Consider the following 121,450-nt stretch of genomic DNA (forward strand, 5'->3'; position numbering starts at 1 on the left):
CATACCACCTGCTTTAACCTTATCGTGTGAGCTCTCAGTTGGAGGCCGTCTCCAAGACACATTTTCTGTCTCCCAGACCCTGCAACCTCGGTACCACGCTGGTGTGCATTTCAATGTGACAGCAATGGGAGTTAAATCTTTATGTTAATGAATAACAATCTCCAAAGTACTTTGGAACGTCGTGTGTTCAGCTCGTTTAAATTGTCATGCCAATCAATAACACATTTGTTTTATTTTCAAAAGACATTATTCAAATCATGACACAGGGTTTGTTTATCCTACTTCTTGGTCAATAGGAAGTTCCAAACACACAGGCTTGAGTGCGCCCTACGCGCGCTCCCCAGCCCAGGTCTCAACAGTACTAGACACTTCAAGATGCCGGTCAAAATTACATTTGAATTTTAACACATCCAACGTGAGCGCTTCAGAAGACTAATATCCTGTAATATAGAGAATGAGTAAAATGATTGGCAGTTGTAATGTCAGTGCTAATGATGCGGGTGTGTTCAGATGTGTCCTACTCTAATTCACTTTGTGACACAGATATTTGTACAGAGTCTAGTCTGGAGACTGCCACGGCAGTTTAATCTGCAACTCGATTGCCGATGCAACCTCCTGGTAAAGGCGCGTGTGACTGGCTAGCTGGGTCTCGAGACGCCGGAGACTCCAAACCAGTCCTGTGTTCTCAGCAGCGCTACAGTAGCGGAAAACAGCAATCAGAAACAAGAGTGGTGCGTGACGCGCAGAACAGATACAAAAATAAGGAATCGGCCTACATTCAATTCAATGCATAAAATCAATCAAGGATCTATACAGGAGATATCTTCTCCAATGCTGTGATTTTTTTTGGACTGGCTGTCTATTACCGGCGCAGAGCTGTTCATTGTCAGCGCAAATCCCGTTTCCCTCACTTGTGACGGCGGAAAGGTGGCTGTCTGAGTTGAGTCTCGGAGATATCTGCAGCGGCTGCGTGCCTTTGAGCGGAGCGGAGGAGTTGCACTACAGGGCTGCCCCGGACCGGCCCCAGCGGAAGGTTACAAACATAAAAGCTATTGATTGACGAGTAAAATACTTGGAAATTGACTATCTCTCTCATCACCTGTGGAGACCTGTCCTTTCCTGTGGTGATTTTGATGTTTACCGATTTGGGAAAAAAGTCCGCAGCATTTGATAGAGAGAAATAGAGAGGGGTTACTGTCAGCCTGCCGACAGCTGCTTCGCTTGGATATCGGATACATATGGGGTTGTGAGTGAGTCTACGAGACACAGGTGATTGCCGTTTGCTTGCTTTACGTGGGTGAGTTTAAATCAGGAGAGGCAGAACAATTTTGCTATATGGAGAGCACTGAGTGAAGAATGCTCTTAGCTTTCATTCACATGGCTTTGAAAATACACTCAATTTAAGTATTATCTCTCTGAACAGCATAGCACGCAAGGAATGCAAGTTGTGTGGTGTCCATAAGAATATTGCTTTAAATGTTGAATTACTCTGTAATTCAGATTTCCACATGTAAGGAATGTTAGACGCTTTTGGATTCATGTCAGGGAAGTTGCGTACCATTTTATGCCAGATGTGAGCAGAGCAGCTTGTCCAAAGCCATTCCATGTTGAATATAATTCATTATTTTGTGCAATGCCATAAGAAGAGACAGTTTGAAATGCCAAATTGCTTGATGCTCTGCAGTTCTATTGGGTTTCCCTAACGTTTCAATGTGACGTTTTAATGATTGCTCTATCACGATTCATGCTTTAACTGTAGGTTGTCATTGTAAATAAGAATGTGTTCTTAACTGACATGCCTAGATAAATAAAGGTCAAATAAAATACAAAATAAAATAAAACATGTTTTTACAAGTAGTATATCTAAGTAGCTTATTAATGGGTAAAAAATAGATCAATGTTAAAATATATGAATATTTCAAATAAATATCTCTTCTTTAGCATGATAATTCGATATTGAATACAAAATAGAATTGAGGCTATTCTCTCCCAGGGAGCTCAATTTATTCCGAATTACTATAGTAGCTCTGAGAGAAGTCGTTTGGCACACAAACTTTCAAGTTTCGGGGGCAGACAGTGGTCTATGTTATTGTTCTCCAGTCGTGATGTTTGTTAGCATAGTTGATTAGGGAGTTTAGTGGCATCTTACACATTGTGACAGTCCATCTCCTAGGGGAGGGATGGTGAAAGAGAGAGAGCGCCCGCGCTGACACTTTCAGGTCTGGCTGGTGATCTGCGAGCGAGTGAGAGCGAGTCTAGTGAGTCTCGGAGCAGGAGCCGAGACCTCCTCCGCTAATAAAGAGAGAGGTGGCTTCCAAAGGTTGGGCTTTGCACATTTGTAATCAAACCAATCAGAGACCCCTCTGAGATTTCGGCTCGAGCAGTCAGGCTGAGGCAGGCAGCACACTATTTGAAAAGAGGAAAAGCGTTCTCAAATTAGGGGGTGTATCCATCGCTTTAAGCCCCTTTTATGGCAATGCCTTTCGCCAGATGTTAGTATTACTAGTTCGTGTCCTGTCAGATTTGAGAATGAGCAGGGCGCGAAGGGCCACAACACGAGCTTGATTTGATGATCTGCCCACATTTGAAACGAATATCATCACCACTGCTGCTGCTTACTTTCAATATTTATTTCCATTTAGCACCGACGGTTTACCTCTTGCCTTGTCATCGTTTCCAAGGAGTTGAAACGGGAATTGTTGGTGCTGGTGCCTGGGCTTTTTACTTCTTCCTTTGCTAGCTCCGATGACTTGTGTGGAGGAAATGGCAACGCCAGCGTTTGAGAGAGGAACTCAACTGGAAGAGGAGAGAGGAAACCGGAGCTGAATGACAGGATGCAGCAGACAACCTGAGACATATCTAGACACATTTCAACTGCCTCAGTCAAGACACTTCTGCTTTATTTGTTTTCCTTCAGCCCCAAGCTTGAAAATATGGAAGACTAACACGGCCTGAAAACCTCGGGAGGAGTTTTATTTAGGTTCGTTTTTTGTTTTTCCTATGAATATTTTTCTAACAAAACAAGGATGCATTGTGGATTAGTGCTGTTCCTCTTAATGGAAATCTTCTTCGTTGCTAAAGCTTTCAAAAATGGTAAGTGACAACTATTATATGCTGGGATACTTATCCTGATGTTGTTAAAGGCCCAGTGCAGCCACAAACATGATTTAGCTGTGTTTTATATATCCACATAATGAGGTTGGAATAATTCTCTGAAATTGTGAAAATGACAATTTTAGTGTAGTCTAACAGCTGTTTGAAAAGACAGCCTGAAATGTCAGCCTGTTTTGGTGGGATGGAGTTTTGGCATGCCTGGTGACATCACCAGGCGGTAAATTAGTTATTAGACAAATAAAAAAGAGAGTTCCAAACCTCTCTGCCAATTACATCCAGTTTTCAGTTTTCCCCTCCTCATTCAGACCACTCACGGACAGTCCTAGCAAAATTTGACTTATTTTTAATTGAAAACAATCACTGTAAGGTACTTAATTGTTATTTGATATTGAGACAAAAAACTGCTGCATTTGACCTTTAAGGACACATGAGTCTCAAAACCTCCATGCGTTCACCTGTCAAGTCTTCCCCGCGGGTCAGTGCTGTCATTGCCACCGGCTTATTATTTGAGTGTGCAGGTTCTTCTATTTTTGTAGGATATTATGAAAAGAGTCTGGGTTTGGGTACAGTAGTAGGCTGTTTCTTGCTGTAGCATATAGGCGACACTTAGCCTAATTGTTTCGTTTCTATGAGTAAACTTATTTACGAGAAAAACTAAAGAAAGACAAAGAAAGAACTAGCTATATTTCCCATTCTCTTGAACATCGCATTGTCACCTATCCTATTCAAAACGAATTTCAAGTAGCCTACTTTACATGGCAGATTGTAGTTATAATCCAAACGCATGACTGCGCACACATAAATTGAGATAAATTGATAGGGTAATTTGGGCTACTTGAAGTGGGTTGCCTCTAGACACAAGAAAGGCGCGTTATTCTCTGGCGCTTGGAGAAGTGGTCTGTATGAAAATAAAAATACGTTTTATTAGGCGATAATCATTTGTTAAAAAGTTTAGTCTGTGTCTGTGTTCAGCCTGTGTTTTCATACCCCCAATCCACAAATACATGTAGCTCGCCACATATAATCTGGGAAGTAATCAGATTTATAATACTTTCGAATTATTTGGCGTTATTGCCATATGATATATTGTCTACAAGTCACATGGCACCATATCAGCCATTCCTATCGAAGCTCAGCCAAACCCCGCACAGCCACAGTGTAGTATCCGTTCCCCGTCCACTCTCAGTCCTCTACATTAATCAATTACTCCTTGCCAGGGTATATGGCCCTTAGTCATTACGAGTTGTTCTAGTTAATTACTGTCGGTGACATTTCACAGATTTAAACATTTTTCAAGCGTAAAAATAAGAACATTTATAATTTTAACTTGGGCTATAAGTGACTAACATATTTATCCTAACCGTTATGCCCCAACAAAAAAACACCAATAGTGATCGATAATAACACTAAATAAGAATAATAACACTAATTACACTTTTGGTAATGTTTGTGAACAACTGTATAGTTTAACGTCAAGCCTGTAAAAAGTGTATTATCTCATCTGAGGAAATTCATACATTTAAAATACATTTCGAGAGTTTGGGACTATAAAGGTTCTATCAGAAACAATGTGATTCTGAGAGAATTAGCTTGAATTAAATGAGACATGTTTATATTGTATTATTTTTAACTTAACAATCCAAATTGGGGTACAACGAGTACTACATAGGTAGAGAACATTGAACAGAACAAGGCTATGTCAATAACAACATTTTTACAAAAATGCAGATAGAACCACAGTCCCAAACTCTCAATTTCTCAGATTTGGGGGAATTAGGCTCCCTAATTGTTAGCATTTTGATGGTCAGAAAGGATGTATCTTACCCGTGCGTCTTTACGCATGTAGCCTATCTAACCTAGCCAAAAGCATATTCGATTGGTCTAGTTAAGACATCTTTAGACAATGTAGGAAAATATTTGTATGGCGTGGGTGGGCCTATAAATGATGATCCTGAATGTACTTTTATAATGATTGTTTTGACATTCAGATCAACTCAAATCCAGTTTGATTTTGAACAGATCCCCCTCATCTCCATCTCTACAATAATATAGCCTATAGTTTAGAACACCTAGGCTATAATTGCTTATAACACATACTCTTGCCAACATTATTGACTCCGTAGGCTATCTGCGTTGCTTTGGGTTGTTGTGCTAACTGTATTTTTTTCCACGTTCTTTCTTGCAGACAAGTGTGGGGACAACATCAGAATAACGAATGCGAATTACCTCACTTCACCTGGCTATCCGGCATCATATTTGCCATCTCAGAAATGCGTTTGGGTGATTACAGCGCCTGGACCTCACCAGAGAATTCTAATCAACTTTAACCCGCATTTTGATCTCGAGGACAGAGAGTGCAAGTAAGTTGGCTGCTCTCTACTCCACTCCTGCATATTGTACATGAAAGCCCGCCATCTAGTGGTCGTGGAATTGTTGAGCGCGCAGTACTGGGCAACATGAGTATTAAGAAAAATCCTTGGATTGGAGTTTCTTTGCTGGTCATTGTTTGAGAGTAATTGTATTACTATGTTGTAATATTTTTCCTGTTATCATGGTTTCACATCATTGAGGAAGTAATCCCATTTAGTGGCTGTCTAAACTTTAGTGGATGTCTTATGGATGACTCATTACCCTTCTTGCTGGGTTAGTTACAAATCCCTGTTTAACTTTTAAGATGTAGTAAGGTATTAAACCAGACTAGGGCTAAACGGTTAACCTGGCAGCTGCCTATGAAACCAGAGCTCCACAGTAATGTGATGAACCTGCTGCCTCCCTGTGTCAGTGGTGCCCTGAGGTGAAGCAAGACATGCAATGCCTTAGCCTGGGCTGACTGGCTCTTGCGCTGCCTCTGTCCTTGACTGCGCCCTTACCCTCCACCCTTCTCCCTGTGTGTGTGTGTGTGTGTGTGTGTGTGTGTTTCTTCTGAGCCGTTGTTTATGCTGGAGGGGCAGCTAGAGAACACGCAGAGTGAATACGGCTGGATACTGTTACTGTATCCCCACTACGCACTACGCCCAAGCTCAGCTCTTTCTCTCGCTGCTACGCCCTTTGTGTTTTCACTGAATACAGTGTAGGTCCAAAGATTGTACTGTTTTATCATGATCTCTATCCACTGTGCACAGACGTCAGTTCAACATCTATAGTTTTGATTTACATTTGATTGAGTTGTCAACACATTTGAATTCAAAGTGAAATCAACAAAAAAAGTGTGGTGAAAAAAGAAACTGTATACCGCTTTATTTGCGTCTTTAAAGGGGCAGTCTGCGATTTACTGCCTGGTTGACCACTCCTGTCTTCTAGAGAAGGATCCTGATGGTCCTGACTTCTTCTGGCTCAGGTGTCACTACCCAGCATCTGTTAAAGTTTCCCAAAACCCAAGGTTGCGCAGCGGGACGGCCGTGTGTGCACGTGTGTGTGCGTGCGTGCAAGTGCATGTCTGTTTGTCAATGAAATGAACCAGGAATGAGTTTCCGGTGTTGTTGAAAAGCACACTCTTTTTCAGTTAAAATAAATTTACTCAGTGAACTTCAAGTTTGATCCATTGTCGTGTCGTTTTTCAAATGACTTCTGCCGTTCGTTTCAATCCAAGGTCGATTAAAGTTTTCTGTTTTCCAAGTGGGGACTGAACTGCCATGCCGTCAATTGCTTGTCTGCCTGTACATTTGTTATTTGTAGATAAAGAGCATGTTATTTTTCTTGTCCCTACCGTTGCCAAATGTGCTTGTTATGTTTGGAGCGGAGCCAGGGTGTAATGTGTATATTACTGTGTAATACTGCCCATAGAGTGGTCACGGGATATAAACCTCAGTGCTAGAGAGAAACACACTAACAACTGATCTGCAGAGACGTCTGTAAAACTTAATCAAGTCACTAGTGACTCATGTGGTTCACACAGTTGTATGCATACTAAATGGCACCCTATTCCCTACATAATGCACTACTTTTGACCAGAGCCCATAGGGTTTTCCATAGGGTTCTATTGAAAAGTAGTGTACCACATAGGGAATAGGGTGCCATCCGGGATACAGTTACATACAGTGGAGAAACAGGGCCCGATTGATCTCAAGGCTCTTCTATTTTGACCACCTCTCCTCTGCTCTACTTGGTCTGATACTGTTTCATATGTTTTAATGGAGCGGTTTTCATGGGACTTTAGTTCCACTAGTTCCACTTCACTATTTCACCTTGTTATGTGTTCACTTTAGACTGGCTGAGGAAGATGGTCAGTGACATTGTCTGGATGCCAAATTGAACCCTATTCCCTACATAGTGCATTACTTTTGACCAGAGCCCATAGGGTGCAGTTTATTAAGATGCAGTCATTCCATTACTCTCATTCAAAAAGTTTCAACTCAAGTAGCCCAGTGGTGCTTTGTAAAGTGAATGCCGCTATTGTGTTAGTAGCAAGAGGGACATGTCATATCTAAATCGATTAAGGCTTGAGAGGCATGTGCATCATGGCCGTGCTGTCTTTGTTGGTAGATAGCAGTTCGGTTGGTTGATGTGATTTGTACAACAGCAGTAATCAGACTACCATGGGCTGTCTAGTCGCAGCTCGACTCACACAAACACCCCTTACATACTGGAAACTGATAATGGCCAGCACCAGAATGGCGACATTGCCTTCCTTATCTGATTGACAAGCTGGTAGGGGAGAAGCAGGCAGCTACAATGCATGCCTCAGTGCACTCCCCTGCAATCTAATTAGTGGTCCAAATGGAACACACATGCTATACATGTGCTCCTACATGACCGTTATCAACAAACCAAACAAGAATCAAGCTGAAAGTGCTTGTAAAAACCATCAGTGGCTGAGCCTACCTCTGTTGTAACATGTGTGACTGCTGGCACTCTCTCCCTCTCTGGGTTTGTTTGGAGGGTTAGGGTAACGTCTCAAATAGCGCTCAATTCCCTATGTACACTACCAGTCAAAAGTTATAGAACACCTACTCATTCAAGGGTTTTTCTATATTTATACTATTTTCTACAATGTAGTGAAGACATCAAAACTATGAAATAACACATATGGAATCATGTAGTAAACAAAAATGTGTTAAACAAATCAAAATATATTTTATATTTGAGATTCTTCAAATAGCCATCCTTTGCCTTGATCACAGCTTTGCACACTCTTGGCATTCTCTCAACCAGCTTCACCTGGAATGCTTTTCCAACAGTCTTGAATGAGTTCCCACATGTGCTGAGCACTTGTTGGCCGCTTTTCCTTCACTCTGCAGTCAAACTCTTCCCAAACCATCTCAATTTGGTTGAGGTTGGGGGATTATGGAGGTCAGGTCAACTGATGCAGCACTCCATCACTCTCCTTCTTGGTCAAATATCCCTTACACAGCCTGGAGATTGTGTTGGGTCATTGTCCTGTTGAAAAATAAATGATAGTCCCTCTAAGCCGAAACCAGATTGGATGGCGTATTGCTGCAGAATGCTGTGGTAGCCATGCTGGTTAAGTGTGCCTTGAATTATAAATAAATCACAGACAGTGTCACCAGCAAAACACCCCCACACCATCACACCTCCTCCTCCATGCTTTACGGTGGGAAATACACATGCGGAGATCATCCGTTCACCCACACCGCTTCTCACAAAGACATGGCAGTTTGGAATCGAAAATCTCCAATTTGGACTCCAGACCAAAGGACGAATTTCCACCCGTCTAATGTCCATTGCTCGTGTTTCTTCGCTCAAGCAAATCTCTTCTTCTTATTGGTGTCCTTCAGTAATGGTTTCTTTGCAGCAATTCGATCATGAAAGCCTGATTCACACAGTCTCCTCTGAACAGTTGATGTTGAAATGTGTCTCTTACTTGAACTCTGTGAAGCATTTATTTGGGCTGCAATTTCTGAGGTTAGTAACTCTAATGAACTTATCCTCTGCAGCAGAGGTAACTCTGGGTCTTCCATTCCTGTGCGTTCTTCATGAGAGCCAGTTTCATCATAGCGCTTGATGATTTTTGCGACTGCACTTGAAGAAACTTTCAAAGTTCTTAAAATGTTCCTAATTGACTGACATTCATGTATTTTTGCTTATTTGAGCTGTTCTTTTACCAAATAGGGCTATCTTCTGTATACCCCCTACCTTGTCCCAACACAACTGATTGGCTCAAAACCATTAAGAAGGAATTAAATTCCACAAATTAATTTTACCTTTCCACACACTGTAATATAGACTCTCATGGCACTAACGTGTATTCTCACAGAAACCTTAAGAAGTTTGAGGTAAAGGCCCGGTCCGTCAAGACAAATATTTTAAGTCAATTCGTTCTGATCTTCAGTGGAATGAACAGCTTTCTTGGCGAGAAGGCAAAATTGAGTAAATGTATATTCTATGAGCTTGCCTTCTGGGTACTTATTAAGTTCACTACAATCTGATAAAGTGTTAGACAGACATGTAGTTGTGGCAGTTATGCCGTGTCATGGAGAAATCGATGTTTGGCTTTAACAAGTGACAGACATTAACTACATGACCAAAAGTATGTGGACAGCTGCTCGTCGAACATCTCATTCCAAAATTGTGATTCCTCACTCCAGAGAATGCATTTCCACTGCTCCAGAGTCCAATGCCGGTGAGCTATACACCCCTCCAACCTATGCTTGGCACTGTGCATGGTGATCTTAGGCTTCTGAAGCTCCCGATGAACAGTTGTTGTGCTGACGTTGCTTCCAGAGGCAGTTTGGAACTCAGTAGTGAGTGTTGCAACCGAGGACAGACAATTTTTACGTTCTACGCACTTCAGCACTAGGCGGTCCCTTTCTGTGAGCTAGTGTGGCCTCCCACTTGGCGGCTGAGCCATTGTTGCTCCTAAAATGTTCTACTTCACAAAAACAGCACTTACAGCTGACCGGGGCAGCTCTAGCAGAACAGAAATCCAAGGAACTGACTTGTTGGAAAGATAGCATCCTATGACTGTGCCACATTGAAAGTCACTGAGCTCTTCAGTAAGGCCATTCTACTGCCAATGTGTGTCTATGGAGATTGCATGGCTGTGTGCTCAACTTTATACACCTGTCAGCAACGGGTGTGGCTGAAATAGCCAAATCCACTCATTTGAAGGGGTGTCCACATACACATATTGTATATATAGTGTATTTCACATATAGGAAGTGGAATGATAATTTGAACAGTCTTTTTCTGTTTTAATAAACATTTTTATTAGGAGATTTTCTCGAAGATTGAGGTCGTATTCTGTAAAATTCAAACATACTCCATTCAATGGGAGACTTAGAAAACCTTTGCTAAAAAACCTTGTTGACTGTGTTGTTGTTGCTTTCTGTGAAAGCTGCGTTGGCTGGAATCAACATGCCACCGATATTATATGCTTTTGACAGCACAATGAATCATTGATCTGCTTGGATCCACTGACCAAACAAAAAGACACAGATTTTTTTCTAGGCCTACACATTGTGAAATCCCCTTGAAGCTATGGTGCAGTAGAGTAGAGCTACCTTTTGAGGGAAAGAGGGGTTCAAATTGATTGATGGAGTAGAAGAGGAGAGGATGCTTTCTATATGAGAATGTCTCTCTTTCCTCTCCTACGTTTTTGAGAGAAAGAAGGGTTAAAATGGAGAGATGAGAATAGGATACTTTTTATATGAGAGTGAGTCTCCCTATTCCCTTGTCCCTCTTTTCACTTTCTGCCTGGCCTGTGATTGCTGGAGCTCAGAGAACAGGGAATTCCTATGCGACAGCCTGTGCAGTCCTGAGATAGCGAGGAGGTATCCCAGCTAGCACATAACGTTCTGAGAACCATATGTTTCTTAGAGCTTGGTGAGAGTGTGGTTGTCCTATGGTTATTTTCATACAACCTTCCCACAACCTTCTGAGAATGGTGTAGGATAGTTGCTTGGCTTTGGAACATTTTTAACACATTTAAGGAATTTGACAAAATAAAAACATTATCTTGATATTTCATTACTTTACCAGAATGTTTTCTAACAATTTCATTTACATTTTGGTAAGGTTCTAGGAATGTTCTGAAACTGGTTTGACATTGGGAATGTTCTCAAATAGTTCGGGGAATGTTAAGAAACCATGTTCTTCTGTGGGAATTTCAGTACTTCAGCATAACGTCAACTAAACTCTCTCTTTCCACTATCTTGTTAAGTGTGTTCAGGTGTGTTGGCCACGCCCACTAAGTGGCCACACCTGATCTTTTTGAGTGCTTTTTTTCCTTTGAATTGGGATCTGTTTGAATAGACTAAAATAATCACATTTCCATGTGTCCTTTCTGTGCTTGGAGTTCAATACAATTAGTGTTATTATGCTAGCAGTGTTATTAAAATTATTATTGGAACATGTTCTTAGAACGTTATTTAATTACCTTCAAATAAGCTATAACTTTAATTACCAGAATGTTAATTTAACCTCCCGGAAAAACTTTCAGGGAACCATAGTAAAACATTCTCAGAACCTCCCTGCAACCTGAAAAAAATGTGCGTTCCCAGAACAGGCAACATTTTCACTTCTGTTCCCAGAACGTTACATTTTCTTCTCACTTTTATCAGTCAGAAAACGTATAGCTTGGTTCCCAGAACCAATGAGAAACCAGAAACGTACATTCACACAACTTCCAAGGAACCAAATATACTAGCTGGGGAGGGTGGGGGGAAAATAAAAGGGGAATGCCTTCTGAAGAAGGTCTGCCCTTTGTGGTGAGAAAGGAGTGGAGAGAAGGAGAGTGAGAAAGTCAGTCAATGAGTGAGTGAAAGCTTCAGCTTGCCTCACACACAATGGCTCTGAAGTGAGCTCCCCACTTGCTCTCCTCTCTTCCCCGCTCCTGACTGTGACTGCCCATAATTCTAGGCTTGAAAAAGCAGCCTTTCCCACCTCTCTAATTATGACCCCACTCCCCTCTCCTGTCTAGTAGCCCCCTCGGAGTGCAACATACCCCGCTGGGAAGACAAACACTCTCCTCTGTGGCCTGAGACAATGTACATCCTGCCTGCCCCGCTGCCCTCCACTCTCCGCCCTCCCTGCCAGGCATTCGTCTAGGTCAGGCCTGCTGGACTACAGGCTTGCGTCCAAATGGGACCCTATTCCCTATATAGTGCACTACTTTTGACCAGGCGCAATAGGGCTCTGGTCAAAAGTAGTGCACTATGTAAGGAATAGGGTGCCATTTGGGAAGTAACCTACACAGACCTACACTGCAGACATGAGTTACAGCAGGGAAGCAGGGAAAGGGGAAAGTAGTACTCAGCCCCCTGTTGGTTCTGGAGAGTTCTCTTTTCATACAGGTTATTTTGTTAAGCAGGGATCCTGACACCCTGACTGACTCATAGCTTCATAACACAACACTCATGTTTAACAATGAAGTCCACTCGTTCCACTGAGTTATTCAGAGTAGAGGAGGGGTACTGTGGGCAAGAAGAGGGTGTGTGCATGGGACTCAATGCTGTGATTGCTTTCCCTGGTACTGCCACACAACGTCTGGCTGGATCTGAGGCTTCTTGATGGGGTTTGGGATCAGTGGGAGTTCTCTCTCCTATCTGGAGAGGCTATATTTCTTTGGGGAAGTGCTCTATAACTCTCCCAAAAAATTCCCTGAATAAAGTGCGCTTCACTTCCCTTATCTCACCCTGGATGTGTCCCAAATGGCACCCTATTCCCTATACAGTGCACTACTTTTGAATAGACTCCTATGTGCCCTGGTCCAAAGTAGTGCACTATTAAGGGAATAAAGTGCCATTTGGGATTAAAGGCCCCTCTCACGCTCCACCACCGCACAAGCAAATGAGGAAAACTTGTGAGTGGGTTGCGTGATTGTCCATCAGCCGTTGTCATGGACAAAAATAAACAAGGCAGGAATGTAACAAGGCCTTTTTTTATCCTCCATCAGCAAGGTCATGCCTTTTAACATGGGCTGGCAGGCTGTGACCTCTCAGGGCCAGGGGAAGAGGCTTGGGCTGATATGAATTGTTTGAGACACTTATAGCTGTTTATGGTTGTCTTTTATGTAAGAATGTACCAGTGAGGCATTTATGCTTTTCAAGATCAAAGCAGAGTTCAAATAACAGAGGCAGATCCGCACAATGAGACAAAATGAAGAGAGCAGCAGCACCGTTTCTTATAGGACAATGGCGGTTGAAATGATGTACCTGGTAATTCTGCGTAACATCAGTCTCCAGTGTTGTACAGTAGGAAGTACATTGTATCTCAAACTACATTGTGACAGCACCACTGATAGTGTCACGATCGCCGTTCTCTTTCTTTTAAATGTCGCCAACAAAACAATAAACAACAAAAACGAACATGAAGCTTACTAGGGCTATACAGGTCGCTAACAAAGACAACTACCCACAAAATACAAAAGGAAAAAAGGCTGCCTAAGTATTATTCCCAATCAGAGACAACGATGGACAGCTGTCCCTAATTGAGAACCATACCCGACCAAAACCTAGACACATAGAGTTTCCCACCCGAGTCACACCCTGACCAACCAAACATAGAGAATAAAAAGATTTCTACGGTCAGGGCGTGACAGATAGCAACTTCCGTCAAGTGAAGTTGTTAGCAGTTGCTATGAATTATCCCAAATCATAACTTGCCATGATAGAAAACATGTCGTCAGAAATCCCTTTTCTTCTGCTACATTCACAGAATACAGAAGTACCTCTGACACATCCGGTGATCCATTATAACTAGTGTAATTAGCATTTCCGAGCAGATGAAAGCCCTGTCTAAACTATCTCTCTGGGGTCATGTTTAAAAGAGAGGTTCACCTCTGTCATGAGTTAGAGGACAAAAGGCTGAAAAAGAGAGTGGGGTAGGAATCCTCTCTCTCTCTCTCTCTCTCTCTCTCTCTCTCTCTCATCAATCTTCCATGTTACTCAAAGCGTTAATGGTTGTAAAGTCCTAGTGTGTGTGTGTGTGTGTGTGTGTGTGTGTGAGTGTGTGTGTGTGAGTGTGTGTGTGTGTGTGTGTGTGTGTGTGTGTGTGTGTGTGTGTGTGTGAGTGTGTGTGTGTGTGTGTGTGTGTGTCTATCCCCGAGGAGAAGGGTTTACCGGGGTGAAGTTTTCACCTTGGCCAGTGTTGGAAGGACAGCTTGATTGAAAAGCTTTCTCACTGTGACATCTGCCATCTTCCCTGCTGCTCTGTCACCACTTTGATTCATGCGCACCCAGCTCACGCACACCGCGATTGGGAGGCGAGCCACTCCTCTACCCCGCAGGAGAGAACTCCACTTCAGAGGAGGAGAAGAAGGGGGAGATGAAACAGTGGGATGAAGTGGAATGGAAGGATAAGAGGAGTAAGGGGCCACAGTCGTAAAAAAAAAAAACTGAACTGGAGACCTATAACTCTGCTACACAACGATATAAAGATGTCAAGTTTTAGGTTTTTATTTCATTTTTAATGTTGGGAGTAATCCTCCCATGTTCACTGAGGATGGAGTATTGAGTATCTTGAGTTTTTTTTGGCAGCAGCCTTTTTTGTTTTTCCCTCCAGAGCCATACAAGCATCCCTATATGGACATTTTTGGTGGATGAAGTCGCAGCCCGCACGCTGAGGGATTTCGTATAGTATGCTTTTGCTTTTATCTAAAACCGACTCCCAGGAAAAGAGCTTTATGGTCAAGTCCATGGTTGCATCCCAAATGGCACCCTATTCCCTAGTGCACTGTGGGCCCTGGTCGAAAGTAGTGCACTTTGTAGCGAATAGGGTGCCATTTGGGATGCAAACCTTGATTAGAGGACAGCATGGTAACATGGACACAGATCTTTGGACTGTAAGAAAATCATAAAATGTTTTCCTTCCAGCGTAAGATGAAAAAGCATTACACTCTCAGTCCATCATTTCATTAAGTGTTCTGTTTCCAAAGACATACGAGCACTCAGTCTCAACTCAAGCTCTTTTTGGATATACAGTGCCTTGCGAAAGTATTCGGCCCCCTTGAACTTTGCGACCTTTTGCCACATTTCAGGCTTCAAACATAAAGATATAAAACTGTATTTTTTTGTGAAGAATCAACAACAAGTGGGACACAATCATGAAGTGGAACGACATTTATTGGATATTTCAAACTTTTTTAACAAATCAAAAACTGAAAAATTGGGCGTGCAAAATTATTCAGCCCCTTTACTTTCAGTGCAGCAAACTCTCTCCAGAAGTTCAGTGAGGATCTCTGAATGATCCAATGTTGACCTAAATGACTAATGATGATAAATACAATCCACCTGTGTGTAATCAAGTCTCCGTATAAATGCACCTGCACTGTGATAGTCTCAGAGGTCCGTTAAAAGCGCAGAGAGCATCATGAAGAACAAGGAACACACCAGGCAGGTCCGAGATACTGTTGTGAAGAAGTTTAAAGCCGGATTTGGATACAAAAAGATTTCCCAAGCTTTAAACATCCCAAGGAGCACTGTGCAAGCGATAATATTGAAATGGAAGGAGTATCAGACCACTGCAAATCTACCAAGACCTGGCCGTCTCTCTAAACTTTCAGCTCATACAAGGAGAAGACTGATCAGAGATGCAGCCAAGAGGCCCATGATCACTCTGGATGAACTGCAGAGATCTACAGCTGAGGTGGGAGACTCTGTCCATAGGACAACAATCAGTCGTATTTTGCACAAATCTGGCCTTTATGGAAGAGTGGCAAGAAAAAAGCAATTTCTTAAAGATATCCATAAAAAGTGTTGTTTAAAGTTTGCCACAAGCAACAATGCAAAACGTTATGTTTGGCAACAATGCAAAACGTTATGTTTGGCGTAAAAGCAACACAGCTGAACACACCATCCCCACTGTCAAACATGGTGGTGGCAGCATCATGGTTTGGGCCTGCTTTTCTTCAGCAGGGACAGGGAAGATGGTTAAAATTGATGGGAAGATGGATGGAGCCAAATACAGGACCATTCTGGAAGAAAACCTGATGGAGTCTGCAAAAGACCTGAGACTGGGACGGAGATTTGTCTTCCAACAAGACAATGATCCAAAACATAAAGCAAAATCTACAATGGAATGGTTCAAAAATAAACATATCCAGGTGTTAGAATGGCCAAGTCAAAGTCCAGACCTGAATCCAATCGAGAATCTGTGGAAAGAACTGAAAACTGCTGTTCACAAATGCTCTCTTTTATATCTTTATGTTTGAAGCCTGAAATGTGGCAAAAGGTCGCAAAGTTCAAGGGGGCCGAATACTTTCGCAAGGCACTGTAGATGTGATTAGCAACTGGTTTCCAAAACAACGAAAGGGGAAATAAACGAGTGGTAATTATGGGATGTTGGTGGGAGTAGTAGTAGAAAACAGCACTTCACAATGTCTTTCTTCTCCTCCCTCCATCCACCCTCCCAGTCCCTAGAGGAATGAGTGGAGTCCATGGATTCCTTTTTCAATTGATGAGACCAGTTGGAGGTTGTTGAGGCCTGTTGATGAGGCCAGATGGAGCTGTAGAGTCTGTGCAGTCTTTAATACACCATGTACACCAGGCACGTCAGCCGTGTTTAGTTTAGTGGCGTAGCCCTGAATGGCCCTCAAGGTTTGATTGATGTGGCCCTGGTCTTCAGCTCCTTCCATGCCTGGTTGCCCTAAAGCCTCAGTGCTTTATGAGCTGCAGGGGGGCGAGAGGAATGGAGGACTCGAGGTATAATTATAAACAGCCGAGTTGTCGGACCAAATATAAATGCACCTTCAGAGACTGGGGGCTGTTCTTCCAGCTTCCAGCATCAACCAGCTCTGAATCCAAGTGGGTTTGTTTTGCAGTAGGTAGGACAGTCGTCCTATTTCAGGCCAGCACATTCCAACCGTCCGTGGTCCATCGTTCTCTGCCTGTCTGTGTGTGTGTGTGTTTGTGCACCCCGTGGGTCTGGTTTGCCAGCCCGTCCATCGATAGCTTGTGTGGTCTTTCCCCGGCCCGACCTCCACAGCTCTCTGTAGGTTGACAAGGGTGTGTGTGTGTGCCTGCGTGTTTGTGTGTGTGTGGGTTGGCTGCATGCAGCAGCAGCAGCAAAGAAGACTTTGATGGATGCCTCTGGACCCCACTGCTCTCTGATTGACTTAGAGCAAACCCCTCAAATACTCGCTTTGTTGGCTTTCCCACTTGATCTCTTCTCTGTAAACCAGAAAAGCTACCGCCTTTTTCTCACGGCATACTTGTATTTCCTAAATAGCCTCAATAGGCACATATATGGTGCATTTGGCCACTCTACACCTCAATATACTACGCTTTTAAGATCAAATTGTTTTGCAATGGGGTGATGGTGGTCTCCCATTGCCATACTTTACCCCTGTACTCCAGGTGCCACCGCCTCCCATCGCACCACCATCCATGGATCCTCCAGAGGCCAGAGGAGGACACAAACTGCTTCCATAATGGCACCCTTTACACTATATAGCAGAGGTGGGACCAAGTTATTGTTTTAAAAGTCACAAGTAAGTCTCAAGTCTTAGCACTCAAGTTCCAAGTCAAGTCCCAAGTCAAGACAGGCAAGTCTCAAGTCAAGTCCCAAGTCAAGTCTCAAGTCAAGACCGTCAAGTATCAAGTCAAGTCTCAAGTCTTTAACTTTGAGTGTCGAGTCCTAAGCAAGTCATAATGTGCTCTTCACTGAATGTAATACTATTTCATATTTTTAACAAGTGTAATAGTAAGTATATTACATTTACGCAAATCATGAATGTTTTTTTTTAAATATCTATATATTTATTACTTTCTGGGTAGCCATGAGAAAGACCCCCCCCCCCCCCCCCCCCAAATAGTGATTGACTATCTTGGATCGTTATGGGGCTAAATCGGGCGATGTAGGCTTGTACACAATCGCCCAACCACAATCACCCAACCTTGTTTTAGGAACATCAGGCAGGATTTAGCCGACCAACTGCCTAGCCAGTTGTAGCTCAATCTTGGATGCAATGATCACGTTCCCGCAATGACTGACTGTGTGGAGCCTCATTGATTTAACGTTACGCTAGCCTACATGATAGTAGTAAAATAATAAAATATACATCTGTCAGCTATATTAGCGATGTGCAGCTTCAAATGTCAAACAAAGTTGCATGTTTTGCAAGTTGCAATCCATTTTTTGTTGATACAGCGTCGTCTTTATATCCGAAAATAATCATTTTGGGTATCATCTTTCCAAGGGCTCCATCTGAATTCACCCGCCAACATTCCTCTGCACTGCCACACACAACTTTTTCTCAGCTGGCACAACTTGATTGGCTGCTGTCCGATTCAAACTGTAATCCGTTAAATGAAGAGTTGATGCGCTGCACACTTTTTTGAATAGCATAATTTTAAATATTTGGGCTTGAGGGGGGTATCAAGTCAGGTCAAGTCACGATGTCATTGGTGTTAAAGTCAAAGTCGAGTTGCAAGTCATGATATTTGTGACTCGAGTCCACACCTCTGCTATATAGTGCACTACTTTTAACCAGGGCCCCTGGTCAAAAGTAGTGCACTATATAGGGAATAGGGTGCAGTTAAGCATGCAACCATGGTCAGAATGCAGAGGCAGCTAATTACTAGGTGGATGGGCTCCATGTTGGCTGACAGACCAGGGTTTGCATGGAAGGGCCAGTAAATGGAGAGGTCAGTTAATTCACCCTCCAAAAACTTGGCAGGATTTGCTAGGCTGGCCCATCAGAACGGCACTTTGATCAGCCTGGGCAGTGGGTAAAGAATGGGCAATGCCAACCCCTCCATACCCCCTATACTCAGCTCTGATCGGCCTACAGCCCACGGCCCACACAGGTTGTTGTTGTTATTGAAGAGATGGCATCCCTCACAGCCTTCGCAGCATGGCCTATTTGGCTTCCAAACAAACTTGTCATGAAAAAAGTATACTATAGCTAGAGTGGAAATGCGGATGGGAGGAGGGAGCTAAGAGAGGTGAATGATCACTAGGGAGGATCAGCGTACCAGATAGAGGATGTGAGTGTCCTTGGCTATTTGACAATAAGTCAAATAACTGGTCACGCCAAAATACATTTGGCACACACATTCTAAATCACTGCTGCTTGTTATCGTCATCCTCTTCCGCTTCCTGTCAAGAGTAGAAATAGCTGCCTGCCGGTCTTAAATGTGTGTGTGTGCTTGTGTCTCTGTATGTGTGTGTGTTAGAGTAGAAAGGGCGCCCTGCCCAAAAGCATTTGTCCTCCTGTCCTCCCTGCTCCTTTCTCCAGCCAGCCACTGTCTTATCACAAGCTCTGTAGCCTCTCCCAGCTGGCTGTATATCTCTCTGACCTGGTTGAGGGGCAGCAGGGTCTGGCCTCCCCTAAACCCCTGCTGTTTCTCTGTTGCAGTCTTCTGGGAGGAGAGGAGAGGGTGGATGGGGAGGAAGAGAGAGACGGATGGACCTTTTAATTAAATAAGCATTTAATGCTATTGCCCACCAGCTCTATAGTCAGTGCGGAGCCAGATAAAATAATCAGGGGACAGCTGGGAGAGAGAGGAGAGAGGCCTAGCTTGGTCTATCCTGTCTGCTCTGCCCGGCAGGAATCCTTCACATGACACTGCTCCTCCAGGCCGCCAGCATTTTTCATGTTGTCACCAATTAGCCTACTACTACTACCTCTCTTGCTCTCTCTGTCTCTTGTGCTACCTCTCCTCTATGTCTCTCGCTCTCCTTAATCTCTCTACCCCACTCCCTTTCTCTTTTCCTATCCTCTTCTTTCTCTCTCCTCATTGTGGAGAGGAAAGAGTCTTGAAACGGCACCCAGCCTTGAAACAGTTTGAAACAGGCTTTACCTCTGTTTGACCCCGTTCCTCCCCCCACTCTTAGAATCCACTGTGCAGAATACACACAGCTCATTACCCACGAGGGAGGGAGGGAGAATGCATCTCACAGTAGTCAATAAATGGGCCATAAAGTTTATTTTATTTTATTTTTTTACATATGTTTTGCTTGCAGTGCTGGCTGTCACATAAATCAGAAATCATACAGTATCTTGTCTGGTCACGAGCCCATATTTTACAGCTGACCACTTTTTTGTCCTCTTCCACCTCGTCTTTTATTTTTTTTCTCCTCGTTTTGTATGTGTTCGTCATAGTATTCATCATATCAGCTTCATATCAGCACATTGACTCTGTACCGGTACCCCCTGTCTATAGCCTCGCTATTGTTATTTTACTGCTGCTCTTTAATTATTTGTTACTTTTATTTCTTATAGTATTTTTGGGGGGTATTTTTCCTAAAAATGTATTGTTTGTTAAGGGCTTGTAAGTAAGCATTTCACTGTTGTATTCGGCGCATGTGACTAATAACATTTACATTTATTTGATTTGATCTTAATCACATGGATGAGTAGGATTATATGGAGACTCCTCTCTTCTCTCTTCTACTCTCTTCCCCTCCTCGCCTCTCCTTCTCTCCTCTGTCACCACAGGGCTCTCAGATGTCATGGTGCGACAAATGGGTGCTGTTCTCTCAGTAATGGCTCACTGACACAGACCACATGAGTACCTGCTACTCTGCCACTGTCTGTGTCTACCTTATTGTCTTCCACTCTTCTGTCTCTCTTTTCCAATGAGCGCTTTTCTCTCTTTCTCTTTTTGATAAGGTTGCTAGTTACTCTGTTGTGTTAAATTGTGAAATTGAACCAAGGCGTGGTTTTGTACAGTAAAGGCTGTGTTGCAAGACATGAGGCTGGACTTCAGTATGTGGGAATTGTTGAGTAATTTAGTCAGTTACTAATCATTTAGGTTATTCAATGTCACCCGACCCCCAGGTAATGTTATCATGCATTTCCTAGAAAACCAGCTGCTGGGGTATTCAGTGACAGCTCCGTGAGTACCTGAATATTCATAACAACATTCTTCTACAAATATGCACAGAAACACTGCCGTATTGTAGCCGAGCTAAGTGATTTAATTTCAGGCGCTGACTTGAAAAGGAGCAAGTGCTAAATGCATATTTCCATTCTGCCCTGGGCGATTCGCTAATTATTTGTAGTTATTCATTCCTGCTTTATTCATGATAACAAGATGTACTATGGAAAATGAATGGATTGTAATATGGGCAAAATACAAGCACTTCACCGCTTTCTCATCAAGCTGTACTATAAACACTGCTTCCATTAAATGTTTAACCCATGAATAGAATAAACATTGAAAGGTGATGATTAAGGGTGGGAAGGAATTAAGGTGTTTGTTTGCACTTTGAGCCTGTCCTTTACAAAGCATGTGCTCTATACATTTAGTGATTAGATCAAGTTTAAGGGTGTTTATCCACAGTGGATTGATTTATGGCTTATGGAACAACTGGTCATAATGTCTCTTATATATTCTTAGAGTGTGTGTGTCGTCGTGACATTAACTATTTATTTGACAGTGAATGTACCACTGTGTATCAGAATGTCATTCAGCACTTGAGGCAACAAACTTGAGTCACAGCTATCTCACATGCAATACTCCAACAGTTTCAACTAGGCCATTGCTAGCTAATCATTTACAACCATTTTACAGCAAACCATTATATTACACAACGTTCCAAGTTTCTGTAATCATGTTTTCGTGACATAATGATATTTCCAAAACAGCAGACAGCACAAACCCTCACATGTGCAACAAGGACATAAGGTTTAGAGGGCCTTGCTAACAGTATGAGTTTTTTGTGGTTGATTTATATCCCCTCCCATCTCTCTCATGCTCGCTCTCCCTTTCCATCTCTCCCCCTTCCTCTCTCTCTCTCTCTCTCTCTCCCTCTCTATATCTCTCTCAATTTCTCTCTTTTGCTCTCTCTCCCTTACGCAACCCTTCCACTGCAGCGTGAACCAACTTAAAGCAAAGCAAGACCCCCCCCCCCCCCCCCATTCAGGCTCACCAACTTCTCTCCAATCTGTCTGCTCGCTCTCACATATTTCCTAAATAAAGGATTATTGTGTTGTGTAAGATGCAATAATTAGGTCTAAATGCTCCAATTCATTTATCTGATTGTTGGGTAGAGCACATATGCAGGATCTTTCAACCGCGTCATTAGGGGGAACCTAATGGATGGAGGCGCACTAGATCCATCAATGTTAATGATAATGACTTGTGTATAAGAGCAGACACTGCAGACACCAACCAGTTGCATCTAAAAAAATATGAGCGGCTGGGTTTTGCAATGGGCTGATCTGAGCTAGGCTGGGCTGGTTTCCATTTCAGTTCAGTGAACTGCGGGTCTTTACTACTCTACCCGTTCCGTGCCGCTCTGCAGTCACCGATCATAATAACTCCACTAGGGTGTGTTTTTATTTCCGGTCGGAGTCGGACGTTTAAATGTAGAGTCTGTTGCTGCCCACACCGCTCCCTCCTCGTCGTCAGACTCAGCGACTGACAGTTCATTACAAACCTGGATGGCACTCAGGAGGGAGGAGGGTGAGACTATTATTATAGTTTTGGTTAGTGAATATCACATGCTGGAGAAAGACGGTAAGCGCAGTCCATCTGAATCGGTGAGGTATGTCCCTGCCAGGCTCCAAAAAAATAAACTTTGTCTCAGCCGGCGGCATCATTGTACAAACGGTAATGATGTTATGCTCCAGTCCTAAGTGACAGTTTGTTAGCCCTGATGTCTAGCTAGCACTTGAGCAGGATTTCAGATCTCCGAGACGGATTTCTTGACAGCCGACAACAGGCTTTTCCTGTAAACCCCATTTAGGCCTCTCTGGAGTTGCGTCTAAAATAGCATCCTATTTACTGTGTAGTGCACTACTTTTGATCAGGGCCCACAGGGCTTTGGTCAAAAGTAGCTCACCACATATAGGGAATAGGGTGCCAATTGGGATGCAGGCTAGGCCTCACTGAGCTGAGCTGTCACAGATCTCTTTTGTTGTTTGGACTTTACCAGTTTAGTTAGTTTAACCCCGAGAGTTGTTTTTAAATGTTTGGAGGTGACATGTTTTGGGTGTGATCGTTAGCCCTTGCGACAGGTCTTGAAAGAGAAACACTAGAGAACAGACATGGCCTCTGTCCCAAATGGCACCCTTTTCCCTATAGTGTACTACTATTGACCAGGCCACATGTAGTGCACTATAAAGGGAATAGGCTGCCATTTGGAATGCTCTCTTTGACCGTTTCTTTTGACACAGTTCTACCAAAGGAGGGAATATAAAACAACATTGGTTTCATTGCTTTCCACTAGGCCATGGGCTTATGTTTATAAATGGACCTGATAAAGAAACTGTAACGTCTTGTATCAAGCTTAACGGCACTTCATAACATTATTCCTTTACCTGGATCATATTCCATATCTCACAACATATCGTTCTATGTTTTTAGATAGAGCTATAGAGAGACAATCATTTCTAAGGAAAAGCTCAAGGCATTTAAAAGCCTGTTATATTGTTAGAGTGTGGTTCATCGCCTCCTCCTGGGCTGTGTGAGGTGGGCAAATGTTCCTATTTGTCACTGTAGGATTGCTTTCTCTCTCTCTCCCCGCAGTACGAAGGCAGGGCAATACATTTGGAGGCACTGAAGCGAGAGTCGGGGAGAATTAGATTCATCCCTTTTTGCTTTTAATTTGCCCTCTGGATTGGCAGACCATTTTCACCATTAGCGCTGCGGGAGGGAGTGTGTGTGCTCCATTGGCACGGCACTGGCCTACCCAGGCTGGAGTGGAGCAGACAGATTAATGACTGTTATAGTCTGGGCATGGCTCAGCTGGATCCTATTGTCTATGAGGGGGAACAACAACAACACAAAACATAACAAATTATGATACTTTCTGTGTGTGTGGTGGGTGGGGTCCAAATGTAACTTGGTAGAGCCTGAGGAAAGAAATTATGAGTGGAGGGGCAGCAGGAGGATTGTCCAGGCTGTGTTTTGATAAGAACGGTATCCCCCTCTATACTCTCTAATGGTGTCTGTCTGTCTGTCTGTCTGTCTGTCTGTCTGTCTGTCTGTCTGTCCTGGGCCTTTAGGTCCTCATCTCATAGGGCTCCCAAACAAAGACACACACAGACACACAAACACACACACAGGGGTCAACATACAGTAAGCCGCAGGTGCATACAGACACGGATTAGTCCATAGGGCATTTAATACAGCTGGAAAGAGAACGTTTTTCTGAGGCGTTGTGTTGGACAGTCTAGCAAATTATCCCATAATGTCTTTCAGATGAAAACAGCCTGGTCTGGGCAACTGTACCACTGTACTCGGATCAGATCATAACAGGACTAGACATTAGAGAGGAAGCCTAGGGCACACACACACATGCATGCACGCGCCCACACGCACACACACACAATGAGCCACTCATCCTTTAGTGACTCGGCCAATAAAGAAATGGTCAGATGACGCAGATGCTAAACTACAGGACTGTTTAGCTAGCACAGACTGGAATATGTTCCTGGATTCCTCCGATGGCATTGAGGAGTACACCACATCAGTCACTGGCTTCATCAGTAAATACATCGATGACGTCGTCCTCACAGCGACTGTACGTACATACCCCAACCAGAAGCCATGGATTACAGGCAACATCCTCACTGAGCTAAAGGGTAGAGCTGCCGCTTTCAAGGAGCTGATAAGAAATCCTGCTATGCCCTCCGATTGACCAACAAACAGGCAAAGAGTCAATACAGGACTAAGGACTACACTGGTTCCGACGCTTGTCGGATGTGGCAGGGCTTGCAAACCATTACAGACTACAAAGGAGGGCACAGCCGAGAGCTGCCCAGTGACAAGAGCCTACAAGACGAGCTAAGTTACTTCTATGCTCACTTCGAGGCAAGCAACACTGAAGCATGCATGACAGCATCAGCTGTTCCGGATCACACTCTCCGTAGCCGATGTGAGTAAGACCTTTATACAGGTCAACATTCACAAGGCCACAGGGCCAGACAGATTACCAGGACATGTACTGTGAGCATGTGCTGACCAACTGGCAAGTATCTTCACTGACATTTTAAACCTGTCCCTAACTGAGTCTGTAATATCAACATGTTTCAAGCAGACACCATAGTACCTGTGCCCAAAAACACTAAGGTAACCTGCCTAAATGACTACCAACCCATAGCACTCACGTCTGTAGCCATGAAGTGCTTTGAAAAGCTGGTCATGGCTCACATCAACACCATTATCCCAGATACCCTAGACCCACTCCAATTTGCATACTGCCCCAACATATCCACAGATGATGCAATCTCTATTTGACTCCACACTGCCCTTTCCCACCTGGACAAAAGGAACACCTGTGTGAGAATGCTATTCGTTGACTACATCTCAGCGTTCAACACCATATTCCCTAAAAACTCATCACTAAGCTAAGGACCATGGAACTAAACACCTCCCTCTGCTACTGGATCGTGGACTTCCTGACTTGCCACCCCCAGGTGGTAAGGGTAGGTAACAACACATCTGTCATGCTGATCCTCAACACAGGTGCCCCTCAAGGATGCGTGCTCAGTCCTCTCCTGTACTCCCTGTTCACTCATGACTGCACGGCCAGGCACCACTCCAACACCATCATTAAGTTTGCCAATGACACAACAGTGTCACCGACAACGATGAGACAGCCTATAGGAAGGAGGTCAGACACCTGGCAGTGTGATCCCAGGACAACAACTTCTCCCTCAACATGATCAAGACAAAAGAGATGATTGTGGACTACATGAAAAGGAGGACCGAGTATGTCCCCGTTCTCATCGACAGGGCTGTAGTGGAGCAGGTTGAGAGCTTCAAGTTCCTTGGTGTCCACATCAACAACAAACTAGAATGGTCCACACACCAAGACAGTCACGAGGAGGGCATGACAAAGCCTATTCCCCCTCAGGAGACTGAAAAGCTTTGGCATGAGTCCTCAGATCCTTAAAACATTCTACAGCTGCACCATTGAGAGAATCATAACTGGCTACTTCACTGCCTGGTATGGCGACTGCTCGGCCTCCAAACGCAAGCCACTACAGAGGTAGAGGTAGTGTGTACATCACTGGGGCCAAGCTTCCTGCCATCCAGGACCTCTATAACAGGCGGTGTCAGAGGAAGGCCCTAAAAGCTGTTGAAGACTCCAGCCACCATAGTCATTGACTGTTCTCTCTGCTACCTCACGGCAAGCAGTACTGGAGCGCCAAGTCTAGGTCCAAGAGGCTTCTAAACAGTTTCTACCCCCATGCCATAAGACTCCTGAACATCTAATCAATGGCTACCTAGACTGACTATTTGCATACCCTCTATTTTAAGCTGCTGCTACTCTCTTATTATCTATGCATAGTCACTTTAATAACACTACCTGCACATTGATTCTGTACCAGTACACCCTGTAAGTAGCCTCGCTACTGTTATTTTCCTGCTGCTCTTTAATTATTTATTTTAATTTTTTACTATTCCATTTTTTACTTAACACCTAATTTTCTTAAAACTGCATTGTTTGTTAAGGGCCTGTAAGTAAGCATTTCACTGTAAGGTCTACACCTGTTGTATTTGGCGCATGTGACAAACACAATTTGATTTGATATGATCCATATCTGTACACACACACACATCCGTATAGTCCTGCAGCTTTCCTCCTTCCTTCGACGTTGATGCATTCCCGCATACATTTTTTAAACACCTGGCAAGTCTCAGGTTTTGGTCAGTGAGGGAGGAGGAGAGAGGTGGGCTGCAGAGACCGAGGTAGAGGCACTGAGTTGAAACATATAGAAGTTAGGAGAACAGAACAGTGCTTGCAAAAGATTGATGCCCTCTCTGTGCTGTGAGCTGTGGAACAGACAGGGCCAATGCAGCCTGCCCAATATTACCTCACTGAAGATCTGTTACAGTAGGGGATACTGAGAAAAACTGTGGAGCAATACACCACAAAAACATATGACTTACAGTAGATACGATCTCTTTCTGATATTATCTTCTGCTTTAACACATGACATGCTGCGTATAATACTTCTTGGAAGTTACAATATGCCAATTTAAGCTGTGCTATGCCACACAATGTTCTCTCTTGGACAATAACCTGCTGTGTCTAAATGATCGTTATGTAATGGCCCATGGGGCTCTGGTCAAAAGTAGTGCACTATGTCGGGAATATGGTGCCGTTTGGGATGCATACAGGGACATAAGAAAGGCAAGAAACCCAATCTGTCTTAAACTGGATAATGGGAGCCTCCATGGTCATTGTGTTGTAAAAGCACAGGAAAAACACTGTAAACCGATGGATTCCTGGGCAAATGTACCATGATAAACTCCTTATGTTGACGCACAGCACGGGCACACGGTACCTTGTTTTTTACATGTCTCAAGCATACTTATAAAGTAGACTTGTGAAATAGGGTCTTATTTGTCCAAGCCAACCAGTACATGGGCTGTTGCCACAGCTGGTCCTAAAAGCTGAAAGGAAGGGTCAGCTCTTAAAATACAAACAGAGGGAAAAGAAGCCAAACAGGCTCATGCAAACACAGAGTACTCATTACGACTGAAACATCGCAGTCACACCACACCATTATCACAGCCAGGTGAACGTATTGTAAGCCATACCACACCAAGGTCCTAAAGTAAAGACCTATTGGTCAGACTGGTCTCTACAGCTGTCGGATCTTAATTTGAGTCTGTTTGCTACAACAGGAAATAATCCTACAGCAACTGGAAATGTGAATTATTCTAATTAATGGAAATTCCGAAGTGGAAATTAAGAACTTCATATGCTATTTTAAACTTCAAATACACTGCATTGCAGGAAAGTTCTCCTGCAACAGGTTTTAATTGTAATGGCTTAGCAGATAATATGAAAACACTAACAATATTTACCTGGCTTAATGAGAAGAAATATAATATCTATTGTTTACAGGAAAGTCATTCAACAATTTTAGATGAAGTTGTGTGGAAAAAAGGACTAGGGGGCTAAAATATACATCTCCCATGGGCAAAGAAACTCAAAAGGGGTGATCATATTAATTAACAGTAATTTTGATCTGTATGTACAAATTGTCCAACTGTGTCCGCAAGGTAGATGTATGATTTTAAATATGTTATTGGACCATAAACGGATATGCCTCATTAACCTTTACAGACCAAATAATGATGATCAACTTTCTTCAAAAATATGTACACTTGTAACCGTTTTCTTGAAGTGAAGGAGAGGCGGACCAAAACGCAGCGTGGTGGTTATTCATGGTTCTTTAATATAGACACTATACATGAATAAACTAACAAAACAAGAAATGCAAAAAACCAAAACAGCCCTATCTGGTGCAAACACAGAGACAGGAACAATCACCCACAAACACACAGTGAAACCCAGGCTACCTAAGTATGATTCTCAATCAGAGACAACTAATGACACCTGCCTCTGATTGAGAACCATACTAGGCCGAAACATAAAAAACAAACAGAGACTGCCCACCCCAACTCACGCCCTGACCATACTAAATAATGACAAAACAAAGGAAATAAAGGTCAGAATGTGACAACACTGCTCAAAAAAATAAAATAACACATCCTAGATCTAAATGAATGAAATATTATGTTTAAATACTTTTTTCTTTACATAGTTGAATGTGCTGACAACAAAATCACACAAAAATTATCAATGGAAATCAAATTTATCAACCCATGGAGGCCTGGATTTCGAGTCACACTCAAAAGAGGAAAACCACACTACAGGCTGATCCAACTTTGATATAATGTCCTTAAAACAAGTCAAAATGAGGCTCAGTAGTGCGAGGGTAAAAAAAAAAAAACACGCCCTGTTAAGAACTCTGTAAAAAAAAAATATATATATATATATATATATATATATTGACTTTCAGTGTGTGTGGCCTCCACGTGCATGTATGACATCCCTACAACGCCTGGGCATGCTCCTGATGAGGTGGCGGATGGTCTCCTGGGGGATCTCCTCCCAGACCTGGACTAAAGCATCTGCCAACTCCTGGACAGTCTGTGGTGCAACGTGGTGTTGGTGGATGGAGCGAGACATGATGTCCCAGATGTGCTCAATTGGATTCAGGTCTGGGGAACGGGCGGGCCAGTCCATAGCATCAATGCCTTCCTCTTGCAGGAACTGCTGACACACTCCAGCCACATGAGGTCTAGCATTGTCTTGCCTTAGGAGGAACCCAGGGCCAACCGCACCAGCATATGGTCTCACAAGGGGTCTGAGGATCTCATCTTGGTACCTAATGGCAGTCAGGCTACCTCTGGCGAGCCCCATAAAGAAATGCCACCCCACACCATGACTGACCCACCGCCAAACCAGTCATGCTGGAGGATGTTGCAGGCAGCAGAATGTTCTTCACGGCGTCTCCAGACTCTGTCACGTCTGTCACGTGCTCAGTGTGAACCTGCTTTCATCTGTGAAGAGCACAGGGCGCCAGTGGCGAATTAGCCAATCTTGGTGTTCTCTGGCAAATGCCAAACGTCCTGCATGGTGTTGGGCTGTAAGCACAACCCCCACCTGTGGACGTCGGGCCCTCATTACCACCCTCATGGAGTCTGTTTCTGACCGTTTGAGCAGACACATGCACATTTGTGGCCTGCTGGAGGTCACTTTGCAGGGCTCTGGCAGTGCTCCTCCTGCTCCTCCTTGCACAAAGGCGGAGGTAGCGGTCCTGCTGCTGGGTTGTTGCCCTCCTACGGCCTACTCCACATTTCCTGATGTACTGGCCTGTCTCCTGGTAGCGCCTCCATGCTCTGGTCACTACGCTGACAGACACAGCAAACATTCTTGCCACAGCTCGCATTGATGTGCCATCCTGGATGAGCTGCACTACCTGAGTCACTTGTGTGGGTTGTAGACTCCGTCTCATGCTACCACTAGAGTGAAAGCACCGCCAGCATTCAAAAGTGACCAAAACATCAGCCAGGAAGCATAGGAACTGAGAAGTGGTCTGTGGTCACCACCTGCAAAACCACAACTTTAATGGGGGTGTCTTACTAATTGCCTATAATTTCAACCTGTGGTCTATTCCATTTGCACAACAGCATGTGAAATTCATTGTCAATCAGTGTTGCTTCCTAAGTGGACAGTTTGATTTCACAGAAGTGTGATTGACTTGGACTTACATTATGTTGTTTAAGTGTTCCCTTTATTTTTTTGAGCAGTGTATAATAAATTATCAACCCTACAAGCAATACAAGACTCTAATATTATAGTGGAAGATTATAATGCTGTTTTAAATACGTCAATGAACCGTAAAGGAAATCACACTACAAACTATCACCTTCATGCTCTTAAGGAAATCACGAATGTCATGGATAATTGGAACTAGGGGAGAACAAGTATTCGATACACTGCCGATTTTGCAGGTTTTCCTACTTACAAAGCATGTAGAAGTTTCGAATTTTATCATAGGTACACTTCAACTGTGAGACGGAATCTAAAACAAAAATCCAGAAAATCACATTGTATGATTTTTAAGTAATTAATTGCATTTTATTGCATGACATAAGTATTTGATACATCAGAAAAGCAGAACTTAATATTTGGTACAGGAACCTTTGTTTGCAATTACAGAGTTTTTTAGGGCCTTCCTCTGATATCACCTGGTATAGAGGTCCTGGATGGCAGGAAGCTTGGCCCCAGTGATGTACTGGGCTGTACGCACTACCCTCTGTACTGCCTTGTGGTCGGAGGCTGAGCAGTTGCCATACCAGGCAGTGATGCAACCAATCAGGATGCATTCGATGGTGGAGTTGTAGAACTTTTTGAGGATCTGAGGACCCTTTCCAAATCTTTTCAGTCTCCTGAGGGGGAATAGGTTTTGTTGTGGCCACTTCATGACTGTCACGATGTGCTTAGACCATGTTAGTTTGTTGGTGATGTGGACATAAAGGCACTTGAAACTCTCAACCTGCTCCACTGCAGCCCCGTCGATGAGAATGGGAGCATGCTCAGTCCTCTTTTTCCTGTAGTCCACAATCATCTCCTTTGTCTATAGTGGTCCCTGGAGCATACACTCAGACTGGTTTGATTAGAGCGCCTATTTAGAACGTCCAGTTTCGATTGACGCAACAGTCAGCATTTGAGCTTGCCACACTGGATTTTTCACAGAAACCTTTTGCACAAACACAGTCCTTACAAAGTTATGTCCTGAATGTGACAAGTTTAATTGTGGATGCAATGTTCAGACATGCATAGAAGTAGCAACAGCATACACAATCATCCAAACCGGAAAATGTAAGCAACATTAGTCCTTGCGCTTACTGAGGAAATATTGACATAACACAATCGGTCATATTTAGATAACTCTAGGCTGACAGAAATCACAATATGAATTTGCTAATATCAATTGCTATATATAATTCATTACATCACAAGTTAGCTCAACATTTATCAAAATAATTGATTAAAACACTTTCAAGTAATCCGATGATGGATAGTTTGTGCACGCCAGCATGTTTGTTTTTTGCGTCAACTAAAGATAATAAGAGGAGACAAGATGAGTTTGGTCTGTTTGCAGTATGCATGTTGAAGGGGTGAGTTGTCTGTGATCATTCACTTCCCTTCATTCACTTCCGGAAGTTTATCCGAAAGATGAGTGAATCATTCCATCACCTCATTATGGCATCTTTGGTCTTTACATGACACCCAGAATGCATTGTATAATGTCAACAAACATGGCGCCACACATAGCTGGCAAATAGCTTAGCATTAGTTCCTTATAATCAGTACAACCTTCAAAAAACTATTTTACACACATCATAGGTGGCCATTTTTTTCATAGGTGGGTCAGCTTTAATATTGCGGCTAGATTATCGCTTCCATCAATGTAAATGTCTGCGTCATTTCCAATCCCCTTTATATTTTTGGGGGTAAATATATATATATATATATGTATACATATTGTACATACACATACCCACATATATATATATACATAAACATGCATACATATACACATACTGTACATATACATACAAATACACGTGTATACATATCCTTTTAAAATATATTTTCCTTTATTAATTTCCCCAAACCCAACCACTCCTCCCATAATTGGAGTAAACCAATAAAAAATAACACTTAGGCTTCTACTTCCAGATTATACATACTATATACATTTTACAGACACAACCTGATTCACATATGGTATCAGTTAAGAACAAATTCCTATTTACAAGGACAGCCTACTCCTTCTGCCCCATCGGGGAATCGAGCCCCGGTCTCCCGTGTGCCTGCATTTTGTAGTACAGACATGGCCTTCTCTCCCTCAGGTAAGGAATTAGGCACTTTCCCACGTTTACTACAGTATGTAGGCTATGTTTACTTGTCAGACTGCACAGTAGCCTAACAAACAAAAGCAAAATCTGCAGAGCTGGAAAGATTGTATCCTCCATATATATATATATATCATTCTATTGGCTGCAAGAATTTTGTATAATCATTTAAATAGAAAAATTTGAAGTTTTGAATCCGGTGTCGTTTTGTGTGTCAATTCATAAACCATGTGCCATGGAATCGGTACATCGAAAATCTCTTCCCAACTATTTTGCAATTTATATGGAACAGCTGTCAATTTTTGGTTCCTTAAATTAAACTGGAATATATTTTTATTTATAACCAATTGTGGTCTTTAATGCAGGGCCAACATACAAGTTCTTTACTTTTTCCCCTTTCACTTGCCTCTTTCATTTTTGCAGTAAAGCTGCAATTAGTTGGTTGTAATTTTGGGTAGAGCAGACATTTCAATGTCATGTGTGACATAACTACACCAGTCCTATGTATGATATCATCTATAAAGATTATACCTTTTTCAAAATTTTATCGAAAAATGTCGTTATTTTATCAATTAGTATATTTAAGTTTAACCACAATATTTGTTGTGTTATTTGTTGTGTCTTTTCGGGTGGATTAAACTGAAATTACAACCAATTTGTGTAGCGAAATGCTTGTGCTTCTAGTTCCGAAAGTGCTGCAATATCTAACATGTAATCTAACTATTCCAAAACAACTACCTAATGTACACAAATCTAAGTAAAGGAATATGAATATATACATATAAATATAAGAATGAGCAACGGCAGAGTGGCATTGGCAAGATACAATAGAATGTATAAAAAAAACAGTATATACTATACATACTGATGAGTAATGCAAGATATGTAAACATTATGAAAGTGGCATTATTAAAGTGACTAGTGATCCATTTATTAAAGTGGACAATAATTGCAGGCCTGTATGTAGGCAACAGCCTCTCTGTATTAGGGATGGCCTTGAGTTAGTTGTTTTTCAGTCTCTCAGTCCCAGCTTTGATGCACCTGTTATTGTCCACTGGTTCACTGGAGATCACACCTCACCTTCTGGATGGTAGTGGGGTGAACAGGCAGTGGCTCGGGTGGTTGTTGTTCTTGATGATATTTTTGGCCTTCCTGTGACATCGGGTGCTGTAGGTGTCCTGGTGGGCAGGTATTTTGCCCCCGTTGATGCGTTATGCAGACTGCACCACCCTCTGGAGAGCCTTACGGTTGTGGGTGGTGCAGTTGCCGTACAGCTTGACCGGAGGCTCTCGATTGTGCATCTGTAAAAGCTTGTGAGGGTTTTAGGTGACAAGCCATATTTCTTAATTCTCCTGAGGTTGAAGAGGCGCCGTTGCGCCTTCTTCACCACACTGTCTGTGTGGGTGGACCATTTCAGTTCGTCCGTGATGTGTACTTTCCACCTTCTCCACTGCTGACCCATCAATGTGGAAATGTGCTGTTTCCTAAAGTCCACAATCTTCTCCTTTGTTTTGTTGATGTTGAGTGAGAGATGCCCGAGTGCCCTCGCCTCCTCGCTGTAGGCTGTCTCGTCATTGTTGATAATCAAGCCTACTACTGTTGTGTCATCTGCAAACTTGATGATTGAGCTGGAGGCGTGCATGGTCACGCAGTCTTGGGTGAACAGGGAGTACGGGGTGGGGGGGGGGGGGGGGGGGGGGGGGGGCTGAGCATGCACCCTTGTGGGATCCCGGTTTTGAGGATCAGTGAAGTGGAGATTTTATTTCCTACCTTCACCACCTGGGGGCGGCCCAACAGGAAGTCCAGGATGCAGTTGGGGTTAAGACCCAGGGCCTCAAGCTTAATGATGAGCTACTATGGTGTTAATGAAGAGCATTCTTACATAGGTTTTGCACTTGTCCAGATGGAATAGGGCAGTGTGCAGTGTGATGGCGATTGCATCGCCTGTGGACCTTGTGGAGCGGTAAGCACATTTAAGTGGGTCTAGGGTGACAGGTAAGGTGGAGGTGACATGATCCTTGACTAGCCTTTCAAAGCACTTCATGATGACAGAAGTGAGTGCTACTGGGCGATAGTCATTTAGTTCAGTTACCTTTGCCTTCTTGGGTACGGGAACAATGGTGGCCATCTTGAAGCATGTGATGACAGCAGACTGGGAGAGTGAGAGATTGAATATGTCCGTAAACACACCAGCCAGCTGGCCTGCGCATGCTCTGAGGACGTGGATAGGGTTAACACGTTTAAATGTCTTACTCACGTTGGCCACAGAGAAGGAGAACCCACAGTCCTTGGCAGCGGGCCACGTCGGTGGCACTGTATTATCCTCAAAGCGGGAAAAGAAGGTGTTTTGTTTGTCTGGAAGCAAGACGTCGGTGTCCATAATGTGGCTAGTTTTCCTTTTGTAGTCCGTGAATGTCTGTAGACCCTGCCGCATGTGTCTCGTGTCTGAGCTGTTGAACTGCGACTCCACTTAGTCTCTATACTGACATTTCGCTTGCCTTGCGGAGGGAATAACTACACTGTTTATATTCAGCCATATTCCCAGTCACCTTCCCAAGGTTAAATGCGGTGGTTCGCTCTTTCAGTTTTGCACGAATGTCGCTATCTATCCACGGTTTCTGGTTAAGGTAGGATTGCATAGTCACAGTAGGTACAACATCTCCTATGCACTCCCTTATAAACTCACTCACCGAATCATCGTATACGTCAATGTCTGATTAGGATGAATAATATCTGACAAAAACATTTTAAATTCTATGAGCTAAGCATTTAGCTATACATTTTTTGGTTTTTATTTGGATTTCATGTAATGGACATACACAAAACAGTCCAAATTGGTGAAGTGAAATTTTAAAATGATGTTAATTATTATTTTTTTTAAACGGAAAAGTGGTGCATGCAAATGTATTCACACCCTTTGCTATGAAGCCCCTAAACAAGATCTGGTGCAACCAATTACCTTCAGAAGTGACATAATTAGTTAAATCAATTCCACCTGTGTGCAATCTAAGTGTCACATCATCTGTCACATGACCTCGTGGCCAAATGTTTTGAGAATGACACAAATATTAATTTTCACAAAGTCTGCTGCCTCAGTTTGTATGATGGCAATTTACATATACTCCAGAATGTTATGAAGAGTTCATATGAATTGCAATTAATTACAAAGTCCCTCTTTGCCTTGCAAATGAACTGAATCCCCCCCCAAAAAATTCCACTGCATTTCAGCCCTGCCACAAAAGGACCAGCTGACATCATGTCAGTGATTCTCTCATTAACACAGGTGTGGGTGTTGACGAGGACAAGGCTGGAGATCACTCTGTCATGCTGATTGAGTTCGAATAACAGACTGGAAGCTTCAAAAGGTGGGTGGTGCTTGGAATCATTGTTCTTCCTTGGACAACCATAGTTACCTGCAAGGAAACACGTGCCGTCATCATTGCTTTGCACAAAAAAAGGGCTTTACAGGCAAGGATATTGCTGCCAGTAAGATCAACCATTTATCGGATCATCAAGAACTTCAAGGAGAGCGGTTCAATTGTTGTGAAGAAGGCTTCAGGACGCCCAAGAAAGTCCAGCAAGCACCAGTACCGTCTCCTAAAGTTGATTCAGCTGTGGGATCGGGGCACCACCAGTACAGAGCTTGCTCAGGAATGGCAGCAGGCAGGTGTGGTGCATCTGCACGCACAATGAGGCTAAGACTTTTGGAGGATGGCCTGGTTTCAAGAAGGGCAGCAAGGAAGCCACTTCTCTCCAGGAAAAACATCAGGGAAAGACTAATATTCTGCAAAAGGTACAGGGATTGGACTGCTGAAGACTGGGGTAAAGTCATTTTCTCTGATGAATCCCCTTTCCGATTGTTTGGGGCATCCGGAAAAAAGCTTGTCCGGAGAAGACAAGATGAGCACTACCATCAGTCCTTTGTCATGCCAACAGTAAAGCATCCTGAGACTATTCATGTGTGGGGTTGCTTCTCAGCCAAGGAAGTGGGCTCACTCACAATTTTGCCTAAGAACACAGCCATGAATAAAGAATGGTACCAACACATCCTCCTTGAGCAACTTCTCCCAACTATCCAGGAACAGTTTGGTGACGAACAATACCTTTTCCGGCATGATGGAGCACCTTGCCATAAGGCAAAAGTGATAAATAAGTGGCTCGGGGAACAAAACATCGATATTTTGGGTCCATGGCCAGGACACTCCCCAGACCTTAATCCCATTAAGAATGTGTGATCAATCCTCAAGAGGCAGGTGGACAAACAAAACCCCACAAATTCTGACAAACTCCAAGCATTGATTATGCAAGAGTGGGCTGCCATCAGTCAGGATGTCGCCCAGAAGTTCATTGACAGCATGCCAGGGTGGATTGCAGAGGTCTTGAAAAAGAAGGGTCAACACTGCAAATATTGACTCTTTGCATCAACTTCATGTAATTGTCAATAAAAGCCTTTGACACTTATGAAAAGCTTGTAATTATACTCCAGTATTCCATAGCAACATCTGAAATCAATATCTAGAGACACTGAAGCAGAAAACTTTGTAGAAATTAATATTTGTGTCATTCTCAAAACCTTTGGCCACGACTGTACACTTGTTCTGAAAGGCCCCAGAGTCTGCAACACTACTAAGCAAGGGGCACCACCAAACAAGCAGCATCATGAAGACCATTGAGCTCTCCAAACAGGTCAGAGACAAAGTTGTGGAGAACTACAGTTCAGGGTTGGGTTATAGAAATTATCAGAAACTTTGAACATCCAGCGGAGCACCATTAAATCCATTATTAAAAAATGGAAAGAATATGGCACCACAACAAACCTGCCAAGAGAGGGCTGCCCACCAAAACTCCCAGACAAGGCAAGGAGGGAATTAATCAGAGAGGCAACAAAGAGACCAAAGATAACCCTGAAGGAGCTGCAAAGTTCCACAGCGGAGATTGGAGTATCTGTCCATAGGACCACCTTAAACCGTACACTTCACAGAGCTGGGCTTTACAGAAGAGTGGCCAGAAAAAAAGACATTGCTTAAAGAATAAAATTAGCAAACGTTTGGTGTTTGCCAAAAGGCATGTGGGAGACTCCCCAAACATATGGAAGAAGGTACTCTGGTCAGACGAGACTAAAATGTAGCTTTTTGGCCATCAAGGAAAACGCTATGTCTGGTGCAAACCAAACACCTCACATCACCCCGAGAACACCATCCAGCATCATGCTGTGGGGATGTTTTTATGATTATGTGATGGTCCAACCGCATTCTGTCTCCTATCAACACTTTTTTTTACTGGACATAAAAAAAAGTAATCAAGATGACTAGCTTGATTAAGCCTCCGCCATGTACAAGTCGGAAGTTTAGATACAGCTACGTTGGAGTAAACTCAGTGCCTCTTTGCTTGACATCATGGGAAAATCAAAAGAAATCAGCCAAGGCCTCAGAAACAAAATGTAGACCTTCACAAGTCTGGTTCATCCTTGGGAGCAATTTCCACACACCTGAAGGTACCAGGTTCATCTGTACAAACAGTAGCATGCAAGTATAAACACCATTGGACCACGCAGCCATCATACCGCTCCGGAAGGTGACACGTTCTGTCTCCTAGGGATGAACGTACTTTAGTGCGAAAAGTGTAAATCATTCCCAGAACAACAGCAAATTACCTTGTGAAGATGCTGGAGGAAATAGGTTTTAAAAAGTATCTATATCCACAGTAAAACGAGTTCTATATCGACATAACCTGAAAGGCCGCACAGCAAGAAAGAAGCCACTGCTCCAAAACCTGGTTGGCAACTGCACATGGTACAAAGATCAGACTTTTTGGAGAAATATCCTCTGGTCTGATGAAACAAAAATAGAACTGTTTGGCCATGATGACCATTATTCTGTTGGAGGAAAAGGGGGAGGCTTGCAAGCTGAAGAACACCATCCCAACCGTGAAGCTTGGGGGTGGCGGCATCATGTTGTGGGGGTGCTTTGCTGCAGGAGGGACTGGTGCACTTCACAAAATAGATGGCATCATGAGGGAGGAAAATTATGTGGATATATTGAAGCAACATCTCAAGACATCAGTCAGGAAGTTAAAGCTTGGTCGCAAATGCATCTTCCAAGTGGATAATGCCCCCAAGCATACTTCCAAAGTTGTTGCAAATGGCTTAAGGACAATAAAGTCAAGGTATTGGAGTGGCCATCACAAATCCCTGACCTCAATCCTATAGAAAATGTGTGTGCAGAACTGAAAAAGCGTGTGCGAGCAAGGAGGCCTACAAACCTGACTCAGTTACACCGGCTCTGTCAGGAGGAATGGGCCAAAATTCACCCAACTTATTGTGGGAAGCTTGTGGGAGGCTACCTGAAACGTTTGACCCAAGTTAAACAATTTAAAAGGAATGCTACCAAATACTAATTGAGTGTATGTAAACTTCTGACCCACTGGGATTGTGGTTAAAAGAAATAAACGCTGACTTAAATCATTCTCTCTACTATTATTCTGACATTTCACATTCTTGTCACACTCGTCATAAGGAGTAGACCAAGATGCAGCGTGGTATGTTTCCATCCTTTATTTTGGAATAGAAAACGTCAAAGAACAACAACGGAAACAAACGAACCGTGACGCTATAATAATGCTCACAGGCAACTATACATAGACAAGATCCCACAAAGCACAATGGGGAAATGGCTACCTAAATATGATCCCCAATCAGAGACAACAATAAACAGCTGCCTCCGATTGGGAACCATACCAGGCCAATATAGATATACAATTCCCCTAGATAACTCACCCTTAATCACACACCGACCTAACCAACATAGAGAATGAACAGCTCTCTATGGTCAGGGCGTGACGTTCTTAAAATGAAGTGGTGATCCTAACTGACCTAAAACAGTGCATTTTTACAAGGATTAAATGTCAGGAGTTCTGAAAAACTGAGTTTAAATGTATTTGGCTAAGGTTTATGTAAACCTCCGACTTCAACTGTATATCTCACTAGGTCAGGGTATTTAAGCCTTCATATATCCACAAATTCCAATGTATCCATGACATTCATTATTTCCTTAAGTGCATTAGGGTGATAGTTTGTATTGTGATTTCCTTTATGGCCCATTGAGGTATTTAAAACTGTATTATAATCTTCCACTGTAATAATAGTATTGTGTTGCTTGTCGGTTTGATAAATGATTCTATATATTTTCAAAGAAGCGTGGATCATCATTATTTGGACCGCTTAGGTTAATAAGTATTATCTGTTTATGGTCCAATAACATATTTAAATCATCCATCTACCTTGAGGATCTGTTTGGACAATTTGCACATTTGTGTCAAAATTACTGTTAATTAATATCATCACCCCTTTTGAATTTCTTTGCACATGGGAGAAATATACTTTGACCCCTAATCCTTTTTCCACAAAACTTCATCTAAAATTGTTGAATGAGTTTCCTGTAAGCAATAGATATTCTATTCCTTCTCTTTTAGCCATGTACAGTGCCTTGCGAAAGTATTCGCCCCCCTTGAACTTTGCGACCTTTTGCCACATTTCAGGCTTCAAACATAAAGATATAAAACTGTATTTTTTTGTGAAGAATCAACAACAAGTGGGACACAATCATGAAGTGGAACGACATTTATTGGATATTTCAAACTTTTTTAACAAATCAAAAACTGAAAAATTGGGCGTGCAAAATTATTCAGCCCCCTTAAGTTAATACTTTGTAGCGCCACCTTTTGCTGCGATTACAGCTGGGGTAAGTTGCTTGGGGTATGTCTCTATCAGTTTTGCACATCGAGAGACCTCTGGTCCCTTTGCAAAAAACAGCCCCAAAGCATGATGTTTCCACCCCCATGCTTCACAGTAGGTATGGATGGTTCTTTGGATGCAACTCAGCATTCTTTGTCCTCCAAACACGACGAGTTGAGTTTTTACCAAAAAGTTATATTTTGGTTTCATCTGACCATATGACATTCTCCCAATCTTCTTCTGGATTATCCAAATGCTCTCTAGCAAACTTCAGACGGGCCTGGACATGTACTGGCTTAAGCAGGGGGACACGTCTGGCACTGCAGAATTTGAGTCCCTGGCGGCGTAGTGTGTTACGGCATAGGCTTTGTTACTTTGGTCCCAGCTCTCTGCAGGTCATTCACTAGGTCCCCCCGTGTGGTTCTGAGATTTTTGCTCACCTTTTTTGTGATTATTTTGACCCCACAGGGTGAGATCTTGCGTGGAGCACCAGATCGAGGGAGATTATCAGTGGTCTTTTATGTCTTCCATTTCCTAATAATTGCTCCCACAGTTGATTTCTTCAAACCAAGCTGCTTACCCATTGCAGATTCAGTCTTCCCAGCCTGTTGCAAGTCTACAATTTAGTTTCTGGTGTCCTTTGACAGCTCTTTGGTCTTGGCCATAGTGGAGTTTGGAGTGTGACTGTTTGAGGTTGTGGACAGGTATCTTTTATACTGATAACAAGTTCAAACAGGTGCCATTAATACAGGTAACGAGTGGAGGACAGAGGAGCCTCTTAAAGAAGAAGTTACAGGTCTGTGAGAGCCAGAAATCTTGCTTGTTTGTAGGTGACCAAATACTTATTTTCCACCATAATTTGCAAATAAATTCATAAAAAATCCTGCAATGTGATTTTCTGGATTTTTTTTGTCTCATTTTTTTGTCGCATCTTTACTCCCTCACAACAGTTGTGAGACTGTGACACACACACACACACACACACACACACACACACACACACACACACACACACACACACACACACACACACACACACAAACACACACACACTCTCATACACACTCAACCCCTTCCCCCCACAAACAACTATACATTCAAATGCTTAACTGTTGCGCCATCCCAGAGCCCGACTCAAGAAAGGCCTTGATTTCCGAATGCATATACAGCTGCAGCTGTATGAGAATGCATGCGAAATTGTGCAGAAATGGAGAGATTTGGTTAACCATTGTCAAGTCCTAGGTGATGGAGATCAGATATACCCCTTCCCCCCTGTAAACACCCACAAACGGTCCCCCGTTGGACCATATTCCCAAGCTTCTCTGTGCAGTCAGGCCTTTAATGATTTTGTGCCACCAGGGCCACAATAATATGCCCTCTCTCTGAATGTCCGACTGTGGCCCTTTTTTTACCAGTTTCGCTGCTTGAACCCCTAACAAAGCATGGATGATTAATTTCTCCTGCACTGCAGACACACACACGTATATGCAAAGGTATACACCGCATACTTACATACAGATACACAGGCACACGTAAACACAAACACATACGCAAACACACACACAGGAACACATTGCTTTTCAGCCCAGATACCCATGGGCTGTGTACGTTCAGGCCATCCTGGTTGGCCAACTGATCAGATTCAGATTACCCTCTTCGCTCCATCTTATGTTACACACACGATGTGTGAGTGCATTGGCTCCCGTTGTTACCCGTGCACATTCTGAAGGCGATTTCCTCCCTTGGTCTTAAAGCTTCGTGCTGACTCAATTAGCCAGCTCTTCATGCCAATAGCCCTGGATCTGAAATTCTATTTGAGTAGGATGTGGAGCGTGCGTGTGTGTGTGTGCGTGTGCATGAGCTGCAATCCCATAGCTGCCGCCTGATTGCGTTAACACGTGCGTCTGGTGGTCTCCCTGTACCTGCCTCCAAGGAGTATAATACGATCACTGACATTGAATATACTCAAATACACACAGACACACACAGAACAACAGACAAGAACAGAAACACATATAAACCCCACACACTTCTCTCTTTAGGCATCGGCTCTTTTACAGGGAGAAGACAGCTATTGAGCTGCACTGACAGTTTCGACATAGCTCCAACACACACTCACAGCTCCACTAGACCAGTTTTATGTAAACCTAGACTCCGTACAGCTGGGAGTCATTGTTATAGAATCTCTGCAGTGTCTGCATTTTCTAGCTAACAACATGGAGCCGTGCCACGTGGAGGAAATATGAGAAGGTTAACCAATCTGCCCACCTGGTCTTGGATTTATCCTGTAGACCTCATTACCACTAGAGCATGTTTTTTTCTGCATTATGGAGGATCACCTATCAAAACATAAACTTGATTGTTGTTTCCAACTTATTGTGTGTGTGTGTGTGTGTGTGTATGTGTGTGTGTGTGTGTGTGTGTGTGTGTGTGTGTGTGTGCGCTGCAGTAACATGTGTTTCTCTGTTTCCGCTCTTGATTCAGACGTCAAAACAAATAGTGGCCATGTAATAATGGACATATCTAAAAAACTAAAAAGGCACTGTAACAATCATATTTTGACATGAATCACACCTGCACTTTCTGATATTTATGACTCCTAAACTGTATACACTAATACTTTCCTTTGAAAATAAATGAGACTGAGTATATATGATTGATTGTGTTGTCAGAGAGAGAGATTTATCCTGTACACCTCATTACTGCTAGAGCATGTTTTTTTCTGCATTATGGAGGATCAACTATCAAACATGAACTTGTGTGTGTGTGTGCATAAAATACCTAATACAACAACAGATCCCTGACAGGTACTCACTCCCCCTCTCCCCCTCTCTGTCCAGGTATGACTATGTGGAGGTACGTGACGGCGTGGACGAGAGTGGGCAGCTGGTGGGGAAGTACTGTGGGAAGATCGCCCCGTCACCCGTGGTGTCTTCTGGGTACCAGCTCTACATCAAGTTTGTGTCCGACTACGAGACCCATGGAGCAGGCTTCTCCATCCGCTACGAGGTCTTCAAAACAGGTGAGATGAGAAATAGTGAAAGGGCAAACAATCACAAAATATCATCACACACACACACAAGTTCACACACAGCTCGTGAAGCAGCAACAATGTATTTATGGTACTTCTAAGACTTACTGTAGTTATGATGATATCTGTTCATCCAGACATAATAATGTCCCCTTTCTCTGTTTATGTGATGCTACATCATCATGGTTAAGTGGAGAAAGTGAGTCCCCAACAGTTTAAAGATCATGAATGAAGGAAGTGCTTTCTCCTCTTCCTGCTCCTGATAAGCTCAATTCATACATATATTCCGTTGCGGTAGCATACTGCTGCTTATGCAGATGATCAGATGAACCGATAATGTTGTCCAACCCTGAGAAGTATCCTCAACAATAAAATATCACAAAAAAGACCACAGACGTGTCCCTGCTGAAACGGGAACTCACCAAGCAGCCTTATTTTCACAAGTACACTCAGGGGACATTCTCATTTCTTATCTGAAGACAATACAATAAAAGGGAAAGCTTCCTGTTGTTGGCTTGACTTCCTGACTGTGTTTTGAGTTTATGGCTGCCATGGGACGGGGGTAGATTTCCATTGAGTGATTGGGAGAGGGGAAGGGAGTAGGACACAAAGTGTAGGCACAGGTGCAACAGACAGCACACTTCACTCCGATTAATTAACCCTCAGCTAGTCTATGGGATGACCCAGAGTGACCCACAGAGAAGACGGATGCCCTCTTTTTAATCTCAGAAGTGTGTGTGTGTGTGTGTGTGTGTGTGTGTGTGTGTGTGTGTGTGTGTGTGTGTGTGTGTGTGTGTGTGTGTGTGTGTGTTTGTAGGGGTATGGTCAAATCAAATCAAATCAAACGTATTTATAAGCCCTTCGTACATCAGCTGATATCTCAAAGTGCTGTACAGAAACCCAGCCTAAAACCCCAAACAGCAAGCAATGCAGGTGTAGAATCACGGTGGCTAGGAAAAACTCCCTAGAAAGGCCAAAACCTAGGAAGAAACCTAGAGAGGAACCAGGCTATGTGGGCTGGCCAGTCCTCTTCTGGCTGTGCCGGTTGGAGATTATAACAGAACATGGCCAAGATGTTCAAATGTTCATAAATGACCAGCATGGTCCAATAATAATAAGGCAGAACAGTTGAAACTGGAGCAGCAGCACGGCCAGGTGGACTGGGGACAGCAAGGAGTCATCATGTCAGGTAGTCTTGAGGCATGGTCCTAGGGCTCAGGTCCTCCGAGAGAGAGAAAGAAAGAGAGAAAGAAAGAGAGAATTAGAGAGAGCACACTTAAATTCACACAGGACACCGAATAGGACAGGAGAAGTACTCCAGATATAACAAACTGACCCTAACCCCCCAACACATAAACTACTGCAGCATAAATACTGGAGGCTGAGACAGGAGGGGTCAGGAGACACTGTGGCCCCATCCGAGGACACCCCCGGACAGGGCCAAACAGGAAGGATATAACCCCACCAATTTTGCCAAAGCACAGCCCCCACACCACTAGAGGGATATCTTCTTCAAAAGAGAGATCAGGGTCCAGAGTAACGCCGAGGGTGTATGTGTGTCTGTGTGTGTCTGAGAGGATGTCCCTTTAATCTGATGTATTTGCGTGACACACACAGCTCCCCACACCTCAGTGAAGTGCAGCATTCCTTCTTGGTGATGCGGTTAAATTGTGCACCCCACATTCATCTCCTGACGAGGTATTTCCCAGTCTCATCCATTAAAAGGACTGATTATAAATTAGTTGTGTTTGGGCACCTGGGCTATGAGGGATGGGGGAAAGAAGTGCTGAATGCAGGGTGTTGAGATATGAGCAAATATGGTTCCCCAGAAGTGTTGTTAGTAAGAGGGGATGCACCAAGGGGGAGCCAGCTGGAGACACAGCCGAGTATGGTGCACCCTCTGTGGGATGTTTTGATCAGGACCATCCCCTGTAGAGCTGGCACCACACCATGGGTGTGTCGTGGGGCCGGGCTGTTTCTTCTGAAGCAGGCAACAGAAACTTGTTTAGCTTTGAAACCAGTGCTGTGTTTTGACTACAGCAGAGCCGGCCGCCGCCAAAGTGGTGGCTTTGAGATCAATTAAGCCTGTGTCCCAAATGGCACCCTATTGCCTATTTAGTGCAGTACTTTTGACCAGGACCCATAGTGCTCTGGTTAAAAGGGAATAGGGAATAGGGTGCCATTTGAAACATATCCTAAGCCCCCCTCCTTTGGTTTAGAGAGCAGCTAGCTTGTTGATTAGGTAAGCTTATCAACACCAGGGTGGGTATTAAGCGGACAGAATAAGCAGATTTGTGTTGGCTAATACATGTGAACTTAATGATGGTACACAGATGTTGAGGTATTGCTGGAGAAGTAATGCAAGGAATGCAGTGCATCTTAATGAGTCTGGATGGAAGAATGCTGTGTGTACAGTACTACAGACTCGGGTTCGAGGGCAGCTTCAGGGAATGGAGCTGGGTTCTTTTAGAGGTAAATGAGGGTTCAAGGTCAGATGGGAAACAGGGTACACACTATCTCTCTCTGTAATGAAACTGGAGAGCAGCCCTGGTTCTCATCAGCGGTGCCATCAGTAGCGCAAAAGAATGTCTAATTGGGAGAAAACAGATTGTTTGTGGTCGTCCATCGCCTTTCACAACTCTCACACACACACACACACACACACACAACTTTTTCAATCCAGGGATCTTGATTAGACCGGGCTATTTATTTTATGGGCAGCAAAATTGCCTGCCTTGCTCCACTGACCGAACAGTAGGAGGGAGGGAGGGAGGTAGGGAGGGAGGGAGGGAGGGATGAAAACAGAGACAGAGGGGGGTGAGGAGAGGAATAAAAGAGAGCTGAGAAAGTGGATAAGGACAGCTTATTTTTATGGATACACTGAACTCAGCAGTAGATAGTCGGATACAGGAAGAGAACACACTGTACCTGTGCTACTGCTGGTGTTGTCTATTGCTGGAGTCCACTAAGGTCACTACCACCCCTTTAGCCCAAATAGTCCCTAATGTCCGCCTCTCCGGATTTCAGAATAAAAACAGGCCAACCTCTCTGACCAGAAACCTCTATATTTATCCTCTAATCTTGTCTCACTTATAGTCTGTCACAACTGGGTCTCTTTCTCTCTGAAAAAAAGTAATATGCTTCTGGTTAACAGCTCTGCAATTTGTTACTCTTAGAGTCACATCAAGCATGGCGCTGGGGGCAGAGAGAGAGAGAGAGAGGGAGGAGAGAGATTCAGGGAGCGTGCCACTGCCCTGCCTTACCTATAAGTGAAAAGCTCCATCATCGGCATTTCACCCACTAGAGCCGTTCATCATGCCGCGGCTATGCGACACTTGTTACGACGACACCTGTGTCAACACCCAGGAGGGGGGAACGAGGTGAAGAAGGAGGGGGAGGGGGGGGTTTGAGGAGAGGATGGAGGGGAGAGAAGTGGGAGACAGATGCAGGGCCATTGGGCTTTCATCTGATGAGCGCTCTGATGGGCAAAGGTCACATCTGGCACAGCACTCACTGTCTGTCGCCCAAGCTCACACACACAAACAGACACACAGCCTGCCCCCATGGAAACTTAAGACCCAAATTCTCTAAAGGCCACAGGGGGGCACGGGCCCCTCATTCATGCTCTCTCTCATAGCTCACTGACAGTACAGGGGGGAAATGATGTCATCAGCATGCTAAATGTCTTGTCAGTGTGTCAGATTGACTGTGTGTGTGTGTGTGCGTGTGCGTGTGCGTGTGCGTGTGCGTGTGCGTGTGTGTGTGTGTGTGTGTGTGTGTGTGTGTGTGTGTGTGTGTGTGTGTAAATGAATGACACACACCCCCAGCTGTGGCTTCAGGTTAATATTTGATTATGTGTCCAGAGAGTTACCGGTAATTCTCCACTGCCCATTAACCCTTCTATCAGCCTAGCTACAGGGGAGGAAACGTCCATCCAGGAGGTAGCTAGTTACTAGACAAACTCGGCTAACTATCAAATAGAGTGATACATGGAGTATAAACTATAGGTATTTGCTCAGCAGTCTTAGAACAACACCTCATGTCATTAAGTCCCCAGTCCCTAACAACACTGACCACGGAGGGGGAAAGGAGGGAGAGGAATGATGTGTGTGTGTGTGTGTGTGTGTGTGAGAGAGAGAGAGAGAGGGAGATTAACAACACAGTCTTGAAGCAGCAGTCTGCTTTCACCATCTAAAGAAACGTTTTGAAATGTTAAATAGAAAAACCTAGCTCAAGGAAAAAGAAATCAGGGGAAAGGTATGTTGAAAGAGGCCCCAAGTCGGCTGTTAAAACCATATTTATTTAAGATTTGGATACAAAGCATAAATCCTTAGCACTTTGAGATTTCGAGTTTAGATTATGTAAAATATATATTTAACACGCTGTGACTTTGTCCTGTTAAATAAACTCTCATAACTCTACGAGGTATATTTGTTTACCCCCTCACCCATGGGAGATATGGCGCAACATACAGAAGTTTGAAAGATGCCATCTAGAAGCCATTATGGAGGCTTGTAAATGTCAAAGAGAGCACTTAGAGCCTGTTTTAAAAGACAGGCCTGTGTCCCAAATGGCACCCTATTCCCTACGCAGTGCACTACTTTTGACCAGAGCCCTATGGGTCCTGGTCAAAAGTAGTGCACTGTATAGGGAGTAGGGTGCCAATTGGGGGCATACACCTGTGTTTTTAAGGCTGCAGCTTGTCTCAATCCCGTCATAAACTCTATAGTTTGAAGCTGCAAAATTTTACTTTTTGGGCGACCCGATCAAAAGTCTAACAAGCTGTAGATCTATTCTATGTGCGCTATTTCTACGCTGCCCGTTCTTAAATTCGTTTTTTGCATCTCTTACTTTCAGTTTTGTAAACTGGCTTCAAACAGCTGAAATGCAACATTTTTGGTTATGGAAAATATATTTCACAGCAGTTTAAATGGTACAATGATTCTCTACACAATGACTGCTTGTTTTGTCACATAAACTCAAATGTAAACTGAAATAAATGTGCGTGCGCGTGCGTGTGTCTGTGTGTGTGTGTGTGTGTGTGTGTGTGTGTGTGTGTGTGTGTGTGTGTGTGGCAGTGGGCCATGGCGTGAGAGGAGTGGGTGGTGATAGGATGCTCTCTACTGAACTTCACTCTGAGAAATGTAGTTGTTTCTCGGGGAGAAGTTCTGGCGTGTTTACAGGTCCTTTGCAACTTTGCCATTTCAATACTCTCCCTCTTGTCTGGTGAAAATACCTCTAACGGCTCGGCTTTCGGTGGCGATGCGATTCACAAACCTAACAAAAACAACAGCAGTAGTAAAACTAGAATGAGACAAACAGGGTTGTGAGTTAGCGTGTGGTTAGCAATGACACATTATTTGCCTCTTGAAACTGGTCACACCACAGTAAATAGTCAGATTGTAAGCGCATAAATACCATGCACACAGCACAAAGCATTGTGGGTAGAGAGAGCGCTAGCGACGAGGGCCTGAGGGGCTTCTGTGGACCAAAGCCCTTTTGAGACGGAGATAATAAAAGATAAAAAAATGTATCTATTGGCCGAATATCTCTTGAGGGGAGAGACTGGACCTTTTCCTTATTCTGTTCTGATCTCTTTTCTCTATGCCCATTATCTTTTTAAAGACACCCACACAAAGGCACACAATGGCCGCCAGTTTGCCCTTGCCTGTCCCTTTTTTCTCTGTGGCTGAATGAAACTAGAAAAGGGGGGAGCCGGGATGGAGGTTGGTGGTGATAACATGTAATTATGGTACACAGAGAGAACATAGGCGAGACAGACATGCTCTCTTGTTACCCACGAGGCTAGCACTTTATCTTTCCTACTCACTTTGACTAGATATTGATCATGCAGTCCTAGCCCTGCAGTCCTAGCGAGCGACTAGCGCTGTCCTCTCCTCACCTAGGCATTGGGAATAAAGTTTTACAGTGTGAAAGGATTTTAAAATTGTCTGAAAGAATTTTCTTTTGGCCCAATTCTGCACTTGTCAAACACCATGTGCGACAACAGCGTCAGACAGAGACGACCAAATGGAAAGCTGCTGTCAAACAGAGCTACAGTCTTTCTTTGACTTGTACACCCACTATGAACTCTGCAGCAGACTGTAGCCCAGTGCACTGAAGGGCTGTGGGAGTCTTCTTTCCATGGAATGGCCACTTGTTTAGACCTCTCTACTTTACCACACACACACACACAAACACACACAGGAGTCTTATCAGACATCTTAAACTTGTCCCTGTCCCAGGCTGTACAGTGCCCAAGAAAAACAAGTGGACATGCCCAAATGACTATTGCCCCGTCGCACTCTCAACGGTTATCATGATGTGCTTCGAGAGGCTGGTCATGGCCAACATCAAGGCCAGATGCACTAGACCCACTCCAATTTGCCTACCACTCCAATAGATTCATGGAAGATGCCATTTCCATCAGTATTCAAAAGACGAAAGGTGTGTCATCAGCTCTCTCCTCTACTCCCTATCCACCCATGACTGCGTGGCTTTGCACGAAACCGCGGTTGTCGACCTGATAAATAACAGCAATGAGACTGTGCTCCCATCCATCCAGAAAATCTAGTCAAAATGGTGCCCGAGGAAGGCCCGCAGCACACGCCCCAAACACCCCAGCCATGAGCTGTTCAAGTCTGTATGTAGTGAGTAGCCTCTCTTTCTTACTGATTGATGGCTGTTTAACAGTCTGATGGCCTTGTTTTCCTGACACCACACTCCGAGTGCCCTCACCTTCTCCCTGTAGGCTGTCTCGTCATTGTTGGTAATCAAGCCTACTACTGTTGTGTCATCTGCAAACTTGATGATTGAGATGTAGGCGTGCATGGCCATGCAGTCATGGGTGAATAGGGAGTTCAGGAGGGGGCTGAGCATGCACCCTTGTGGGGCCCCAGTGTTGAGGATCAGCAAAGTGGAGATGTTATTTCCTACCTTCACCACCTGGGGGCGGCCCGTCAGGAAATCCAGGACCAATTTCACAGGGTGGGTTTGAGACCCAGGTCTTTAAGCTTATTGATAAGCTTGGAGGGTACTATGGTGTCCAATGCTGAGCTATAGTCAATGAGCAGCAGTCTTACATAGGCATTCCTCTTTTCCACATGGGATAGTACAGTGTGATGGCGATTGCATCATCTGTGGCCATCAGACTGCTGAACACTTGAACTGGACTGACCACCTGCGCTGACTCTCTGCACCTTGAACACATGCATTCACTCAACCACACACCCATACAGACATACTCTCATCCACACACACACACACACACACACACACACACACACACACACACACACACACATATATATATATATATATATATATATATATATATATATATATATATATATATATATATATATATATATATTGATGCTACACCACAACAACCCTGCTGCTACAAGACTCTTGTTATTATTGCTAAATACTGCACAATTTAAACACATGCCCCCGAATCCCCCCTTCCCCAAAACTTGCAAATATTGGACTATAAATTTGCCTTGCTATACAATATTATGCAAAAATATTTATTATATTTTTCTCAGCCATTTACTTTATGTTCGCATTCTTATCATTTATGATTTATTTATTTTATTATTTCTTATCGGAACTTGAACTTGAAACATACACACACACACGCAGATACATACACAGACACACACACACCTGTCTGCCCCTGAACCTCCCTCTTTTCCCAGGGCGGGAAAACTCAGTCATCCATGGGATTAGTCTGTGGAGGCCCACAGAGTTCTGGACGACCACATCCCTGGCCCTGATATTTTAGAAAAGTTTTTCTGGTCTACAGTTTTTCAAACAGGAAAAAAGAGGAAAACTGCAGAATGAATGGCCAGACCCGCTGTTTTGAAATCGGTAGCTTTCAGAGCAGCACTAAATATCAACTTGCCTCACAGTCAAACTGAACTGGTGTTCCTGCCTTTCCTTTCTCTCTCTCTCTCTCTCCCCCCCTTTCCCCTTCAAAAAAGAAAGAAACTAAATAAGCCACTCTCATTTCCAAAGTGTGTCAGACAGGCTGAAGTGGTCCTGAATTAGGGGCCCAGCGAGATGCCTGCAGATGACTAAATGACAGGGGAAAAACAGTTAGCCACATTCACTCAAGCTGCATGGGCTGTTACACTGGTATAATAAGCTTTATGCCTCCATCAAGCTTGCCATGGATGGCTGGTTGATGGCTCTCCCACAATTTCTGCCTCAATTGGCCTCCACCCATGGAAAGGATGGTTTACTGAATAACATGGACATAACATTAACAGCTGCTCATTTCCACCCACTAATGGTCATAGTTCATCAGAAATAACTAAGATACATTCAATGGGACAATTTACTCTGAATTGAATGTCTGAGACTCACTGTTTTATGTTCTCTGTCTCTTGAGTTGAAGTACAGTACATCTTTGTTATGCATTTTGGGGTATTTTTCTTGCCACGGTTCACATATTTTTTAAATCATACTCATCTGGTCATGATGCAGTGTAAAGTGATGAATGTGTGAAATCTGCTCAGTTCCCTAATCAGCTGAAAGCCTCTTCTCCAGGGAGTCATGGGTAAATGTTTTGACTTGCTGGTATAAAACATAAAACTGGTGTGAGTGTGTGCATGCTTGTGTGTATGTGTGTGTACGCAGCCCCCCTTGCCTCAACTTTGAGGATGTAATTTTCTCTAAGCACTTCTCATATGTCACACAGATGCGTAATGACAAGGCTGGGGGGGGGCATGTTTATTCAGTCCCGTGCTGGTGATTGAGGCCTTTCACTGATGTTTACAATCACTCTGGCCAGATGTTACAGCAGCAGCAACAGATTCAACACACACACACACACACACACACACACACACACACACACACACACACACAGAAGCATAAAGAAGTGTGAAGTCAAGGACGGACAAAGAATAAGACAGTCAGAGAGAGGGAGAGAGAAAGACGGCGTGTAGTGTGTATCAGCAGCCCATTGAATGAATTACAACAGATTCAAGGTGGTCTCCGTCTCAGGGCCATAAAGCTCTGTCTCAAAGCGACAGCTGGCTCGCAGAGCTTCTCCATCACAAACCATCACAAAGCACAAAGGAACAGGCAAACAAACAAACCATAAAACAAGACACTCAAAAGTATCACCTTCTTTCTTTCTTTCTCTTCCTCTCTCTTTATTTTTCTCTACTCTTTCTTCCTCTCCCAACTGGGCACAGAGGTCAATTCAATGTCTATTCAAATCAAATCAAATGTTATTAGTCACATGCGCCGAATACAACATGTGTAGACCTTACAGTGAAATGCTTTCTTACGAGCCCCTAACCGACAGTGCAGTTGAAAAAAATATGGATAAGAATAAGAGATAAAAGTAACAAGTAATTAAAGAGCAGCAGTAAAAAATAACAATATATACAGGGGGGAAGCCGGCACAGAGTCAATGTGCGGAGGCACCGGTTACTTGAGATAGTATGTACATGTAGGTAGAGTTAATTAAAGCGACTATGCATAGATGACAACAGAGAGTGGCAGTGGTGTGGAGTGGGGAGGGGGGGGCAATGCGAATAGTCTGGGTAGCCATTTGACTAGATGTTCAGGAGTCTTATGGCTTGGGGATAGAAGCTGTTTAGAAGCCTCTTGGACCTAGACTTGGTGCTCCGGTACCACTTGCCGTGTGGTAGCAAGGAGAACAGGCTATGGCTAGGGTGGCTGGAGTCTTTGACAATTTCTAGGGCCTTCCTCTGACACCGCCCTGTATACAGGTCCTGGATGGCAGGAAGCTTGGCCCCAGTGATGTACTGGGGAGTTCGCACTACACTCTGTAGTGCCTTGCGGTCAGAGGCCTAGCAGTTGCCATACCAAGCAGTGATGCAACCAGTCAGGATGCTCTCAATGGTGCCGCTGTAGAACCTTTTGCGGATCTGAGGACCCATACCAAATCTTTTCAGTCTCCTGAGGGGGAATAGGTTTTGTTGTGCCCGCTTCACGACTGTCATTGTGTGCATGGAACATGTTCATTTTTTGGTGATGTGGACACCAAGGAACCTGTAGCTCTCAACCTGCTCCACTGCAGCCCCGTCGATGAGAATCGGGGTGTGCTCAGTCCTCTTTTTGCTGTAGTCCACAATTATCTCCTTTGTCTTGATCACGTTGAGGGAGAGGTTGTTTTCCTGGCACCACATAGCCAGGTCTCTGACCTCCTCCCTGTAGGCTGTCTCGTTGTTTTCGGTGATCAGGCCTACCACTGTTTTGTCATCAGCAAACTTAATGATGGTGTTGGAGTCGTACCTGGCTGTACAGTCATGAGTGAACTGAGAGTACAGGAGGGGGCTGAGCACACACCCCTGAGGGGCCCCTGTGTTGAGGATCAGTGTGGTGGATGTGTTGTTACCTACCCTTACCACCTGGTGGGCGGCCCATCAGGAAGTCCAGGATCCAGTTGCAGAGGGAGGTGTTTAGTCCCATGGTCCTTAGCTTAGTGATGAGTTTTTAGGGAATATGGTGTTGAACGCTGAGCTGTAGTCAATGAATAGCATTCTCACATCCTTTTGTCCAGGTGGGAAAGGGCAGTGTGGAGTGTAATAGAGACTGAATCATCTGTGGATCTGTTGGGGCGGTATGCAAACTGGAGTGGATCTAGGGTATCTGGGATGATGGTGTTGTGAGTCATGGCCAGCCTTTCAAAGCACTTCATGGCTACAGACGTGAGTGCTACGGGTTGGTAGTCATTTAGGCAGGTTCCCTTAGTGTTCTTGGGCACAGGCACTATTGTGGTCTGCTTAAAACATGTTGGTATTACAGACTCAGACAGGGAGAGGTTGAAAATGTCAGTGAAGACACTTGCTAGTTGGTCAGCGTATGCTCGCAGTACACGTCCTGGTAATCCGTCTGGCCCTGTGGCCTTGTTGACCTGTCTAAAGGTCTTACTCACATAGGCTGCAAAGAGCGTGATGACACAGTCTTCCGGTACAGCTGGTGCATGCCTGTTTCAGTGTTATTTGCCTCGAAGTGAGCATATAGGTAGTTTAGCTTGTCCGGTAGGCTCGTGTCACTGGGCAGCTCTCGGCTGTGCTTCCCTTTGTAGTCTGTAAGGGTTTGCACGCTCTGCCACATCCGACGAGCATCAGAGCCGGTGTAGTATGACTCGATCTTAGTCCTGTATTGACGCTTTGCCTGTTTGATGGTTCGTCGGAGGGCATAGCGGGATTTCTTATAAGCTTCCGGGGTAGAGGCGGTAGCTCTAGCCTTTGGTTGGGGTATGCACGTACGGTCACTGTGGGGAACGACGTCATCGATGCACTTATTGATGAAGCCAATGACAGATGTGGTGTACTCTTCAATGCCATTGGAGGAATCCCGGAACATATTCCAGTCCTGTAGCTTAGCATCTGCTTCATCTGACCACTTTTTTATTGATCTTGTCACTGGTGCTTCCTGCTTTAAAAGCATGAATCAGGAGGATGGAATTATGGTCAGATTTGCCAAGTGGAGGGCGAGGAAGAGCTTTGTATGCATCTCTGTGTTTTATTTTATTTTTATTTCACCTTTATTTAACCAGGTAGGCTAGTTGAGAACAAGTTCTCATTTACAACTGCGACCTGGCCAAGATAAAGCATAGCAGTGTGAACAGACAACACAGAGTTACACATGGAGTAAACAATTAACAAGTCAAAAACACAGTAGAAAAAAAGGAGAGTCTATATACATTGTGTGCAAAAGGCATGAGGAGGTAGGCGAATAATTACAATTTTGCAGATTAACACTGGAGTGATAAATTATCAGATGGTCATGTACAGGTAGAGATATTGGTGTGCAAAAGAGCGGAAAAGTAAATAAATAAAAACAGTATGGGGATGAGGTAGGTAAAAATGGGTGGGCTATTTACCGATAGACTATGTACAGCTGCAGCGATCGGTTAGCTGCTCAGATAGCAGATGTTTGAAGTTGGTGAGGGAGATAAAAGTCTCCAACTTCAGCGATTTTTGCAATTCGTTCCAGTCACAGGCAGCAGAGAACTGGAACGAAAGGCGGCCAAATGAGGTGTTGGCTTTAGGGATGATCAGTGAGATACACCTGCTGGAGCGAGTGCTACGGGTGGGTGTTGCCATCGTGACCAGTGAACTGAGATAAGGCGGAGCTTTACCTAGCATGGACTTGTAGATGACCTGGAGCCAGTGGGTCTGGCGACGAATATGTAGCGAGGGCCAGCCGACTAGAGCATACAGGTCGCAGTGGTGGGTGGTATAAGGTGCTTTAGTGACAAAACGGATGGCACTGTGATAAACTGCATCCAGTTTGCTGAGTAGAGTGTTGGAAGCAATTTTGTAGATGACATCGCCGAAGTCGAGGATCGGTAGGATAGTCAGTTTTACTAGGGTAAGTTTGGCGGCGTGAGTGAAGGAGGCTTTGTTGCGGAATAGAAAGCCAACTCTAGATTTGATTTTCGATTGAAGATGTTTGATATGAGTCTGGAAGGAGAGTTTACAGTCTAGCCAGACACCTAGGTACTTATAGATGTCCACATATTCAAGGTCGGAACCATCCAGGGTGGTGATGCTAGTCAGGCGTGCGGGTGCAGGCAGCGAACGGTTGAAAAGCATGCATTTGGTTTTACTAGCGTTTAAGAGCAGTTGGAGGCCACGGAAGGAGTGTTGTATGGCATTGAAGCTCGTTTGGAGGTTAGATAGCACAGTGTCCAAGGACAGGCCGGAAGTATATAGAATGGTGTCGTCTGCGTAGAGGTGGATCAGGGAATCGCCCGCAGCAAGAGCAACATCATTGATATATACAGAGAAAAGAGTCGGCCCGAGAATTGAACCCTGTGGCACCCCCATAGAGACTGCCAGAGGACCGGACAGCATGCCCTCCGTGTGGAGTATAGGTGGTCCAAAGTCGTTGTACAATTAAAACATGCTGATAGAAATGTGGTAAATGTATTTTCATTGAAATTATGTGGAAACAACATTGATTCAATCAGTGTGTTCCCTGTGGGTCTCCTCCTGTCTGACTTGCAGAAGAGATGTCAGTCTCAATGCGACTTCCCTGGTTTAATAAATAAATACATTCAAAATCTTTATTTTCCTCTCCTTCTCTCAGGTCCGGAATGTTCCAGGAACTTCACATCTAACAATGGGGTAATAAAGTCACCTGGTTTTCCAGAGAAGTATCCTAACAACCTGGACTGCACCTTCATGATCTTTGCCCCCAAGATGTCCGAGATCATCCTGGAGTTTGAGAGCTTCGAGCTTGAGCCTGACACCACCCCTCCCACCGGAGTCTTCTGTCGATACGATAGGCTGGAGATCTGGGACGGCTTCCCTGGAGGTGAGTCACAGTCATACATCTAGTCAGATATCGCTAGTATCTTTGTTAGCATTCTCAGTATTATACAGTAGGGTAATATTAACACATTTAATATATATTAATAGGGCGATGATTGTGGACAGGACACGTAGCCTAGTTGTCCTAACTCAATGCCAAACATGTCCTAATTCTGATCGTCTACCATACTCCCTTCCTGTGTTGTGTTTGTGGAGTTGTTAATGTTTGTCAGTTGAGAGGAGGCCATGGTACGTATGTAGACAGGGGTGTTACTCCACCTTACTGTTGATTGATCGGTCAGGAGTGGACTTTTGTGTCCAGAAACAACCTAACCCTTTTGTATGGGTTTGGGTTTTAGCTGTTGTTTCTTCTAGAGCAGGTATTCCCAAACTGGGGTATGTAAGGTAGTCGGGGGTATGTCAAATACAAATGTGATTCAGAGGTTTTTTTTCTAGCCTGAGTAGACTTGTTTCACTGCCAGAAATACAATGAAACCATCTAGTGTTCCGCGAAATAACAACACAATGTCAAATACAGGTAGCCTAGTCAAATAATTAACATCCAATTACATTAACCGTTACTCTCTCGTGGGAAATCTTCACTCTTGAGCAGACATTTAGAAACAAAACATGACAATTTGAAAAATAAGCCATGTGTAACGGCAGATTTCCTCTTCGTCTGAAGAGGAGTAAGGATCGGACCAAGATGCAGAGTGGTAAGTGTTCATGACGATTTATTAAAAACGAACTGAACACTGAAATACACTGAAATACAAAACAATAAACGATGTGATAAAAACCGAAACACACGGAAACAAACAACCACAAACCAACAGTGAAACCCAGGCTACCTAAGTATGATTCTCAATCAGAGACAACTAACGACACCTGCCTCTGATTGAGAACCATACTAGGCTAAACACAAAAACCAACATAGAAAGACAAACATAGACTGCCCACCCCAACTCACACCCTGACCATATTAAAACAAAGAATAAAATAATAAAATAACAGAACTATGGTCAGAACGTGACATCATGGGAGTTTTTTGAGAGAGAATAAAGTAGTATGACATGTATAAAAGCAACAGATACCATTAATATGAAGGGGCTAGAACATCTTATATGGTGAGCTACCGAGTGCCTAGGACAGGCAAGCGCCATACTATTGTGGAGGACTTAATTCTTCCTGCTGCCATGGATATGGCTGGGACAATGCTGGAGGGAAAAGGCCAAAAAACTAGACAGACAATTCCTTCATCACACTTTTTCACGATGTATCAGTGACATGGCAGGAGATGTTTTGAAACAATTACTGCAATTACAAGCCAGTGAATTATATGCTTTACAGCAGATGTGGCGGGCCTGGCATAGCTCCTGGTATATGTCAGTTATGTTTATGGGGGGTCAATTAAGGAAGACATCCTCTTCTACAGACCACTGGAAACCAGAACAACATGAGATGATATGTTTTAAGTACTGGACAGCTTTGTGATATCAAATGGACTTCGGTGGTCAAGATGTGTTGGTATTGTATTGATGGCGCAAAAGCCATGAGAGGGAGACAGTGGAGTGGTGAGCAGTTGCTCCCTATGCCACTTGAGTACACTGCAGCCTCCCCCGAGAGGCTCTTGCTGCCAAGGGAATGCCTGACAGCTTGAAAGACGTTTTGGACACTACAGTGAAAGTAGTTAACTTTGTTAAAGTAAGGCCCCTGAACTCTCGTGTATTTTCTTCATCATACAATGATATGGGCAGCGACCAGATGACCAGAACCAGATGACCAGAACCAGAACACTTTAACAACATACAGAAGTGCGCTGGTTATTAAGGGGCAAAGTATTGACATGTTTCTTTGAATTGAGAGACGAGCTTACGTTTTCTTTACTGACCATAAGTTTCACTTGTCTGACCGCTTGCATGATGACGAGTTTCTCACATGACTGGCCTATCTGGGTGATGTTTTTTCTTGCCTGAATTATCTGAATCTTGAATTACAGGGACTCTCCACAACTATATTCAATGTGCAGGACAAAACTGAGGATATGATTAAGAAGCTGAAAGCTCTTTTCTGTCTGCATTAACAAGGACAACACACGGGTCTTTCCATCATTGTGTGATTTTTTTGGTGTGCAAATGAACTCAAGCTTACGGACAATGCAAAATGTGATATAGCGAAACACCTGAGTGAACTGTGTGCGCAATTATGCAGGTACTTTCCCGAAATGAATGACACAAACAACTGGATTCTGTCACGTTCTGACCATAGTTCCTTTGTGTTTTCCTTGTTTTAGTGTTGGTCAGGACGTGAGCTGGGTGGGCATTCTATGTTGTGTGTCTAGTTTGTCTATTTCTATGTTTGGCCTGATATGGTTCTCAATCAGAGTCATTGTCTCTGATTGGGAACCATATTTAGGTAGCCTGTTTTGTGTGGGTTTTGTTTGGTGGTTAGGGCTGTTTTGGTTTTCACGTTTATTGTTTTGTATTCCTGTTCATGTTTGAGTTACCTTATTAAATTACCATGAACTATAACCACGCTGCGTTTTGGTCCGCCTCTCCTTCCCAGGAAGAAAGCCGTTACAGAACCACCCACCACAACAGGACCAAGCGGCGTGGTGAAAAGCAGCAACAGCAGGAGAGGCAGCAGCAGCAGCAGCAGCAGCTATTTGGAGAAATGGACTTGGGAGGAGATCCTAGACGGGAAAGGACCCTGGGCACAGCCAGGAGAATATCACCGCCCCAAAGAAGAGCTGGAGGCAGCGAAGGCGGAGAGGCGCTGGTATGAGGAGGCAGCACGGCGGCGTGGATGGAAGCCCGAGAGTCTTGGGGGGACACACATGGAGTATGGCGAAGCCAGGTATGAGACCTGCGCCAACTTCCTGTGCTTACCGGGGGGGCGAGAGAGATCGGGCAGGCACTGTGTTATGCTGTGGAGCGCAGTGCGGGTGCATAGCCCGGTGAGGTACATACCAGCTCCTCGTGTCGGCCGGGCTAGAGTGGGCATCGAGCCAGGTGCCATGAAGCCGGCTCTACGCATCTGGTCTCCAGTGCGTCTCCTTGGGCCGGCGTAAAAGGCTCCAGCCTTACGCATGGTGTCCCCGGTTCGCCTGCACAGCCCAGTGCAGGCTATTCCACCTCGCCGCACTGGAGCATTCAACCAGGTAAGGTTGGGCAGGCTCGGTGCTCAAGAGCTCCAGTGCGCCTGCATGGTCCGGTCTATCCAGTACCACCTCCACGCATCAGCCCTCCGGTGGCAGCTCCCCGCACTCGCCCTGAGGTGCGTGTCCTCGGCCCAGTACCACCAGTGCCGGCACCACGCACCAGGCCTACAGTGCGCCTCGCCTGTTCAGCGCTGCCAGAGCCTTCCTCCTCTCCAGCGCAGCCGTAGTCTCCCGCCTGTTCGGCGCTGCCAGAGCTTCCGCCACTCAGTCCAGAGGCGCCAGAGCTCCTCTGTCCAGCACTGCCAGAGCCTTCCTCCTCTCCAGCGTTGTCTGAGCTGCCCGTCTGTCCAGAGCTGCTAGGGTCTCCCGTCTGTCCAGAGCCGCTAGAGTCTCCCGTCTGTCCAGAGCCGCTAGAGTCTCCCGTCTGTCCAGAGCCGCTAGAGTCTCCCGTCTGTCCAGAGCCGCTAGAGTCTCCCGCCAGGATCTTCCAGAGCCACCAGTCAGCCAGGATCCTCCAGAGCCGCCAGTCAGCCAGGATCCTCCAGAGCCGCCAGTCAGCCAGGATCCGCCAGTCAGCCAGGATCCGCCAGAGCCGGCAGTCGGCCAGGATCCGCCAGAGCCGGCAGTCGGCCAGGATCCGCCAGAGCCGCCAGTCGGCCAGGATCCGCCAGAGCCGCCAGTCAGCCAGGATCCGCCAGAGCCGCCAGTCAGCCAGGATCCGCCAGAGCCGCCAGTCAGCCAGGATCCGCCAGAGCCGCCAGTCAGCCAGGATCCGCCAGAGCCGCCAGTCAGCCAGGATCCGCCAGAGCCGCCAGTCAGCCAGGATCCGCCAGAGCCGCCATTCAGCCAGGATCCGCCAGACCCGTCAACCAGCCTGAGCTACCCCTCAGTCCTGAGCTACCCCTCAGTCCCGAGCTACCCCTCAGTCCCGAGCTACCCCTCAGTCCTGAGCTACCCCTCAGTCCTGAGCCAACTCGGTCCGGAGCTTCCCCTCAGTCCGGAGCTTCCCCTCAGTCCGGAGCTGCCCCTCAGTCCGGAGCTGCCCCTCAGTCCGGAGCTGCCCCTCAGTCCAGTGGGGCCCTCTGTTGGAGTTCCTAGGCCAAGGTCGGTGGCGAGGGTCGCCACTCAAAGGACGCTAAGGAGGTGGACTAAGACAATGATGGAGTGGGGTCCACGTCCAGCGCCAGAGCCGCCACCGCGGACAGATGCCCACCCAGACCCTCCCCTATAGGTTTAGGTTGTGCGCACCTTGGGGGACCATAGTTCTTTTGTGTTTTCCTTGTTTTAGTGTTGGTCAGGACGTGAGCTGGGTGGGAATTCTATGTTGTCTGTCTAGTTTGTCTATTTCTATATTTGGCCTGATATGGTTCTCAATCAGTTAGTCATTGTCTCTGATTGGGAACCATATTTAGGTAGCCTGTTTTGTGTTGGGTTTTGTTGGTTTCCTGTCTTTGTGTTTTCTGCACCAGATAGGGCTGTTTTGGTTTTCACGTTTATTGTTTTGTATTCCTGTTCATGTTTGAGTTACCTTATTAAATTACCATGAACTCTAACCACGCTGCGTTTTGGTCCGCCTCTCCTTCCCAGGAAGAAAGCCGTTACAGATTCGTTATCCCTTTCATGTCCTGCCTCCAGTCTACCGATATCTGAACAAGAGAGCCTCGTCAATATTGCAACAAGCAGTTCTGTGAAAATTGAATTTAATCAGAAGCCACTGCCAGATTTCTAGATTGGGCTGCGCTCAGTGTATCCTGCCTTGGCAAATCGCACTGTTACGACACTGATGACCTTTGCAACCACGTACCTATGTGAGAGTGGATTCTCAGCCCTCACTAGCATGAAAACAAAATACAGGCACAGACTGTGTGTGGAAAACGATTTAAGATTGAGACTCCCTCCAATACAACCCAACATTGCAGAGTTATGTGCGTCCTTTCAAGCATTACCTTTGGTGAGTTATTCACAATTTTTGATGAACAAATAAGGTTTTATATGTAAGATGGCTAAATAAAGAGCAAAATTATTGATTATGATTATATTGTTATTTGTGCCCTGGTCCTATAAGAGCTCTTTGTCACTTCCCATGAGCGGGGTCATGACGACAACTCACTCATTCTTATGTTTAATAAATGTATCATATAGTGTGTGTGTGGCAGGCTTACAATGATGGCCACAAAAAAAAAACTTGAGAGTACGCTGATCCTGGTGCTTAGAGGGGGTACGCAGCTGGAGGTTGAATGTTTTGAAGAGGTATGGGACTATAAAAAGTTTGGGAAACACTGTTCTAGAGGTTAATAAACTGGCTTGTAACAGTGCCAGACTTGGCTCAGGTATTTCATATAAAAGTGTTGCAAGGTGGGAGGTTTATCATTTCTCTAAAATGAACAGTGTTGATTAAACAAGCTGTGAAGACCTTGAGGGCTCAGTCTTTCACATTATTATCACCTTTATTTTCATCACTTGCGAAATGCATTCAGAAAACTGACATCTGATCAACAATGGAGACTTTTACCATGAGACTAACTCTCTTAGGAACACATTTAACAAGTTTATTCTGTGTATGAAATTCTGAAACTTTTACTTTACAACACTCTCAGACTAAGGGTTCATGTTACCGTCTAAGAGCATAAAATGTTTCCATTGAAAACAAAGAAAAGAAATAGCCACCAACAGCAATGTCTCCTCTATTATCTTTGGGGGGGTCTAGAAAATAACAAAATAACACTCTTCTCACATCCAGAGTAATTGAGAGTGTGAGAGAGCGGGCCTGAAACATGGGAAGGCCATGGGGGAGACAGGGAAGACATAGAGGGGAGGCTGGGGTGTGTCTTGCCCTGTCTGATGAGTGCTGGGCACAGTACCTGTGGTTCCTTTTGGATCAATAGTGCATTAGCACGGAAGGCTGGATGTACGCTCACCACAGGGGGCAATGAGAGGGTGAGGTGAGGATGAGGACTCCCATGTAGCGCCTGGGGAGTCGCGCCTTCTTCCCTCCCTCTCTCATTCTCCCTCCTTCGCTCCCTACTCCCTTTCTCCCCCGTCTCAGGCAGACTGAGATGGGCAGAGAGTGTGGCTGTGGCAACCTCCCCCTCTTCTCTCCTCCCCTTCCTCTCTCTTCCCCCTCCCTCCATCTACCCTCCTCCCCCAGGACCATAGAGACCATAGAGTTCACAGCAGAGCCGTTGAGTCATGCAGAAACTCTAGGAGATGGCTAACCCTAACCCTCCTGTGTTATGATGCTGAATCTGAGCCATCAGTCCCACACCCTAGCTAACCCCTCTCTCCCTTTCATCTGTGTTTCTGGTTGTAAGGCCAGGCTGTAAGTGGCATGTCAAAGTGAGGGGATGTGAAAGGTTTAGAGGGCAGCAGGCTGTCACTTGCCACTGATCACAGGCTTACTAATCATAGATAAGCACCAGGCCTCCAGACCTGCTTAACATCTAGACAGAGGAACACACAGGCAGGCAGGCAGACACACACACACACACACACACACACACACACACACACACACACACACACACTCATAGACACAATATGGCGTAAGCTCCTTGGTTGACTTTTATTGCCCTCTTTTCTTTTGACATTCCCTTGTATTTCCCCTTATCTCTGTTTGTTTGGTCTTAGTGGCCAGATCATACCCAGCTCCGCTCTAAACCATCACATAAAAGAAGGCCCAGGAATTTATGACTGGTGTAAAACAGACAGAAGCCTCAACTTTGCCTTGTCTTAAGCAGGAGTCCCTTCTTCTTCTTCTTCATCTCTCTCTCTACGTGTTTTGTGGGCATGTGGGAGAGTTTTACCTTCATGAGGGTTGCCCATGAGGGGGTTGTGTTTACTCTGTATGAACAACAGAAAGGAATGTGCTGCCTACTTTCATTTGATTATTTAACTAGGCAAATCAGTTAAGAACAAATTCTTAATTACAATGACGGCCTACCCCCCCAGCAAAACCCTCCCCTAACCCAAATGTGCGCCGCCCAATGGGACTCCCGGTCACGGACAGTTGTGACACAGCCTGGGAACGAACCAGGGTCTGCAGTGACGCCTCTAGCAATGCAATGCCGTAGACCATTACGCCACTTGGGAGGCCAAAAACACTGCAGCTCATGCTCCCAGTGTGCAGCGTTTTCCTTTCTGTTTTCCATGAGTTTGCCTACAACTCCAGCACCTGCGGAAAGTACCTGGATGTGCTTATGTTCTTCAGCTGTTGTACTGCGTATGAACACCCATGTGACAGATCTACAGCAAGCAAATACTGACTTAACTCTTAACTCTACTCACACTCCACTCCACTCCATACCTCGGTAACTGATGATCTTTCTCTCTTGCCCCCCCCCCCTCTCTCTCTCCAACCCCTCAATCTCTCGCTCTTTCGATCGCTCACTCTCCTTCCCACCGCCCTCTCTCTTCTTCTCCTCTCTCTGTCTACCTCTCCATCTTTTTCTCTCCCTCACCCCTCCCCCCTCTGCAGTTGGTCCGTACATTGGGCGGTACTGTGGTCAGAACACCCCGGGTCGTATCATCTCCTACACGGGCATCTTGGCACTGACAATCAACACCGATAGTGCCATCGCCAAGGAGGGCTTCTCCGCCAACTTCACTGTGTTGGAGCGGACTGTGCCAGAGGGTGAGTGTTGTTTATCATTGATTGGCAAACTAGACCAGAGAAACAATCTAGAGGGAATTCATGATTCTGAGCCGAACCTGCAGTGTTGAATCTTAATTTGACGTGAATTGTCACAGCTAAATAATCCTGCAGCAAAAGGATTTAAACATTTAGTCCATAGTGTTACTTGATCAGTGTTTGGGCTATTAGCTCGCCAAAATTAGGCTACGTGAAAAATGCAATACTGTTAATATAACCATTTGTTAGTGCAGGTTTTCAGTGAATTTATGTAAATCATGAAGTTCATGTGTGTGGGAAAATTCTCAGCAACAAAAGAGTGATCAAATTAATTAAGATCCTACATCTGTAGCCAAACCCAAGCTGGATTTAGCTGGCCTGGTTATGCATCCACCACATTTGCTGGGACTATACTGAAAGAGACAATGTGAAAATAAAATATTCAAACAAGTAGAGTTTGGTTCGGGTCAATACAATAGGGTGAAATGCCTTCACACACACAAGGGGTGGTCCCTGTCCCACAGCTATACACATTTACTTTAATGTGGCACTAAAGGGAGTTATTAAATCAACAGCTCCTGGTCTTTTCATTAAGTGGACGTGTTACAAGGCACGCGCAATCTCCCCCAGTTTATGAGGCCTGACTTTAACACAGCAGTGGTAGAGACACTGTGGGGCGGACAGACAGCCTCTCCAGACAGACAGTGTCCCAGCCACTAACACAGCATCATCATCGTCCTAGGGCCTGGCCCCCATGACCACAATTTTAGAAATGCTCCGACTAAACATTTAAATTGCGAAACACAACCACCTTGAAGCCAGTAAATCTTTCCACAGGCTCACCCAGTCAAACCCCCCCCCCCCCAACGCTACACCGGCGATAGCTGGTGTTAAATAAAACACTGATCATTCCAGATGGTTCTAGGTCCCCCATGGGGAGTAGGGATATGCATGTATGCACAGGCCCCTAGATAGACTCACACAGAGCCTGAGCACAGGTGTTGCTTTGATGGGAATAAAGCAGGCTTGTCTTCTCTCTTCTCTCCCTGTATACATGATACAGGGCGAGACGCAGATGCAGACACGGGAGGCAGATGGTTTGAGTCTCTGATATTTATTATAAACAACGGGCATGCAAGAGATCATAAACCAGGTCAGAGTCCAGGAGGTACAGAGTGGCAGGCAGGCTCGAGGTCAGGGGAGGCAAAGATCAGGGCTGGCAAAAACCAGGAGGACTAGAAAAACAGAGATTGGGAAAAAGCAGGAGCACGAAAAAACACTCTGGTTGACCTGACAAAACAAGACGAACTGGCAACAGACAAACAGAGAACACAGGTATAAATACACGGGGGATAATTGGAAAGATGGTCGACACCTGGAGGGGGGTGGAGACAAGAACAAATACAGGTGAAACAGATCAGGGTGTGACACCCTGACAGCCCTGCTAGGGTTCTCTCTCTCTCTCTCTCTCTCAGTGTGTACAGTATAGGGTGTGCAGCAGTCAGGGACTGTCTATGAGCTAACACAGATGGTCTCTCCATCTGCTTCAAGCCTTTCAGACCTGAGTTTCTGGGACGCTGCACAGCGCTGGTATACGCAATGTGCCTGCCTGAATGTGTGTGTGACAGGGTGGGTGACTAGAGACAGCAGTGTCAACCGGTGCCAGGGTCTGACCCCTGGGGTCATAGGGTCAGCGTCCAGACACCCCTGGACACTGATCCACACACATAGGGCTCTGGGGAATGACGTAGTATACCGGTAGTCATATACTTACACACATTCACTCAGACACCCACACACACACACTCACTCACTCAGGCTGACCCTGGCCGACTGCACCATGTCGACACAAACAAGGAGATACCCTCTATCCCGGGTGATACAGAGCATTCTGGGAGAATTTACGACCCAGAACTCGGACACACACTGACACTACATCTGCCTTAAAATCCCACAGGACAAAAATATTAGGATATTTGCACCATGTGCGAAACACAAACTGCCTACAGGGAGCTTTGAAGGAGGAATGAACCAGCACCAGCTCCAATGAAAAACTACTGGCTCCACTTTAATGCACAATAGTGAACTTAGCCCTACACTGAATGTTTTATGAATAAAGCTTTATGTCTTGATGTAGCACCACCGTTCCACTGTGCTTGCCGTCCATTAAAGCCTATGTGTGTGGTGGGCGAGGGAGAGGGAGAGGATCTTCTGAGGCGGTGCTGATGTGGCTCTTTATTCCGGCCACCAGAGTGCCAGCCCAGACCCTGCCAGTGAGTGTCCCTATCCTCAGGGACCAGCTCTGTTTTGGGAGCTGATGTGTACTCTGGCCTGGATGGTGCTTTCAGCTAAAAATGTAGACTAAAGTGTCTCAACAATCTCGCTCTCTCTCTTTCTCAGATTTTGACTGTACAGACCCATTAGGTATGGAATCGGGGGAGATAGCATCAGAGCAGATCGTAGCTTCTTCTCAGTACAACCCCGGCTGGTCCCCAGAGCGAGCCAGACTCAACTACTACGAGAACGCATGGACACCAGGAGAGGACAACAACAAGGAGTGGATACAGGTATGGTCTGCGCTGTAACCTCAAAGCAATATATAATATATGCCATTTCGTAGATGCTTTTATCCCAAGATACATACTGTACATCAATGAGTGCATACATATTGGTGTGGATGGCCCCAGCAGGATTCAAACCCACAATCTTAAAGTTGCTAGCGCCATGCTCTACCAATTGAGCCACATGGCATAGATCCCTAACATGTCACAGACTGTCACAGAGATGGCTAATGAGAAGAATGTGTGTGTTTATGGCAGAAAAAAGGCCATATACCTTATGAGTAATACTGTGAGCAATACTTCTCCAGTCAATTTACCCAAAGCTGTTTGGACACAAAACAACAACGGGCTTTTTGACTGTGTTATTGAAGCTGAATCACCAAAATGGCACCTTACTCCCTACTTTTGAACATTTCCTACGTAAAGCTCTTGTCAAAAGTTGTACATACATGTGGAATAGGTTAATAAGTAGTGGCATGGGCCCTGGTCAAAGTTAGTGTACTACATAGGCAATAGGGTCTAAAGTAGTACACTACATAGGGAATAGGTGCCATTTCAGAGTGATGACTACAGTAGAGGTGACTCCTTCCTACTTTCTAGTTCCTGGTCCAATTCCAGGAGTCTGTCTGCTGACTGTGTCCTCTGTGGACACCCCTGTGGCATGCTGGGTAAATCCTTTAAGGTGATCCAGAAATCTGACTACTTTCTGCTTCCTGTCTGATGGAACTCCAGGCTAGCTGTGGATTCCAGACACTCCACAAAGCTCTCGCTCTCTGTCTCTCTCTCTCTCTCTCTCTCTCTGTGGTTCTCCTACTCTCCGACCTGATAATCGCTGGCATCCTGTCATCCGCTGTGGTGACTGCCCCAGGGGACATATCCACCACATCCAGTTACACACACATAACTTTGTTATCATTTGGTATTACTATACTGTAGACTAGAGTATGCATTTTAGAATATCTGGCATTATCATTCACAGAAAGGGAACTTTATATGAAAAGACTGGAGCTCTCAGTTTCTGAGTCTCTGATCCCAAGGGCATGACTATGTCACATACACTGGAACCTGTTATTGTGTTGACATGACAACCCCACTTGACCCAACCATACACTAATACCTAGACACAGTTCTGAGCATGTTTGATTTAGTAACCTAAAAGCCTCCAGGCCTTATTTTAGTTTTTTTATTAGGTCCTACAATCCATCCCCACGTCGCTTAAAAGTTTGGCCAGACCATACGTATATAATCCTCGGGGGCCTTATAATAGATTCGACCTGCAGCCAAATATTTACATGAGGAGGTCCATAAGCAAGGTTTTCCTTATTGCTATGAAAATATTGTCCTAAGGGCCCCTGTTGCTCCTTGCAGACTAATTGAATCAGTGGTAGGGGTGTGTGTGTGTGTGTGTGTGTGTGTGTGTGTGTGTGTGTGTGTGTGTGTGTGTGTGTGTGTGTGTGTATGTGTGTGTGTGTGTGTGTGTGTGTGTGTGTGTGTGTGTGTGTATGTGTGTGTGTGTGTGTGTGTGTGTGTGTGGAGAGGGGCCTTGGCTCTGTGCTCTGTGGGTGAGTGGGAGGAGGGTCCTTGGCCTGGCTGGGCTTGGCGGGGGCCCATTGTACTGGAGAGGAACCCATGTGTGTGTGTCCCAAATAGCAGCATATTCCCTATAAAGTAGTCTAAAGTAGTGCATCATATAGGGAATAGGTTGCAATTTGGGAGGCAGGCACACAATGCCCTCCCGTCCCGTCCCAGACTACTTCCTGAAGCAGTTCCTGTATAGGAGATGGGACAGACAGTTGTGTATCACTGATAGTCTCTCAGAGGGGAAATTCCACACTTAAGCCCTAAGATAGTAGTAGGTCAATGGGACAGAGAGGAGGTTACTGATCTACAGAACACATGTTCATTCTGTAAAAAGGGGGTAAAATAAAAAAAATATATATACATTGTCATAGGTCTTATGATGTCTGGAATAACCTGTGAGTTTGACCAGAGAGTTAACCTTTCTGATCTCCCCATCCCGGATCCGGGATCGTGAATACAGACTCAAGCTCATTACCATAACGCAACGTTAACTATTCATGAAAATCGCAAATGAAATGAAATAAATATGCCATCTCTCAAGCTTAGCCTTTTGTAAACAACACTGTCATCTCAGATTTTCAAACTATGCTTCTCAACCATAGGAAAACAATAATTTGTGTAAAAGTAGCTAGCTAGCGTAGCATTTAGCGTTAGCATTAGCGTTAGCATCCAGCACGCAACATTTCAACAAAAACATAAAAGCCTTCAAATAAAATAATTTACCTTTGAAGAACTTCAGATGTTTTCAATGAGGAGACTCTCAGTTAGATAGCAGATGCTCAGTTTTTCCAAAAAGATTCTTTGTGTATTAGAAATAGCTCCGTTTTTTACATCACATTTGGCTACCAAAAAAAAACGAAAATTCAGTCCTCAAAACGCGAACTTTTTTCCAAATTAACTCCATAATATCGACTGAAAACATGGCAAACGTTGTTTAGAATCAATCCTCAAGGTGTTTTTCACATATCTCTTCGATGATATATCGTTCGTGGAAGCATGGTTTCCCCTCTCAATCAAATGGAAAAATACTTGCACATGGCTTTGCGCACCAGTTTCGACGCAGGACACCAGGCGGACACTTGGAAAATGTAGTCTCTTATGGTCAATCTTCCAATGATATGCCTACAAATACGTCACAATGCTGCCGACATCTTGGGGAAACGGCAGAAGGTCTAAGCTTATTCCTGTCGCATTCACAGCCATATAAGGAGACATTAGAAAACAGAGCTTCAGAAATTCTGCTCATTTCCTGTTTGACGTATCATCTTGGTTTCGCCTGTAGAATGAGTTCTGGGGCACTTACAGACAAAATCTTTGCAGATTCTGAAACTGAGTGTTTTCTTTCCAAAACTGTCAAGAATATGCATAGTCGAGCATCTTTTCGTGACAAAATATCGCGCTTAAAACGGGAACGTTTTTTATCCAAAAATGAAATAGCGCCCCTAGAGATGCAACTGGTTAAGCGTATGAATGCTTCCCATCGGAAACAGTTCACGTATTATGACAACATTTTGTGATGTTTTTGTTTGTTTTGCTCTTTGGCAAGGGTTTTTTCGAGCTGTTCATGCACACACAAAAATTATTGAGGCAAGCCGAAGTTCGAGAGCCAAACTCTATGCACCATCATCGGTCATTGGTCAACAGTAGGGGTTCTTCAATTAAGTGTTTGTTGTCATTCAACGAGAGACGACTCGTTTTCATGCAAATGTTTCCACTTGCAAGAAACTGCACATCTTAGTTAGATCTCCTTGGCAAAAACGTCAAAATGAATGACAGATATCTTACGTTGTCTGACCATTTTTAGGAAGTGTATACTGTCTACGACGTCTCAAGATGGACAAACAGTGCTATTGCTGCTATTTCTCATTTTTCAAGCAACCTTCTTTTAAGGAAGTATGCGAACACACTCGTTCGGTTCGCCTAGCCAAGTTCTGAAGCATGCAAAAGCCTTTATGAACGTAGAGATCCTATGGCTTAGTTTCATCAACAATCAAGAAGCAATAATAACTTGCAAATGGAAGGATAAAACCAGCCGTTAAAACCAAGTGGGCCGTTCTGTTCTGTTCTGTTCTGCAATGTTCTGTTCTGCACTGCTTAACAGTTGCCACTTCATATACTACTCCCAATAATCAAGTAGACTTCATAGACTTTCTCTCCTAACTCTGCTCGTCATTTCAGATTGTAATTAAACTCTAAATGGTCACTCTCGCGCTGTGCTGATGCCAGAGCAGTAGAACAACGATTTTGGAACAGTTCAGAGTGGTCAATATAGTATTGATTAGTCTGAGGATTTCTTATTTATTTCTATCATTTTATTTGGCAGTAAAATACAAGCTGGATAAAAAAGGGGATATGCTCTGCTGGGTGCTCCAATTCCCTCCTCAGCCAATCAAATGACAAATGAGTCGAAGCCTGGCACATCTGTTTCTAGGGTAACAAAGAGTGAATTCCGTGGTTGGTATAGTGTAATTTTGTTAGATGAATTTAGTAACTATGTGTTCCTTAACCAATTCAATTAAAACACTCTGTCCATTTCAGAGAATTTGTAAGGTTCTTATTTGCATAAAATGGACAGAGACCAGCCACCAAATTAGCCAATAGCGTTTATTCTCGAGAGCTCTACCCATCATTTCATGTACATTGGTTTATATGCCTCTCATTTCGTTATAAATGTCCCTCCTCCTCTCAGACAATGACAAAGCTGCTTTTCAATTCCATTCCAACACATACATATTGCTTATCATATGCTACCACATGTTACACAATCTACTGCAAGCCCAACGGTTTCTCCCCTCCCTGGTTGGGGACCAGACATCCTTCCTGTTGTTAGTTTCACTGTGGTCACAAATTGTCTGTTAACACTTCCTCTTGGCCTATGTACAAACATATTCTTCATCAGACAGCATAGAATCCTATCAATTATAATCCTACGTTAAATGTATACATCATTTAGTCATTATTCATAAAAATCCCATAACAAATGTATAATTTTATGAAATCGTTGCTGCTTCACTTATGCCCTCCCTGTGCTCATGAAGAGAGAGGTTTAATTATAACAATTGTCATTAAAAGGCTGGAATTCTTTCATTTCATTAAGCCTGTTGGAGGGAGGGAGCAGCAGCAGCAACCACAATCTCTCCACATCGTTAATGGCAGGCACCCTCACAGCAGCACAAATCATAATCTCACACACCTGTTAGATGTATATAATCAATTCATAATTTATTTAATTCATTATCTGAATGCAATTTGCAGCAGACGTTATATTAGCTATTCATGATGGGGGTGGGGTTTGACTTGTTGATATCTCGGGCATACTTCTGCCTATTGTTTATTCAGATAAAATATATCTACGATATCTAATGTTGGTTTGTCATCCATTTTAATGTTGCCTCTCTCAATCTATTGTGATAAGGAGCAGGACAATATCCTGGAGATTCTCATTCTAGTAATAGAGCTTGTAGTCCTAAAAAACTGAAAGGAGTTACCTTCGGTTCGTTCAGCCATTCCTATGGGGGAAATTAATAGTGAAAGAATGGGGTTCAGGGATAAATGTAAAAAATAAGGTTGGAGGTTAACACAGACTTAGGATCTCTTATATGTTTGTTCTGTAAGATCTATCAGTTAACATGACCTTCATGAATTATGAAGCCTTTATGTGCTTTATGTGCTTGTTTTGATTACAGAAATGCTTCCAAATTCACAAAAAGGGACGTTAGCTGAAGATAATCTCACAGAACAAAATGTATAAGATCTCCTAAGCCTGTGTTACCAGTGTTAACACTGGTAAACACAGGCCACCAAAAGTGTTGTCGCACAAAGGCCGAGGCCGAGAACCCGGGTAACAGGCAAGCCTGGAGGAATGGGCCCACTCCAGAACCACGGAGCGGAAAGAGTCAGGCACAAATACCACCTCGGAGCCCGAGACAGAGGGTTCAGCTGGAACCGCTGCGCCTCCCGGACCTGTTTCTCTATACCCCAGCTGAGTGCTGTCGCCAGGCACGAGGTGGGAAGGATGGTCTCGGGCTCCAAGGTGGTAACCATGGGGTTATAGCGGCGAGACAGGGCATCCGGCTTGATGTTCTTGGACCCCGGCCGGTAGGAGAGGGAAAAGTTGAACCGGGTAAACAGCAGGGCCCATCTCGCTTGCCTGGAGTTGAGGCTCTTGGAGGTGCGGAGATACTCCAGGTTTTTGTGGTTGGTCCACACAATGAACGGATGTCCCGCCCATTCTAACCAGTGCCTCCATTCCTCCAACACCATCTTCACAGCGAGAAGCTCCCAATTCCCCACATCGTAGTTCCTCTCCGTGGCTTTGAGGTGGTGGGAAAAGAAGGCACAGGGATGCAGCTTAAGGTCCAGGGCAGAACATTGGGACAGGACAGCTGCTGTGTTTTCTCAATGCCAGTGTACCCAACCATCACAAATTCTCTATTTAGTGCACTACTTTTAACCATGGTTGCATCCTATTCAATATTTAGTGCACTACTAGACCAGGGCCCACAAGACCCATAGTTGTGCACTATATAGGGAATAAGGTTCCATTTAGGATGCAATCCAAAAGTTTACTACCTATTGAATCACCCAAAACCAGAGTTTCACAAACTCAGTCTTGGGACCCACTCTGGGTGCACATTTTGTTTTTTGCTCTAGCTCTACACAGCTGATGCAAATAACCAACTCATCATCAAGCTTTGTTTCAACAGGTAATAAACTACCTGCCCTGAAGCAAGGCTACTGTCTCAGACTGAAATCTGTAATCATGCCACATCTGGCACACACACAAGTACACACACCCGCACACACATACGCATACCTGCTACACCCGTTAGACCCACCCACCTCACACATCATCCCTCTTTTTTCAGGATAAAATAGATGATCACCTGCTTAGTAAAGACGTGCATAATTTAACGGCAGAAAGAGCTAAAAATACGCTCGTAATTCCGTCAGGTAAACCCTGTTATGAATGGAAGGTCTTCGAAGGAGCTCATAGGTTTCACAGCAGTACAGCTTTGTTGTGGTTAACATTTTTATGATAGAGGAATTGATTATACTTTAGGCTAATGGCATTTTTTAAAAGCCCAAACCAATATAATAATATAACACCATCTAGCCAGAGTCTCTACATGGAATTAGAGGAAGAGGCAATAGTGATGAATCACTATCTATCACACTGTTCAGAAGTACTGTAGTCTGGTCCCAGACAAACAGGTCTGGGACCAGGCTAGTTTAGAAATACTGTGCCTGAACACGCAAGGTATCCGTTTGTTTGTTTTGGATTGCCAAAGAGGATCACACAACCTCCCCATGCAGCCAGAGATCTACTGTAGCTGGGAGTCTGTGTTTCTGTCTGGTCTACCAGCTGGTGTTTGACTTTGAAATACAGTAAGATAATTCCCCCTTTCTGTTTGGTGATCAGCTTTTTCTGTGGTTGTTGTTGTTTTTAGAGAGAGAGAAAGAGAGAAAGAGAGAAAGAGAGAAAATAAGAAGAGAAAATGTATTATTGTGTTCCCTGGAGTTTCCTGATTATTCATACAGCCTACACACCAACAGATGGGGAATCTATTTTTCCCATGAACAGTCAGGGAGGCAAGGCAAAATAGAGCCCAAACTCAGTAAAACACGAAACTATCTATAAACTATCCTTGAGAAGTGATTGTACTAACTTCCACCAGCTCAATTATGAGGTAGTCAAACAGGAAGATAATGGCTTTGGAAGTCATTGTTCTCTGAAATGAACTCTGTATTTATTCCCTTCTGCTTCTACCAACCACACCCCACCCCTCAGCTATTCAGTTGGCAGCCACATAACAATGAGTTAACTGTAACTGTAACTGTAACCTCAGACAGTGATCCTGTTCCAGGGTCTGAGTGCCAAATGGCACCCTAGTCACTATATATATATATAGAGCAATGGATGAGGATTATGACTTTGTCCGACACTGTCTGTGGTGATAATAATAGATGATTCATGGAAGTAATCTCATCGAACTTGAGGAACACATGTTCCCTCATTTCTTTGGGGTATTGAGCATATTTCAGGTCTGCTGAGCACAAACTTGAACATTGAAAATTCTGTGCAACTTCCGGCACGCATTTACTGTGAAAACTGAGGCTGCAACCACTTTAAGTTACAGTTTTAACAGTGGCCAATCAGGCTGCTGTGGCTGTTTGGTCATAATGTAGGACTACGAGAGTGTCCTACCATCAAAAACAATGTAGAAAAATGCATCCCATAACATTTGAACATGGGAATAGCTGTTCTGTCAATAGCAGCAAATGTGTTCAATGTAGGCTTACATTCCATGAGACTCTTTCAGACAAGGAGGTGACTGAAAATGTTGTGTTGTTTGATGCAAGAAACCACTTTATAAAATACAAATAATTATTATTTTGCATGCCATTATTAGAGAGAAACAGACACATTATGCTACCCTCTGCCTATTGGCTTCTTAGCTCATTCAAGACCATCTCAAAATACTTCACTGGCCCTTTAAGACATAAAAAAAGCTCTTTACCTGATTCACTTTTGAAAGATGGTTAGAAATGCTCACATGTTGTGCTCTTGTAGGGAGCAACCACTCCCCTATAACTTACTAACTAGCAAAGAATATGAACAAATGTGCACAGGTGGCTACATGCAGCTCTCACTTTAATATCAAAACAAACTCATATACTCGCAACTACTCATGCTATAAACACAGTCCAGTTCAAAGTGAATGGCACAGATCCACATATGGCAATGGCTATTTGCGTATAGGCCTACTGCAGCTCTGATTGGTTATGGCACACCAGTCTGTGTAGGGTCGTGCCTGTCAATGCAATAGAATTCTACTCCAAAGCGCTCTGCCTACAAGAAAATCTAGCGCACAGTTAGTTTTGCATACTAAGTCTTGCATAGTTTGCTTTGTTTCGGTATGTTACATTGAAAGTGGCCAATATGGCACTGATTCGAGCACAATTCCCACAGTAGAGCAAAACTTTGATTGTGTTAACTAAAGGGGAAAACTCTAGAAAGTTGAGCGAAGTTCAATCTTGTGCTTCTCTGCGCACGGGATAGTAAAGATGACACTGACAGATATGGCAGCTCTGCTTCTAGCTCCTAAGCAGCTTAGAGGGAACATTGGTCATGACCACAGTCAAATTCCACGTGACTGTTGAGTCATGGTAATCTCTTCTTATGCACTCTGGATACGTGTTGATAGTACCCAACTCACTAATGACCTTCAGGTCGCTAATAGCCTGGTACTCAGAGCTCTATTGTCCCTCTAGCCACTCTGACATCATTGCAAATGCAATCAAAATCACATCAAATACAAAAAGGATCAGGGCCCATATTCATAAAGAGTCTCAGAGTAGGAAGGTCGACCTCGGGTCAGACCCACCCCCGTGTATGGTTTGTGTAAAACTCACCTCAATGTGATTGAACAATTTGAAGAAAGAAGCTCAACAACAGGATGAAAGTGAGTAGAAAACATGGTAATTGTGAATGTTGTTTCAAAGCCAAACACAATGGAAGGGACATCGCTTCCTTAGGCAGGGGTTCCCAAACGTTCTCTCTCGGTCCCCCCCCTTTCATCATTGGGGATGCGCACAAGCACACGCCGCGTCTATTTCTATTGGAACAAGCACTGTTAATGACACAAACTGTTCACATCCCTCTTGTTGGTGGAGAGGATTTTGTAGGTTTAAAGGTCCTTTTCTTGCAAATCAATACAATTTTGCCATGTCTAATGTGTATGCATTTGATATTTGAGTGACTCAAACATTATATCATTATACCATTATATCTATGGTCTAAAAAAAACGAAATAAAACAAAGTTAGCTGACATGGGCTAGTTGATCTGGACATTTCTGAGAAGTTATAAATAGTATGGAATGACTAACATGACAAGAGGAACTGATGATTCCCTACCCAAGTTCCGAAATTGCACCTTCGAAATTGCATTGTACTATTACAACTTTCAAGAGTAACTTAAAAGCCGGACTGAAAATGTTACCCTCACCCCATGGTTTGGGAACCATTGTCCTAAGGTGATGATTAAATCAAAACACCCATACGCCTATTAGAGCTTATGCAAAAATGAGCACAAGCCTGAAAAAAAACATGTACATAGCCTTATAGCCTACCGAATATTACGCACTGCAGAAAAACATAAAAAATACATTGATTTAAGATGTCTTAGGTACATCATTTGTCTAGCTTATACTCCAAAATTAAACAAATTGAAGTAGTTGCCTATGAGTGTGGCCTGTATTATTATACATACTGGATGGACTGTTTACCTTATCCTATTCTCCAAACTATATATCCATGAATCTGGGAGAGACCGTATTGGCCTAGGCAATGCGGTAGGTTGATTGATTGTGCAGGCCAGCTTACAGAGTTAGCCTACAATTAGAGTGAATTTATATTTGATGTTCAATAGCCTTGTCATAGGGCATTTTTTATATTTTCTTAATAGGCTGACACATTACCTTAAGCTACAGAATATCTCACCACCATGCATTTCCACCTCCTCCTCTCTCTTCTTTATTATATTATAGACATTGCGCAGAGGGGCTTTAACAGTTTAATGAAATGCATTTAGTTGTGAAAACATGTTACTATCGATGTTCCCAAACAGATTTCACTTGATTTCCCAAATTAAGCACTGGGTAGCTGCAGGAACAGGGTTGGAGAGCCCATGGCATACAGAGTTTGGATTGAATATCATCTGTCACACAGTTAGAGGCTGCATGTTCCTCAAACAGTGGTTGATAGATGGAGTGAAATGTGTTCTTAGAAGCCCAGACATTTCTATTTGCAAAGTAATGTTTTGATGGTTGCCACTAAAAACAGGAGGATCCCAGCCTTTACTGCTACTATATTTATTTCTCAGTTGCTAAAATGAAGCATTACGCCACTATAAAACTGGGAAAACAACCTCCATTCGGATACAGGCGACATGTATTTTTCACCTGCCCCTAACCGTTTGATAATGAGCCATTGTAAATCGAAACAAATTTGACATGTTAGTAAAGACAATACATTGAGAATCGTTTGATTGGTGAAAGTATGATCACTTGGTGAGAGAACAGCGTGTGCAGCCTGAGGCAAGGAAAAGAGCACAAGCTTTTTTTGCAACTTTTTAAAATGACCAATAGCCTCATGCCGCCCATATACAGTGCATTTGGAAAGTATTCAGACCCCTTGATTTGTTCCACATTTTGATATGTTACAGCCTTATTCTAAAATGGATGAAATTATATTTTTCCCTCATCAATATACACACAATACCCCATAATTACATAGCAAAAAGAGTTTTTGAAAATCTTGCACATTTATTCAAAATAAAAAACAGAAATACCTTATTGACATAAGTATTCAGACCTTTTGCTATGAGACTCGAAATTGAGCTCAGGGGTATCCTGTTTCCTTTGATCATCCTTGAGATTTTTCTTCAACTTAATTGGAGTCCACCTGTGGTAAATTCAATTGATTGGACATGATTTGGAAAGGCACACACCTGTCTATGTTAGGTCCCACAGTTGACAGTGCATGTCAGAGAATAAACCAAGCCATGAGATCGACGGAATGGTCCGTAGAGCTCCGAGTAAGGATTGTGTCGAAGCACAGATCTGGGGAAGGGTTCAAAACCAATTCTGCAGCAGTGTCCAAGAACACAGTGGCCCCCATCATTCAACCCGATGGTCACTTACAGAGCTCCAGAGTTCCTCTGTGGAGATGGGAGAACCTTCTAGAAAGGGAAGAAGAAAGGCATACTTAGAAGGACAACCATCTCTGTGACACTCCAGACGGAAGTCACTCCTCAGTAAAAGGCACATGACAGCCCGCTTGTAGTTTGCCAAAGGGCACCTACAGGACCCTCAGACAATGAGAAACAAGATTCTCTGGTCTGATGAAACTCTTTGGCCTGAAGCATGGTGGTGGCAGCATCATGCTGTGGGAATATTCTTCAGCGGCAGGGACTGGGAGACTAGTCAGGATCGAGAGAAAGATGAACGTAGCAAAGTACAGAGAGATCCTTGGTGAAAACTTGTTCCAGGGTGCTCAGGACCTCAGACTGGGGCGAAGGTTCACCTTCCAACAGGACAGCGACCCTAAGCACACAGCCAAGACAATGCAGGAATGGCTTCGGGACAAGTCTCTGAATGACCTTGAGTGGCCCAGCCAGATCCTGGACTTGAACCTGATTGAACATCTCTGGAGAGACCTGAAAATAGCTGTGCAACGACGCTCCCCATCCAACATGACAGAGCTTGAGAGGATCTGCAGAGAAGAATGGGAGAAACTCCCCAAATACAGGTGTACCAAGTTTTTTTTTACCTGTTTTTGCTTTGTCCTTATGGGGTATTTTGTGTAGATTGATGAGAGGGAAGAAATGTTTTAATACATTTTTGAATAAGGCTAAAATGTGGAAAAAGTCAAGGGCTCTGAATACTTTCCGAATGCAATTAATTTTTTTATTTTTAAGACATTCTAAGGTTTGTAACATTCACAACAAAAATTGTCAAATAACTCTAAATCTAGCATACATAACCTGTTTCAAATGATCGTTTTTACGCTCAACAAAGCCACTTCATATGTGCTCGCTTCAGAATGGGAAAAGGGCCCTTTCTATTGTATTCAGCTAAGTTCAACTATATTCTTCTTACTATAAAATCATATAATATAAGATAACCTGTACTTTTACTTCACCACATTCTTAAAGAAAATAATGTACCTTTTAGTCCATACATTTTCCCTGACACCCAAAAGTACTCGTTACATTTTGGCAGGAAAATGGTCCAATTCACACACTTATCAAGAGAACATCTCTGGTCATCCCTACTGCCTCTGGTCTGGTGGACTCACTAAACACAAACGCTTCATTTGTAAATGGTGTCTGAGTATTGGAGTGTGCCCCTGGCTATCCATAAAATCGAAATAAAAAAAACACAAAACTGTTCCGTCTGGTTTGCTTAATATAAGAAATTTGAAATGGTTTATACTTGTACAATAGATGGCCAATATCATCCCCAGACACATCTGGCTAACTTGATGGGTCATGTAATCATCTGGCGAAGTGGAGTCTTTTGAATTAGACATGTAGCTTGCTAGATAACTAGCTAAATAATGAACCAGCATAATCCCAACTCATACTACTACTGCACCACCAATAGAAACTGATTGTCATAGCTGTAGTATGAATCTGGAAGTAGGTAAATCTACCTAACTAGGTTCAATGTTAGCTAGCTAGCTAACATTAGGCAATAACTAGCAATGCAAATTGATTTTTGATTTGAATAATATTACTACACAGATCATACACGTAACGTTAGCTAGCGAGCCAGCAAGCTAATGTTCGCAAGCTAACTTTTTCCAACTGATCTGTTGATAGTGCCTGCTAAATTCAGGGCATCAATGTTGTTGAGAAAAGTAGCAAAACTTTTTTAGTTCTCGATGGCTCAAAAAAGCAACATGCCTCTCTTGCACTGGACACTTCCTCTGTCAGTCTCTATGGGGGTGCCACAGGGTTCAATTATCGGGCCGACTCTTTTCTCTGTATATATATCAATGATGTTTCTCTTGCTGCGGGCGATTCCCTGATCCACCTCTACGCAGACGACACCATTCTGTATACTTCTGGCCCTTCCTTGGATACTGTGCTATCTAACCTCCAAACGAGCTTCAATGCCATACAACACTCCTTCCGTGGCCTCCAACTGCTCTTAAAAGCTAGTAAAACCAAATGCATGCTTTTCAACTGTTCGCTGCCTGCACCCGCACGCCTGACTAGCATCACCACCGTGGATGGTTCCGACCTAGAATATGTGGACATCTATAAGTATCTAGGTGTCTGGCTAGACTGTAAACTCTCCTTCCAGACTCATATCAAACATCTCCAATCTAAAATCAAATCTAGAGTCGGCTTTCTATTCCACAACAAAGCCTCCTTCACTCACGCCGCCAAACTTATCCTAGTAAAACTGACTATCCTACCGATCCTTGACTTCGGCAATGTCATCTACAAAATAGCTTCCAATACTCTGGATGCAGTTTATCACAGTGCCATCCGTTTTGTTACTAAAGCACCTTATACCACCCACCACTGCGACCTGTATGCTCTAGTCGGCTGGCCCTCGCTACATATTCGTCGCCAGACCCACTGGCTCCAGGTCATCTACAAGTCCATGCTAGGTAAAGCTCCGCCTTATCTCAGTTCACTGGTCACGATGGCAACACCCACCCGTAGCACTCGCTCCAGCAGGTGTATCTCACTGATCATCCCTAAAGCCAACACCTCATTTGGCCGCCTTTCCTTCCAGTTCTCTGCTGCCTGTGACTGGAACGAATTGCAAAAATCGCTGAAGTTGGAGACTTTTATCACCCTCACCAACTTCAAACATCTGCTATCTGAGCAGCTAACCGATCACTGCAGCTGGACAGTGCATCGGTAAATAGCCCACCCAATTTACCTACCTCATCCCCATACTGTTTACATTTATTTACTTTTCTGCTCTTTTGCACACCAGTATCTCTACCCGCACATGACCATCTGATCATTTATCACTCCAGTGTTAATCTGCAAAATTGTAATTATCCGCCTACCTCCTCATGCCTTTTGCACACAATGTATATAGACTATTTTTTTCTTTCTACTGTGTTATTGACTTGTTTATTGTTTACTCCATGTGTAACTCTGTGTTGTTGTCTGTTCATACTGCTATGCTTTATCTTGGCCAGGTCGCAGTTGTAAATGAGAACTTGTTCTCAACTAGCCTACCTGGTTAAATAAAGATGAAATAAAATACAAAATAAAAATCTCTGTATTTTTTTTAGTCAGGTCGGTAAGTAAATATCAATTACGGTCCCATTCTCATTTGCTTCTAACAGTACCAGAAATTGCTGCTATTGGACCAGGTCTCTCTTGGAAAAAAATATGTTATCTCAATGAGAAAAACCTGTATAAGTAAAGGTAAAATAAAAATAAAAACCCTACACCTATATACCACTTTTTCATAAAAATAAACAAAAAGTACACCCAGCTACTTCTCTGCCTCAGCATACGACACCTTCTGCACTACTCTGACTCTGCACCACTCTGGCCACTTCAACCTGCCTCTCTCGCACTGGACACTTCTGATCCCCAGCCACATGAGCACCCTTTACAGTAGACACACACAACTTTATCCACCGAAAATACACAATCCTCTGTCCCACGCCCTCCTGCACACTTCCCACATCTTGGAATATCCCTCCTACACACTGCTGCAACATGACCACTGCACCTGAAACAGTGCAGTGGAGTCAGCACAAAAGCTCCAACAGGATAACTGACACTTCCTAACATGACTTTGTCTGGTAGAGACTCGAACTCAAAACTTAAAAGGACTGACAATGACTCCTATGTTTCACCACGCTCCCCACCGGGTCTGCGTCGCACCAAACACCAGGAATTTTCCATGTTCAACTCCACACTTAACGCTACCCCAGAAATCACTCCTTTCAATGGTGCCCTGTTCCTAAGAGCAAAGCAAGAAACAGAACTTGACCCAAGTTGCATGACACGGAGCGTCTGCTCTCTCTGGTCAGAAAAAACAAACAAATATCACAAGTCCACTACAGGTTACCTTCACTGATTCAACTGCACCCAACTCCTTTCTCACGCATCCTGAGGGGTGTTAAGGGGTTTGGGTGAGCTATGCCTTCCGTGCCTCAGACACACACACACACATACACACACACCGTGCACACACTCACAGATACAAACACACTCCGAGTTAAAGAAGTGCCAGCAGATATGATTACCCTCTTTGTCCTTTGCGTTTTGGACTGTGTAAAGTATGTTCAGCCATTATTATTTTAGCTTGTCTGTCCAGTATCCATAACCCTTGCAACACTGGTCTGTTAGCATTGCCATGGTTCCCTTTTCTGCTCTGTTTTGACTGAAACAAGGAGTCATAAATAAATCATGTCTCTCATTAGCACAGCCCTGTTATCAGGCTCATGTCTGTGAAATTGATCCAGTATATCTGTTCTCTCCTTACACCAGAATAGCCTTACAAGTCCCTGTCCTTTAGATCCTCAGGTCCTCAGCAAAGCAGCCCGGCTTCTCCTCGCTTCAGTTTTATTTTCCTTATTTTTTGTTCTTCTGTTCTCTCCTCTCTTCTCCTCTCTCTCTCTCTCCTTGTCTTGTCTTCTCTTTTGCTCTCCCTCTCTCCTTCGCCTCACCTCACCTCTCCTCATGGCCCTCACTCAGAGTACTGCTCTTTCGAGTCCATGGTCTGGAGGTACAGAGCAGAACATCGTGATCAGGTGACTGCTCACTGACTCATAACTAAGAAGAGTGAAGGAGACACAGGCAGAGGAAACCATTTAGCCAGCGAATGACACAGCCTATCTGACTGACTATGTTTTCATGAGGTCTCAATTAGGGGTGGTCACTGACTGAGAGAGCTCCTAACTCTCGTAACGTTCTAATTCCATTATTCCATTATGGCTAATGAGGGTCCAAGCAGAAGGATGATCCAAGGCCAAGTCATCCCATTTGACCTTGTCTTCTCAGTAAGCCACTCTGTCATTGGTTCAGGTCAGCCGTGAAGCAGCACAGGAGGCAACTCTCATGACATGCCATCCCCTATAAAAGGAGATGATGAGAAGGAGAGGGATGAGGAGGAAGAGGACTTGCCTTGCCTTGCCTCACTCTTCTCCTCTCCTCTCTCATTTCCCCCCCATCCAGACCGCTCTTCATCTGTACTGGCACATTCTTCCTTTCTTCAACCTCTCCCTTCCAGCCATGCGATGGGGATTGTGACTCGTCTGTTATTAAAAAGGAATGCTCTGAAACAGGGGATTTGATTCTGTCTCTGTTTATGGGCAACAACAAAAAAAATCTGGGCCTTATTCTGTAAACCCAGTTAAGCTCCAAAGCGAGAACAAAAGTATTCTGTCTTTCGCTCTCTTTTTTTCTTTCTTCATTCATCCATCGCCTGACAATGTATTCACAATGTATTCACTGTGATATGCAGATGTGAGTCTCAGTCTTAACTATGATATGTTAAGCATGTGCAATGGAGCAAGAGAGAGAGAGGAACACTCTTCACTGTTTAAGGCTGTATGGATGTCTTTAACCTGCACTGCTTGGGCTGCCTGTGCTGACTGGCTAGCCGGCTAGTGCTCTAGTCAACTGGTTTAAGCTGGTATTGAAAGGTATCTCTGTGGTTGCATACCAAATGGCTCCCGATTTAGTCCACTAGCCGTATGGACCCTGGTCAGATTAGTGCACTATAGGGAATAGGGAGCCATTTGAGATGCGTCCTGTACTCCTTATTAGCATCAGTGTGTCCTGTCAAATGAGAGAATGATGGAGAGAGCCAAACTAGGGCCCGTTAAATGCTACCATTGCAGCATAACCTCACTCTCCGCTACTGGAGGCTTCTCCCACGAGCCCTCCTCTCCTTCATCAGTCGTCCACCAGTCTTTCATCCCCTTCTTCCTCCCCTTCCTCCTCTTCTGTTCTGGCTAGAGAGATGAGATGGAGGATTTAAGTGGCTTGTTGTTTTTCTTTCTCTGCGTGAGGGACCAGCGAGCCGAAACAATGTCTTCTCTCTCTGAGTGGGGGCTACTGTAACTAACAGGCCACGTCTGAACTGTTTAATCAATCCAGACTCAAGCCCCTACTGTAACTTTAGCCCTGTTAGACAAGCTTGATGGGACATGGATCTGTCCATTTAAGGGGATCCATGGGGAGATGGGGTGCTTGAGGTCGTGATGTCCTGATTGTTCAGAGGAGTAGGAGTCAACACATGGAGAGGCAGTGCCAGGAGTATGGGTTTGCTTCTTCCTGACAGAGACAGACCGAGACAGAGACTGTCCACAGTTCTGATAGAAAACAGTGTAAACGTTCTCAAACCCTGATGCATGGAAACCTCCTTCACTTTAGTCTGTTCAGCATCACAGTCCTTTCAACCTTACTGACTCTGTTCTATCTCCCTTCTCTCCAATAACCTCTTGGCCCGGTTTCCCCCAGTCTGGCAGTCGGCTCGTAAAAATATAATAACAAATCAGTAATGTTACAGCAGTTCATGATTATTTATGAAGCTCAATTTTTGCTTTAACGCCGCCTTATACTATTTGAAATTCAATCTAATATCGGCTTTTTTTCTGTTTTGAATATGAGGAGACTCCATTCTATTCAATATTCACTTTTATCAAATAAGCTCTTCCCATCACAGGAAATTAAGATTTCATCCAGTGTCCTTTTTTATCAATAGAATATCATTCCGTACTCCTGCTGTTTATTACATTTCAATCATAGTTTGATGAGGTGGGCTAAAGGTGCTTTCCAATAACTGTTTTATATCGTCAGTATTTGGTACTTGCACTACAGTTTCTCTTTATACTGAAAGTACAGTATTTCTGTTTGCTCTGTACTATTCCGCAGAAAAGATAAAGTTTGAATTTAACTTTACTGACCGTTCCCTCTCTCCTCAGGTGGACTTGGGTTTCCTTCGGTTTGTGTCGGCCATCGGAACACAGGGGGCCGTTTCCCAGGAGACCAGGAAAACCTACTGGATCAAGTCCTACAAGGTGGATGTCAGCTCTAACGGAGAAGACTGGATCACACTAAAGGAGGGGTCAAAACAGAAGGTAAGAGAGATTACTCCTCACCCACTCTGTACCCCACTGCCCACCTCTAAGATTGCATGGTGTCATAAGCGCATAGACTTTTCTTATACTTCAGCACTGTGTGTGTTACTGCAGAAGTAGCAGTACTTATAGAATAGTATATCAAAAGCAGAAGACATGGCCAACCAGACCCAGTACTTAAAATAGCCAGTAATGTGTAAACTAACAGTCAGCAAGAGTTGAATTGTGGTCTCCTCCTTAATATTAGCTTGGATCTCTGTCTCAGCCACACCATACCTTAAAAAAGGGGAATGCCCCTGGCCTGGTCTGTGTTCTGTCTTTGTGTAACAAAAATGTTCCCACTATAATATTATGTGCTTAGAGTGGAATGCTAATACACATAACATTGTGTGAGAGAGACAGTATTTACAGTGCCGTACTACTCTCTGTCGTTTAAAGAGACTACAGTTGCCAAATCAAATTAGATTTGTCACAAGAGCCAAATACAACAGACCTTACCGTGAAATGCTTACTTACAAGCCGTTAACAAACAATGTAGTTCAAGAAATAGAGATAGGGGGCAGCATTTTCACTTTGGATGAATTGCGTGCCCATAGTGAACTGCATCAAAATCTGTCCTAAATTGCTAATATATGCATATTATTATTAATATTGGATAGAAAACACTCTGAAGTTTCTAAAACCGTTTGAATTATGTCTGTGAGTATAACAGAACTCACAGGGCAGGCAATCTTCCAAACAAGTTTTGAAATACTGAAAGTTGGGGCAAATTTGACGTCATCGCCCTCTCCCTTTCCAACAAGTTATGGATCTGGAAACACTTCCTACGTCTTCCACTAGATGTCCTCATTCAGTAGAAAATGTAATGGAGCATTTGATGTGAACTTTGACCTAATGGGAGGGAAAATAGTCGGTGTCGCAAGAGAATGCCATTTTGTTGTGGCGCATTTCTCTTTGAGTGCTATGGCTGTTCCAATCAGCCCCAGATGAAAACGAATGATGCGGTTGGAATGTTATTGGATATATATGATTATAACATCCTGAAGATTGATTCTGCACTTAGTTTGACCCGTTTTTCGACCTGTAATATGTCTTTTGGAAGTTTTCATGCAAGTTATCCTGGACCAGAAGTCATTTTTTTGGGCATGTGAGCTGAAAGTGATAGCAAATGCTGCTACTTGGACACTAGAATTGAACATTATGAAACAAAACGATTTATTGTTGAACTAGGACTCCTTGCACTACATTCTGATGAAAGATCATCAAAGGTAAGGGAATGTTTATGTTGTAACATGGTGGAGAAATATTGTTACGTCTGAGCGCCGTCTCAGATTATTGCAATGTTAGGCTTTTTCCGTAACATTAAAAAAAAAATGTGACACAGCGGTTGCATTAAGAACCAGTGTATCTTTTTAATTATATGTAGAACATGTATCTTTAGTCAAAGTTTATGATGAGTATTTCTGTTATCTGGCGTAGCTTTCTATATTTCCTACGGATATTTTGGAAGAATTTCTGAACATGGCGTCAATGTAAACCGAGATTTATGGATATAAAATGCATATTATCGAACAAAACATAAATGTACTGTGTAACATGTCATATGACTGTCATCTGATGAAGATTTTCAAGAGATTAGTGATTGATTTTATTTTTAATCCTGCTTTTGTCATTTTATCTTTTGCTGGAAAAAATGGCTACGTTTTTTCTTTGTTTTGGTGGTGGTCTAACATAAATATATGCTGTGTTTTCGCTGTAAAACATTTAAAAAATCTGACACGCTGAGTAGATGAACAAGGTGTTTATCTTTCATTTGAGGTATTGGACTTGTTAATGTGTGGAGGTTAAATATTTCTAAAGAATATTTCTGCATTCCCTGCGCCACCTTTTCAGCTGAACGGGGGGGCACCTCAACAGGTTTTAAGAACACATTTTCTAAATAAAACACAAAGTAACACAAAACAACAATAACGGGGATACAGGTTAGTCAAGGTCATTTTTACATGCAGGTAGGGGTAAAGTGACTATGCATAGATAATAAACAGCAAGTAGGGGTGGGATGGGGCAATGTAAATAGTCCTGGTGGCCATTTGATGAATTGTTCCGCAGTCTTATAGCTTGGGGATAGAAGCTGTTAAGGAGCCTTTTGAACCTAGACTTGGCGCTCTGGTACCAGTTGCCGTGCGGTAGCATAGAGAACAGTCTATGACTTGGGTGACTGGAGTCTTTGACAATTTTTTGGGCCTTCCTCTGACACCGCCTGGTATATAGGTCCTAGTCATTTAGTGGGGGCTGGATGAAGTCATTGTTTACTGTGTGTCAGGCTCTGGTATTTTTCTGAAGAAGGAAAGGGGTTATTAAAGGCTTTAATAAACCAGGAGTGAGATGGATGAATGGAATGCGGAGGAGGGAGAGAGAAAGAAAAAGATGAATGGATGGAAAGAGGAGAGGTTCCATGTTTGAGCAGCTGGTAGAGGTGGCTAATAGTGAAAGAAAGAGAGAGAGAGTATTACTAACCGATCAGCGATCAGCCTGTGAAACAGACCAGCAGACTCTCCATCTGTAAACATCTCTCTGGGTGTTCACACTCCACAGGGCCAACAAGATGTTAGTTTGACCAGCCTAAGGATCTGTGGAACCTGTAAACAGTCACCATTATGCGTGTGTGTGTTTGTGTCAAAATGTGTGTGTGTTTATGTCAAGGACAGCAACATGTTCCCCAAATAGCAACCAAAGTAGCACTTTTTGTGCTTGTGTGTGAGTGTGTGTACCCTACCCACCACCCCTGTCAGGCCCAATTTTTTTAAGACCTCTCCAAAGTATACAGTTCTTTTTTTAAAGCACCGGGTGCTTAAATGTGATGTGGAAAACCATGTTTCTCTGTTCCGGACTCTAAAGTGCTTTTGTGAGGAGTGGGTCCCATTTACTAGGTGCTGAGCCCTCAGTTTGGTGCTTTACCGTGATGGTGATGGAGCTAGCTAGCTGGAAAAAGCCAGGTACTGCGACAGAGAGAGAGAATCTCTGACCGGCATGACATTTAAGAGAGTGGATAACTATCTTTTTTTTTTCATTCCTTACTTCCGTTACTCAGTTGATGACTATTACAGTATCTATAGGGAGCCAGGAGTGGGAAGTAGGGACAGGGAAGTGAGGATGGGGACAGGGAAGTGAGGATGGGGATGGGGAAGTGAGGATGGGGACGGGGAAGTGAGGATGGGGACGGGGAAGTGAGGATGGGGACGGGGAAGTGAGGATGGGGACGGGGAAGTGAGGATGGAGACGGAGAAGTGAGGATGGGGACGGGGAAGTGAGGATGGGGACGGGGAAGTGAGGATGGGGACGGGGAAGTGAGAATGGGGACGGGGAGGTGAGGATGGGGACGGGGAGGTGTGGATGGGGACGGGGAAGTGAAGATGGGGACGGAGAAGTGAGGATGGGGACGGGGAAGTGAGGATGGGGACGGGGAGGTGAGGATGGGGACGGGGAGGTGTGTGGGTGTGTGTGTGTGTACGTTTTACTATACTTGTGAGTACCAGAAGTCCACACAAGAATAGTAGACCAAATAAAATTCAGAGAATACTATTTTTGGGTTAGGACTAGAATTAGGGTTAGGAGTTAGGTTTAGGGGTTAGGGTTAGGGTTGTATTTAAATTGGGGCAAAAAAGTATTTAGTCAGCCACCAATTGTGCAAGTTCTCCCACTTAAAAAGATGAGAGAGGCCTGTAATTTTCATCATAGGTACACTTCAACTATGACAGACAGTGAGGACCGAAGGACTGGCTTCGTAAGAAGCATTTCAAGGTCCTGGAGTGGCCTAGTCAGTCTCCAGATCTCAACCCCATAGAAAATCTTTGGAGGGAGTTGAAAGTCCGTGTTGCCCAGCAACAGCCCCAAAACATCACTGCTTTAGAGGAGATCTGCATGGAGGAATGAGCCAAAATACCAGCAACAGTGTGTGAAAACCTTGTGAAGACTTACAGAAAACGTTTGACCTCTGTCATTGCATTGCCAACAAAGTTTACATAAAGTATTGAGATAAACTTTTGTTATTGACCAAATACTTATTTTCCACCATAATGTGCACCATAATTTTCTGGATTTTTTTTTCTCATTTTGTCTGTCATAGTTGAAGTGTACCTATGATGGAAATTACAGGCCTCTCTCATCTTTTTAAGTGGGAGAACTTGCACAATTGGTGGCTGACTAAATACTTTTTTGCCCCACTGTATGTATGTATGTATGTATGTGTGTGTCTGTGCCTGCGTGTATGTGTGCGTGCTTGTAATAAAAGTTGTTCTTTTACTGATGGAGTAGCGGAAAGATGTCCAGAATCACTGATGGAGCAGCAGAAAGGGCACTGTGCTGTACTATACACTCAGCTGTGTCTGTCCTCTCTGGAAGACATGTATTACCTGTATGTATTAGTTTAGTTGACATGTCATTAACACTCAGTTTGGTGGTACCTCATTTTGGTGATAAAACTGTAGGCTAAAAGATTGAATTCCTGTGTTGCTTTTTGCAGCAGTGTTACAAGACAAATAAATTACAATATACTGTCCCTATGCTGTGTGGGAAACTGTGTGATGCGAGGCCCGGGCCTCAGTTGGCCATGTGGGCCTCTCTCCTGGTGAATCTACATCACGTACTAAACAAACTGTGAATAATTAACAACTTCTTGTCTCCATCCCAGGTTTTCCAAGGGAACACCAACCCTACTGATGTTGCCAGGACGATGCTTCCCAAACCCACTCTCACCCGCTTCGTCCGGGTCCGGCCCGTTGCCTGGGAAATGGGCATCGCTCTGCGCTTCGAGGTGTACGGCTGTAAGATATCAGGTCAGTACCATAGAAATCTCAGTGTTTCACACTGTCTGGCACTGGCAGACCAGACTCTACTTAGCGATGTTAGTTTGCCATCCAAATGGCAAAACAATATTCAAATGCATGCAAGTCACTGACTGTTGATGATATTTTATTTACCCGATTTTACTTTTTGGTAAAATGAGTAAGTGATATTTTTGTACAGGGCTCCTTTGGGATTTGTTTAGGCCTTTTGTCTCTCGTGTAACCTACCTGGTTGATGTTGTCCTCCTCGTCTTAGCTGAAATGGTTTACTATCTCACAGTAGTGAGAGCCCAGTGAGAGAAGGTTTACTCTGAGGCAAGTGCTGCCTTCTGCATTATGAAGGAGAGGCACATGAAGGTGATTACGTATTTATGTTACCTGATGTTTGAATGTACCTCATTCAATATGGATGACTTCAACAGCAAGCAGGCAGGCAGAGCTCTTGGAGCGGGGGCCAGCAGAGCGCCTTGCCCTAGCTGAGTGCTGCTGCTTCTACTGCGTAGACACACACATACACACACACACACACACACACCACCTCCATAGCTCTGGTCCACCTTCCTGTTCCACCCTCCCCACCCCCCCTAGCCTCAGTCTCCAGCTACAGTGATCCTCATCAGTGTGATGTTGGAACCTTTCCACCCACTGCAAGGCTTTGATTGTGGCTGGGTTCATATCGTCACTTCCCTTTTTGTCATGCATTTCTTTTATGGGCATGTGAAAGGAGTTATGTGTGTGTGGGGTTCTTTTTCATGTGTGTGAAATTGTTTGTCTGCAAGTCTGTCTATGTTCTCTTGCTTTTGAATGTTTATTAGTATTTGTGCTTGTTAGTGTGTGTGAGAGGCTGTGCCTTTTATGTGTGTGTGTGTGTGTGTGTGTGTGTATATTTACATATATGTGTATCTGTGGCAGAGAGGAGAACAGTGCGGTGCTGGCACATAGCTGGAGAGGGTTTGTGCTTGCGACCAGACTGCACTACAGACACAAAGACCACACTGCAGACACATCACAGGAGCAGGGAGTGCCATAGGGCCCCTCTGTGCCGTCATCAGCCTGCGGGCAGGCAGAACACCACTCTGATCATGCTGCCAGCTGGGATGTTCTGCAGGCACTCAGAGAGCGGATGGGGGTGGGAGGGGAATCTTGTAATGCTCAAGTCAGGTTTCTGAAGGTTCCAAGTATATATTCTTATGCGCGTGATTTCTGAATTTGTTCCTTAGCTAGATTTCCTTCCAACTGGCAACAGATTTTCATGCAAATACTCTAGAATCCGCATAAAGAAAATGTGCCAATTTTCCCACCAGTGGTGTGTTTTCACCAATTGCACGTTTTGTGGGTAAAAATCAGTGCGTGATGATGTAGTGCACACACAAAAAAAAAAAAAAAATCACTTAAATTTTCATGTACTTAATAAAAATGTAAAGTTCAATATATTTCCATCATATTTTCAACTCTATCGATATTTTTGCCACAAAAAACGGTTGTGTTAAATAGCAAATGTGCCTGCTCTGGTCTTGGCATGTGTTCTCCAGCAAACAGATTACAGATACAGTGTTGGTAGACTCTGCAGGTAGGCTAGTCTACATGATGAGATTATTATTACACACGCACACACGCATGCACGCACGCACACACACACACACACACACGCGCGCGCGCACCTTGGAAAGGCGAATCAAGGTCACAGTGCACTTTCACCACCCTGCGAAATTCATAATTTCATCTGTAGCCTACTAAACTGCTCGGTTACCCAGTCATAGTGGGAGGACCACACACCATATCATTGCTTGACTGCAAGTTTACTTCCATATGATGGTTATTATATCAATATTTGCGCATAAAGGCGTTTCTCACATAATTCATTTTACAGACCCAAAAAGATCCCACAATGTAGAACAAACAAATTGTCGGCATTTATCAAATTGTACCGAAACTCCGTTTCCACACAGCTGTCGTGACTTTTTTTCAATACGGTATGACTTTACTCTACACATGCTGTATGTAGATTTTTTTTTACTGTATTTTTGATTGTATGTTTTGTTTATTCCATGTGTAACTCTGTGTTGTTGTATGTGTCAAATTGCTTCCCTTTATCCTGGCCAGGTCGCAGTTGCAAATGAGAACTTGTTCTCAACTGGCCTACCTGGTTAAATAAAGGTGAAATAAAATAAAACTCGCATACAAACTGTGGATGGAAACATGGTTATTGTTCCAAAATGGGATTCTTAGGCAACAGGACAGTTATCCCCCACTGCCAATAAAAACCAAGGCACGCTGCCTGCTAATTGTCTTTCTGCTATCTTTCAACTTGTATATTTCACCACAGTTTGAAACGAGGTGCGTTCCTCCTCCTCATTAATTCACATAGAAGTGGCCCATTTCACTGTGGCGGACAACTTACGTTTGAGGCACGCTATGCTGATGTAAGGCAAGGATTAGCTAGATGAGGCGGACAAACTTCTCTTTTCGATGAGAGCCCAATGGCCCAAGCATTCCACCAGTGTTTCCCTAGGTCAAGTATGCAGACATTTGCTACATTTCCAGTCAGAACAGAACCGGCCCAAACTTTTTCACCCGGGTCTTTTATTGTTGTTTTCCTTACTAATAATTACTCTGTGTGTTCGTATCTCTGTGTGTTCGTAGTAAGTGCCTTGTTACTTTATCATAATGCAGTTTCTGTATATTGGGTTGTGTAATTTCTACTGTAGCACACCGTATTTATGTATGTATGGCGCATATTGTATTCTGTGTGTATTCCTTTACAGCCACGGACAAGCAAGGTACTGATTTCATAACCTTTATGGTGTTATACTCAATTGTGCTTATGTAGTTACATGTTTCTATTAGTTCTGTAAAACAATGCTGATGCTAATGGCATCAAAGAAGTATTAGCAAAGATTTGAATAACCAACCCAAGATAGACCAGCGCCTGTCATTTCCAATGGGAGCAAATTAAACATAGAGGGCAGAATAAGCAAGGAGGTAGGCATTTATTTGCATATTTCCGTTAGGGAATGCCTACCCTGTGAAGTGCGCAGGTGCAAAACTTCTGTTGTATCCTGAAGCTACCCAGGCTAGCCTTATCATAACCATTGAATTGGCCTGTATTTGGCCTGCATAGCTATGCCCTTCCCCCTTATGGAGCTCTGAAGTTATTATGTTACTTGTAATAGTGTTTTATTGCTATATCCTGATATTGTATTGTAATTACTAATAATTCCTCTTTATTCTGTATTTCAGAAACTACACACACACAGTATTGAACATAACTTTCCAACATCATAACTGGAATTTAAAATCTTTTGTTCTGAAGATTGAGGGCAGCGTTGTATGCTAGCATACTGTTTGAAGAGGGAGTAGGGAGGATGAGGGAGTGGCTACCATGATGAGAGAGTGGGGAGGTGGGTGAGATATTGTCAATACAATTCCATAATGGAACTATATTTGATTTGTATGTGAACTGTATGTCCATTTGCAAATAAAAAGGGGCTATGCACTCAAGACTGGGTCTCATCAAAACAAAGATCAGGACCAGGAGGGGTGAAATGGCTGGAGGCCTTCCAGCTCCTGCAGACCTACTGTACTTCATCCAATGTTGGTCTGCCTACATCACCCCAAAAAATAATCATTGTTAAAATGTACAAAAAATCTCCAGAATTTCTGCATTTGTGAGCTGTCTCTTTTTGAAAGACATGTCTCATGCTACAGCTTAGCCCACTAGCTACATAGGCTACATAAACAACAACAATGATCAGAGTGTCAGTTGACGTGATTGGCTGCCGGCGTGGTGATACTGATGATATGTCTCCACAGATTGTTTGTTTACATTGCAGGTTAGGACAATTAACGTGGCAAGTTAGGAACTAATGCAGAAGGTTAGGTGAATTGACATAGGAGGTTAAGAGAATGAGGTTTAGCTTAGGAAAAGAGTTCGGGGCAAGGCTTAGCTACAGCACTAGTTGTCAACAACTGTTGTCCCTGACACGACCACTAGATAAAGCTGTTGTAGGCCTAGCTACTCCATCTAGTCACAACAGTAAACATGTAAACAAACCATCTGTGGCAACAAATCATCAGCATCATAACAATGGCATGGGCCACTTATATCAATAAATCACTATTAGAAAATGGTTTGTGTGGTAATCATTTTTATTCACATTTTCAAGTACTGGTGACATCATGCATTCCAATTCTTGCATAGATTGTAATGGACACGTGTGTTAAATACTTTTTTGAAGGTTGTACTGATTATGATAAGCTAAGCTATATGTGGATCCATGTTTGTTGACATCATTCAAAGCATTTTGGGTATCATGTAAACGTCTGTCAGACCAAAGATGTTATAGCAAAACGAGGTAAAGGGATTGTTCACTCATCTTTCCGGAAATGAGTGATGGGAAGTGAATGATGGTAGATGACACACCCCCTTCGCCTTCAACATGCATATTGCAACTTAACTTGTCACCTCTTCTTATCTTTGGTTGACAAAGAAAAATCTTCTTGTCACTTGCTAGCTAGCTACCTAACTGCAGCGAATTCAGTCACGTCAAACATTGAACCTGGAATAACAGTACACTAGCTGCATTTCAATTGGCATTTACTTGGATATGTCCATGATAATGACGTTTGTTGCGTGATTTCGACTGGCTCAGAAAAAGGTTTTTGTCTGGGCACTGTTCACTCTGATAATACAGAGATCAAAATTCAAAAGGTCGTACAGGCAGACAGAGAGGTTTATAACCCCCAATGTACCAAACTAAATGCTAGGCTGGAAGCAAGGGGAAAATAATGTTCAAGTTGAGATAAATCAAACAGATGATTCGGACAGCAACATGAACAATTTATTCTTATTGAGGCGCAGTGATCATTTTCAGATTAGCAGGCATACAGTAGGTGTGTCTGTAATGGCCATTACAGCACGGCATTGGAACGCTGCTCGTCCAATCGTCATCCAGTATCCAAACAACCAATCTTATAATTAAGTGATAATGCCGGAGAAGCTGGTGTTTGGAAGATAAATCCTCCAAACACCGGCTTCGAGGGCATTATCACTTTTATACAACGGATTACGAACATATTCAAATCATAATTGACATATTTTCATTAAACATTTTATTTGTATTAATTGACTCATACTATTTCATCCTTCCACAAGATATAGTCTAGACACAAATCTAGGGTTGCTACCCAACCCGGCTGGTCGTTCGTTCTATCGGTTCGGTTGCTAGAGCTTTTTGTTTTGTATCTATGGACGCGACCCAGTCCTTCTGAGTGTTCCATTGCCATACTGGCTGGCAACGCTCTTATCCCTTGCTTGCTAGCTAGCCAACTACGGTCACGTCTAAAAGGGCAGCCAGAATAATGGCAAAGTAGTTACATTTGCATTTGCTTCTAGACACATTCATTTGGATGCATCCATAACAATAAGCTAATGAGGCACGATTTCGCCTGGCATAGAAAATGTGCTCACTCAGCAGGACACTGTTGTTCAGAGGAGATAGCTGTGTTTTTGGCTAGCACAATCACTTCAAAGACGGCAAACTAGCTGCACTTCGTTTCGTTTGATCTTTTTTTCAATTGACATTTCTTTGTACATATCCATAAAAATGATGCCTGCTGATTCATGACTTCGACTGGTTGAGAAACACCGCCTGCCTGTCTGATCCCGACACGTTCATTAATATGGGAAAACTGAAGATCGAATTTGAATATTGAAACAATGCTGCAAATGTCGGAGAGACAGCATAATTTATACAAATCTCCGCTGTTGAAAACGAAATGTTAGTCTAAAAGAAATGTGAGATAATGTCTAGATGCTTTTTATAGTGGAGATCAAGTTTATAAATTGCTTGGCTGGGCTGATGAGACAGTGGATTGCGCAGTCAGAACAGAGTAAATAGGCATTTTAATGTCATAGACTTAGCCGATGGTAACTTGTGGAATAGACACCGGCTGGAATGCGGTTTATAACCAATCAGCATTCCGGATTAAACCCACCCGTTGTGTAATTACTATTAGCTGAGAGTTGGCTAAATATAACCGCTTGTGTTAGCTCACACTCTACTCAGTTAGTGCTAAGAGTAATGTAGCCTACATTTTCCGATTTGGATGACAAAAGTGTTATGCAGTTGCTACTTCTGTGACTGTCTGAACATTGCATACAGAAATCACTCAAATGTATTTATAAAGCCCTTCTTCCATCAGCTGATGTCACAAAGTGCTGTACAGAAACCCAGCCTAAAACCCCAAACAGCAAGCAATGCAGGTGTAGAAGCACTAGGACAAGCTCCCTAGAAAGGCTAGGACAAGCTCCCTAGGAAGGCCAGAACCTAGGAAGAAATAAACGGTTCACATTGAGGTCATAACCTTGTGAAGACTGTGTTTGTGCAAAATGTTTCTGTGAAAAAAACGGTGGTTTGCTCAAACGCTGATTGTTGCGTCAATCGTCACTAGACGTTCCAGCGTATGTTGCAGGGACCACTGTAGAATGATCACACCCACGTGTTCATACATGTCAACGGGGTTTTTAACTGTTTTCAGCTTTCAGTCCAGTCCACTTTGCAATCCTATAATCACATACATTCAGAGAGAATCATAATTTAATGAGATTACTGACAGTATACAAATACTTTTCATGAGATACAAAAATGTGTCCCAATTTAAGCCCACAGAAAACCAGGGCCTTCAGGCTGTGTCTAATCGCGTCTGGTATTTGCACATGTGAGATGTGCCCTGCAGTCAGAGATACACAGCTACTTATTAACCTCATCCCTGCTGACTGCTTAGTTTCTGCTGTTCTGTTGGTAAATAAGCCCATGTGTGTGTTTAGCCAGATAATTCTACACTCAAACCCTGGGTTACCCTGCCCCTTACATTGGTGTTCCACCACACACACACACACACACACATATACACGGTCGGTGTGTCCGCCATGCGTGCCGTCCCAAACAATCTCCAACCAGACCGCTGAGGTGCATTAACAGCTCATTACAACCGTTTGGATGGCTCTGATCACCCAAACTTTCCAACCCCCTGGAACCCCCCCCCCCCAACTCTGTTTTATCCATCTACTTCAAAGAGCGAGAGTGCGAGCCATTGCAGTGGAGTGCCTTAGCCTCCCTCTGACACGGCACTATCAGAGATCACACTCACAGGGCTCTTGGCAGCTGACGAAAGGGAACCCTCAAATGGATGACAAATCTCCCAGTGAGCGTTTGGACCTGTCCCAAGGAACCATGGAGTTCTCTCTAATTTAATTTGGACTAGTTCATTTTCTGATTCGAATAGGAACAACATCAGATAACTATAAAGACAGAGAGAGAGGACTGAAACGAAGCCTTTTTCTGTTGAGTTGGCAGAGTTATTCTGAGTTTAATACAGATGCAGACGTTCCAAAATGTATCTGCTTTTATCCCGTTCCCTGGGAGCAGATTGTAAGGATGATATTGGTTACTGCAGGTCACTGCAGACTCAGACGCTTTTGATGAAGTGGAAGGAAATGGAAGAGACGGCCAGCCAGGAGACAGACAAGACAGCCAGCCTGTATGTGTGTTGGTTCATTGACAGAACATTTCTGCCAGCAAACGAAACGGCGCAGCACAAAGTGAAATCGGTACTGGAAGCATGCAGCTAGGGCATATGAAACGTAGAATGAAAGGCAGAATGCACAAGGTTCTCAAGGGGGTGAAAATGAACTAACGCAGATCCAGGATGAAAGCTCTGAGAACACAGGGCTAAATGAGAGCAGAGGTATAGAAAGACAAAAGGAAAGGGGGGGGGGATGGGCATAGAGGGAGAGGGTTAGAGATGAAAGAAAATCCCAGAATGCATAGAGGTAGAAACGAACGCCGAAGGAGAGGATCGTTTTAATTGGCTGCCGGGAGACAATCGCTGTGGGCAGAGACATTAGTATGCAAGACGTCAGGAGAGAGGTAGAGTGTGTGTGAGAGAGAGAGAGAGAGAGAGAGAGGGGGGGGGGGGGGGAGAGAGAGAAATGTCTAGAGAGGTGGATGCATCAGAGAAACTGTTTCTCACACCATCTCTATTCATCGCTATAACTCACTGTCTCATTCACTTCATCCCCGTCTTTCCCCACTTAAAAACGTAAACCATGAAGAACAACCTTCTCTAGCTGCTGATACAAATCATTTATTGCTATATTTATATCCCAGCAGATAGTCTCTCAAATCACCTCTTGCTCAATGAAATACTTCTGTTAACCCCTCTCTCTCCCTCTCACTCTCTCAGAGTACCCATGTTCGGGCATGCTGGGCATGGTATCAGGTCTGATCACAGATGCCCAGATCACAGCTTCGTCCCACACTGACCGGAGCTGGGTTCCTGAGAACGCCCGCCTGCTGACCAGCCGCTCCGGGTGGACCCTGCTTCCCCAGCCCCAGCCCTTCACCTCAGAGTGGCTACAGGTTAGATCACCTACAATAATATACTTTTCTTATGTTTTTAATCGCTTTGTAATAAGAGAAAGGTTTGATGGTTATGAAATATTGGTTTATATACAGTAACATATCACAATACATTTTGGTTTTCAGTATATATTCTGCATTCACGTACAAAGAATTTGGCAAAAACTATGATGACATTGCAAATAAACAGTTTGGTAACGCTTTACTTAAGGCATGCAGGTATAATGCATTATGATTCTGTCATAATGCGTTATAAGACTTGTCATGTATATCTATGAACTGCTTATAAGGCGTTTCATCTCCATTCATCTGCAGGTGGATCTGGGGGAGGAGAAGCTGGTGAGAGGACTCATCATCCAGGGAGGAAAATACAGAGAGAACAAGGTTTTCATGAAGAAGTTCAGACTGGGATACAGTAACAATGAATCTGATTGGAAGATGGTCCAGGACGCTAACGGCAACAAGCCAAAGGTGAGAGAAAGGACGATTTTGATTGGTTGTTTGTTTGTTTGTTTGTTGTGTTTACCGTGTTGAGGAGTTGACAAAAAAAATAGGGTTTGGTTGACTAACTAATAGAAAATGATCTTAATATTTTCAACTGAAAACCATCCACAGACATACAGTGACATTGATACAGGTAATAATCCCTGTCCTGTGGACGAATCATTTACGGAGTCCATTTGGGTAGTACTCTATAGCACATTTGTATAACCACCTGTAATGCTTCTCCTAGTCCTATGCTGCCTAGCGTCTTTGCTCTTAATATTCTACTGGTGTTGCTCAAGCATTTCAGTGGAATTATGCTCTCCTCAAGCGAGAGGAGAGGTGAGAAGTGGCAGAAAAGCTGAGAGAGAGCATGTGACACGCAGAAACCACCCCAGATGTATCTGCAGGCCTCAATATGCTTTGTGCGTGTCACACACACACATACCTCTCCAGGAAGCACCGCTACAGCCCATCCCCAATTACAACCTCCTTTGACAGGATACAAATGTGTTCCAGATGGCCTGATGGTTGATTTATGAAGGAGTGAGAGGCTCGATATCCTCCTGTCCTACGTATCACTCCTTTCTCTTCCTCTCTCTTTCCGTCTCTCCCTTTTTCCCTAAGAACCTCCGAGCATCAAAGACAGACAAGACTTGTTCCTGTGTTAAAGGCCATTAATCCACTGCACTCCATCACTCTCCTCTCCTATACTGTCCTCTCCACTCCTATCCTCTACGTCTACCTCTGTTATTCCCAAAGTGAATCCCCCTTTCTTTCAGAAGATAACTTCAGAGGCTGAGCGGAGAGAGACAGCATCAAACCTCTCCTTTCCTCTATCGTACCTCATCTCTACGTTATTACCAACGAAAGGGCCCCTAGCCTCTCTCTTTCTCAGAGCCTGAGCAGAGACAGAGAGAGCCGAGTATGTCTGACCGCTGTGTCCTGCTGGGCGGCTGGTGCTAGTTGTAGCCACCGGCCTCTTGTTTGCAGTCCCACTGACAGCACTTTAGATGTCAGCCAGAGGAATCTGGTCAACGTTCCATTGTTTTCTACCCCCTCTCAGCCTTGCTAAAGCCCTGCTCCTTTTCAGAAGGAAGGAATAAGCCTGCTTTCGTGCCTCTGATAGGAGAGATATCAGACAGAGCAATGACATTATCAGACAGTAATATTGCGCTCTCTCTCTCTTTGTATCTCTCTCTGAATGTCTCTGTCTCGCTTTATATGCACAGTAGCTAAATGGTGCCAATAAAGGATTTCTAAAAATAACAATAGATCTCTCTACCTCGCTCTACCTCTGTCTCTCTCTCTTTGTCTCTCTCCACAGATTTTCGAAGGGAATCAGAACTACGATACACCAGAGCTGAGGACCGTGGAGCCCTTGCTGACACGCTATGTCAGGGTCTACCCAGAGAGGTCCACCCCTGCTGGAATGGGCCTCCGACTCGAGCTCCTGGGCTGTGAGATTGAAGGTAGGCCTCAAATGGAATCCGACACACACGCATTTTAATTGTAGACACACACACACACACACAGACACATAGACACACACACAGACACACATAGTCCATCTTCTATCATCTGTGAGATGACAGTTTTAGAGCTGAATGCATGGTGTTTGTCGAGGTGGTGTTTGAATGCATGGTGCTTGTCCTAGGCCCAAAAGGCAACACTATCTCCCTGAGAGGGACAGTTGTCTTGTCTCCATGCATGCTGCATCAAAGCTATTCCTGAAGAAAGACCACTCATGCACATTGCACATGGGATCAAATGAAACCCCACCTGGCCTGAGGATTACTGCAAGCCCCTTCTAGTCCCAGTTCCATCTCTGGGGCCTCTCTCCCACACTTCCCTCCCCCCTCTGCCCCTCTCTCTCGCTTTCTATCTCTTTCTTTCTTTCTCTCTCCCTCCCCAATCTTTCTCTCTTTCTCTCACCTCCTTTACTTTATCTCTCTTCCCTTTCTCTACCCCCCCCCTCCCCCACGAAAGCTAATTTAGACTAGAACCAGCTCAGCTATAAGAACATGTTCTGCCAGGCCTAAGTGGATTTACATATTGGATTTCAGGGAGGCTGTAGTGAGCGCAGCCCTGTGTAAGACATAGAGTCCCACTGGGGGCTTTAGAGGGATGATAATGCTTGTTTTCACTATTAATGCTACCACACACTCAAACACACACATATGCTCTCTCTCTCACACACATACACTCACACACATACACTAGTGATGCACGGGTTGACTCATAACCTTCAGTCCCCGAGGTTATATCCGCGGGGCGGACGGGTTTAGCGTCATCAAATATTGTGTGGCTGAAGGGCGGGGGGGTGGTGGGCGGGTAAAATACAGAGAAAACAATACCTTAAAAAAATCAGTGTGCAATTTATATAGGCTACATTGAGGTTATTCTTTCATTATTTTAGGCTATCTTGTCATGCCCTGATTTGTTTCACCTGTCTTTGTGATTGTCTCCACCCCCTCCTGGTGTTGCCCATCTTCCCTATTATCCCCTGTGTATTTATACCTGTGTTCTCTGTTCGTCTGTTGCCAGTTCATCTTGTTTGTCAAGATTACCAGCGTTTGTCCTGTCAGCTCCTGTCTTTTCCCAGACTCTCTTGGTAACTCAGTAACCCAGTTGCTAGCAGCGCCATCTCATCGGCCACGCCACCTTCTCGGGAGCCACATTTTCCCCTGCTCGCACCCCTTTTCATGCCATTCTGCTGTGGAGAGACTAGTCCAAATCTCCCTGGGTTCTCATGGATTCTGGGGCCGACAAGAGTTTTTTGGACCGAGCTGAACTTCTACACTCAGCACTCTCCATTGCCATGGATGTTAGAGCGCTGGACGGGTGCTCTACAAGCTGAGTCAACCACAACACCACTCCCACCTACGGGTGTCAGGGAACCACAGCGAGGCTCTCCAGTTCCTGCTCATCAAGTGATCCTGCTCACCCATCTGATTCCTGTGGTATTGGGATTCTCCTGGATCAATCCCCTCATTAACTGGTTTACTGGTGCCATCATGGGCTGGAGCCAGTCCTGCCACGCCCATTACCTGAAGTCAGCACAACCTGCCCCGGGACATCTTCCTGGGGGCTCAGAAGTTGCCCCGGACCTCTCCGCCATTCCTGCGGAGTGCCAGGACCTCCGGGTTGGTGTTCAGCAAGGCCCGGGCCACTTCGCTTCCGCCGCACCGACCCTATGGCTGCTGGATTGACCTTCTCCCTAGCACCACACCGCCCCGGGGACGTATGTACTCTCTGTCGGGACCGGTGACCAAGGCTATGGATACCTACATTGGGGACTCCCTAGCTGATGGATTTATTTGTCCATCTTCCTCTCCCACTAGTGCAGGCTTCTTCTTCGTGGAGAAAAAGGACAAGACACTGCGCCTGTGCATTGACTACCGTGGACTCAACAACATTATGCTTAAGAACCGTTACCCGCTACCACTCATCTCATCGGCCTCCAAGCCGCTCCAGGGTGCCACTGTGTTTCCAAGCTGGATCTACAGAACGCCTACCACCTGGTGCGGATCCAAGAGGGGGATGAGTGGAAGACCGCCTTCAACACGGCCAGTGACCACTACGAGTATCTGGTCATGCCCTTTGGCCTCACCAACGCCCCTGCTGTGTTCCAGGCATCCTCATCTTCTCCCGCTCTCCTCAAGAACACGTGCTCCACATCCGGCAGGTCCTTCAACGCCTTCTGTAGAATTCGCTGTTTGTGAGGGTGGAGAGGTGTGAGTTCCATCGCTCCACCATCCCCTTTCTGGGTTACATCATCTCTGCTTGGAGTATCCAGATCGATCCCAGGAAGGTGAGAGTAGTGATGAATTGGCCTTAGCCCATGTCCAGGGTGAAGCTGCAACATTTCCTGGGGTTTGCCAAATTTCTTTCACCACTTTATCCGGGGTTACAGCACCCTGGCTTCACTCACCACTCCCAAGGTTCCGTTCATGTGGTCCCCAGCTGCTGACCGGGCATTCCGGGACCTCATACATTGCTATACCACAGCTCCCATCCTGGTTCATCCGGACCCATCTCGTCAGTTCGTGGTGGAAGCCAAAGCTTCGGACGTCGGAGTGGGGGCTGTCCTGTCCCAGCGTTCTGCCCTTATCTCAAGCTACATCCCTGCGCCTTTTTCTCCCATTGCCTCAACACCACAGAAAGGAACTATGATGTGGGGAATCCGGAGCTTCTTGCGGTGAAGATGGAGGAATGGAGGCATAGGCTGGAGGGGCGGAACATCCGTTCATCGTGAGGACTGACCACAAGAACCTGCAGTATTTCCACACCGCCAAGTGCCTCGACTCCAGGCAAGCCATATGGGCCCTGCTATTCACACGGTTCAACTTCTCTCTCTCATTCCCGCTGGGATACAAGAATGTCAAGCCGGATGCACTGTCGTACCGCTATAGCCCCACGACTACTACCCTGGAACCCGAGACCATCCTTCCCACCTCATGCCTGGCGACGGCACTCAGCTGGGGAATAGGGAAGCAGGTCCGTGAGGCACAGCATTCCCAGCCAAACCCCGGGGGAGGCACTGATAACCGGATGTTCATTCCCAACACCGTCCGCTCTGCGGTCCTGGAGTGGGTCCACTCCTCCAGGCTGGCCTGCCACCCGGGCGCTCGTCGGACCCTGGCCTTTGTGCGATAGCGCTTTTGGTGGCCTTCCACGGTCCTGGACGTGTCCTCATTCATCGCCACTTTTACACAGAACATGACTCCTTGGCATGCTCTGACTGGTCTCCTCCATTCTCTGCCAGTCCCTCACCGTCCCTGGTCTCACATCTCCCGGGACTTTGTCACAGGTCTTCACCCATCTGATGGCAACACCGTCATCCTGACCATGGTGGATCGGTTCTCCAAAACCGCCCACTTCATTCCTCTTCCCAAACTACCCTCTGCCAAAGAAACGGCCCAGCTCATGGTGCAGCACATCTTCCGGATCCATAGACTGCCCGTGGACATGGTCTCCGACCGGGGTCCTCATTTCTCGTCCCAGTTCAGGAAAGTGTTCTGCATCCTCATTGGGTCGTCGGCCAGCCTGTCCTCCGGGTTCCACCCCCAGTCCAATAGCCAATCCGAGCGAGCCAACCAGGACCCCGAGACCACCCTGCACTGCCTGGTCTCAGCCAACCCCACCCCCTGGAGCCAGCAGCTTGTATGGGTCAAATATGCCTGCAACACCCTTCCCTGCTCTGCCACAGGCCTATCTCCCTTTGAGTGTTCCCTGGGGTATCAGCCCCCACACTTCCCTGAGCAGGAAGAGGAGGCCAGGATACCTTCTGCCGCTATCGTTTTTACCTGGAGGAGAGCCCGGTCGGCCCTCCTCAAGACCACCTCCAGGTGTCGATGACAAGTGGATCGCCATCGGGCAGAAGATATGGCTCCTCTCCATCCGGTATCTTCCCCTCCGGGTGGAGTCTCGCAAACTGTCCCCCCGGTATACCAACCCTTTCCCCATCTCCAAGGTATGGCTCTCCACCCGGGATCTGCCCCTCTGCTGTTCGTCTTCTGTTGCCCCGTACCCTTCGTATACACCCCACCTTTCATGTGTCCCGTATCAAGATCGTGTCTCACAGTCCCTTGTCTTCCATTTCCAGGCCCACCCCTCCTCCCCGTGTCACCGATGGCCAATCGGCGTACACAGTGAGACGCTTCCTGAGGGTTCGACCACGGGGCAGGGGTTTCCAATACCTGGTTGACTGGGAGGGTTATGGCCTGGAGGAGAGGTGCTGGGTCCCTGCTAGAGACATTCTGGACCCAGCCCTCATCGCCGACTTCCACCGCCGGCACCCCGGTCAACCAGGTATGCGCCCAGGCAGGACGCCAGGTGGCGCTCCTAAAGGGGGGGTGGGGGGGTACTGTCACTCCTGTCTTTTCCCAGCCTCTTTTTCTCGCCCTCCTGGTTTTTGACCCTTGCCTGTCCTGACCCAGAACCCGCCCGCCTGTCCACTCTGCCTCCCCCTGACCCTGACTGCCGTCCTGTACCTTTACCCCATCTGGATTTACGAACTCTGCCTGACCTGACCCTGCCTGCCGTTCTGTACCTTTGCCTCTGTTGCTGTAATCAACATTGTTACTTCGACACGGTCTGCATCTGGGTCTTACCTTATCCTGATATATCTGGTATTAGAAAAAGTTACCGTCAATCCAAGGAGGCAAAAAGGATATTGTAGAAGTTTAATTCAATAAGAAAGAAGCTGTGAAAGGAGAGTTAAAAATAAAAAGATGGGAAGGCCAGAAAAGCAATGTTTGGAAAAGATTTAGTGAAGTGGTAAAGAGGATAACAGCAGTGCCAGCTATGTTATGTTTGATGATTGAGAGGCGCTTTACAAATTTGACAGTTGCAAGACGGGACTCCAAATAGGCATATGGCTTGTCAAGGGAACTGTAGCCTAATATTTAGATGGGTTAAATGGGAACTGAAATCTGGACACTGACTGTGGTTCTATAACCTCTCACATAGCCTTAATTAATATTAACTCCTGCAGAATTAAGCATTTCTTCAGTTAAATGATAAGCAAAATTTGGACGTTGGAACAGAAGTATTATTTATTTATTTCTGCATCTTGAGAGAATGCAATGCTCAGTTAGATACCATCTGTAGAGGTTCTGTCTTCATCATAAAAGCATCATAAAAGCTGATAGTGTTTCAACCACATAAAATATGCATCGAAGCCGAACTGGAATCTTTTTTTTTACCCTTACAACTGGTGAAACTGATGTCATTTGGACATTTTTCATAAGAAAATCTTTCCCGTTTTTTTCTTTGCTATTGTATTTTCTCCCCAGTCCCTAAACGTCTTGGCTCCGTGACAGATGACAGAGAACTTTAACGATGTCAACTAGATTGAAGTATTAATTCTATCGCTCTATTACATTATTCTATTTAGCAAGGGTTTATTTAGTCTTCTAGGGCAACATATGATGACAGAAGAGAAGCTGCATGTATGTAATTATAGACAAGTTGACCAACAAATAGCCTACCAAAATGTCGGAAATTATAAGCAGAAACATATCTAAATCAGGCACCCCCATCAAAAAAATCCTTCTGCCGTCTTTGAATAGCCTATAGCGCATTTTCTATATTTGCAGGTTAGGGTTGGGTGCAGGACTCAGATTTTCACTTTATCTCATATAGTTGGGCAGTTGCGAATGGGTTATTAGCTGACCTGTGCACCACTTGCACACACAGGTGCTAATACCAGCTAGGAGACAATGAGTGGTGGTATGTAAGCTAAACCCGAGTTAGTAAAGCCTAATCCATATTTTTCTATGGAAGTCTCCAACTAGAACACTGAACCTGTCAATGACCTCTTCACCCTGAGTCTGACAGAGGTTGAACTCACTCATATTTCATCTAGCAGAGGGCGAGGGAAATTATAGATTACACATGCAACATTTCCTCTCCCTCTCTCCCCTTCGGCCTCTCTGCCTCTCGCGCTCTCTCACTTTCGCTCCCTCCCTCCAGGGGAAGCCCTCATTACTCCGTCAGGGTAAACACATCCAGGCTGTGTGTTAGCAGAGCGTGGAACAGAGCTGGGGCCGTGCCCACATCCAACAAGGCCAGCGGGCCCTAATGATAGACCAGGGTGGGGCCCAGTCTTCAGCCCAATCCCAGGCCCTATGCATCTCCTATCCAGCCTAAACCCAAACCTAAACTGTGTCCCAAATGGCACCCTATTCCCTATAAAGTTCACAACTTTTGATGAGAGGCCTATTGTCTCTGGTCAAAAGTATTGCAAGACATGGGGAATAGGGTACCATTTGGGGGACACACCTCAACCTAAAGCCTAAGCATCCACCATGCACCATCCAAAATATATATTTATACCTCCCTCTGCATCCTCATAAAAGGAGGGCTGCTAATAGCTCAGTGATTGAATCCCAGTTTCGTGACACTGGCACGGCCTGCCTTGTATATGTTTGTATTATGTGTGTGTATGTGCGTGTGGTACCGCAAACCATACAAAGGAGCAGCTGATTGCAAGTTTAACATGTGTCCTCTCTCACTCTCTTGCCCTCTCTCTCCCTCTGCTCCTCAGCTCCCACTCCCCTCCCCACCACACTGGCATCCACAACTCCATCAGATGAGTGTGATGATGACCAGGCCAGCTGCCACAGTGGAACAGGTGATGACTACGATGTGACAGGTGCTAACATCACTCTCATGAGACTGCTATCTCACCTACCCCTCTACCCCTACTCTCGCTATATAATAACCTGGCATATACACATACACACACGCACGCACACACACAGGCAGACAGACAGACAGCCTTGTTCTCTTTCTAGCCTGACCGCTTTCCCCACTAACCTAATTATAGCCTGCCTTACTCCCCCTGCCTTCAACCTTGCTATACCTTGCTGTTCCTTATGGATACCTCCCAAATGGCACCCTGTTCCCTTCATAGTGCATTTAATTTGGCCAGGGCCCCTAGGGCTGTGGTCAGAAGTATGTCAACATATAGGGACTAGGGTGCCATTTTGGACTCAGCATAGAGTTATCTTTATGGCTATTCCTCCCTCCCATTTTAAAGCAGCAGTCTCCAGCCATCAGTGATGTGCATGGCACTCTCAGTTACTCTGGTTCTCTCCCTCCTGGCCCTATATGTCGTGAAAGAGGGAGTGTGGAAATGTTTGGTATGAGTTAAGAGAGATAGGAGAGAGGGCATCTGTTTGAACCAGAATAAAGGAGGAGTGTGTATGACCCTTATCCTTCTGTCAGCAAGGCTCCTCTTTAACTATAGCCTCAACACAGACGAGTGTCAGCAAAAGAGGGAAGCTAGCTCGGCTAACTGAGCTACATTGTGTTCTGAGCTAGAGGAAGCTAGGCTAACTGTGCTACACTGTTATGCGTTACCACTAGGCTAACTGTACTCTGTAACTCAGTTTGTTGAGCATGGCGCTTGTAACATCAGGGTAGTGGGTTTGATTCCCGGGACCACTCATATGTAGAATGTATGAACGCATGACTGTAAGTCGCTTTAGATAAAAGCATCTGCTAAATGGCATATATATATATATATATCATTGTTATGTGTTACGGCTAGACTAACTGTCCTGCCACTGTGTTGTTGTTCTGACAGGTGGGACCACAGCGCCACAGGGCAAGACAGAGGTGGACACCATCCCAGGTTAGGATCCATTGTATTATCAATGTACTGTATACAAGACTCTTGTGACTATGTGTTTGAGGGGCTTTGAATGCATGTGTGAGCATGTGAGGTCAATTCGTGTGTGGGTAGATCGTTTTTTCCAGCAGACTATTTAAGAAAAATGTGTTCTCTAGTGTTCCTCAGAACTGTTGGGCTGCTCATTTTACGGGGAACTTTTCAGAATCCCTGCTTCAGTCCTCCCTAGAATGGAAAAAAACAAAAAGCCCTCTTAATTGGGAACGGAAAAATGTGTCTCTGTGCCTGAAATGTGGTTCCACATGAGAATTCCATGCTTTGTGTTTAATGCGTAAATATATTCTGGTGCCTGCAGAAACTAGTTAAAACCCAGAGATTATTAAAGGGAATATTGGCTCAAATGTTTTATTCTTTGGTGAGCTGGGGCCTTAGTGCCCAACGTACACAGACACACAGGGCTTCTGAAGCATTGCTGACATTCTAAATATATCTCTGTTGTGCTGCTTCTTTGGAAGTCTCTTTCTTTATCCAATTTCATAACAAAACGAGGCTCCCCATCGACCCGCTCTCACACACGTGTGTGTGTGTGTGTGTGTGTGTGTGTGTGTGTGTGTGTGTGTGTGTGTGTGTGTGTGTGTGTGTGTGTGTGTGTGTGTGTGTGTGTGTGTGTCCGTAGAGGGATTGTGTGTCAGGAATGCAAGTCCTTTCTATTAGCCATATCTGCCTTTAGAGTCCAACGGGGCTCTGCTCTGCTCATTATAAAGACCTCACACTGGGCTAACACTAGTTGAGTCAATGTCGTTTCCACATCATTTCAATGGAATTACGTTGAACCAACCTAGAATAGACATTGAATTGACGTCTGTGCCCAATGGGCTCTCTCTCAGCAGGCTGTTGTAAAGGAAAACACACACACAAACTCTCTCCCTCTCTCTCTGTCACTCTCCTCTCACCTGCTATGTATCCCTTTACTGTCATTGTACACTTTCTTTTATGAACCCATATCACGTTCACAGGCCTTTTAATTAAAATAGATGATTAACTAGATTTATTCAATCTCCCTCCTTGAAAAGTCTGCATGGAGTCTCTTCACTCCTACTACCACCACCCTATTCTGTCAAGAATGTACCATCCTCTAATTCTCTCTCCCTTTCTCATAGTTTTTTGTATCTACCCTTTCCTCTGAAATTTGAGTTTCACAGTTCTCTGCTGCCCTCTAGTGGTTTACCTAAATATTCCACCTCCACAAGACTCACTGTATCTCGTCGAGTGGACCCTCAGGTCAACACAAATACTCTTGGAGTATATCTCTCAGTACCATATTAAAACAATGGTCTATTTCAACCAGTCGGTGTTCTTACCCTGACCCCTGTCACACCACAGAATAACTTTTTATTTTTTTTATTGTCCAGGACAAGGCTTTATCTGTGTCCAGGAAACCGCCCCTATTTATATGCATCTCTATGAGACATAACTGACCTGTGATCTGTCCCCCTGTCTGCAGCGTTCCTGTGGTTTGCGTGTGACTTTGGCTGGGCCAACGACCCCTCGTTTTGCGGCTGGACCTCAGAGGACAGCGACTTCAGATGGCAGATACAGTCCAGCGGCACGCCCACGCTCAACACCGGACCCAACATGGACCACACAGGTACAGACACAACAACAACAACAACAACAGAAGCTAATGATGACAGTATACAGTAATTTATGTCCAGTGTAAAAACTGTCAAAACCAAGAGTTGTCATTAGATGATTTGTTTCCTGTTTCCCCACCACTACTTTAGATGTCATCACCCCTTTTCTCATGGGCTCTTCCAACTTTATCATTTCCCTCTTCAGGCGGATCCGGTAACTTCATCTACACCCTAGCGACGGGCTCCCAGGAAACGGAGGTTGCTAGGCTGGTCAGTCCGGTGGTGACAGTTGGTCAGTCTGACCTGTGCGTGTCGTTCTGGTACCACATGTTCGGCTCGCACATTGGCACGTTGCACATTAAACAGAGGAAGGAGACGGTCGATGGCATGGCTGACATACTACTGTGGACCGTCAGCGGTCACCAGGGCAACCGCTGGAGAGAGGGACGCGTGCTGGTACCGCACTCCAGTAAACCCTATCAGGTATGGTATGGAGAGAGAGTGTCCATACACTGAACTATAAGCTTGGACAGATCAATGTAGCATCATATACATTAAAACTATGTGTGATGTGTATAAATACAATGTTTGAATTGCAGAGCCAGTTTTGTCTGTTTAATTAGTGCTACTTGGTGATTGGCTTAGTGATAAAGTTAGAATTGTGAAATTAGTTGCTGAGAGGTTGCTCAAGGGTTGTTAAATACAGGTTTGTTCTCTCTCTCCCAGGTGGTGATTGAAGGGTTTGTGGAGAGGAAGAGTTGGGGTGACATTGCTGTGGATGATATCAAGATCCTGGACAATCTGAACATGGCTGACTGCAAGGGTGACTGTTACTTCGCTGCATTGATCTTTTGAGCTGGATTTGAACCAGTGACCTAAGGACACCAGTGTGTACAGGCCTGACCTTTAGCGGCAGTTTCCCCAGACACAGATTAAGCGACGTTCTGGACAAAGAAAAATGTAACTCAATGGAGATTCGCTATTGAACATGCTTTTTTTTGTCCATGGCTAGGCTTAATCTGTGTCTGGGAAACTGTCCCTCTATGTCATGTTCAATGTAAAGAGTGATGGTGATTTTTTTACTATTGTGATGAAGGGAAGTGCTTTTGTAACTGACTCGTCCTATCATTGTCAACAGATCCTGATGTTCCTACAGAGCCCATGCTGCCTGAAGACCGATTTAATGAAATGAGTATGTCACCATATTACATATTAATACACAACGTCTATGGGGTTGAGTGTTGTAAAACAGAGTAACATACATGTGTTAGCAATACAGTAGATTTCACTAATACGTCTGCTCCCCCTCGATCTCTCTCTCTTTACTCTAACACAAAGCTTAGGGATTCAGTGTTGGAAAAATAATAACAATCATTGTCCAAACATATGTAACAGCTATCTACAAAGCTGTAGATTTCCATGAATACTGGGATGGTTGAAAATGAGATGAGGGTCTACTCACCCTCTTCTTCTTCTCTCCTATAGTTGTGGACATCACAGACTTCCCTGACATGATGGAGAACAATGAGATCCTCAACGGTGTCAGTGGCGGGGCAGGCAACATGCTGCAGACACTGGACCCCATCCTCATCACCATCATCGCTATGAGTGCCCTGGGGGTCTTCCTGGGGGCCATCTGTGGGGTCATCCTCTACTGTGCCTGCTCACATGGCCACATGTCAGACAGGAACTTATCCGCTCTGGAGAACTATAACTTTGAGCTGGTGGACGGAGTCAAGCTAAAGAAAGACAAACTCAACTCACAGAACTCATACACAGAGGCGTGAGCGGGAAGGGGGAAGTGAGATGTGTGTGTGTGTGGGGAGTGTAGCATTTTGTGCGTGTGCACAAGACTGTAGGCATAGCCAAGACTCAATGTGTGGCTGGGGCTAAAGGAACTGCTGGAGGCCTCTCATTGGAGGAGGCCCAGGTTTAGGAACCAATGGGAGGTTGTGATTGAGCCATTGCTTTTCTCAGGAGCTGCAGTAATGGGAACCTACCAGTAGGAGACACTGTGTACAAAATTAAATACAGGAGGAAAAAATATGTACAGATGATTAGATTATTATTTAAATTGTTCTATTTGATTTTCATTCATTTTTACAATCGGATGCTGGTGTTGAGACCAATTTAATTATCACAATGTTTAAAGTATTTATCATATTCTGTGAGGAAGAAACATTTTTGTTATTATAATTATTTTAAATCAAAGTAATTTTTGTGTTGAAGGAGAAGTATCAAAACCCAAAATTAACCATAACTGACAATATTGTTGGTCATACTGCACCATGGTGGAGTAGCAGCAGGGTGTGCCCTCTGCCCCCCTGACCTCTGCCCCTGTCTACAGGTGTGGGTCAGAGGTTAAAGGTAAAGGTTGCACCCCTTGGCAGTAGATGGTTCTGACAGTGCCTTTAATACATATTTGTTGGCTTCCTTGTTGATTTTGGAGTTTTTACATCGCTTACGTTCTGACCAAGTTGTGACATCTGAAGCAGGGGCTTTAAATTAGCTAATAATCAAGTCTGCAAAACAGGATCCAATCCCTCCATGGCACTTTTCTCTCTCTGTCCCAGACCCACATATAATTGTATATATACGTTTTAATATATTTTAATTATTTTAAAGAAAAAAAAATGGAAAAAAAGCTGCAGTATCCCTTTTTCCAATGGGTTGTGTGTTGTAAATACAATCATCTGCCTGTTGTTGTGAAGAGTGAAGTATTTTGGTTGAATTGTTTCATTTCGAGCAGGCTCTGTGTGCTGTGTAAAGATAGGCCAGTGCACATTCAAAGAAGACATGTTCTTGTTCTACATCTTCTAGTTCTACATCTTTCTGTAAACAGAAAAGGAAAAAATAAAAACAGTTGTATTCATGTTACTAACTTCTATACACTAATTAACATATGGCAGCCACACACCCCATATCCTTCTGTGGTCACAGGGTCTATCATCTCTCATATCAACTGCAGCAGTGGAAGAAGATATGTAATAATGTCTGCCAGCATACCAAAAAAACTATTGCTTTAGCTTCATGGGGTTGACCAGTGGCTTGTTATTTCCAGCTACATACATCTGTGGATTGTCATACAAAAAAGTGCTAACTTTTACGACCATACACTTCGTTATCCAACATCTTAATCCTCACTAGTGAGATATACTGAGGGGTGGAAGATTACATATACTGGGGTGTATCAATGGTGCTATCGCATTCACACTGCAGACTAGATGCTCATAATCATAACAATAACACAGTTTGGATTGTATGTCACATTCTGTACCCTACTACAAAATAGTTGTGCCCGTAAGGTTTATGTGTAACAGCTATACGCTGTGATGTCAGGGCTGATTTCATTAGGAAGGGACGCTGGTACAGAGCTAAGGGGTTGAGTGATGTCATCAAGCATGGCGAATCAGGCCACTTGCCCTGTTGTCATTACCAAAGGAAGATTGGATACCTCTTCTACTGGGGGAGGGGTTTGTTATCAACACGCTACTGCTACTGGACTGCAGCATTTCAACCACAACCACCCCTTTTCAACAAATGTTCACAGTAAATGGACTGGACTCCTGGCAAAGTCAAGAGGGGAAGGTGGGTTGACTGTAGAAACAATACTGTTCGATGGTTCGTATTTTTTCAGCTGAAGTTGTATCAATGTGAACTCTGAAATCTCGAGTCTTGGATTTCAGACTCACTTTACCAATCAATCTAGCTATCAATCCTCCTAGAGTGTTTGGGATGGAGAAGTAAGGGGATCTGTAGTAAGGACTTAGAAAGAGGCTCACAGTATCAGGTCTGAGGAGGACTTGACCATTGGAAATGTCCAGTGGATTTTCTACAGCACAACCATCAGAGAGACATAATGATGTTGAACAGGAGGACATCTGCTACATCTGTGTGCTATGTCATGTGCCGTGGTAAACACATTTTCAGCTTGTGTTTTGTTCATTTCAGGTTTGATTTCCCACTTTGCAATGCTTACTGTTTTGTGCATTCAGCTTCGAGGACAGTAGCCTCAGTCTGGTAACTAGAGAAAATGGATACTGTAGCGTGGAAACTAAAAATAAACAATGTTGCACTGATAAATCTATTCAATAAGGTTGTCATTTGTAAACAAAAACAAAAACAGAAAAAACTGTTCATTTTCTTTCTTATTTTTATAGTTTCAGATTATGTGATATGATTCTGAAATGTACAAATTATTGAGATGTTTTCATTATTGAAAAAGGTACACAAATTTCCTATTAGTAATGTAGCCATTTACCTGAATTATTATTGCTTCGTTTTGTACTGTCATTAACATTTTGTGCAACTTCTTTTTACAAAAAAACATGTATTTTCAATACTGCTTCTACTATATAATTAATTCTGTAATTTGCTGTTGTAGGAAAAGATGAATAAACAGCAAGGCCTTAAAAAACTGAACAGAACGTTTGTGTTGGTATTGTAGGGTTGTGGTTTAAACTACTGTTATTGGAGTTGAACATGCTGGTGGTTTGGGTGTGGGCTACTGTGATGGTGTGTCGATAAGAAAGAAAGGAGGAGGAGGTACATTGCAAAGGGATTTCACCCAGTTGATTTGGTAGGAATGGAAAGGGTGATTTATTTAACAAGGTTCTGGATGGTTGCTCTACAAACAAGGGAAAGAACATATACTGTCGTCATAAACTAATACAATACAAATAAATGTATACTACGTTATTTACAGTGCCTTGCAAAAGTATTCATCTCCTTGGCTTTTTCCTATTTTGTTGAATTACAACCTGTAAATAAATATATTTTTATTTGGAGATCATGTAATGGACATTACACAAAATAGTTTAAATTGGTGAAGTGAAATTTTTAAAAATAACTTGTTTCAAAAAATTCTTAAAAATAAAGAACAGAAAATTGGTGCATGCATATGTATCCACCCCCTTTGATATGAAGCCCCTAAATAATATCTGGTGCAACCAATTACCTTCAGAAGTCACATAAGTTAAATAAAGTCCACCTTTGTGCATTCTAAGTGTCGCATGATCTGTCACATGATCTCAGTATATACACACCTGGGGTTGGGTTATAAAATAATATCCGAAACTTTGAACATCCCACGGAGCACCATTAAATCATTATTAAAAAACTGAAAGAATATGGCATCACAACAAACCTGCCAAGAGGGGATCGCACACCAAAACTCACAGACCAGGCAAGGAGGGCATTAATCAGAGAGGCAACAAAGAGACCAAAGATAACCCTGAAGGAGCTGCAAAGCTCCACAGTAGAGATTGGAGTATCTGTCCATGGGACCACTTTAAGCTGTATACTCCACAGAGCTGGGCTTTACGGAAGAGTGGCAAGAAAAAAGCCAATTGCTTAAAGAAAAAAATAAACAAACATGTGGAAGAAGGTACTCTGGTCAGATGAGAATAAAATGTAGCTTTTTTGGCCATCAAGGAAAGCGCTATTTCTGGCGCAAACCCAACACCTCTCATCACCCCGAGAACACCAGTGGTGGCAGCATCATGCTGTGGGGATGTTTTGCCATCGGCAGGGACTGGGAAACTGGTCACAATGGATGGAATGATGGATGGCGCTAAATACAGGGAAATTCTTGAGGGAAACCTGTTTCAGTCTTCCAGAGATTTGAGACTGGGACAGAGGTTCACCTTCCAGGAGGACAATGACCCTAAGCATAGTGCTAAAGCAGCACTCGAGTGGTTTAAGGGGAAACATTTAAATTTCTTGGAATGGCCTTGTCAAATCCCAGACCTCAATCCAAATGAGAATCTGTGGTATGACTTAACCAGCGGAACCCATCCAACTTGAAGGAGCTGGAGCAGTTTTGCTTTGAAGAATGGGCAAAAATCCCAGTGGCTAGATGTGCCAAGCTTATAGAGACGTATCCCAAGAGACTTGCAACTGTACATGCTGCAAAAGGTGGCTCTACAAAAGTATTGACTTTGGGTGGGTGAATAGTTATGCACGCTCAAGTGTTCTGTTTTTTGTCTTATTTCTTGTTTGTTTCACAATAAAAAAAATATTTTGCATCTTCAAAGTGATTGTGTAAATCAAATGATACAAACCCCCCCAAAAATCCATTTGAATTCCAGGTTGTAAGGCAACAAAATAGGAAAAATGCCAAGGGGGTGAATACTTTCACAAGCCACTGTAGAGTCCCCTACGTATGCATTTGGATAGTGATTCTAAAATAAAATAGAATGTGTCTTGATACTCCAGCATTTTGGATTTGAGATCAAAATGTTTCATGTGACAGTACATAACGTCCCCTTTTATTTGAGTGTTTTCTCATGCATACAATGCATTCGGAATGTATTAATACCCCTGGACTTTTTCCACATTTTGCTCTGTTACAGCCTGAATTTAAAATGTATTAAATTTAGATTTGTTTTGTCACTGGCCTACACACAGTACCCATAATGTCAAAGTGGAATTAAGTTTTTCAAAATGTTTACAAATGAATTAAAAATGAAAAGCTGAAATGTTGTGGGTCAATAAGTGTTCAATCCCTTTGTTATGGCAAGCCTGCTAAAATACAGGAGTAAAATAAATGCTGCTTAACAATTTGCATAAGTTGCATTGACTCACTCTGTGTGCAATAATAGGGTGTTTAACATGATTTTGAATGACTACCTCATCTTTGTACCCCACAAATACAATTATCAGTAATGTCCCTTAGTCGAGCAGCGAATTTCAAACACAGATTCAACCACAAAGGCTAGGGAGAATCTCCAATGCCTCGCAAAGAAGGGCACCTATTGGTAGGTGTCACGTCTACTCTGCCCTACCAAGCAAAAAGGCAATAACTGCTCATTTGGTCAAAAATGAGTTTGTAATTTTTGCAACAATAAATACATGCTTAATCATGTGGACAAGTATCCTGCCTCTATTGTACCCGCAATTCACGTTGCGGGCATGTATGGCTTTCATGGAGAAACTGGGGTTCATGGTCAGCCTCACTTCTGGGTACTGGCCTCATTCCAACGGGCAGGTGGAGAGGATGAACCAGGAGCTGGGGAGGTTCATGAGGAGTCACTGCCAGGACCGGAAGGGGGAGTGGGCCCGATTCCTTCCCTGGGCTGAATACGCCCAGAATTCATTACGTCACTCCTCCACCGGACTTACTCCCTTCCAGTGTGTTGTCCTGGGTTATCGGCCGGCCCTGGCTCGGTGGACTTACTCCCTTCCAGTGTGTTGTCCTGGGTTATCGGCCGGCCCTGGCTCGGTGGACTTACTCCCTTCCAGTGTGTTGTCCTGGGTTATCGGCCGGCCCTGGCTTGGTGGACTTACTCCCTTCCAGTGTGTTGTCCTGGGTTATCGGCCGGCCCTGGCTCGGTGGACTTACTCCCTTCCAGGGTGTTGTCCTGGGTTATCGGCCGGCCCTGGCTCGGTGGACTCCTCGCAGAGGAGGTTTGGAGTGATGCTTATGTGAGGCTCCAGTGTGCCGTCTGTCAGAAGGAGCAGGTGGATCACCACCGCAGTGAGGCGTCCGTGGACATGAAGGGAGGTCCTGCTTATGCCGTCAGATCCCTCCTGGACTCCAGACATTGTGGGTGTCGGCTCCAGTACCTGGTGGACTGGGAGGTGTACAGCCCAAAGGAGTGGTGTTGGGTTCCGGTGGAGGACATTCTGGACCCCAACATCACCCATGATTTCCATCTTCGCAGCTCGGACCAGCACGATCCTCATCCTCGGGGCCGTCCCTTTGGCCGGCGTCTTCCTGCGGCAGGAGCCGCGCGTCGGAGGTCGGGTACTGTCACGTCTATCAGTTTACTAACCACCGGTCCTGGCTTTCATCATTACGCGCACCTGCGCTTCATCAATAGGCACACCTGGACTCCATCACTTCACTTCTTACCTCCCGCATATCTGTCACTCTCTTAGTTCCATTCCCCAGGCAGTATTGACTATGTGTTTCATATCTGTAGGCCACTCATGTATCTTGTATTGTTCCGTTTATTATTAAACTCACCATCTGCACTTACTTCCCGACTCCCGGTATTCGCATTACAGTAGGTGAGTAGAACAAAAAAAAACAGACATTGAATATCCCATTGAGCATGGTGAAGTTATTAATTACACTTTGGATGGTGTATCAATACACCCAGTCACTACAAAGATACAGGCGTCCTTCCTAATTTAGTTGCTGTCGAGAAAAACTAAAACAGACATTGAATATCCCATTGAACATGGTGAAGTTATTCATTACACTTTGGATGGTGTATCAATATACTCAGTCACTACAAAGATACAGGCGTCCTTCCTAATTTAGTTGCCGTAGAGGAAGGACACTGCTTAGGGATTTCACCATTAGGCCAATAGTGATTTTAAAACAGTTAGAGATTAATCTCTGTGAAAGGAGACAACTGAGGATGTATCAACAACATTGTAGTTACTCCACATACTAACCTAACTGACAGAGGGAAAAGAAGGAAGCCCATACAGAATAAAAAATATTCCAAAACATCCTATTTGCAACAAGTCACTAAAGTAATAATGCAAACAATGTGGCAAAGCAATTCACTTTTTGCCCTGAATAAAAAGTGTTATGTTTGGGGCAAATCCGATACAACACATTACTGAGTACTACTGTAAATGTTCTCAAGTATAATGGTGGCGGCATCATGTTATGGGTATGCTTGTAATTGTTAAGGGCTGGGGAGTTTTTCACTATAAAAAAATTAACAGAATGGAGGTAAGCACAGGCAAACTCCTGTAGGAAAATCTTGTTCAGTCTACTTTCCACCAGACAGTGGGAAATTAATTCACCTTTCAGCAGGACAATAACCTAAAACACAAGGCCAAATCTACCTTGGTGTTGCTTAACAAGAACACAGTGTATGTTCCTGAGTGGACAATTTACAGTTTTGACATAAATCTATTTTAAAATCTATGGCAAGACATGAAAATGGTTGCCTAGCAATGATCAACAACCAATTTAACAACGCTTTAAGAATTTTGAAAAGAATAATGGGAAATTGTTGCACAACCCAGGTGTGGAAAGCTCTTAGGGACCCAGAAAGACTGTAATTGCTGCCAAAGGTGCTTGTACAAAGTATTGATTCAGGGGTGTGAGTACTTAAAGTACCAGTCAAAAGTTTGAACACACCTACTCATTCAAGGGTTTTCTTTATTTTCTACATTGTAGATTAATAGACATCAGAACTATGAAATTACACATATGGAATCATGTTGTAAACAACAAGGGTGGATACTTTGAAGAATCTAAAATATAAAATATATTTTGATTTGTTTAACACTTTTTTGGTTAATACATGATTCCATGTGTGTTACTTCATAGTTTTGATGTCTTCACTATTATTCTACAATATAGAAGATTTTTAAAAAATAAAGAAAAACCCTGGAATGAGTAGGTATGTCCAAACTTTTGACTGGTACTGTATGTAAATGAGATATTTCTGTATTTCATTTTTAATACATTTGGAAAGATTTCTAAAAACAAGTTCTCTCTTTGTCATTATGGGGTATTGTGTGTAGATGGGTGAGAAAAACAAAATCTATTAAATTCATTTTGAATTCAGGCCGTAACCAATACCTCTAAACTACGTGTATGCACGGGCACACAACTCCCCCGGGACAAGAAAGAAATATCAGCCCATAGAGAGAAGCACAAGATGTAATTTCACTCAACTCAATAGAGCGGTGGTCACCAACCTGTCGATTGCCAAGGCCTTCCTAGTCGATCGTCAAGCATTTCTGTACAAAACCCATCGATAAAGCCTTGTGCTAATATTTGAATTTTTTTCCTCGGGCTGTTGCCGGTAGGTGCACCCGATTCATCTTCCCTGCACCAGGGGCGTAGACAGAATTGTTTGGGTGGATAGGCATAGAAAAATTTGGGTAGGCTTTTTTCTAATTATTTCATTTATTTTGAAACGTGCACCATATATTATTTGGTATTACAATAATTTTATACCAGTGCATTTTACTTGGAGGGACCTCGTTACATATACAAATCATTACCTATCCCAGCATATTAAAATAAGACAGTAACGTTAGACCAGTTGCCAACAACATAAAACCCATCTTCAGACACACTTTAATCTCAATGGGCAAACAAGCCTATATTTGATATTACTATTTATACCACGGCAGGCAGTAGTACTTTTTTTTTTTACCTTTATTTAACTAGGCAAGTCAGTTAAGAACAAATTCTTATTTTCAATGGCGGCCTAGGAACAGTGGATTAACTGCCTGTTCAGGGGCAGAATGACAGATTTGTACCTTGTCAGCGCAGGGGTTTGAACTTGCAACCTTCCGGTTACTAGTCCAACACTCTAACCACTTGGCTACCCTGCCACCCCTATAAAAGGTACCTTACCTTTAGTAGGCGTATCATACGGCGTGACCTACATCACAATGCGCAGACGGCGAGGATGGTCAGTTTTACGGGGGTATGTTTGGCAGCATGAGTGAAGGATGCTTTGTTGCGAAATAGGAAGCCGATTCTAGATTTAATTTAGGATTGGAGATGCTTAATGTGAGTTTGGAAGGAGAGTTTACAGTCTAACCAGACACCTAGGTATTTGTAGTTTGTAGTCCACATATTCTAAGTCAGAACCGTCCAGAGTAGTGATGCTGGACGGGCGGGCAGGTGTGGGCAGTGATCGGTTGAAGAACATGCATTTAGTTTTACTTGCATTTAAGAGAAGTTGAAGGCCACGGAAGGAGAGTTGAATGGCATTGAAGCTCGTCTGGAGGTTAGTTAACACTGTCCAAAGATGGGACAGAAGTATACAGAATGGTGTCGTCTGCGAGGTGGATCAGAGAATCACCAGCAGCAAGAGCAACATCATTGATGTATACAGAGAAGAGAGTCGGCCCCCCCATAGAAACAGCCAGATGTCCGGACAACAGGCCCTCCAGTTTGACACACTGAACTCTATCACAGAAGTAGTTGGTGAATCAGGCGAGGCAGTCATTTGAGAAAGCAAGGCTGTTTAGTCTGCTGATAAGAGTCGAAAGCCTTGGCAAGGTCGATGAATACGGCTGCAGAGTAATGTCTCTTATCAATGGCGGTTATGATATCGTTTAGGACCTTGAGCGTGGCTGAGGTGCACCCATGACCAGCTCTGAAACCAGATTGAATAGTGGAGAAGGTACTTCCCTGAAAAGTTGCATATCACAGGGGCTATTCAATGCTAATGCAGTACGCCACAGGATGTTTTTGTGCTGGTCAATGTAAATGTATAACTTTCATAAACTTTCACTTTCATAAAATCACAAGTGTAATACATCAAAATAAAGCTTAACTTATTGTTAATCTAGTTAATCAGATTTCAAAAAGGCTTTACGGTGAAAGCAGAATTTCAGGGCTCATAAGCGTGGCATTGCATGGTAGCTCATTAACCTTTCTAGCGCAGGCGTTCCACTAGCGACACACCCCCACCACATCGGGTGAAATTGCAGAGCGCGAAATTCAAATTACAGAAATATAAATATTTAACATTCATGAAAATACAAGTGTTATACATCAAAATAAAGCTTAACTTGTTAATCCAGCCGCTGTGTCAGATTTCAAAAAGGCTTTACAGCGAAAGCACACCATGCGATTATCTGAGGACAGCGCCCCGGATACGAAAGCATTAAAAACATATTTCAACCAGGCAGGTGCGCCACGAAAGTCAGAAATAGCGATATAATAAATGCCTTACCTTTGTAGATCTTCTTCTGTTGGCACTCCAAAAGGTCCCAGGAACATCACAAATGGTCCTTTTGTTCGATAAAGTCCTTCTTTATATCCATAAAAACTCACTTTAGCTGGCGCGCTTCAGTCAATAATCCACCGGTTTCCCTCCATCAAAATGCATACAAAATGAATCCCAAACGTTACCAATAAACTTTTCCAAACAAGTCAAACAACGTTTATAATCCAACCTCAGCTACCCTAGTACGTAAATAAACGATAACATTTAAGAAGGAGAATCATTATTGTCTTTACCAGAGATATAAAACAAAGAACGAGCTCTCATCCACGCACATGAAAACACTAAAGCCAAAATGGGAGCCACCTAGAAAATTAAACAAATTCTAGCTAATTTTTCCAAAAAACAAGCCTGAATCTCTTTCTAA

General features: G+C 44.1%; 1 protein-coding gene across 7 annotated transcripts; it reads left to right on the forward strand.

The window, feature by feature from the left end:
• Positions 1 to 451: 451 nt before the first annotated feature.
• nrp1a (neuropilin 1a) lies at positions 452 to 113,779 on the forward strand. Of its 7 annotated transcripts, none has more exons than XM_036944329.1 (19): positions 452 to 1,297; positions 2,643 to 3,093; positions 5,300 to 5,474; positions 42,768 to 42,949; positions 56,042 to 56,269; positions 63,900 to 64,055; positions 66,453 to 66,619; positions 84,679 to 84,834; positions 89,525 to 89,669; positions 97,926 to 98,101; positions 98,417 to 98,572; positions 99,912 to 100,056; positions 106,638 to 106,745; positions 107,682 to 107,729; positions 109,231 to 109,374; positions 109,566 to 109,843; positions 110,087 to 110,183; positions 110,499 to 110,552; positions 110,846 to 111,147. In XM_036944329.1, the coding sequence occupies exons 2-19, from the start codon at positions 3,027 to 3,029 to the stop codon at positions 111,145 to 111,147; spliced, it is 2,784 nt and encodes a 927-aa protein (XP_036800224.1). In that variant the 5' UTR covers positions 452 to 1,297; positions 2,643 to 3,026. The 7 variants fall into 7 exon arrangements, 6 of the variants coding, with proteins under 6 accessions (XP_036800224.1, XP_036800221.1, XP_036800225.1 ...); XM_036944326.1 differs by having other exon boundaries at positions 452 to 1,269; XM_036944330.1 differs by having other exon boundaries at positions 452 to 1,269; positions 2,682 to 3,093.
• The last annotated feature ends 7,671 nt before the right edge of the window (positions 113,780 to 121,450 follow it).

Source organism: Oncorhynchus mykiss, chromosome 15, assembly GCF_013265735.2.
Source record: "Oncorhynchus mykiss isolate Arlee chromosome 15, USDA_OmykA_1.1, whole genome shotgun sequence".
In the NCBI taxonomy this organism is placed as follows: domain Eukaryota; kingdom Metazoa; phylum Chordata; class Actinopteri; order Salmoniformes; family Salmonidae; genus Oncorhynchus; species Oncorhynchus mykiss.

What these genes read in the sequence shown, in the direction of transcription:
- nrp1a (XM_036944329.1), top strand. Translation starts at nt 3,027, where the DNA reads ATGCATTGTGGATTAGTGCTGTTCCTCTTAATGGAAATCTTCTTCGTT. An exon ending in CTCGAGGACAGAGAGTGCAA is followed by an intron (nt 5,475 to 42,767) that starts GTAAGTTGGCTG and finishes CTCTCTGTCCAG; the next exon opens with GTATGACTATGTGGAGGTAC. An exon ending in AGAGGTGGACACCATCCCAG is followed by an intron (nt 107,730 to 109,230) that starts GTTAGGATCCAT and finishes CCCTGTCTGCAG; the next exon opens with CGTTCCTGTGGTTTGCGTGT.